This window comes from Amblyomma maculatum, chromosome 10, assembly GCF_055883805.1.
Source record: "Amblyomma maculatum isolate TAMU_Amacu chromosome 10, ASM5588380v1, whole genome shotgun sequence".
NCBI classification, from domain to species: domain Eukaryota; kingdom Metazoa; phylum Arthropoda; class Arachnida; order Ixodida; family Ixodidae; genus Amblyomma; species Amblyomma maculatum.
Window position 1 is genome coordinate 7428916 of NC_139353.1, and position 144179 is coordinate 7573094.

At 43.0% G+C, this 144179-nt stretch overlaps 3 protein-coding genes and 4 long non-coding RNA genes across 11 annotated transcripts; 6 read left to right on the forward strand and 1 right to left on the reverse strand.

Annotated features, from left to right (window-relative positions):
- The first annotated feature begins 6571 nt into the window (after positions 1-6571).
- Positions 6572-14454, forward strand: LOC146175492 (salivary cystatin-L-like). The gene is made up of 4 exons (XM_084580783.1): positions 6572-6831; positions 9062-9130; positions 10817-10879; positions 14315-14454. The coding sequence occupies exons 1-4, from the start codon at positions 6622-6624 to the stop codon at positions 14399-14401; spliced, it is 429 nt and encodes a 142-aa protein (XP_084436909.1). The 5' UTR covers positions 6572-6621; the 3' UTR covers positions 14402-14454.
- A 2877-nt stretch (positions 14455-17331) lies between these two features.
- LOC146175493 (uncharacterized) lies at positions 17332-68661 on the reverse strand. 5 transcript variants are annotated; one of them, XR_014701416.1, is made up of 6 exons: positions 68518-68661; positions 67705-67839; positions 52672-52703; positions 46671-46832; positions 38714-38811; positions 17332-17671 (listed from the first exon to the last, which is right to left on the reverse strand). It is a non-coding gene; the product is annotated as an uncharacterized LOC146175493 (long non-coding RNA). The 5 variants fall into 5 exon arrangements; XR_014701413.1 differs by having other exon boundaries at positions 52672-52730; XR_014701414.1 differs by lacking the exon at positions 17332-17671 and adding an exon at positions 32823-32893 and having other exon boundaries at positions 52672-52730.
- LOC146175494 (cystatin-2-like) lies at positions 21131-37044 on the forward strand. The gene is made up of 4 exons (XM_084581874.1): positions 21131-21417; positions 30344-30409; positions 33453-33506; positions 36903-37044. Exons 1-4 carry the CDS (start codon positions 21211-21213, stop codon positions 36984-36986), a joined length of 411 nt encoding a protein of 136 aa, XP_084438000.1. The 5' UTR covers positions 21131-21210; the 3' UTR covers positions 36987-37044.
- Positions 44660-48174, forward strand: LOC146175495 (uncharacterized). Its single transcript, XR_014701418.1, has 3 exons — positions 44660-44940; positions 46933-47040; positions 48003-48174. It is a non-coding gene; the product is annotated as an uncharacterized LOC146175495 (long non-coding RNA).
- LOC146175496 (uncharacterized) lies at positions 49871-53604 on the forward strand. The gene is made up of 3 exons (XR_014701412.1): positions 49871-50153; positions 51691-51798; positions 52693-53604. It is a non-coding gene; the product is annotated as an uncharacterized LOC146175496 (long non-coding RNA).
- LOC146175497 (cystatin-1-like) lies at positions 61456-63444 on the forward strand. The gene is made up of 3 exons (XM_084580784.1): positions 61456-61797; positions 62526-62633; positions 63198-63444. Exons 1-3 carry the CDS (start codon positions 61594-61596, stop codon positions 63279-63281), a joined length of 396 nt encoding a protein of 131 aa, XP_084436910.1. The 5' UTR covers positions 61456-61593; the 3' UTR covers positions 63282-63444.
- A 6771-nt stretch (positions 68662-75432) lies between the features above and the next one.
- On the forward strand, positions 75433-102057 carry LOC146175498 (uncharacterized). The gene is made up of 4 exons (XR_014701140.1): positions 75433-75502; positions 80351-80455; positions 101728-101800; positions 101891-102057. It is a non-coding gene; the product is annotated as an uncharacterized LOC146175498 (long non-coding RNA).
- The last annotated feature ends 42122 nt before the right edge of the window (positions 102058-144179 follow it).

Here is a 144179-nt window from a genome sequence, read left to right on the forward strand (position 1 = left end):
CCTAGAAAGCCGTTGTCGCCATCGGCTGCAGCATCGTCAGTGTCAACGGGGGCTCGTGACAGCGCGTCAGCGTCTTCGTGTTTGCGGCCTGACCTATGAACAATAGTTATGTCAAATTCCTGAAGCCGTAAACTCCAGCGTGCAAGTCGTTCCGATGGGTCTCGCAGATTTGCCAACCAGCACAAACAATGATGGTCCGTGACGACTTTAAATGGTCGGCCGTAAAGATAGGGGCGAAACTTCATAGTGGCCCACACGACCGCCAGGCATTCCTTTTCCGAGGTGGAGTAGTTCGTTTCGGCGCGAGTGAGTGTGCGGCTAGCATAGGCTATTACTCGCTCAATCCCGTCTTGATGCTGAACAAGGACCGCGCCAAGACCGATACTACTGGCGTCAGTGTGCATCTCTGTGTCAGCCGCTTCATCGAAGTGCTCCAGAACAGGGGATGTTTGAAGGCTCTCGCGAAGCAAAGAGAAGGCCGTCTGCTGCTCAGAGTTCCACACAAAGGAGGTGTCCTTCCTTGTGAGGCGCGTCAGAGGTTCCGCAATTCGAGAGAAGTCCGCAATGAACCGCCGACAATATGCGCACAGGCCGAGAAAGCGCTGAACAGCCCTCTTGTTAGCTGGAACGGGAAACCGTGCGACGGCAGCAGTCTTATCGGGATCCGGGCGCACCCCATCAGCGCTCACAACATGGCCAAGGAACTTGAGTTCTGTATACCCGAAGTGGCATTTCTCGGGCTTCAGCGTGAGATCGGCAGAACGGAGCGCTTCCAGCACAGCTCGAAGGCGTTCGAGGTGTTGGTCAAATATTTCGGAAAAAACAACTACGTCGTCCAAGTACACAAGACAGATCTGCCACTTGAGGCCAGTGAGGACGGTGTCCATTATCCTTTGGAATGAGCTGGGGCAGAGCACAATTCAAATGGGAGTACTTTGAATTCATATAGGCCATCTGGAGTGACAAATGCGGTTTTTGCTTGGTCTCTTTCGTCCACTTCGATTTGCCAATAGCCGCTTTCAAATCAATAGATGAAAAATACTTCGCACGTCGCAATCTGTCCAGTGAGTCATCGACGCGCGGCAACGGGTATACATCTTTCTTTGTCACATTATTCAATTTCCGATAGTCGACGCAAAATCGAAGAGTGCCGTCTTTCTTCTTGACCAGGACTACTGGTGAAGACCACGGACTTTGTGAAGGCTGCACAACACAATCATCCAGCATCTCCTGAACCTGCGTCTAGATCACTTCTCGTTCCTTGGCAGATACACGATAAGGCTGCTGTCATATAAGGCGAGCGTCTTCATAAGTAATGATGCGATGTTGTGTGATGGGCGTTTGACCAACCTTCCAGGAAGAAGCAAAACAGTGCTTGAAGTCCAGCAACAGTAGCTCTAAGGCCCGCAGTTTCTCCTTCGGCAAGTGGCAGTTAATGTCGATGTTGTCAAGAGATGGCTCATATATATATTGTTATCACTGTTATGGCGGAAGCTACAGACGAGCGCTGCGGCGGAAGACGAGGCAGCGCGGGGCAAGAGCAAAGGGTGAAAGCTTTGGAGAGAATAAAAAAAAATGGTCGCGGCTGGTCGGGTTGCTTCAAGGCTCCTAGTTACTGGGTCATCTTGTATTGGACGAGCTCCAGAGACGTTACAACATATATATTAACATCTTACAAATGTGACCATCCTCCATAGTGCGGGAACAGTCAGAATTATTTCATGGCAAGAAAATTTTCAATTTATATTGCCCCGAACCATTCAAATCCTTTATTTATTCTTTTTCGACACTGCGGCTGTCGGCATGTCGCCTTATCACTGTGATTGCAGTGGGCGGATAGTTCCTGTACTCTTTGTTTGTTCACGCTCATTGTCGCGATACGCCGCTTTATCAATTTCTTGTCGCGCAAGATCCGTCAAGATGTGTCTCAGAGATTCCGGTCACTCGAGTGTGTTTCTGCAATGCTCGAGGTTGTGCTAGTCACCGTTTGTGGCTTTATCTAGATGTTTCCTCGCCACTTTTAAACTAAACGTTGACGGGTGCAACGGGCATTCACAATTCGACGACCAGCCAGCAGGCTGTTGGTATCACCGCCTCGGTGTGTTCAGTCATTTTGAGGGCGCAAGTCAGCCAATAAAGAGCTTATTCGAGTGAAGATCAAGCCTCCTCATTTGTTGACGACGACATTGTCACCACTATGTGACACAGAATTAGTTATAATGGTCTTCATTATTGTCTGGAAATACTAAAGGCTCATCTTATTTCAGGTCGCACATTGCCTTGTTACCTGAAAAAACGTAACCATCCTCCCAAATAAAACAATGAGGCTGCATCGTCTTTTTCGCATCGAGAAAAAAATCTCTACAAATGCAATGTTTCATTTTATTTCTGCAATAGTACGACAAGGCTCCTACTTTCTTTTTCAAACTCGGGTTTTCCAAAGAGAATTCGGACAGGCAAAACAACGTGAGCTTTACCTGCCATTAGCTGAGGACATATAGCGGTTATGGTTATTGCTTTCACATGACGCCACTTAGGCAGGAGTACACCGCAATGAAGTGATACTTCTGCAATTTTCTCCCTATCACCTAAACAATAATGCACTGAGCATTGCTTCTGAGCTTTCTTTTTGTCGTGGCGTTCCCACGACTACATCCGAATGTGGCTACTACGAAACAGCTGCAGCACGCTGGCTAAAATAACCATTATTTACATAAATATTTAGGAAAGGGAAGTGAGAACGGGCTGATGACGCACTCCCAAATGAGCGCACACAAATGGATTTCCAAGCTGCAGATACTTAAACTATTTCGCGGCCCTGCCGTAGCGTGCAATTTCAGGAGAATCGCCAAATGCGTGAACATGTCTACTAAACTCTTTCAATTCCGTCTACAGTTATTTAAAATAGAAACTTTGCCTTCGTTATTGCTATAATTTAAAGTGGTTACTCCTGAACTCCATAAAATGTTCATGACTTACCACTTGGATGCCGTTTTAAGTCAGCAAGAAATACAGTGTATGTTTAATTTAGAGCGGCTTTTCAGATACATTATTTGTGTTTGCATATAAACGGAAATATTTCGAGAGAAGCGATTTGTTCTGGGGTCAAAGAAGAAGGATCACTAAATAAATAAAACACAACGAGAGGCACCAGCAAAAGGAGCTAATGCACTCGCTATGATTACTAAATATTTCTGCACAGTCCTTCCCATCCTTAGCGCCGATGCTTAAGCGGCTGTAGAGACTGCTTAAATGTAGAATGGGTGGGACTGGTTCCCGCAATAAGAAAAAGTTTTCAACGTCTTGAAGACCTCCTTAATGTTATAACCATATGTTCTACAGCGAAGTCCAGGTTGTCGTGACACTTATAATTATTTGGCTCGTATTATCATATGAATCGGAAACGGTACTCTACTATCGATCATATCCATACCATCAATCAGGTGATAGAAAAATGCTCGGAATATAACCAGCCCTTATACATAGCATTCATTGATTACGAAAAAGCATTTGACTCAGTTGAGATCTCGGCGGTGATGCAGGCATTGCGAATTCAGGGGGTAGACGAGCCGTACGTGAAAGTGCTGGAAGATATATATAGTGGCTGCACAGCAACCATAGTTCTGCATAAAGAAAGTAACAAAATTCCCATAAAGAAAAGTGTTAGGCAAGGAGACACAATCTCCCCAGTACTATTCACAGCTTGTTTAGAGGAAGTATTCAGAGACTTGGAATGGGAGCAGTTAGGGATAAGGGTAGATGGAGAATACCTCAGTAATCTGCGATTTGCTGATGACATTGCCTTGCTGAGCAACTAGGGGGATGAACTGCAAATAATGATTGATGACCTAGACAGGAAAAGTAGAAAGGTAGGCTTGAAAATCAATATGCAGAAGACTAAGGTATTGTTCAACAGCCTCGGGAAGGAACAGCAGTTTACATTAGGTAGCGAAATACTGGAAGTAGTAGGCGAATATGTCTACTTAGGACAGGTAGTAACCGCAGATCCGGACCACGAAAAGGAAATAACAAGAAGAATACGATTGGGATGGAGCGCATTTGGCAAGCACTCGCAGATTATGACTAGCAGCTTACCGGTATCGCTCAAGAGGAAAGTATACAACAGTTGCATCTTGCCTGTACTCACCTATGGGGCTGAAACGTGGAGGCTAACCAAGAGAGTTCTACTTAAATTGAGGACAACCCAGAGGGCTATGGAACGAAAAATGGTAGGGGTAACATTAAGAGATAGAAAGCGTGCAGAGTGGGTCAGAGAAATAACTCAAGTTACCGACATTCTAGTGGAAATTAAGAAGAAGAAATGGACATGGGCAGGACATGTAGTGCGAAGAGAGGATAACCGATGGTCGCTGAGGGCAACAAACTGGATTCCAAGGGAAGGAAAGCGTAGCAGGGGGCGGCAGAAAGTTAGGTGGGCGGATGAGATTAAGAAGTTCGCAGGGGTCAAGTGGATGCAGCTAGCACAGAACCGGGTTAAGTGGAGAAATATGGGAGAGGCCTTCGCCCTGCAGTGGGTATAATCAGGCTGATGATGATGATGATGATGATCATATGAAAATGGCCTAAACATCGGACGCGCTGTAAATATTTGGACTTCAGGATTTATATTTGCCCACACTGAGTATACTTAAAACAGCAAAAAAGATAGTGTCTCTTAAGATATGTCTGAAGAGGTGACGGCGAACGCCTGCTCTTGCTCCTCGTATCATTCGCCTCTTTATATTGCCTGTTCTCTTCGCCTATTTCTATTTCCTTCTTTTTCTTGGCCTCTCATTACGTCCATGCTACTTATTATTAAACTCATTATCATTCTAATAATTTTTTTCTTTACAATTCATCGTTAGAAATATGGTTGATTACAAGTGATTAGTGGTCAATATAAGTCAATATAACCTCTACCAATCTTTAATATAGCCTCTATTAATCACTTTTCCTTCCTTAATGTGTCTTCATGCTGCGGACATTTCCCATGACGCGTCGTTCGGCCATGTCAGCAGACGCACCATGAGGATAGGAAGGCTTTCGCGTTAATAGTCTGCGTTTCGAAAACGTGTGAGGCAACTGTAGTATATTGTAAGATAGTACAAAGAATATATTTTTGAAAACGAGCTAAGATTTGAATTCGTGGCAGGAGTTTATATTTCACAGCTATAGTACATGTGCATCATCGGTTAATTGATGTTCGCCAACCAAACAAATTTTAAAAATGAAATGAAACATCTATTTTTCGAACAGTCTGTTTTCTTGCCTCAGTATGGAAGCCTGAAGGTATAGGCGACTTACACGTGCGTGCACTATGTTATTGTACGAAAGAAACCTTTCAATGCTTGTTGTTGTTTTGCTTTTTTCAGTAAAGAATTTAAGGATCAGAAATGCCATTTTTTGTTCTTGCATCGAAGGCTCCTGATAACTCCGATAAACATATAGTTAAAATGAAGTCTGCTCGAGTTTTTGGCTTCCTTAAACGCCGCTTTATCCCTGCGCTGACGTGATTCGTGAGGTAGAACCTTTGGCGAAATCGGCTTCATTTTATAGGTACTAAGAGATAATAATCTTCTTTCAACCGCAGTTCTTTCATTCAAGTTCTCTGGAAAGTGTGATAAAGAGCACCATAAAATATATTTCGGAATCACATCAGCAAAATACAAAGTTCATGATGTCGGGTGAAGGTCAGCTGTATTCAGCTGATCGGTACACGAGGAATAGTAATGATATTTTTTTAGAGCAAAGAAAAGTATCTGTACACGATATTCGAGCCAGTGGTCCCTTTTCTCTTCCCCTCCTTAATCCCCTTATTCCTTTTCCCCAGTGTAGGGTAACCAACCGGAGGCCTTTCCGGTTAACATCCCTGCCTTCCATCCTCATTCCTATCTATCAATCTAATGTCAAGAGTGCACGTGCGGCAAACTGCGTTAGGGTCTCTTGAAGCCCAATTTTCATCTGGTCACAGTGCTGTTACTAAAAGAGTGCCCATCACCTACATTATTTTGTACCACATATTTGCATCGTATTTCCAAAAGCTCGTATTTGGCATTTTTTGTGGCACGTCAAAAATACCTTAGATACAGCACGGTGTATTTCTGCCCCGTGGTATAGAAATCAGTGTAGGAAAACAAAAGGCCAAGGAGAATGAACAGCGCATTATGATATTCAGCAGCTGTGACGTCATCAGCCCGACACCCGATACACACAAAGGCATTTCGGGCATGAAAATGGACGGCTAAAATTCAAGCGAACACATTGTATTCCGGCATGCAGGAGCGATGCTGGAGCACTGGAAAAAAAAATGATAAGGCGCGACGCCAAGTGATAGAAAATATATTCAGAGTGCAGAAAAAGACACCTGCAAGGTGTGACGCAAAGAATACGGGGAAAAAAGGGACGTCTTTTCAGCAGAGTAGGAACACGACATTACTTTTTGCTACGGCGAATAGCAATACCGCTGCTTTAGTTCCTCTGAGAAGGAATAAAGATATAGGGGAAACAATGGAGAATTGAAAACCGAGAAGTAGACAATAAGAACGCAGAGACGACAGAAGCCAAAAGTTCATATAAGCTCTAGCATGCCGTGCAGCAAAACAGGTTGAGCAAAAATTTACAATGGGTATCTACCTGAGGATCGCTCTTCTGTTTTTTAGCGCAACGATTGTCCAAGGTCGTGCACCTCCTGTGCTGGGCGGCTGGATGCACCATGAGAATCCATCTAGGTCTCTAAAATTTTTCAACCTTGCCTTTCAAGCCCTTGCTGCTACAGTCCATCCACCCTACTTGCATGGCACTAATATGAAGATTGTAAAGGCTTCTACACAGGTAACCCTTGTACGATGTTTTTGTTTTTACGAGAGTACACTTTCCTGCTATTACAAAATGCCCTGAGAAAAGACACTTACCTTCACAGCGGGTATTGTTGTACTTAAAGCTTATTCCTTAGGAGAAATCGCGGCACTCTTCAGGTACGCCGCCCAAATCTTTAGCTAGCGTACACGGTCGCCGCTTCTTCTGTGCTTCTGCGCCTTAGAGTGGATAAAACATACCAGAAGGTAAAGGTTAAGCAAGGGCTTGGTGAACCTCTGCTTATACTTGGACGTTTCGTAGGTTAGCTCGTCTACACCGCTTAGCATCATCAAAAATGCGGCCGTCACGCACGCTAGTAAAGCTTTGGGCCGCTGTAACTTTAAAGCCGTGACTGCAGATCAGTTTTCGGAGTGTATGAAATAAAAAAGTTAAATTGTCCTTATCGGAGAGCACGAGGAAAGAAACCCACTAAACAAAACACGAATACTTGCGCACCAAAACGTCGCTGAATTCTGCATTACTAACAATTTTGTTCATGATGTACGCTAGACAAAGACAAAGAAGGAAAGTGAATAATGACTCGGGGCCAAAATCTCAAGTTAAAGCATGTATGCCGAACATAACCAAATCCAGTTGAATGTAGGTGTCGTGCCGGACAAAACACAGAACACTGTGTACAGTCTAGACGGCGGTGATATATTTTCCAGGTTCCTAGTGAATAATCCAGACTACGACGCAATATCAATTGCGCACAATTCCCCTCTTCCAAACAGAACATAGCTAAACAATGTATTCTCAGTGTTAATCAAGATGCGCTACTTATTATGTCATGTTAGCTCCATTGACGTACAGCTAGAGTCGATCACACATGTCTAGAGCGCTTGGGAGGTGTGATGCGGAGTAAGTCGATTGAAATATTGACCCAACTGCTTCGTCAAGGGCGATGCGCTTATGCCAGTGCGGTTCGCATATCTTTTCGGCTGCACTAGAGCGCAATGTTCATCTGTTAAAGCCGGTAACTACCCTAGAATGTCAATGTACTTTCTGCGCACAGCCTTTTCCGAGCGCTCTAGACAAGCGTTATCGGCTCTGTACTTAAACCTTCGAACCTGATGAGAATTCTCGATACAGCGACTTGTGTTTATATTAACGCCACGGGACTTTAGCCACGGGGTTCGGAATCACGATTATTGTCGTGAAAGCTTATGGTGTCAATGAGAAGTAAAAGTACGGAATTGGAGCATTCGTTCTAGTGTGAAAACATTGATGAGCATTCAGTTGACTACAGATCGAGTTCAATGAGGATTGAAGGCTTCATGTGACAGAGGTATCAGTTCCGACTGTCACGTTCCGCTAAACGGACTAGTGAAGTGAAGGCACTTGACGTCATGTTGCTCTGACAAATAATGTTCGGCTTGGCAGGGCGACTGAAGAAGAAGGTAGCACAAGTGAAATGAGCCTTACCACTGGAACTAGCCAATGCATATAGCAAGTAAACTCCTTATAGCCAAACTCACAGCTACAAAATGTCTTTCATGTAAATACTATCTGCCCCGCCGCGGTGGTGCAGTGGTAAGACGCCCGACTACTGCGCCGAAGTACCCGGGTTCGATGCCGACCGCGGCGGCTGCTTTTCGATAGAAGCGAAACGAAGAGGCGTCGAAGAGGTGTCCGTGTGCTGTGCGATGTCAGAGCACGTTAAAGATCCTCGAAATTACTCCATTGCCCTCCACTCAGGCTCCTCTTTCTCTCTTTCCACTTTCACTCCCCCCTTCCTCCCTTTCCTTACCTCGTGGTTCAGGTGCCCACTGAAACAAGCGTGACTGTGAACTACTACTATTATTATTATTATACACTCTTATGTGTAAGAATGGAAGACGGGAAACGAGAAATATTATTATGCAAGATAATGAGATTGTAGTTTTGATTTATGTATTGAAATGGGACATTGAGGCGGAAGCTATTAGCGATCATTATTTTATTAACCGAAGGAAGTCTTGCTCAGAGATTTTATGAGCAGCATATATTTAAAAAAAAATGATGAAATTATATTGTCTATCTAGAGCCTTCTGTATACCTTGTAGTATGTGCATGAAAATATAGAACGATTCTCGTAATATCCGTCACTGTAAATAATAGGTTGATGGTTACACGCATGCTGGAGTTGATTGCACTGGCTGGTAGTGATACAGTAATGTCAGGTTGTGTTTCGAAATACTAACATGTGCAACTATACTTCTTTAAGATCGTGAATGGTGTAAACTACAGACTTGTAGTGGAGAAAGCCGAAGTTTCCTGCGGTTTTCTGCAGCCGGTAAGTTTGGCGTTCTTATAATTTATATAAAAACTCACTTTATAAAGATTATGAAAAACGAATATGTTTTGTGAATAATGTATGCAGAGTACAATTACGTCCACTAGGACAAAAATGCTAGAGACAAAACTTTTTATTTATAGCTTGAATTACAAATATTGCTCGGAAACTTCTAAGTTGCACGGCACCACTGTATTTTCCTGTGCCTTATGCTCTTTTCAGTTAACAAATACCCATTCTCCATAAGACTAGCACATAAGCGGAAAAGTCTCTGGTTTTTTACCTTAACAAACTATTTACTAAGTATGTTTCAGTTTCCTGGCTTGTGACGCCCCGTTTTTACTCTGATATGGTTTATACGGGTTCCGACCTTACAGAACGCATGATACGCTTTTGTGAATGCTTTTGCTATAACAATGTCGACATATTAAAGGGGGTGGGAAAAGTGCGTCGTGAACATCAAAAATATACTAAGAACATTCCGTCTTTGCTCCGTGATGAATCCAGGGAGTATATCAGTATATCATTTCATAGCAGCAGGCATAAAAGTTACAAAGGCAGAGTTCCACACCTTAAATACCGTTTATCCCAGCAAGAAATATGGGAAAGGGCACATAAGAGCTAAATGACTTCAGGAATTCAAAAGGATAACTCAGTACATTGATAGCAGTTTGCAAATGCAAAAATAAATTCGACAATGAACACAATGAGATATACGATGTACTCAGAAGTTTGAACTTCAGCTCCTGTAAGTTATAAGCAGGGGTCATTTTGCGTTGCTAAAGACAAAGTGAAAGTCTTAACAAAGCGCAAATATTTTGTGTTTGCAAACTGTGCTCCTAACTGAAAGTCAGTTTATCGATGGGTAGCTTCTGAGATGCACTAGCGACTGCAGGAAGGCTTAGTGCACAGCGAAACGTGTTTTCAGCTTCGATATCTGAAGATTCACTGAAGCTCGAAGCATGCCGGTATTATGCACACAGACAACATGATATTTATATTTAAGTGCTTTGCGTAGGCCTCGCAAGCAATCTGTAAAGATCACTAGGACCTTTGCACCGTTTATTACAATTTCTGCTAACAAAGTGGTTGTAGGCGTCAAAACTTTTATTTTTTTGTAAGAACGGTTTCGACCCTCCCGTCATTAACCATAGCTTGTTTTTTTTTTTTTCGCGAGTAACAAAACAAGCTGAGGTTAATAATGGAAGCGTCGAAAGTAAAATCTTACGTGCATCGTTCATCCTCCAAGAAGCTGCAGTGTCTACTTATGTCAGTTGAATTTGACTTTACTTTAAATTTAACATTTTATTAGGTTAAAACCTTTTGATATAAATATTTATCACCTTCTATCAATAAACGACTCTGATATTTAAGGTATTAACGAAGAAGAAAAAGCGTAGTAACCATGCTTCCTTTAATACCGAATTTTGGTTTTTCGGCCCCGGTGGTTGTTTTCTGCCATTTGTCCCGAATCTAAGACGGATGCTTTTACGGGGTTGAAGTCAAAACGGGAGACAAAAAACCTAATTTTGTTTTCATAGGCATCTGATGTTTATGGTATTATATAAGAAGCAACTACTGCCCGAGACGCAAAGCCAAATACCTGTAAAGGTTAGCACAAATAGCTGCAAGTTAGGTATCGAAAGCATTTCAGCAATTTCAATGAGATTCCCTTAATTCCCACAGGAGTGGCCAGCGACGCGGTACCCGTACAACCCTTACAGGAATCTTTACTGCTGGACTGGAAAAGTGAGTGAAGGAGATTTCTTTTTTTTTTTTTTTGCGTCAGAGGTCTTCTAGTTATAAGGTGAACATACACACAAGTCGCTTCCAATCAGATCTTAACCAGAAGAAATGAACTCGCGTGAGAGGAGAACACAGTGGAAAAGTGAGTTTTGACGCGATTACTCTTAAGCAATGATTCATCATAAATCATCATGAGGAGGCAGAAAAAGATTTGCGGGCTTTTGAAAGCTAATGATGCCCAGTACTTTCAAAGAGGTTGAACAGGTCTATTGGTTGAACAGGTCTATTGGTTGAACAGGCCTATAGGTTGAACAGGTCTATTGGGTAGCCACTGAGATTGCAGACGTTTTCGTGATTGCATTGTTGCATTTTATCAATCTTTCACGCGGCAATACTTGCGTTTGGAAGGCTTTTTATGCTGACAATCATAGGCTAACACGTATATTTGCTGTAACTTACAATATAATCTTCTGTCACGAATAAATTCCGAATTACGCGCTTTAAAGTTTGAAATAATATATATGCTATACTACGGACACAACTGCGTGACGAACCGCGCAACACTTCTATGAATACCAAGTGGGATTCGCAGACAGGTTTTTCTTTTCCTTGCAAAGGAAAAATTTCGCTGCCGTGGCAATACGTTGGGTGGCAATATTCGGTCTCGCTTACGCGTGAGAATCCACACCTCATTGCCTGCTTGGAGACAGATGTTGTAGTAGATGCCTGTAAGGCGGGAATTTCGTTAAGAAGAATGCAGTAAAATAGCCCCTTTCCACAGTCTTCTCTGGTTGCTAAAACAAAACATTTTTTTCTCAGTATTTAAATGCAACAGCTTTATGGTTGTCTTTAGGCAATAAAAACGCTGTTTTAAATTTTCGTCACCAAGCATGATGAAGCAAGGCCAATTCAGATATTGTCCGCTATTTGGCACAGTGCGAAATAATGCTTGATACTTCGCGTTGGAGAGGCAGTACCATATAATTTACGCCAATCACGTGAAATACAGTGCCGTCAACACCTCATAACGTAGTATCCGCGCCCAAGCTCTAGTTTGTCACAACCTAAATAAGCAAAGTAAGCTGCCCGCTGAAGGCTTTCGCTAACATCCTCATCGCCCATTTTCCCAATGTCATCTGATGTGCCACAAAGATCCGTTTTTTGTCTCCTTCACCCTTTCTTTATCTATAACCACCTTTCCGGTAGCACATCTTCTAACATGCGATTTATTTCTGACGGGTGGTTTATTTACATAACCATTAAAAATAACTCGGACGTCCTCACATTAGAACGCGCTTAAAGACAATAGAGAAATGGTGTGCAACTCGGCTAATGCCACCTAACATTAAGACAACTTCAACAATCTTTTTTTTCACCTTCGCCATTCCTATGTAACCCTAACTTTACTTTCGATAACTCGGTAATATTACCTGTGTCATCGTACAAATAGCTTGGAATTCTCAGACATCTTTCGTGGCCCTCTCACATACCAAGAGTTACTAACGAAGCTAACCGCGCCCTGGCTTCCTGTGCGGAAACATGAAACTCACTTCCTATTCAGTAAGATTCTTGCTAATAGATATCCCGTTAGACCTAAGCTGCAATACGCATTGCAGTTTGGGACCGTCGTCATATTCACCTTTCTTGCAACTTTGAATCCACAACCGCGCAGCTGGTTTTATATACAGGGGAAATTGATATTACACCAATGCCGCATCGCTCAAACTTAGTGGCAATCTTTATAACGTTGAAAACAGAGAGAAAGGTATCAGGGTTAGTCTCTATCATAATTTTTAATTTACAATTGATAGCACCACCATATTGTTGTGAAAAAGAAGAATGGCAGTGGAGCGAGAGGAGCCCTCGCGCTAGATCAGCCATTAAATCATCTTTCAGCCTGTCGCCATGTTGTGCCATCTTCTCACTCGTCGTAACGTAACATTTTGGTGAAGGTGCGGTGTACGTCATCCCCATCCTAACCTTGGAGCGTCGACGCCATCCGTACGCCAGGACCATCGGCTGAGAGACTGCGGATGTCGCCGCGCAGCTCCTGCACAGCTCGGCCCCAGCCCTCTCTGCCCAAACCCGATCAGTCGCAAATATCGCCGCCCCTCTCCTCTTCCCCGGCCCCCCAAATGCTACTACCAAATTCCGACTGATAGTAGAATGGTGATTACCTCTGAAGGCTTCATTTTCGGGCTCCAGATGCACCATCCAAACCTCCTAGGTGAAAAAATGTTTCTGCATTACAACTGGAGTTAATATACAGATGTGTTGCTTCCATAGTGAGTCTGTAGTTATTTTTGTAGTAACATATTCTATATAGTGCCCCAGCATATTATAACATTTTGTCTATTGCTGTACAACCTACACAACCACATTGTACCTACATTGCATAACCTGTACTTAAAAACAGCCGCCTTCTGGTCTGTCGGTGGGCTGGGCTTTGTCGGGAGGGCTAGAATTGGCAGTGGCACAGCTATCACTCTGATGTCTTCAATTCTTAGCACGTGAATCATTAAGAAACCTAATAGAAATTTTACAAACACGGATAGCCACTTGGCTGTCGTTTGAGCAGATGTCAAAGGACAGAACACAATTCTGCGGTTAAACTTTCATAAGGGTGAACATGCTGGCACGAAACGGAACAGAAGGCAGCATTTATAATTTCATAATAGTTTAGAACGATTGAGCTTGGAATGGGCCGAAATGGCTACTTGCGCCGCACATTTAAATCTGAAATTAAAATATGTGCTTGTCTTATAGTACCTAAGCAAGATCATTGTTTCATTTATAAATGTAAATTGAAACTCACATTCAGCACGCACTATAATGCGAATTTGTAAAATGAATGTAAATGAATTTGCCCAAAATGCTTTGTACCTCGAGTAAGATGGAAATGTAGGCCCAAAATGTATATAACTTCGCTTCTTTGACAGCGGAACTTCCAATCGAGAATCTCGATTTCATTGAATACAATAGCGCTACCAAATTGACATAATTCACCACGCAGCAAAGTAGGCGACGAAACACAGGAGAGACACACAATGCACACATACACATAAACAAGGACAATGCACTGACAACTGATTAAATCTAACACCAACATCCTCTTCCTTTGTCCTCAGAAGTGGAGAAGGAAGAGGATGTTGGTGTTAAATTTAATCAGTTGTCAGTGCAGCATTGTCCTTGTTTATGAGTATGTGTGTATTGTGTGCCTCTCCTGTGTTTCGTCGCCTACTCTGCTGCGTGGTGCATCATGCCGTTTGACCAACTAGCTCGACTTTCAACGGCCCTATCAAGTTCTTCCCGAATGCAACAGCGGTTCTTTTTTACTTGTCTGTGATAGTTGTCTGTACGGTTTGCATTGGAAGTTTAAATGTAATGTCGCGCGTTACTCACAGGGAACATAATAAGTACGTTTCTTTTCTTATGCAGGTGCTGCAAGTGTGCACAATTGAACTCCACGAGAACATCAGGACGAAAAAAGTAACCACTCAGAGGTTTGATTGCCAGGCTCCGTAGGGTAAAAAATTAAAACCTATTTGACGCACCTGCCTCTGTTTGCCGGTTAATACTCATTAGAAAGACAAAACACAAATGGCTTTATTTTGTGTTTCTCTAGTCCTTTTGTCACACCCACAAAACGTTCAAACGTATTCCTACGAACCTTTGGGTAACTACACCATGAATAAGAAGCAGTGATGTAAATAAAATCCTGAAGACATAAGCGATATAGGAATATTCTCAGCGCCACTGCTTACACATTTTTAATAGTAGCATAAGATGCTGTACCAACGACTCTTTTTTGTTCTTAAAGCTTTAGCGCTTTTTACATATTTAACCCTTTGAGGGCTTGGCAGTGAGGTCGCTGTAATATGTCACCGAACTACTACCCATGCAGTAACGCAGTCACTTTTTTGTCTCACGCAGTTGTGATAACGACAGTCTTCGTACTACAGTAGCACTGCCGTGAGCGGAACCTACAACATTGCCTGCTATTCTGCCGAGTTAGATTGCGCTTTATACTTGCGAAAGCATTACAATCCCCGCCAGACAAAATTTCGTCGGAGGTCGCTGTTGCTGAGTCCGAGATAATAGTAAGAATATCATGCATCACGCGGTTATTTCGCGCGTACAGTACTGCGGTAGCGCAGTTAGGTAACGCGAGGCATGCGTCCCAGCGAGACGTACGCGTTCCGTAAAGTCAAGCTCGCTACTGGTGGGTCACATGGAGCGGTGTCCGGGAAGTGCCATAATAACGACCATTCAAAGCTGAACACGCAGCCGTGACCCGCGTGGGAGAGTGCGGCAAGAGAATGTCGTCGCCAAGACAATGATGATGCCACCGAAGCGGGTGTAGTGCTCCGTCTTTGGCACGTTTCGCCGAGATCAAAAGCAAAGCGCACACATCTAATGCGGCTGCACCGACGGCCCGTGTCCACCTTTGCATGTACGCCGAGGAAGGTGAGACACCCAAACTGATGAATGCATGACCTCGTCGTGTGAAAAGGGCTGCGCTCACAGGAAAGTACTGATATCTCATTGCCAGATGTAAGCATCCTTAGGTGTCCCAATCAGGTTTTTTTTTGTTTCGCTTGTACTGAAGAATCAATTTGAAGTTGGTTTTTCTTTATGTAACCTTCTGGTGACAGATGTACGATGCTGCCAGAAATATTCTGAAATAGGCATTTCTAATCCCTTAAATAAAGAATGTTTCCTGGAGACGGTAACTCTAAAGCCATCTTGAGCTCTTTTGGGAAACATTTAGGGCGTAGTCGTCGTGGTGCTGTGTAACCATAACGTTTAGGTTTTCTAGGTGCAGATACGAATTTGTGCACAGCTTGGCAGAGAAAACATAGTTTATAAAATTGTAGCCGCCCTAATTACTAAGAAACTCAGTTTTTGACAGGTGTATTGAATTTCATTCATTTTGAGGTCATCTTTAGTAAAGCTATTTAAATATGCTGATGATTACGATACACGGTATTATGAACTATGGGCACCGCCTCTCGGCTATTTTAGTTTTGATTCTTTTCACAGTACTTATTTGCTTTGAAGGAAGCACAGCCTTGTCACTTGCTGATGCTCCACCGTGCCTCGTCTAACTCGCCTCGATTGGCACGTAGATGCATTGAGTGATTTTTCAATAGGAAAACATGTTCACAAAACGTGAGCTCCAAGCTTAAAGTATGAGGCAACTGCGTCAATGACTGCCGTCTGTGCCTGCCCTTGGGAATTCACTTTCAGGCACAAGCACTGTGCCTGTGTTGTCTCACAGGTATATAGATCACACATCATCCGCACATAGATAGCATACACTACCATTTTACGTGAAAAAAACACCCGACGTCAATATAAATCCCCGCTTAAACAAGCTGCCTTAACGCCTCAGCCAACTAGACAGCTGCTAATCCGCAGAATAATTTATACCACTTTCATGCTCAGATGACCTGCCAACTTCCACATGCCTGAGGCATACTGTTGATTCTTCACTCATAACGCTGGCTACGCGTCTGCGCCGAATTAATATTAGGTACCGCATACAGCAAACAGAGTGCGTACTACTTCCGCTCCCCCCACAGTACCCTATTTACCCACATTAAACCTAGCGCTTTTACCTTTTCCTCTTCAGACGCCGTCCTCCTTATCATATAGTCGGATCTCCCTTCCTCGTGTGATATGTGCATGAATTGCTCCGTTCTGGCTATAGCATTCATCTTTCACAGCATTTACCCTTCGGCTTCTTTACCTAGCACCACCTAGCAGGTTCAAACCTGGCCGTAACTTCCTCCTCCTTCTACAATAGGAACGCTCTGGGTCCTCACGGGGAAACCTATTTCTTGTCGCACATACGTTATCTCTTACCACATATTCCCATCCGTTAAGCCGCCTGCTGCATCGCCAGATATCAGCTTTTCCTCTTTATAATAAGTGTGCAAAGGGATGTCACACGTCCACACTTGCCTACCTGCTAGCCGTAGCATACTGCGTTTCGATCTGCTATCTACCCGCCACGGCTCGCTAGGTGGTTACGTGGACAACCACGCCAGCAACGCCCAGTCCTGAGAGCTGCATCCGAGCAGAAATGTTATCCATATAGGCAGCCTTCAACGAAGTTTCCGCAGTTAAAAGCAGCGCCGTAGCTGAGATCATAGCGAAACACAAGAAGTCTTTAACCAAGCGTAGTGCTCTTCCATACTATCAGCCTGCGCTGATCGCATTATTCATGATCTGCTTAAGCCTCGCGTTGTGTGCTTCTATTCACTGAACGACTCAGATAAAAGGAAGATGAAAACTTTTATCAACCATATTGTCACCGTGCTAATGGTTCAGAGGGTTTTGCTTAAAAGTTTTTAACGGCCTTAACTACTCCCGATAGAAGTTTTCTGGTGCGGTCATAGAGCTGCATATTGCCTGAACTAGTGGGCAAAGGAAAGAAACTTTAAGCGTCATTATTAAAGGATGTGCAAAGCAATCATTTTATTTATTTTTTTGATGTCTTATGTCTTTCTGTACCTAAAGTACACCAATACTGCAAGTCGAAAGTCTTTGTCGAAAGCGTCTACCAACATTATAACTCAGTTCTTGTTACTTGTCGCCGAAGTACCGTCAGCAATTAGCTATAGCCGGTGTTTCAATAAAGCTCCTCTTCCATTCAAGCCGCATGTGGGTGCGAAGCTGTTGACGCTCAGTTCATCACTTGATAGTTTGGAGAGAAGCGGTGTGAAATCTACTCAGACCCAAGTGTAAAAGGTTAGAACTCCCTTCCAAGCTGACTGCCACTCCATATCTCTGGAAATGAAGCCAAAGTTTATAAAGTGAAAATTTGGCGCATATGATCATATATTAATGCATTTTTAAAGTGGTCTGGAACTGTAAATCCCTTGTCAGACAAGTCGAAATCGAACCCAATAATTTTTATACCAGTGGCAGTTTAGCTGCTGTAAAAAAAGCATCAATGGCTGGAAACAAGCTTAGGAACTATAAACCAAAATTGTTTTAGAGGAATGATCGCATAAACTAAACGAAAAATGAACGTAGGCCTGTATTGCATGTTCATGTTCAGCAGTGGTTCTCCACCAGATTTATGGTGAATGTTGTGGACACCTATTTTCTTCATTTGCGCCAGCAATTGATGCCCGATCAAATTTACATGAAATTTAACTTGGTCTCCCAAAATGCGGAAAGCCTTCAAATATCATGGTGCGTGGGGCAAATGTATAGTTAGTAAATGTTCCGTTTCTTGCAGCCTATTAATTTGAAAGGTTACGAATACTTGCGCGATTAAGACGGGACACAAAAGAAGGCACATATATACGACATGTACGGAGCGCAACTTCCAACTGGTTTTACTTTTGAAAAGGCCGATACATTTATACCGGCGCTGTGTAAACACAAGAAACATGAACTCACTGCCCACGTAGCGTCCCGCCGCCAAGTGTTCCGCCAGATAGCGAACGTGTAAAACTGATATCCTTCGATATACAGTAATCAAATACAAGAAAAGGCCACGACACGGATAAAAGGGAAGATGAAGCATGAAGTGAACGATGAACATATAACATTTCTTAGCAAAAGCAGTGTCAAGGAAATAAAAAATAAAAAACAAAAAGAAAAAAGGAAACAAAAACGAAAAAAATCGGACAATGTGTAAAATTTGCTCATCGTAGCAAAAGCAGTGTCAAAAAGTAGAAATAACTATATGCCGAAAGGCCAGAATAAGGCAAACACGGTGGGAAAAGGCTAATCTAACTAAACAGCACATGATGGCTAGGTCAACAACCCACCAAGACTAAGGTGAGGCAAACAAGAAAAAGAATTTACACGTGTCCATCTAAGAATGTTATCTCTTTGTCCAGCAGTACGACAGAAGCAGTGCAATGCATTTGCAACCAGTGTTAGTAATATGAAAGGCTTCTAATATTTCTCTACTAAGTTTAGTTTTAGCATGTGCCAGGATCGAGGTACTGCTGAACGATGGCTTGCATTTATGAGTCGTGACATGTTCTGGCAGGCAGCGTCTTTCACTGTTTTGCACTGTCCTTTCATGTTCCCGCAGTCTGTTGTTGACACATTTTCCCGTTTGTCCAATGTATACACAACCACAAGTTAGAGGAATGCTGTACACTACGTTGGTGGCGCAACTGACATATCTTTTTCCATGCTTTTTCTCACATGACTCCCGCTTCCTGGACAGGACAGTGCAAATACTAGATAGACTACTGGGAGCTGAGAAAATAACCTTTACATAATGTCTCTGGCCTATCTTTAAGTTGTGTTAAATTTTGTGAAGATACGGAATAACCTTCATGCGTCGTCTGGGAACTGCGGGTCCCGAAGGCTTCTTGTTTCCTGCTTTTAACTTCTGTAGAAGACTCACACTGGCACTCCTGATGATATCGTAGGGGTACCCTGCTTTCTCGAGACGGGCGACCTGATTTTCGAAGCTGTTTTTCATGAGGTGCGGACAACTTTTGAAGAGCGCTGCTCGAAGAAGAGCTGTAACTATGCCACGTTTTATCAATTTAGAGGGGGCACTCTCATACGGAAGGAGACTTTTCTTTGTGCGTGGGTTGTATTTGTAGCACAGAAGGCATTTAGAATCACCAAAGATGATCTGTATGTCCAAGAACTGGATGCAATTGTCTTGAGGGAGTTCCCAGGTAAACTTCAGGACTTTGGATTCAATGGTAAACAAAGTGACGATCTCAGACACCAAATCATCAAGATTGCATCCTGACGGAGCATCTAGCATAACTAGGTAGTCATCAACGTACCTCAGGATTTTGAGTACTGCCGTGCCTGTCACTTCATGCTTCATCTTCCCTTTTATCCGTGTCGTGGCCTTTTCTTGTATTTGATTACTGTATATCGAAGGATATCAGTTTTACACGTTTGCTACCTGACGGAACACTTGGCGGCGGGACGCTACGTGGGCAGTGCGTTCATGTTTCTTGTGTTTGCACAGCGCCGGTATAAATGTATCGGCCTTTTCAAAAGTAAAACCAGTTGGAAGTTGCGCTCCGTACATGTCGTATATATGTGCCTTTTTTGTGTCCCGTCTTCGCGCAAGTATACGTAACCTTTCAAAGATGAACCAACTAGCCCAAACAAGAGTATTACTTGAGCCTATTATAATATTTGCAGCATTTTTTATAGTGTCTTAAGCACTATTATTGCAGCCCGATTAGTGCATAGTTAGCTGTAAAGTGGAGCCCCCAACTAGGCTAGCGAGACACAAAATTTTGGGTGGAGCACTTTACTCGCGTGGGTAGGAATGATTTCGTTGCCTAATCCCACCACGGTTGGACAGAGTCGAGCTCCTGAGCATCGTCCGGACTACAGCCTCAAAAGTCACAGCATAATACAGCGACATATTCTTACACCGAGGCGTCGATAAAGCTGCCCAAAGAGTCATGCATGAGGAGTGCAATCAACACCACCAAAGTTATCTGAGAAAGTGAGCCAAACTTCTTTCCGACAACGAAGGGCGATTCGTCGTTCTAGCCAATGTAACATACTCCGAGAAAGCCAAGGAGGCACTACGAGAGAATTTCGAACAATTCAAGGGAAGAGTCCTAAAATAAGGACAAAGTTGAAGCTTAAGGGAACTATTTGGGAAACGCTACATTTTACAAGGTACTGAAAGTAAACTGGTAACAACCAAAATTCTTTCGTAATTCAGCGGGAAATACAATTAAAGCCGATATTTCACTTTTACAATTTAGAAATATGTGCACGTTTAGAATTGAGACATGCGGCGATGATAACAGTGAATAAACAACACATGCATGCAATCTTTTAGTACGATATTCAGTGTCATGTGTGGCGCACCTTTGTATCAGATTATGTATAACATGATATTCGAAGCACTGGCGCGCCGCTTGTTGATTTGCATATGCGCATGAATCATACCAGTATATGGTGAATCGGAAAAGAGTATCTGGCATACTAACAGCGAAAAGCACATTGGCTACAGCGCAATGCTGGCAGCATTGTTACCCCGAACGAATCCTCGATGACTGCATTTGCGCACATCTGCCGCTGACGCAAATCGCCGCGCTACCTTGGGCTCCGCAGGGGGTAGGTAGAACAAGGAAGAACACTATATGGAAGTCAGCAATCGCTGAAGTGAAACTCTGGACAAGCAAACCCTGCAAAATAAACTGTCAGCGTGCTACTGCACAGCACACAATGCACTATTATTCGATATATGCGCTTCATTGTTCCCGCGTAGGTGAACAAAGCGGGTAACCCTCTTAGGCGGTACCACGTGACCTTACGTGGCAGTGGGTGTAAAGTAGGCAGACGGAAGAGATCATAAGAGGAACATGATGAAGACGCTGTTCGTCTGTCTTTTCGTAATTGTTTTAACGGTGGCGCAAGGTGAATTCTCACATTTTCCTGGAGGGTGGAGAATCCATGATCCTTACGGAAGTCACAAGTACGCCGAACTTGCACATTTTGCCCTTACCGGCAAGAAAAACGCTGGTCGTATTCCAGGGATTGCCATTCGTCTACACCATGTGGCATCACAGGTAAGTTTCATCAAGCAGTAGTAAGTAGTGATTAGTTAAACGTGCGCCACTCCGAAAGCATGTTAGGTAACTAATCCCTATGCATTATCATCCTTGGATGGCTTTCTTTACGTGGTACAATACCGTCCGTTAATATCAAAGGTCGAAACTCGGCTACCTGAACTAGCCACACGTAGAAAAATAGATAGTCTCATGTTTCTTGATATGTTCTGTGAAAATAAATAGGAGTCTGCTCTGTGTAGCTGACCCCCAGGAAGTTCATATGTCAGTACTGATGACCTAATTGTCATTATGGCGTACACACGAGTCGATCTGTTTGAGTAATCGTTCACCCAGAAAATCACTGCCAAATTTAATAATCTGAATCGGCAAGGTTTTTTTGTTTTTTTTTTAATGCCAGCAATGCAAATGCTTTAAAAAAAAAACGGAATTGTGTTTCTTGTAGTAACGTGCCTGCCTTTTTTTGGTATTTTTTTTTTCATTCCCCACCTTGTAACAGCCCGTAAGAGCTTACAGCATTGTAAAAGAAAAAATAACGTAGTCTTCACAGTTTTTTTCCTGTGAATACTGTAGAACCACTACTTGGCGTGTATAGAAGTAAACCATGTTGCTGAACTAGTTGGTGCATATAGTATGAAACAAATTAGCGTAAAACCGCACGTACGCATGGGAGGCAGACAGGACGACGGAATGAATATAAGTGTTGATTTTGGTCGTCTTAAATCTTGAATCTCTTCTGCACGTCGCGGTTATATAAACACTGACTGAGCACTGCTGACGATTGGGCTAGCTTAATTAATATGAAAGACTAATTTGTTTCGGTCACTTGTCGTCCAGCAATACAAACCACTGAATCGCACTCTTGATCGGAATTTTTTATTTCCACACATAGGCTTCGCAGGAGAATTATGCAAAGGATGTACTGCAATACTAGCAACAGGTTATTCAAAAATCCCCCTCTGGCTATACTGTTTACTCACGCCGAGTTGGAACAACTGGGGCACTAATGTATAAAGCGGTATTTGGGAGGTAGAAATCGCTATGCCAGCTTCAGGTAAAATACACAAATGTACGTAGTATTCATTTATACAGCGACTAACATACTAACGTTCTTCACCAACAATTTAACACCGTTAGGTTTACACTGAGCGAGGAAGTTCACTCGTATCACTTAGACAACATTCAAAAAAGAAGCGCTCAAAAAATATAAATATCAAAAACTATAGTTCGGCTTGATATCTAAGTATCCCCTACTAGCACGCACGCTATGGTGTTGCATAAAGAGCTTACAATGTCCTAAGACGATCCGCTTTGAAACATAATTTTTCACAAGTTCGAGTGCTGCTAGCGCTAGTTTTCATGTTCCGCCATTTTCCCAACACGACAGCTGGAAAACTCTTAGCGGCAGAGTGAAATTACACCCGTGGAACAGATGCACATGCAGGCAGAATCCAGCCTAATGATTGCAGAGCTAACACCGCAGAAATCTGAAAATTCTAATGGAGATCACGACGCGAACTTCAATGTTGGCATCTCTTTTTTTTTTTTTCTAAGCCTACTCCTCATCACAGGTTTTAGATCAAAACTGACAAAGTAAATATGAGATCTTGCCCAGCAAAGGCAAGGGCCATACTGCTACAAGAGATGTACAATAGAATTATTAGATACAAATTAATGCATCTTGAGTATATTCAAATGACTGGAGTGTTGTAAGCTTCGATATAAAAAGCAGTTATTGAGCAATGGTTTTGAATAATATAGGTGTTTTAAACTGTTAGGGAAAGGGAACTGTGCAATGATTTGGAAACAATAAATAGATTACATTGTCAAAATATATTCAGAACTAAGTGTGAAATTCATCCATGCAACATCTTCCCAGTATATATGGGTGGATCTGCTTACATATGTTGCAGGAACAGTCATAACAAATAGCATCTGCATAAAACTACACACCTTCCTACACTGCTTCAACACCCAAAAATGAATGTTAATTATGGCAGAACAGAACAGCTTGTAATTTTGTTTTCTCAGTACTTATTAACTTGTGAACTTGTACGAAAAATTATTTGTCCTACATCGTCACCTGTATTGGTCGTCGGGGTAAAATGTTTTTACTGCTAATATGGTTTTTCTTTTTGTGTGGCTGACGCCTAGGCCACGACGAGACGATGACGGTTTATTCATGAACGAACGATGAAACAAAGCAGATTCCTTCAGTTTAACGTACAATAATTTTAAACGTAGTTCCAAACTAGACTACAACGTTTTTCTTTTATATATATTCGCTAAGGGAAAAAGAAAAAAAGGAAACTGATAACGGCACTGACGTGCTAGGACGCAGGTTGAAGAAGGGCTGGATACTTCAAATGCAGACATTGCCTTGTCGAAGCTTTGCCAGCCTAGCGTTTAGCAGACTCGAACATAAGGGCAACTTACTGGCAAATGTTTCGGGTCAGTTGCTGTTCTTTCCACAAAAGAAAAACAGAACAAGTTTCGATTTAGTGAAATGATGAAATTTAGTCTTTGTTTCGAAGAATACTCTCTGAGCAAATCGGTTTAAGATGAGAGCCTTAATTGTTTTATAAGATGCGTTCATAGAACGTCTGCTCAGGAAGTAGCAAGTGGTAGATACCACATAATTTTGCATAAAAACTGAGATGCAACCGCTTTTTGTGCATCATTGAGGATGGTAACATAAAACTTCGCTTCTCATTTAGTGTTTATTTTCTGGTCAAGTTCAATGCTAGTTTGCGAGAGGGACTCTAATCGACAACATATTGTAGCGCCCGAAGAAAAAGCGTGATCGCTTCGACGAAGACGACGCTGCGGCTGTGTCTCGCACGCGTGCTGGTTCCGATGCTGTTTTGCTGCTCTTGTGCCGTTGCCCTGTTGACCCGAGGTTTCTGCTGCCGTCGTCTCCCTGTGCGTCAGGACGTCTACACTTGCACAACAGGGTCGTCTACACTTATGGCGAACACGCGCGAGTGTACGGTGTAAATACAAGGCCATCCGAAAAATAGTAAATAGCTCGCGACCTAGCACAATCTCAAAAAGGTGCTTATTTGCTCCTCATAAAGGACCGTTTGTTTTATTCGCGCGTACAGAGAGGTATTTAAGGTGTTCAGAGGTAACAATTTTACTTGTCAGAGCAGGTTTTCTTTTTGAAGTAAATGCCAGGTCATTAAAGCATTATCCTGAAATCTACTAGAACTGTTAAATACTCCTGTGGGGAGTGTTTCGGCTCCCTAGAAGTAGATCAAATAGGGAATTTCTGTACTAATATATGCTGCTATAATGACATTCAGGATATCAAAGGAGTATGGTCATCTTCTTTAGGGAGCTGATTTGAAATGAAGCAGTTCCCCATGAGTGCAATTTTATAGCTTTCGTTCTGGAATAGAATTTATCAGCGGGCTTACAAACAAAGATTTCAAAGAATATTTCTAACCCTACAAAACATTTGAGCGAAATATCTGACAGCTCTCTTTTGAAGCTTTGAGAACCGAATTCGCCTTGACCTGTCGTCTTCTTGGGCATTCAGTCTCAATCAAATTAAAATAAGAAAAAAAGATGGCGCACTTTAACCGTGCAGGACAACGAAGAGTTATTGCTTCTCGACATTCAGTTATTTCTCGATATCGCTGGTCACATGACACAGGAAGATAGGAAAAAAACACACACATGGAAACAGTTTTACACTTTTACGCTTGCGTTATGTTACGTGCTTCAAATTCAGTTGCAGTCGTGGGCACAAAGAGAATTAGGAACACATTTTTGCTGAAATCTCCATTGTTGAAGCTTAAACGTATTCATCATCCAAAAATGTTTAGTTTTCAGACAATGAAGAGTAGCATTGCGTTGTTACTGACCCACTACTAGTATCGCACTGCTCTTGGCTGATTTCTTCTGCTGAGTGTAGAATGATTACTGTGTTTGCACTGCAGATTTAGGTTCTTTACGAGTTCCGCACGCGTTTCAAATCAGAGCATACCAAGTGACCCGCACCTTGTCCAAAGGAAGTGGAAGATTGCACGGCAAATACTTTCTGTGGAAACCCCTAGTGGAATATCTTGAGGGTTTCGGCCCTCCACGTACACGTCCCAGGGAAGGCAAGAATTTTTGAACACAGCAAGGGTCTCGAAGATTCCCTGTAATCCATTTCAGGTTCACCATAGCCCAAAAGTCCTCCCAACGTCACTTCCAACTCGTCTCCTAGACTACCTTTGCCCGCGCATTCTCGGCTGAGTGCATCGGCCCATTTTAATATTCCTTATATTGCTTACTAGGTAATGGCAGTTTGAACGATAGCGTCACGGATGGAGTTCAGAAACCGAAAACAAATAAACGAAGAGGAATCTGCTGACGTTTGCAGTTTTGCAATGCGAAAAGCATACAACGTTCCAATCCACAACAGCTTTTTTTAACCCAACGCGCTACCCACCTAAGAGATAGTGTATAGTGCCGTTTCCACCGTGTGTCGGCTGCCGAAAATGCCAGCTGAGTGCTGACACCATCAACCCAAAATGAACATTTTTGCAGCAGATTCAAACGTCCTCCTCATCAGGACATTGTCACGCACTGCGTTACGAATACAAAGAGTAAAAACTACATGCTTCAAATACGACGCAGGGCCTTCTTAAAACACGGGAAAAAATTCGACCACGTATTATTGTAGAATACTTTTATTGTCACAGTTCATAACAATTTTAAAGTACATAAGGCCCGATTGGTTCCTGAACTTTCCCTGCGATTGTTTCTATCATTGATTGAGCAGCGTTTTCTATTCGTAAGATGTAAATAACAATCAGGAAGTTCGCTTCCCAGAATACCTGCTGATACTTACGGTGGAATATATTAACGGAACGAGGCACGATTGTGCTTCCATTATATTCCTTCTACTGCGCGGCGTAGTAAATTTCTTTACGTCTGCTCAGGAAGTAGCAAGTGGTAGATACCACATAATTTTGCATAAAAACTGAGATGCAACCGCTTTTTGTGCATCATTGAGGATGGTAACATAAAACTTCGCTTCTCATTTAGTGTTTATTTTCTGGTCAAGTTCAATGCTAGTTTGCGAGAGGGACTCTAATCGACAACATATTGTAGCGCCCGAAGAAAAAGCGTGATCGCTTCGACGAAGACGACGCTGCGGCTGTGTCTCGCACGCGTGCTGGTTCCGATGCTGTTTTGCTGCTCTTGTGCCGTTGCCCTGTTGACCCGAGGTTTCTGCTGCCGTCGTCTCCCTGTGCGTCAGGACGTCTACACTTGCACAACAGGGTCGTCTACACTTATGGCGAACACGCGCGAGTGTACGGTGTAAATACAAGGCCATCCGAAAAATAGTAAATAGCTCGCGACCTAGCACAATCTCAAAAAGGTGCTTATTTGCTCCTCATAAAGGACCGTTTGTTTTATTCGCGCGTACAGAGAGGTATTTAAGGTGTTCAGAGGTAACAATTTTACTTGTCAGAGCAGGTTTTCTTTTTGAAGTAAATGCCAGGTCATTAAAGCATTATCCTGAAATCTACTAGAACTGTTAAATACTCCTGTGGGGAGTGTTTCGGCTCCCTAGAAGTAGATCAAATAGGGAATTTCTGTACTAATATATGCTGCTATAATGACATTCAGGATATCAAAGGAGTATGGTCATCTTCTTTAGGGAGCTGATTTGAAATGAAGCAGTTCCCCATGAGTGCAATTTTATAGCTTTCGTTCTGGAATAGAATTTATCAGCGGGCTTACAAACAAAGATTTCAAAGAATATTTCTAACCCTACAAAACATTTGAGCGAAATATCTGACAGCTCTCTTTTGAAGCTTTGAGAACCGAATTCGCCTTGACCTGTCGTCTTCTTGGGCATTCAGTCTCAATCAAATTAAAATAAGAAAAAAAGATGGCGCACTTTAACCGTGCAGGACAACGAAGAGTTATTGCTTCTCGACATTCAGTTATTTCTCGATATCGCTGGTCACATGACACAGGAAGATAGGAAAAAAACACACACATGGAAACAGTTTTACACTTTTACGCTTGCGTTATGTTACGTGCTTCAAATTCAGTTGCAGTCGTGGGCACAAAGAGAATTAGGAACACATTTTTGCTGAAATCTCCATTGTTGAAGCTTAAACGTATTCATCATCCAAAAATGTTTAGTTTTCAGACAATGAAGAGTAGCATTGCGTTGTTACTGACCCACTACTAGTATCGCACTGCTCTTGGCTGATTTCTTCTGCTGAGTGTAGAATGATTACTGTGTTTGCACTGCAGATTTAGGTTCTTTACGAGTTCCGCACGCGTTTCAAATCAGAGCATACCAAGTGACCCGCACCTTGTCCAAAGGAAGTGGAAGATTGCACGGCAAATACTTTCTGTGGAAACCCCTAGTGGAATATCTTGAGGGTTTCGGCCCTCCACGTACACGTCCCAGGGAAGGCAAGAATTTTTGAACACAGCAAGGGTCTCGAAGATTCCCTGTAATCCATTTCAGGTTCACCATAGCCCAAAAGTCCTCCCAACGTCACTTCCAACTCGTCTCCTAGACTACCTTTGCCCGCGCATTCTCGGCTGAGTGCATCGGCCCATTTTAATATTCCTTATATTGCTTACTAGGTAATGGCAGTTTGAACGATAGCGTCACGGATGGAGTTCAGAAACCGAAAACAAATAAACGAAGAGGAATCTGCTGACGTTTGCAGTTTTGCAATGCGAAAAGCATACAACGTTCCAATCCACAACAGCTTTTTTTAACCCAACGCGCTACCCACCTAAGAGATAGTGTATAGTGCCGTTTCCACCGTGTGTCGGCTGCCGAAAATGCCAGCTGAGTGCTGACACCATCAACCCAAAATGAACATTTTTGCAGCAGATTCAAACGTCCTCCTCATCAGGACATTGTCACGCACTGCGTTACGAATACAAAGAGTAAAAACTACATGCTTCAAATACGACGCAGGGCCTTCTTAAAACACGGGAAAAAATTCGACCACGTATTATTGTAGAATACTTTTATTGTCACAGTTCATAACAATTTTAAAGTACATAAGGCCCGATTGGTTCCTGAACTTTCCCTGCGATTGTTTCTATCATTGATTGAGCAGCGTTTTCTATTCGTAAGATGTAAATAACAATCAGGAAGTTCGCTTCCCAGAATACCTGCTGATACTTACGGTGGAATATATTAACGGAACGAGGCACGATTGTGCTTCCATTATATTCCTTCTACTGCGCGGCGTAGTAAATTTCTTTAGTGATATCTGGGTAGGTTGGCTCCATGGGAAGACAACGGAACCATTTAATCTCGGCACCCCAAATTCCGGAAATTACGGCCTGTCGCAGTACACTTAATAGGAGCTGGCATAATTGCATATGCTTTATTGGCTCGAAACGAAAGAAAATGCCGCTTATGACTGCCCACAACTGTGATGATTCGGTCTGCTACATCTCGGCCGCTGCACATGAAGCAGCAGCGAACAAACGAGGGGCCATACCCATCCAGGAGTCTATGTTTAATTCATGGCCATATCATCCCGTCCAGATGGCAGCTGGGAGCATTTTTCAGCTTCGCATGCTATAAGTTGTTTAAGCACTGCTTCAACGCACAGCTTCATGCAGCAAATTACCGCACAGAGCGATGATGTTCAGCCGCTTATATCACGACAAGCGCACTCAAAGTATCTCAAAATAACGGCTTGAGGGGTTAGTTGGTGCTGCATCTTATTCAGAAATGTGGCGCAACAAACACAAACACAAGAGAAGATACACAAAACACGCGCGTGTTTTGTGTATCTTCTCTTGTGTTTGTGTTTGTTGCGCCACATTTCTGAATAAGAGGCACTCAAAGTAGAGGGCGGAGAGCTGGCGGTGGTCGGGATGGCAATGCGTCGCACACTGCAATGTTAGACCGATGGTTCGGTGGCGCAGGAGAAGCAGCACGAAGCGTTTCGTGAACTTGGTGGTGTCTTCAGCGGCACAGTCTATGCAGCATACTGCTGCAGAAGGCGCTGTTAATCTAGTATCTTTACCACAGTAAGCGCGGCTCACATTATGAAAACAGATGCAAGAAATGAGCCATCAGCGATGAGAATGTGCCCCGCTGTTTGGCACTGTGAAGTCAGCTGCCGCTAGGCTACGTGCAGATGTCCAAATGTTCCAGAAAGAGTGCTTAAAATCCTTTAAATCAGGAAAAGCATTCATTCCTTATATGTGCTATTTGGAGGAGGAGCATAATGGCGTCAGGGATCTGTTTTACTTGATTTTGAGGCAAGCAATATGAAGTGTCACTTTCAGGTCCTTCTTGCGAACGACATGTTTCTTCGATGTGCGGTCGTGTCGGGCTTAACGGCGCATTAAATAGAGCGACCATTTATTTGCTCGTGTCTTCTGCCAAACAGTGGCCGACCCTGTAACTGTATCCTTGTTTGCTGTTAATTTTAAAACACGTGTCCATTGAAAAGGGATCGAGGAGGGCCATTCCTTTTCTCAAAACTAAGCGATTTCCATTTCGGGGTGGGCACACTTTGCAGAAACTCTGGATGTCGTTCAAAGTTAAACGGCTGAGCAAATCATGCGAAACTATACCAGCAATGCGGTATACAGTGATTACTCATGTATTATTAGGTATTAAAACATAGCAATTTTTTTTTAGTTTGTTGAATACTATTTCTCATGAAAAAGACCGTTTATATGAATCGCTTGATATTATTTTGTAAATTGTAATTCAAAATTATCGGGGTACTTTCTACGCTTTTTAAGTGCCGGGGCATGCGGAAGCAGTTTTTGTTACAGTGCATGTGCACGAGATCAAAACAGCATTCGGATAATGTTTCACATAATGACAAAGTCCATTTTCATTGCGAATGCATTTTTGTTTCTGTCATCAAGAGAAAAAATTAACATTAGAATGTTTTCTTTTTTTTTTGTTATTAAGGTTGTGGCTGGAATGAAGTACAGTCTCAGTTTTGATCTCGTGCCTCTAAGCTGTACCGGCTACACGGTAAGTAAATAAAAAATCATCGGGTTTGAATTTGCGAAGTAAGAATCGCTTTAGCAGACAAAAAACTATATCCCAATTCATTTGCATTTGCTAGAAGGTCGCTGTCATGTCGCTTCGTAAATAAACTCTGTAATAGCTCGATTGTTTTCATGTATTATAAAGACAAAATATATTTAATTTATTTATGTTATATTCGAAAGACGTTCAGCCAAGTCTATAGCAATCTCTAGATTTACATGCTAACCTGGATAAGAACGGCCATTTCACATTCCCTATCAACTCTTCTCTCGTTGGCGGCGCGAGTTACAAAAATAGGAGGTGGACCCGAAAATAACCGGAGATCAGCAATAAAAAGCACGTGCTTTCTTATTTTATTAAATGCAAGGCACCACTGGAACACTCACCATCAGCCCTAGTGCACTTGTCCAAATATTTGTTCGATTTTCGCAAGCACCTTGCGCCTTGTAAGAACTATATGCTCCTTCCTGAGGCAGCTAGGGTCCAAACTCAGCGTATACTCGTATTCTCAGATCTTTGGGGAAAGTACACTGAATGGATCTTCCAAGTAGCCCTGAGATTTCTTCAATTTGGTCGATTGTTCTATACCCATATTTTCCCTGGTGAAATCATGGACTTTGGTGATGATATCGTCGCTGAACGAATTGAAGGACGACTGAAACTACCCGATTTTCAATGGTATATTCATCCAAATAAACTGAACAGACACTTGCACAGTTGCGTCTTACAGACAGCATGCTTTTTGCAGGCTGTCTGCATCATCTCGGTACTTTCTACGGCGTTCTTAGTGATTAAAAAGCCATACATCATATAAGGATGTTGTTTGTGAGAGCCTGCAATTTCCTTTTTTTTTCTTCACGAGTGCACTACAGACAGGCAGAGAACTACCAGTTAAGCCACACGCGTCGTTGTCAGATAACGCCAGTTGGGAAACTGACTCAGGAGAGGTCCTCCGGCAGCGCCCTGACGGTGCACCTCATACTACAATACATGATGCGAAGTAGCACGATTGTGGTTATTTTGGGTCCGCCTAATTTCGCATTTAGAGAAGCGGCCGTGCGACCGTTAGGGGTAAGAAAATATCTCAGCGACAATCAAGAAGCGTACGAGGGGAAACGAAACACTTCAAAGCCACGTAGCGAATTCCGCTATCACCAACCATTGAAGTTCTGTATATGTATAATTACCTTCATAATTCAGCCGTTTTCGAGGGATACGGGTCAAGTACAAATAAGGTGAATGTAGCTGTATTATAAATATTACAATTAAAACATAAGGATTAATACTGTGTATTACGCAGGAGTGGGCGTGATATTAGGCAGGTGTGAAGACCATAATGCAACGTGAAGTGTTTCGTTGCAGAGTCGCATTTTAGAATTTCCGAATACGTATTATGGTCCCAGTACGCCTTAAACAATTAAGGACCATATAATTTATATGTATAAGTACATAGCACACCGTTTATTGCGCACGGAGGAGGGAATGATAGCTTATTGATTAGCGCAACAGATTTGCGCATGTGTCTTAATGATAAGAAAAACTGCTGCTTATCGGCATCGATATTCCTTCTAAACCTCTTAGAGCTTCATGTCTATTAATCATTTTATTTTTCCTTAGAACGAAATGAGACAAGGTAATAGAAAACGCAAATATATTTCAATGCTCCTTCAAAATTTTTAATCGCCAAACCTTTATATTGCCGAGTTAATACCAAACACATGTTTGACTACTCACTAAGAAGGATGCGAGGCCTCGTTCGGTGAAATCCATCACATGAAAAAACACAGCGTTCGCACTACGTAGTGCTTTGTGGTCATCACTGACTAGCAAATATTGCGGATGCTCTTTGTAGCATTGTTGTATAGTAGTGTTCGATATTAGTTCGTAAAGAGATAATTTCTTACTGCATAGGTGTTTATCGATTCGATGATCGATTGCTTATCTGAAAGCGCCCAGGTTACTGGTTCATGGTTCTTTCCAACCAGGACTACAGTATTTTGTTTTGACTCAACATGCAACCACGTGTGTGGTTATTTTAGACGTAACGGTATGTTAAGGACTCCGGTAATTGAAATTCCATTACAGCCCTCCCCTACGGCTTCGCTCACAGCCTGATTGCTTTCTGGACAGTAAGAACTGCAATTATAAAAGCTCTGGATAGCTAATTTTATTAATATCTAACTTCAGAAAGCGTTTGTGGATAGCTAAACGTTTAAGTCTACAAAATGCAGCTACGATGTAGATGTAAAGCATTTGCCTTACTTGCAAGAGGGTCGCGTATTGAACTGCATTTACCCACATTTTTCCAACGCAAAAGAAAACGTAGTCTTTAGATTTAAAGAACAAGACCACGGGCGTTATCTGGTCCTTGCAAGGGCCACCAACAATGCACCCATGCTATAGAACAGGATTTCGCTTTAGACTCCTATGGGTCTGTGAATACGTCAGTTGTCTCGTTCGCATCAACTGCAAAGAAAACATGGTGTGGTGGGTCCTGATACATGAAAAATGCAGCTAAAAACCCTACGTGTGAGCAGATCACGAGCAGAATTGGATATGATACCTCGCAACAAAACGGAACCTAAATAAATGAGAGAGAGAAGGCCGAGACCTATAAAGAAAGGAAAAGAGCAGGTGTGAAAGACGTGGTAAGACAGACAGAAAGCTGGGTCAGGAAGGAACGAATATTATGAACTGCCTCGTCAAAATCAATTAGAAGAAATAAACGCAGGTAGGCCATGTAATCTGTATCTGATCGATGGCTCTTTAAAATAAGGGCCTGTAGTCCGTTAATAAGCGTACGAAGCCTTGCAGAGCGTGAAATAGGCGGATGAGTTTAGTAAACTTGGGGTGTAAAAGGGGCTGAATGCGGCACCATTCATTCGAGATTAGCGAAGTGACGCTTGTCTCAGTGGACGTATTTAGAATGATGGTAACGAAGGTAGGTTGTTAGACGCCTTTTAAAAGGATTTCACCTAAGTGTGAGTGTTTTTGTGATAAAATACTATTTTTTGTTTTCTTTCAGTCACGCCCAAATAGCCGCAGGAGATTCCGCTCAATGTTCTGCATTATGTCAGAGGTAAGCGTACCTTTATTAAGCTGCAAACAGTTGTTATTGCATCCATGTGCAGAGTGCTATATCCAAAAATATTAACGATAAGGTAAACGTCATTTATTCGCAAACATGTCAAGATTTATTCCAATTAGTATGTCTTGCAGTGCTTGGCGGCTCAATGAAAAACTGTCAGGGCACACGGTAATGACACGATTCTCATTCGAGAGTTACCAGCGCTAAAAGAGATTTCTACTTATCTTGAGCGTCGGGTAGCCCTCGTTCCCAGACATAACACATCCTTTCATCGAAACTTTCAGTATGTAACATGCAGTATGTAACATGTAACGCATATAAAATACACCCTTCGGAAGAAGGCAATTTTCATTCAATATCGTGAAAACTGATCGGCAGCAAAATAACGAAACAAATAATTCCGTATAGCAAGCGTCTGATGCATTTTCTTTCATGTTGTGGGGCTGGCACCTCTCAACGCATTTATGAATTCTTTAAGACAAAGGACGATTTTTGTTCATGTGCATATTAAAAGAGAGCACATGCAAATTGAGGTTTCGGGCCTCCCAGACACGCTTGTGAAAAGAGCTCTACGCTATACTTCATGCTGGTTGGCTTCTATATATGGCGCACCGCCACAGGTACGTGGCACATGAGACAGCGATTGTGTTTTGCCGATGCGTGCGTGTTTAGAAGAGAAGCGGCTTTGACGTTTTGTCACCTAAAATGCCGAATGTGGTCAGACAGTACTACAAGCAGTTAATAAGAGCCTTGCTAGATCAAGTTGGGTTGCTTTACTAATTCGAAATATTGTATATGATCAATACGAGAATGATATTGCAAGTACAAAATTGCTGCTACGATTTGAACTTTAATAAGGGGATAGAAATTAATCTTGTAATATGCGAGAAAACTAATCCTATTCAGGTTTTAACTTTGCTTCGCATTTTGTGCGAACTCGCTGCGAAAAAATTTTCATTCATTGCTACAATGGTACAAAGCATAAGAGTTAGCCTATCCACAGAGCGCGAACATATACAGCCCCATAAAAGCAATAGAGGAATTCACTAAATGCATTTAGTAATGAATGTAAGGCAGAAAGAAATAATTACAGTTAAAGAAGAAATATGACAAAAGAAAGAATAAACGAATCAAGTTAACTGCGTCATCAATATTTTTTGAAACGGCCGTCACGGTTTCATTTCAGCTTGATGAAACTGTATATAAATTGACGCTGAAAAAAACTTACGAAAGAGCCGCTGAAACAACGCCAGATACCAAAAGCATCGTAATCTGTTAAGCCAACGTCCGTTACATAAAAACGCTCGCTGCCATGCAGTAAATTTTATCATGCCATCGAGAAACTCAAAAAGACTATGAACGTTGTTTCATATATCTCGGTATTTTCCAATCGAGATGGGGACTGCCAGCCAACTTTTTAATCTCTGTTCGAGTCGAGAGGGGCGCTGAATGACAATCGTCAAAAAGGAATTGCGATGGAGTAGAATGCATGCCACACAGAAGAAAAATTAGTTTTTTCTGCTAGCGCCCAAATTAGAATATATCTGGTACATTCGAACGCCTTATTATTTACGGGGTCATGCGGCTTGTGCAAAAAATATTTTAGTTTCCGATGATTATTGAGACAGACCAGACAAGAAACGATATTATATCTAGCTTGAAGAAAAAAAATCGTCTGGCCTTTCAAGGACATTTTTTCTATGATGTTTTGCTCCCCTCGTGGGTGTCAATTCTGTGCAGATTTTTTTACCTATGGCAGAAGGCTAAGTGTCCCTCTATTTTTTCTAATCTTTATTATGTTTTCTTATTCTTCATGTTCCTTTCATAACAACCCATCTTAGGGCCTTTGAGATCATGCTATAAAATGAAACGCTCCGTTTTGCAGATAATGTGACGTTTTTGGCGTTGGCGTTGTGAGCGAAATGTCACTGATATACCCCGGCAGGTGGCAGGTGACATATCCAGGCGCTGATGAGTCAGCAGGTTTTGTGACGTTCCGCGACCATGTGGTCGAGTTGGCAGGCGATTGCATGCTTGGTTACTCCTTTTAGATCGAAGTCGACGCGTCCGGGCTCTTCGGTGCCAGGTTTATACGCTGTGCTACGCCACGTTCGCAAGTAGAAGCAACATGTGAAAGCGGTGCTTTGTATCGATGTCGCGTAATATTTTGCATAATATGATGCTGATTTTACTGCCTGCTTCAGGCGTGATGCGGAGCAAAGGCTTCAAACATTAGCTGAAAATTTAAAGTTGGGCTACGCGGTATTGGAGAAAGGGCACTATCCAGTGTCTTAATGTACAACACTAAGAACGCCAGCATTTTCAAGTTTCAGAATCAAAATAACCGCGAAAAACTTCTATAGTAAACTCAAACTCTCTCTTCTGCCGCATCGCGAGTACTCTAAATAAAAGAAGTGCTTGAGTACGTGTAATATTGCCCTACTGGTCTACAGTGTGGTCAGCGAATAGTTGAAGCATTTGCATAGCGTAACGACGTAACAGTGTGATAATGTATTTTGAATAAGGGTTCGTATTGAGCTGGTCTGTGACGCACGCGAGACTACCTGCAGCAGGGGGAGACGAGCAAGTGGCGTCCAGCCTTCTTTGTTGCCGGGTGCAAATTTGACACTAGATTCCACTCGTGTGCCACGCTCCTCCCGCAGTCTTCCTTTTTTCCCTTTCACTGGACATGCAGCAAAGCTCCACAGGCACAGCAGCCTGAGTTGATAGCTTACCATCTGTTTAATTACATTCGTTGAACGAGAATAACCAGCTCTCATCCACGCTCTATGCGTATTCTACATCTGCGTGCAATCTCATCCTGGTTCTTGGTACCCGCAATAGTCATCCGAACAAATTTCTTACAGTGTTGTCGAGAGCAACCTTTTAATTTCAAGCCTTAAGATTACAAGAAAATTTCAAGCCTTAAGATTACAAGAACATTTTGTATGTTTGGAAAACTTGAAATTGAGAATGTTATATTTACCAGTTATAAGACGTGACGTATGAATCATTTTGCTTCAGTAAACTTGTTTTTCCATTTCTCCGTTTCGACATAATGGCTGAGTTCACACTAAACTTCCAGGTTTGGGCACCGCAAAATCAAAAGGAAAGCATCGAATCAGCGAATAGCAGCCTTTAATTCCTATCTCTCAATGCGGAGTTTAAATAATTTCACGTCCCGCTGCCTTCCTTCTTCAGTTCGTGGGCCCGGAGCAAATAGGCAACCCATGCTATTGCACTATAACGAGCCTTTAGGTTTTATATTGCGCTAAGTAGGCCGCTAAAGTTACTACTGAAAGTAAGATTAGCCGTCATACCCGCAGTGGATTCTGTTACGCGTAGGTTTCCTATAAGTAATAACTGAATTTTCTGTTGGTTTTCCAGGCCATGAATTCTTGCACAGCAACTGTACACGAAGTGCCTTGGACAAACTTTATTAGGGTTGTAGGTATGAAATGCCTGCAATAAAACTACTCGGCTCCCTGGCTAAAAGAGAAGAAAGAGCAATAAAATTGCAGAACACGCAGTGTGTGCCCACTTTTGGTTTTTGCCTCTGGTCTTCCGTGCCCGGAATTGTTTGCCACTGCCAAACAACTCACTTCATTGATGAGCGCGATATTTCCGCCAGCACATTTCTTTGAGCCCTCGTGGTAAGTACCGCCATTGCGAGCAGAATCCAAGTTGCGTTTCTTGCTTTTATTTCATATCACGAAGCCTGATAGACGTTCTATATTTTCATATCGTAATAATAAAAATGAAGCCAAGTGCTCGCTCGTCTTTTTGTTGAGATTTACGTCTTCAGGATCGAAGGAGGAAGCATTGAAGATTAAATATGCAATTCAGAGTACAAATATGCTGGGGTGATTCATTCAAAAAAGTATCATAAATACCCTTCAAATAAAAACCCTAAGATATATAAACAATTGCCCAAAGTCGCTTCGGCCTCACATTTATGCATGTCTGACCTAACTGAAGAATAACCACTTCAATTTTTCAGGCTTTACTCATTCTTCAATAGAGCCTACATTTTATGAGGGATACATGCACGAAATGTGTTTCGTACGACGTTCTTCAGGTAACTGCAAAGCAGCAACACTCTGCGCCAACTGCAAATGCGACATCATTGCTTACCTGAAGTCTTGTCTATTGCAAGTACTGAAGAATGAGTTATTAGGTGAATAGTGAACAATGCTAAATAACGCAGTTCGTTCAATGAAAATATATTTTGCTTCTCACCAGCAAGTAATTTTCTAATTAAAGAATAAACCCGAATTCGGCACTGAAGGGCGTCGCAGTGTTGTTCCACAGAGTGTCCGGACACCGCTGATCGAACAAAAGCGTCTAACAGCACCATACAGTCACCAGGAATACACTGCTGTGAGGACAGCACTACACTCTCTCGACAAGAACTCGCCACCTTCCAGCTGCTGCGGTTGAAGGAGCAGCAGTCAAGATTTTCTCGTTGTTGAGAATCACCTCGTACATCCTGACCGCTTCTGCGCACATTCGACGGCTCAATCGAGGCCACGGACGTAACTACCTTCTTATAGAAGCTTATAGAGCAAACGTGCTCTTTAGAGAGCACAGTCAGTGGTAAAACCACCTGATTCAAAAGTTCAGTAAACAACCTTGGCCCAACCTAGGCAGCCTTTGAACACACAAATATGGCTTTTACAGTGCACTGGGGTTTAAGATTTTTGGTGAATGTACTTATACTACAGAAATCCTAAATAACGTAAATCCCACAGAAACGTAAAACGTCAGCAAAAAATTTAGGTCTATAAAATGAAGATGTCTTGAAAAACATTATAACCTACAGATGGCAATCATGATAGGGAAATTAACTTTCCGAACGCATACCAGTACTTCACTAGAACTTCATCTCTGCTCTGCAATCCCTATAAAATAAATTTTACATGCTTTCCTTTAGCGTCCTGTGGTCAAAAACAAATATAGACTATTTTTTTTAACTCTGCTACCTCTATATGGTGAAATTCTCAAAGAAAATTAAAACTTATTAATACCAGGTCTTGAAGGGATCTTAGTGCTCTGGTCAATTTTGAGGAAAGAAAGAGATTGATATAATTTGATTTCATTTTTATAACGCATGGATGAATATAAATCAAATTATTTCTTCCAGAATTATTGGTAAAGGCGCATTGGGAAACGTTTAGTTATCCAGAAGGGGAGCTTACCATTCAGAGAACTCTTAATTCGGTCATGTTTTCGTATCTACAGAAGCGTCACGACCATAGCACCAACCACAGCATCCTGGAAGGCCTTTACTTTGCAACTGTGCTGCCGAGAGTAGACATAGACATGTGGAAGATATGTTTAACGAGATGATGTGGTGCGATGGAGGGGTGAGTGCCAGTGCACGTCATAACAAATTTTAAAGTTACAAGAAATGTATTTGGCTTATAGGAATATAAAGGAGGCGAAGGTGATGCTTTTGTTAGAGAAAGGGAGTGTCCGTCAGTACTGAGGCCTTCTGTCTAATAAATACAGTACTCCGGTTGGAATTCTGCTGGACCACTATCAGTAAAAAGAAACGTAGCCATGTAACACATTCCGCCGTCCTCATATACAACCCATAAACCTGCGCATGCCTCTGTGTTGGTTTTCTAACCGGTTAGAACAACGTTTGGAAAGCTTGCCTTTATTTTAATGTCTATAAAGCGTTTCGCTTGCTTTCCGGCATAATTCCTCACATATAATCTGCTGCACGGAAAAAAAAAATACTTTCTACAAGCAGCAAGGCAAACTACGAAAACGCCAAAAGATTATTTTGAATTCGCTAGCTAGAATGAATAGGCCTATGTAGCAAGAAAGGGAGCTACAGCGAAGCGCAACCCCAGCTGCAGGCAGACACGCAACAGCTGCACTTCGGAAATGCGCCTCAAAAACGTTCTTGCCTTTATAGCCCGCATTGCTTCCAGAAAAATATGCCCTACGCGCCAGGACACACACTAGAATCTGTAACGAGATTTGACCTCCAGAAATAAGAGGCAGGCGGCAAAGGCGCCACAACAAGCGTCATTAGTATGCAATCAGCAAAATCAGGTTGTAGCGAAAGATAGCTACATGTGTAAAATGCGAATATAATATCCGCTTATGATGATATCGCCTCTAGCGGGAGTCCCCAAGAAGAAAGCACACGTGCAATATTACCACCAACAGTGGCTTCAGTATTGTGGCGCGTGTATTATGAATGCGATTTAACTAGGAAATCACGCGACATCAGAGGTTGCCTGGCGTAAGCTATTATCAAATTTGCAGACATTGACTTACGTGCAAACTTTCATTTGTAATTTTTCATGAAGGCTCCCCAAGGGACTTTTGCAGGAGCTGTTTGGCGATGTTGTCATTGGTGGTCTTATAATATCACCTGGAATTCAATAACATCGTTATTTTTATGGGTGATGAGCGGCAAGTAATTTTGACCACAACATGCTTTTCTTTCTCCTTGGATATCTTGTAGGCTCACGCGATTCCACAAAGAAGCGGTAACTACTGAAATTCTCCATGCAAGCCATGTTCACTTTCTATGCGTGAGGCTGCCCTTTCCGTGCAGTTTCCTTGCTTACTGTAATCGACGTGTTGAAAAGGCTACAGGTTGCCATTTCAAATAGAGATTTTTTCACGGTACACATTAGGGTAAGCGAAAATTGTATGTGCCATGGTGCCACACGCAATTTTTGTGTGACCTCGCAGGAAGCTGTGTTCTTCAACCGGGTTCCGAGATTCGCCTTTGCTAGCAGAATAAAAGGTTCAGAATTAACACTTCATTTGACATGCCGCTTTATTGCACATGCAAGGAGAAGTGAGCTAAGCATAAATCTTCCGGTCGAAAGTATTCAAAAAGCGGCTCAAGCATAAATCCGCGTCTCTCGCTGGCGCTGGTAAAGGAAGAATTGCATGCGTTTTCCTCGCTGGCATAGAAAAGGCATAAAAGAAAGGGAAGCAAGTACAGAAGCACGATCTACGAACAGCACCTGCATTATATCACGAATTCCAGCTCGCCATCCAGGTACGCATGCAGTAAAGCGCATTTGATGCTCTGGAGGACCTGCCAGATTGTCCTAGCTTGATCTGATAGCAATCATATGCAGGTAAAACTGATCACGTAGTGTGCTTTATGACGTGAACGGTATATATCTATATTCCCGTCACTCCCATTCGTCTATAGATGACACTGTTGACCCTTGCTCTTATATGGACCGTTGTTGCATAGGAAGGGGTTATACTGTTACTGCATTTTTGTTTGGCCTTTCTGCTCCTTCCAAGAACCATGATCTTAGTACTTTTTAGTATTACCACTCCGCCGAGTTCAATGAAGATCGACTAATTCACGTTCTCGGTATTCTTGTTTCGGCTGAAAATTTCCAATTTGCAGAACATGCTAGTTCCCAGCTTTTCACCAGCGCTCCAATGTATTTGCCGCTTGTTTCAATTTCTCTTCTTTTTCTCTCAGCGAGCTACTGTGGCCCGGAGAGTAATGTTGCTACGTAAATTGCATGTCTGACTGCATCGATTTGCTCTGGTTTCTTAGGGAGTGCGATCATGACTACATATATAAGAGCAGTAACGATACGACCGACTGTTGTTTGGTACTTTTTTCCAAATCCTACCACTACCGCTCCTTTTAGGTCAAATCCTTATTTAACTCATGAAAATTCCGTCATGCCTCGCTGGTTGTTGCAACTGTTTCATTAGCCTTTGTCGAACCGCTGATCAGGCGGGTGGGACAACTGTATTGACATGAACTAGCGCAGTTCCTGAATGTCATTTCCTATTACTGGGGACAAAAATAATGGATGGTTTTATTGGCTGAAGTATTATTAATGCTCATCGAATGAAAGCTGTGAAATGGATAAAAACATTTCGAAAAATAACTTCGCCCTTCTTTTTATATACGCCTGACAGGAGAGGCTCCTACCCCCGCAAAGTGCCCAACAGTGCCACGCACTCCCCCAGAAACAGTGTGAGAATTTCACTGCCATCTCTAGTCAACGACCACACCCATCTCCCTACTGTTGATGGAGAAGCCGTCATGATGTCTCGTTGATGGGAATGGCTTCAGCCGTACCCCCTTGGCTGTTCTGCGCACATGCAGTGGAGGCTGTAGACCAATCTACCAGCCCAGAAAGGTTGAACGTGCAGAATACCTCTCTAGAGAGCACAGAGAGGGATTAAACAACCTTATATTACTGTTAAGAAAACTACGCTCTACATTAGGAAATAAAAGTACAAATATCTATTTTATAGAAAATTGGCGTTGAAGATGCTTACTGAATAAATTCACTCATTTCAGATATGCTAAAATGAATGTCAATGACAGCCCTAAAGCATAAAGAGAATATTAGGGCGCTCAAAATGCAAATATCTTAAAATCCACGAAAACCTCATCACAACACTCATAGCAAAACTTAATCAAACCGACATTCCTGCTTTACAATCCATCCTAATAAAAACTTTCACACGGTTTCCTTCAACGTCATCAAGTGAAAAACATTTACAGAATGGTTTTACCTTCACAAGCTTATAAGCTGGAAGGTAAAATTAAACGATCTTTTAATATGTTAAAATAATGAGCTGCTTTGGTATCTTAGTGCTTAAGCGCAGTTTGAAGGAAGTAAATGCACTTAATATATCTGATTTGATCTCATTATAACGCAAGGTTATAATCTCCAATATTATTAGTAAAGGCGCACTGGGAACTGTTTAGTTATTCAGAAGCGTAGTTTAATATTAAGAGAACTGATATTTTAATGTTTTTTTTGCAGACTAACAGAAGTGTCGCGATGCTAGCACCATTCACAGTGCCTTCGAGGCCATTTATTGTGTACTAGGGAGCGAAGATATATAAATGTGGGTAATGTTGTTAATAACAAGACAGCGTGTGATAGAAGGATGAGTGCCATCGCACATAATGGCTAATTTGAAAGCAATAAGAAATGTATTTTGATGTAAAGAAGGTGAAGCTTATGCGGAAATAAGGGAGAAATGGGGATTCCTTGGCCACTGCCGCCGTGTTTGCTAATAAATGCAGTACTAAGGCAGTACCTACTGCCGACCTTCATCAGAAAAAAGGACGGTAGCAATGTACGTCATTACGCCAGCCTCGTATACAACCAATCAAACACCGGATATATCTGCATTGGTTAGAATCATGCCCTAATCTCGTGTCTATATTAAGTTTTGTTTGCTTGCTTTCTGGCATACTGCCATGTGTATATAATCGGCTGCAGGAAAAAACAAGCAGCTTTGTATACGCACCAAAGCAAACGACAACGCCGAAATAATTCTTTGGGCGCGCTAGGTAGACTCAATAGGCCTTTGCAAACAGCCAAGAAGGCTGCAGCGAAACGCACACAAAACTGAGCGTAGTGGGCGAGAAACAGCGCCTTCCGAGAAACGGACCTGAAACATTTTTTTTTTATTCCTAGAGCCCACATTCTCTTCAAAAAAAAAAAAAAAAAAAAAAAAAAAAAAAAACTACGTATGAACGTCAGAGCAAACACTGAAAGGTGTTACGAGAAACGACCTCTAGAACAGAGACAGACACTGAGGAGAGGCTAGAACAAGCGTCATTAGTGCTCAGCAAGCAATATCGTATACGGTATTTGTCCCTAAAGATAGCTATCAGAAACCTCAAAAAAATTTGAAAATCACACACTCAAATCGCTGCACCATCTTCACCGGCTGTCTTCAGTAAGAAACCACACGTACAATACTGCCTGCCATCAACAGTGGCTTCAGTATTGTGGCTCATTTATTGTGAATGTGATTTCGGAAGGAAATTGGGCGATACATACCTTGTATGTGGTTATCTATTATCACATAGCTAGGTACCGGCTTCCATGTCAACACTTTTTTTAATGTGATTGGCGAGTGTTCTCAAAATCAGCGCCCTTCGTTCAAAAGTCTTGCTGAGCGAGTTCAAATAACGGCTAAACGCAGTGCTTTATGTTTCCTTGTCACCACTCCCCATAGGCAGTATTGATATTCTAATCTCAGACTATCTCCCTTTCTTTTGGCTCTCGACAGGAAGGAATTCTCGCCCTCATTTCTCTACCCGGGCGCATAGGCAATCTGAGCGCGGGGTAAAATATTAAATAAATTGTACATGCATATTACAAAATTTGTACGACTACCTCAAAAATCATTGCACAGGCTTCAATGCGGTGCGATAACATAACGTTTGTTTTTAGCTATATATACTCTACTGGGCATTCCCTTTATTCTTGGATTGATCTTTTCCGTCGCAACCTATTCCCTGAAACCCACATTTGTTTACATAAAAATACCAGCTATCGGCGGCTAGTGCATAAAATATGTAACTACGCATAAATAACTTTAATTGTAGTGAAAATTACAGACCCCGGAGAAGTTTCCCTGAAGACCAAATATTGCTCCCCAAATTCTCTATTTCATTTTACGCGGTGACTCATAAAAATTCTCCCGGCAGCACATTGGCTTGTTCAATTAGCCAAAGAAAAAAAAAAAAACAGGATACTAAGAAAAATTTTAAATCCCCCTTTCAATTCCAGAACTTCTACAGAATGCGGTTCATTGAAGCAGCCAAAGTTCTGTTAGTGAATTTTGTGGAGTTGTTCTCTGGCATGATAAAATAAAAGCAGTTGCAGCGGAAAAACACCAGTGAGACAGACTTCTTGAAAGCGCTCCAGACCATTTTGTCCTTGCATAGCATAACATCGCACGTTCAACGTGCTCATTCAAGTATGACTCATGCACACGCGTATACGTACTATCTGTGGCAGTCGTCACGCAATTAGGAGCACAAAAAAGAGACAATGCTTATTATGTGTAGCTGTCAGGGCAGATACCCTCTATATAAATATAAGGACTTTGACATCCAATCTTTGTTTTGAACAGATGCTGAGTGCATGGGCTTCGGGATATTACAATTGGCAAGGGTCACAAAACTCTGCAAAGTCAACAAACAGAATGGAGCTTTCAAACTCATGAAACGTTTTACATACCTGCCATATAATTTTTGGCCTGGCGTATTGTACTCGGTTCACGAGTTCAATGGGTACATAGAAAATCAGATTTGCCCATTTATATAAAGGCACCGTGTAGTTTGCTACAACATCTTTAAAAGGTGTGAGGAACTTCTCTAGCGCTGAATTGTAGCTCTAAACCCTTAGCACGTGTAGCGATGAAAGTTCTAGCAGTACTTAGCTTTCTAGTAGTAACTGGGGTAACACTCTGCTACCAGAAGGGCGGCGTCCCACAGGCCGGACTCGTGAGGCCCGGATTAGACGGATGGCAAGACCGAGACGCGTCGCGTGATCCACAGTATCGATTACTGGCTACATACGCTATTCAACATCAGAAAAAGCAATATCTTGCTAACTACTACAGAGTTATTATTGTCCTCAGGGCTCAGATGCAGGTGAGTAATACATACTGGTGATGAATTTCGTTTCGTTTAAAAATTTCGTTTTCGTGTAAAACAAATGTTTTTAAATACTCCTTCTTTCCCCATACCATCACTAAATGGATTGGTTTAACCGCAGACATGGTCAATTGCGAATCCGTGAACCTATTTTTACAAGCTCTTAATGAAGCACAGGGCTCTTATGTTTCCCCGTTTTGGGCCAAGTTGAATGCCTTTGTTCGTAGTCAACTTAGACATCGTTTGTCAACTCCCTGCCTCTGCACTCGGGTTTGTGTGGCATGCTCTGGTTTTGATTCTTATTGTTTCCTGCTTCTGTTGTAATGCTCATCTTGTTTTTACCAGGATGTTTGTACTCCACTCTTACCTAAGACCTGTGACACAGGCCGGCAGTATTTGCTAAATAAATAAATAAAATAAAAATTTATACCTACATCTGTGGGCATTAATTCCGTCCTATAGTGTTCAGGAGTCTTCTCTTGTGTATTTCTTCTTTTTGCCTTTTGAAGCGTTTGGGTTATTGGTTTTGTTTGTCGTCAGGTGTGTTTTCACAACCGCGATATATCTTTCTACTTTTATTGTTTACGTATCTCATTCGTTATTGCTCTTGTTTAGGAGCTAATTAAGTGCGTTCAGAAATTAATAGCAAAAGCTAAATTAGGCTTTGCATACTGAGCCAAAGATTCGTGTACTTTATAGTTATTCTAGGTTTTAAAGCACCTCCTGCTGAATATCCCGCACTGAATCCATGCAGAAAATGCTGCACAAAGCTACGAATAAACGGCTTGATTTCACATCCTTTTTATTTACGCACGGATCTTTACTCACCGTCCGGGAAAATATCTGATATTCTATTATTCAAGAGAGAAGGTGCGCTACAACGTGCAGTAAAGAACCTTCGTGAATAAAAAGAAAAGACTATTATGCTTAAGGGGAAAAAAAATAAAAAAATTGGCTTCCTCTCACTACAAATTCTTGGTATTTTCAGTAAAACGTTAGAATAGATGCACTTTAAGGCGAAGCATGGCTATATAGATATTAGTTATTGAGAACGTCTTAAAGCAGCGCGAAATCACAGGACTAAAAGGAGACGACACAATCCAATCCAACTCGCCCAGTTTTCTATAATTGAGAACGTCCTTCTTTCCATAATGATAGTCAACCCCTCACCGGTTTCGCTAGTTTTTGTTTTTCTTCTTTAACGCCTTGTGATTTCAAAAGTTACCGTGAAGTGCACTAGTTTTGTAATTTGTGTTACTGATTTAGGGCGCTACACAAGCAATATTTTTATTTTATTACATAAGGTAAATATCTTCTTATTCAGACCCATATCTACTATTCTAACTGTTTATGCCTGCGTGTATTTGCAAATCGGGGGACCAAGCAGTGATGAATTGACAACGTAATGTGCTCGACTGCACACTCTGTATTTGCTTCATGCCGAAAAATTTGTTAAGGTATATTTGTAAGTATTAAGGTATTTAGACTGCAAGAGTTATACGGATCTCGTAATAAGAAAATACTTCTGTGATCGCTCGAGAGCACACTTGGATAATTTTGCATACTAGCTCTTGCTTGTGTCTTACAACTGGTACCTACGTTAGAGCGTTTGCTACAATGTTGCTTTTGACCAGAAAAAATTATTTGGAAGTCCTGTATTTTATGCTGCAGAGTTTGTTTCGTTACAAAGAAAAAAGTTACAAAAAGAAAATGAGAGTGCACACTACCTCTAATGACATGTTATGAAGACCAGACGCACACGTGACTTCGTATTAATTCTTGTTAGGTGTTTGTCTGTTGGTCCTTCCGTACAACTGGCTTGTCTTCGAGTAACAAAACATGACTTGTATTATGATAATGTCATTCATGCTCCTTGCGCCACATTGCACCTAATATAACAAATAAGGCGTTTGTGAGCTGCTGTCTTAACAGTCTTGCATCCTCTTTCAAGTACTAATAAGTCATTATTTTGGGTACTGAATAAATCAGGTTGTGAATGGACGGAAGTACAGGCTTAAATTCCTGGTTGCACCAAGAAAATGCAGAATCAGCACCAGCCCAATCAAGAGCGAATTGTGCCGACAAAAGGGAAACAACGTAAGCGACCTGCTGTTCAATCCTCAACACTTTTATAATGGGAAAACAGAAGCATATCTTCATCTACTGCTATTTCACGTTCTTGTCCTGGTTTTCTTTAAGCCATTTCACTGCTCATTGGAAGTGAGCTTTTCACCTAAAATTTATATCGTGAATATGGATTTCAATGATGGAAAGATTTGGTTTGGTTTGTTGGTTTAACGTCTCAAAGCGACTCAGGCTATCAGAGACGCCGTAGTGGAGGACCCCGCAAATTTCGACCACCTGGGGTTTATTAACGTGCACTGTCATCGCACAACACACCTGCCAAAGTAGCTACTGTATATGATTAAGGCTTTGTTTGTATTTACTGCTCCTTACGGTGTCAGTATGCCTCATTTGTTTGCTTTGTATTTGCAGCGAAAAAAAAGCGTATACGCGATCGCTGTCTCAAACTCTTGCTCATTTTTTCCTCTAAGATTTGTTCCCATTTGAAACTGTCAATTAAAAAAAAATAATAATTTTTGCGCACAAGAAATACCGATTAAATAAACTGCTTAGAAGAGTTTTAAAGGAAACGGTGCTCCCAACCATGGCATACTTGCTCCTTATGTTTCAGAAGTAATCGCTCTTCTTGCAAAAGATAAGCCTCGCGCAAAAACAACTTATGCCTCGCTTCATTACGGCAACAATGACAAGTAGCAAGAAAGAAATTTAAATTGTGAATAGAAAGCTTAGCCGGATATAATAAATCTAAATATTATATTCTTAGTGGAGCGAGCATGCACATGGAGCGGGCTATGTCAGTAAGTGTTAACAAATCTCAGGGGGTCAAAATTCTGGAGCCTTCCACTTCAGCGTCGTTGGCAGCCTGAGTTGATTTAGGACAATAAACACTACAAAGCAAACAAATACAAACGTGCAAAATAAAGATATGTATGTGTGCGCTATCAACAAGCACTAATAAATGGTCTCTCTTGCAGGCTTTAAGAATGTGCAACGCAGTCATCCACATTTCGTCTAAGAAAAGTACCAGAACGATCAGATCATTCAGCTGCACGAAAAGGTGCAACACTGTTAACAATCGCTGTTCTCCACCTGCATTTTTCCCAAGGAACATTCAGAGCAACTGAATAAAAGCATCTATATCCTGTACTGTGATACTCCGTGTTTATTTATTGTTGCGAATGTTTACGGCATTATAAGCCTGAAGGCAGTTATTTATTCTTCTGGTTCTCGGTACAATATTCAAGTAATTCTAGTGAATTACCGTTATTTGGTTTCGCTTTAATATGCACTTCAGAATGAGTCTGAACTGATCACAAGCGACTTTCTTGTTTATTAGCAAGCAAGTCTAATATTCAAAACAACAATGTTATCGTAATCCTTTGCTATGTTACCCGAATATATTACAGTGCTTGTTAGCGTCAAAAGCAAAACAAAATATCCAGCCATACAGTTAGGCATCCTTAGGTGCAGTAACGCGAATTTATTTTTTTAAATCTATCGATTAGGTTGCTGCCTGTTTATTTTATTATGAGTTTGACGATGAACAAATTAATGCATTTATCGATTGAAACAATGAATGAATAGCCAATTCACGTGAATCATGAAGAAATAGCCAGATTTGTAAAAAAAAATAACCCAGTTCAATGAAACAATAGCTCGTTCAGTTAATTAAACAATAAATGATTTAAATATTTGAATAAGTAAAAAATAATTGATTCGCCTCATTGGCGAAATGACCTCTCAATTTCAAATTAATTGAACAATGCAGGTAGTTATATAATTCGTTCAATTAAATGACGACCCCAATGCTGTGGTGCAGTGCTTAGGGCACTCGACTGCAGTACCCAAGGATGCGGGATCCAATCTCTCTCTCAGCGGCCGCTCTTCGATGGAGACAACAAGCAAGGCTACCTTAAGCTGTGCGATGTCAGTGAAAGTTAAAGAGCCCCACATGGTAGAGATTTAGATGGTAGAGATTGCCTCCGAAAGTATCTGCAATCCAGCAATCCTAGAGGCACCTCAATATTCCTGCGCAAAGTGAACGCCTGAAGAACATCATCGCAGATCCACCTAGAGCCGTTTACAGAAGATCTCGTAACTAAAGGAACGTAATAATATCGTCAAAAACCAATTCTCCCCGATTCCATAAGATTCCTTTTCGTTCACATAAGTCGCTGTCCAATAAAACCAATTGCTGGGCTAGTTGGTGCATTACTCATAAAAGGAAAGCGCCTGTCCTGTGTGTGTTTGTGAGTGTCTATTTGTTAGCGCTGTGAATCTTTCCTTTTATGAGCTGCTGTCAAATACGCCCACAAGTGAATACGTCTCAGAGCGTTACTAGCAGTGGTTCGAACTTTACGTTATAAATACACGGACTAATTGGTTTAACATTCCGAAAAGTGGGGTACAGTGCAAAAATAAGACGAAGAGAGGAATGAACCACACAGCGTCTGTGACACTGGCGCTGTGTTCTTCGTTCCCCTCTTCACCCTGTTTTTGCGCTGTTCCCCCCTTTTAGATCCAAAAGCACTGCTTCGCTAAATATAACCGGGTTTATGCAATACACTTGGTCTTGGCAATACGCTACTTTTGACACTTTTGGTTTTTTGCTTCTGCCAGTAGAGTTTTGGCAATACGCCTCGCAAAACACGCGGTTTATCTGTACCCGAGCGCATTTTTTTTCTGTCATACGTACTTTCGTATGTATAACCAAACCACAACAATAATAACTCACAGCAAATGAAACGCGATACACAAAAATTGCTGTATTTTTCCGTGCCGTGGTACGTGACGGATATGCCCATTGTATTACATCTGCTCTAGCGTCCGTGCACCTGGCGCATCATGGGACGCCTAAGGATAACCTTCATCGAGGTCTCGCTAAGAGAAATGTTCCGAGGGTAGATATAAGAATGAACGCTTCGAAAGTACTTGCTTTTCTAGTATCAATAATTCTGGGTTTGAATTACGCAAAAGGCATCAAAGTTGGAGGTTGGACGACGCAAAACCCGTGGGGCAATGCTAAATACTTGGACATGGCAAGGTTTGCGCTTAAACAACAGCAGCTTAAAACTGGGTTCAGTAGTCGCCACGCCGCTCTATGGCTCTTCAAAGTTGAGACACAGGTGAGGGCAACAGTTCTTTGCTTTCACAAATCGTTGAAATAGACAGAATTCGTTATCGCTTTGTTGTAACATTTTCTCATATCCCGCTGTGCCTGGAGTCTGGGACCTTTAAAAACTTAAACGACTCTCCCCTCGGATGTGCTTGTACATGACCACGTATTTGAATTCAAAGTACTCGAATGACAAATGACAACGCTAGTGTATATTTAGGTTGTATCTTGGTTTTGAAAGCAGCATTTTTAAAAGCGCTTTTTTTTACGGTTGCTGAGTGAAGAATGTATCTCCTCTTAGCTTTGTGCAAGACACTTTGCTTAAATTACCTATTTGTGTTATGAAGACATGTGTACACAGATGAAATATATTTAGGTGAAAGCGCAAGTATTAATATTTTGTTATCAATTGTTTTCATGGGCATGAATTCCTACGCAAATTGGTTTATAGAGCCTCTCTGTATTGAGACTTCCGAGTTTAGGATGTGAGTACGCTCAAAATTAGACTGTTCATTTTATTAGCTATCCTCTTTCATTGGCAAAGTTTCTGAATAACGTGAATCGAGGTAACTGATCATGTTCGTAACTATTAGGTCTAATTAAACAAAAAGCAATGTTTAAATCGCGCTGACATTGCCTGTCGAAGTCTTCGAGCTCTGTAAAATGGTCTCAAACCTATGGGAAGCCATCCACTATGAGCAGTGGTCGCTTTCAATGTTAATGTTTTGTAAAATCGACAAAGTGGGGCACTGTTTTGTGTCGTGGCCTCATTATATTCTCGTAATCTACTTTTGATGTCGCTTTTAAGGATAATGTAGCTGTTACGTGCCAGTATTTCTCCCCTTTGCCGTTCCATCTTCTCTGAACTCTTTTGACCACGTATTTGTGTAGATATGTATTTTTGCAACCCATATTTCGTGCTTCATGGTCGTTGCTTTATGAGTTATTACTTTTGGTCCCAGCTACAGTACAAACTCTGCTATCCTCTGCTTCAAGGCGGTTCTGCGCTTTACAGCGCGAAGATAAAAAAAAAAAAAGACCTGGGATTAATATTTTAGGAGGGTGCGAAAGCTCCAACTAAACATTCAGGTTACCTCTAATAATATCTTTCGGAAATGCTCTAAAAAGAAAAGAATATCTCTTTATTACGACGAAGCTCTCCACTCAATAATAAGCACTTAGCTTTAACGATGCGTAGTTTGCTTGGAGAACAAGGAAGAATTTGCTTGAGCGCATTAAACAAATTTTCAGTGTTTACCGCTACCACAGAAAAGTACTTTGGTTTGGGCTGGTTGGTTCATGGCTGATGTTGATTCTGAGGACGTCGCCCAAGGGACAATCACAAAGAAGGCGCCATGCCCTTTTGTTTTCGCGTTCTTCTTTCTCTTCATCCCTTTCGCGCCTTCCTCAAAACTGGCAAAGAAAGCTCGATGTACTCAACTGAGAGCGCAAAATTATTGTGTTTGCAACTTATAAAATCAAGCAGCAGTTCACATTTAGTTCTAGAAGGATGCAATGAGTTCTTTTATTCTCGCCTGCGGAATCAGGTTGTATCTGGAATCAACTACAAGATATCGTTCAAAATTGCACGAAGACCCTGCTTGAACGGTCATTTTCCCAGCTCAACTAGGACGTGTAAGCTTGCAAATTTCTATGTAAGTTATTTCCGGCGTACTTTTTACGCTCAAGCGCTTCTTTCAATGCTAGTTTCGATGGTAGTTTCTTTCGATGGTAGGCTGTATTTAGAGCATGCAGGAATTAACAGCAACGTTTGGCGAAGATGAGCGTCCTATAATATTCATATTTCTCGCAGCAGCAGTCTGCACATTCCGACATTATGCGCAAGTGGCGCTCATAAATCTGGTCACATTACCGTGCGTGTCAAATATGCGACCGTCCGCCTTCTTCGCCAAATGACCAGTGTGGCGGCCAAACAATTGACAAGACGACTAAGCTTGCGCGTGCTGCCGGGACTGCAGTGAAACGCCCTTCTCGTACACAATCACGCAGAAGTGCTGCCGGATCTGTGACTCGGAACTTGTCTATGTTTTTACCCCCTTTGTGATCCACATTATTAGAGAATTGTATTCTCTTAGCAGACACCAAATAAACCTATCTCTCTAGCTTATATATTGAAAAGGATTGTCACGAACATATAGCCAGTCAACTTCACCCCATTGATTAAACTATACGTTGTTTTACTTAAGTCCACAACTTGGGAGTCAATATGTGTTTTGTTACTGTTATTTGAAATCCCTGCAAGAAAGGACAGGGCTCTCGAACTTGATTCAGTAAGCAGCCCTACGCCTTGGTATACTTGATACACCTGCTAACTCTTCGTAAGCGTCAAAGCACCAATATACATTTATACGTTCATTTGATAGCTTAGAATGTATCAACTTCAGATGCGCCAATTTAATTATTAGTTACCGTTTCGTAGCATCGAAGTAGTAGAAATATTGGGTAAATGGCGGAATAAAAAAGTATCAAGGGAGAGAAAATGGAAAGTATGTTTTACTTAAGTATACAAAATATATTTTTGATTGCAGGCCATTTCAGACTGTAATGCAACAATCTACAATCAGCCCTGGACGAAAACAATGAAAGTTACATCGTTCCGCTGCAAAAAGAGGAAATAAAAATAAACAGTTGCCGAAACTGTATTTTGCCCACCATGCCTTACTGTAGGTAAATGAAACGCCCCAGCCGATCATTTTAAGGCAAAAGCCTTCAATGCCTCACGCGGTGTCCGGCGTCCGGCTTCTGTCTTTTCCCACTATAGCTGTCAATCATCCTTACTTATCCACGCTGGGCACGTGAGAAACGTATATTAATTCTCCTTGTGTAGCGTCATGCCACTGCGGTTGGCATGAAGGCTGCCATCGCTTGTTACTACTAGATAGTGACAGTGATGATGATAATGACAGAGATGACTGACTATGACGTCACCACATGGTGACGTTACGACAAGCCGTGACGCCATGACCGGATGACGTCACATACGGTAATATCTAATAATCGGAATGACGTCATGCTGATGTCACTTTCGGTCATGACGTCACGACTGGCAACAAGCGACTCTCGCATATAGGAAGCTTACCGCGCCGGGCATCCGATCCAGGTCTACGTGTGGCGTCTTTCATTTGGCTCTTCCCCGAACGCCGTACCCCACAGCATACAGAAGCAGACGCAGTACAGTAGGCATCAACGGCATTTCAGGTTGGTTTACAGGGAAGAGAAGGCGCAGTACCTGTCACAATTTTCCGCGGGCACCTTAACCGAGCCGTAAGGAAAAGTAGGAAAGTGGGAGTGAAAAAAGAGAGAAAAAGGTGCCGTGGTGGAGGGCTTCGGTCCACCATCCAACAGCGGCTTTCGCCTCATCGCTATTTAGTAGTCCAAACTTGCCCCTAGAATTTTATTTTATCTTTTTTTATTACATACGGAAGAAAGTGTCAATGCTAATGGTGTACATTATCTCGAAAAGCGGCTAGCTAGGTTTCTTCAATCAAGCGACGATTTAAATAGCGCTCTTTCCTCAATTAAAGCCGCCACGTGACGAGCTGCCAGCCTGAATCAATTTCCCAGTGCGAAAACAAAGCTTAATCAGAGTCGGCGCTGCAGACAAAATCAATTTGTTTATCTGAAGCATGCGTCGAAACTTTGAAGTGACGCTCCTGTTTTGATAAAGCTTTTTATTACGTGAGATAACCTTTGCGGCTGTTTACGTAAACGCTAGGTTTATGAAAACAACGCATAAACTGCTTCTTGATACCTACAAATTTTGATTTGGCAATTTTTCACCAAGACAATGAATTAAGTTAGTCTAACAAAATTCAGTAATAAATTATCTTTGGTGAACAGAAAGTATTGCAGACGAAGTTAGGCGACTTTCAACCGGCGCCAGCTGGTTTAGCATTGACGTATCGCATTACTTTAAAGCTTTGGTTAATACATTTAGCTGTGCAATCTGGTGCAAATATACATGCCGGCTGCCCGAAGCACACTGACTCAAGAGATGAAAAGTAAAATATTCCAGGCAGGCGCTGAATAACTTAAACCAGAAGCAACATCTGTTTCTATTGTATTAACCATTTTTTTAGAATGACTTACTTAAATTTTAGATACTGACTTGATATAATAATGGTTATTTAAAAACATTTAAGTCCTTGATATTGTGGAAGAAGGCCAGGTCGAGACGGCAAGGTCGAGACGGCAAGGCAAGGGATGCCGTGTCTGGCGTTTTACTCCAATGACAAAGCCCAGGCGCGTGCCGGAGCCGGCGCCGCGGGACGATGATGATGATATGTAGAAATGAAAGGAAGATGATGGCATGTACAAATTAAAGAACGTCCACAGAAGGCTCACACAATCGGCCCGGGGGGTCGGAAGCGGCCAGCCTGGCCGCTCCTAACTAACCGATGCATCGCGGCGCGCAAATGGTTTCAAGCGAGACACATGAACAATTTCAGTTCCACGGTGGCGTCGATCAGCTGGGGGATTAACAGGCGTCACTTTGTAGTTCACTGGGGAAGTTTGGCTTATGACCTCATAGGGACGTATACGTAGCGGTGGTAGAATTTGTCACTAAGACCAGGGGTGCGCAATGGTGTATAAAGGAGTACTTCGTCACCAGGACGAAAAGAGACCACTCGATATGTAGAATCATAGCGAGTCTTGCGGTCTTCCTGGCACGCTGCCGTGTTGAAGCGGGCAAGATGACGGCATCTGGCCACAATATCTACGCATTCCATAATTTTATGGAAGGAAAGCCGTACAATTCTTGTTTTCCTGCTGGAAAGAAACAATATCGTGAGGCTGTAAACCGTCCTCGGAGCGAACGAAATCATCTGAACATGTGCCTCAATGAGTCCATTGCAGTAGGCTGGTGTGATGGCGAAGAATGCACTCGGCACAACTAGGTCGCAGCAATTACTCCGTAACGTGCAGCAAAGGACTACGCTTGCACAGACCTCACAGCGAATATTTCGGCCTGCCATTGCAGAGCGGCTTTGACGTTACAACTGAAGCTACTTTTTTCACGAAAACCCCGGTTTATAGCCGCTTAATCTTTGCGCACGTATGGGCTAATCATGTGGTTATATTTTCTGTTTCGTCCCGACTTTCTTTGAAGCCGGGAAAAAAGATACAATAATGCTTTTCTCATCCTAAATAATATATGGAATGACGATTTATGAAGGTGCTCTATAGATCGGCAAAACCGATTCATGTCACTTTTACGTAGTTAACATGACGCGTGTAATCAGCACGTGCACGTTTTTTTTTTTTCGGCTACGTCATCCAGCCGGGGCACGTGACGGTCTAAGTTGCAGCAAGCGCGGCGAGCTCGCTGCAACCATCGCCAACACGTCAGCCTGCCTGTGAAACAGGCCCGTCGAGCCACAGCTGCACCTGATTTCGTTCGCTGAAATCCCGATTGAGAGCACCACAGTCTTCGCACGCCAATGCGCTAGTCACGTCATTTTATTTGTAATTCTCGGCATTTCTTTTCAGCTCGAAAAAAAAAAAGGTACATTGAAGGCTTTCTTTATCGCAAATATTGCAATTGCGGTTTCTGAAGGTTGTCTCCAACTTTGTACATCACAATTATTGACTCAGTATTTAGTGAATGAGAAAAATGAAAGAAATCAACCAGTAATTTAATGGCTGAACAAAAACATTATTGCCTGTGGAGCGCATGGTGGCTGGAAGCCGTATGTACCTGCTTTCTCTGGCCTGCCTCAAATATTTATTTTGTTCAATCTTGGCTCTAGTTAGCTGGGGACACCCGGAATAACTTTTAGCCAAGGGTTTCAGAAAAACATCTGAGGTAGACCAGGGAAACCACTTTCGTACAACTGCCAGCCGTCCGTCACACTATAGACATTTTTGCTGTTTTGCGATTGACTAATTACTAATTAGGATAATTTGTATAATTTCATAAATATTACAATTCTCCTCCAAATGAGATTTGTAAAGTTGGAGAGCCCTTTCTGAAACTTCCGTTCCATATATTTCTGAAAAAGAAAGCCTCACGTGCATCGTTTTTGTTTTCGAACTGCAAAGACAGGCCGCGAAGTAGCAAAACAATTACGTGACTAGATCAGTCGCGCGCTAGTCACTTGAAACAACTACTGGGGCAAGATCAAATGAAGGAATCAAGCCAGTCTGGACTGATGTGGAAGTATTCCAACACGCGAATTCTAAGCACATGCATCTTTTCTACACAATGGCATTAGAAAATATATGGTAAATTTCGGACACTTGTCGAAACCCTGCGCCAGCAAATGACGTAGTCTGAGCTGACCACCACCTAATGGATCGCGCCACCACCATGAACGCGCTGATTGCTCACGGGCACCACTAAACCAGACGAAAAAAGTTTGCGAAAAGGCATGATCGTGTGCGCGGGTGGCGTCTTTTTTTCGCAAGTACTGACGGTGTACTAAGGCAAAAGCTCTTCTTTGCTTATGGGCTGTGGAAATGCTCACAGGAAGTGCTAGCTGTAAATGTTTGCACGAACATAGAGAAACAGATCAGTCGCTACCCAGAATCAAACCACTATCCCTCCGATCCCCAGCCGAGCGTGCAAGCCACTACACCACACCGGGTTCTTGAGAAAACGATCATCTCTTCGGTGGCAGCTATAGCACTGCAGATAGCCCCACCTTACTGCCACAATTTTATAATACTCCATGCTTCCATTTGAATGTTGCCTGTTCACTCGTCGTCTGGTTTGTTATGAGTTCGTCACCTTCCCCAATAATGCTAACTTCTTTATCTTAGGTCTTTAGATCGATTCTTAATTGCCGTGCCGCAATTTTCTGCTTGCGTCCTAATTTTATTGCAGTCTTTTTTTTTTTTTTTTACAGAAATGTACGCAAACGTTATCACTTCGAAACTCTAAAATCTCCTCTTGCAAAGGTATTTCATTAGCAGCCCCCAATGTTCATTGTGATCTGAAAGTGATGTTTGCTAAGTCCAATCGATCTTTTTGAGAGTGCCATAGATTACTTCATCTAGCACCACTTAGGCCCAGGTGAGAAACTAGTGCTACTTGAACAAAGATTCTGATATAGAGATGACATGAAGAGGCACTATTACCTTTGTGCGCCGTCTAGTTGAAAATTTTGAGGAAAATTGACTGACCGTGCCAGAAAGTTCATAATTTTAGCAGTTCAATGGAATGTATTGTATGCATAGAGCGGTTGTGTTTATTTCTTACAGATCATGATGCCGGCTCGTCAAAATAGAAAAACGTCAATGTTCTGGTTCATCATCATCATCAGCCTGATTATGCCCACAGCAGGGCGCAGGCCTCTCCCATTTTATTCCAGTTAATCCGGTCCCTTGTGCTAGCTGCATCCACTTGAGCCCCGCGAATTTCATAATCTCATGCACCCACCAATTTTCTGGTGCCCCCTGCTACGCTTACCTTCCCTTGGAATACAATTGGCTACTATTAGAGAACATTGGTTATTATCTCTTCTAACTACAAGTCCTGCCCATGCCTATTTCTTGTTCTTAATTTCGACTAGAATATCAGTGAGTTGAGTAATTTTTCTCACCAACTCTGCACGCTTCCTATCTCTTAACGTACACCTACCATTTTTCATTACATGGCCTTCTGCATTCACATGGCATTCCTTGTCTACGAGAAAACATTTGATGCGGTCGAAACCTCAGCGGTCATGCAGGCATCGCGAGTTCAGGGTGTAGATGAGGTGTATGTGAATGTATTGGAAGATATCTACACTGGCTGCACAGCAACCATAGTTCTGCATAAGAAAAGTGATAAAATTGTATGTTTTAGGCACGCAGACACGATCTCCCCAGTGCTATTTACAGCTTGCTTACAGAGCCTTTTCAAATGCATGGAATGGGAGCAGTTAGGCATCAGTGTCGATGGAGAATATCTTAGTAATTTGCGATTCGCCGATGACATTGCCTTGTTAAGTAACTCAGGGGAATAACTGCAACTGATGATAAATGATCTAGACAAGAGAAGTAGAAATGTAGGCACAAAGATTAATATGCAGAAGACTAAGGTAACCCTGAACAGTCTGGGAAATGAATAGCAGATTAAAATATGTAGCGAAGCGTGGTAAGTGGAAGGCGAATATGTCTAGGACAAGTAGTGACTGCAGATAATGGGAGAGATAGAACAAGTATAATGACAATGGGAAAGACAAGTGAAACGAAATATCATATGTATACGCCGTTCCATCGCGTGCCAATACCACCAAATCAGCTACTCTTTCTTTGAAAGATTTTTCTAAACCTTAAGAGCTGCAGCCACCCTTCAGTGAAGGCACATGCTTACCGGTTACGTTTACTTTCGTGGTGTACCCGAGAGTACGCTCTCAATTTTTCCAGTATGGCCATATATGTGCGAAAAACAGAGGGTGAGATAATTTAACCTTCACCTGAGGAGATAAATGTCAGGTTCAGTATCCGCTGCGTTTGACTGCGAAGCAAGAGTTTGCTTAGTATCCGTATGTTATTGTTTTTTTTTTTTTTTTTTGCAGAGGTCTGTGTATGTTTTCTCCCAGATCTACCCATGCACAGCACGCTTAGTTTTACTATAATACGCTCCGAGGTTATCATGTTATGCACTGGCATGTACAGAATTGATATATTCGATTAGAATGCAGAATGGCTTCTTTCTAATAACGTCGATAAGATACCTCCTTGTTTGTGCTCCTTGGCTAACATATTCGCAATAGCCAGAACATGTGAACGCATGTTCATTACTTTAATTAGGTTTTGATATATATGCCAAGCTTCGATATCTGTTGGTGAAAGGGTCATCAGATTGAGCTAGGAACTCTATTGCCAAACGTTGAATATGAACTTTTATTACAGTGAATATTGATAAGCATTACACTTCGCTACCACTGACACCTCAACATCGCCAGCAGTACCGCGATTAGCATGTCAAAAAGCTATAAAAATCTTAATTCTAAGGTCGAGGTATTGATTACAAAATGCAGACCATGCTACCTCTGAAAAAAAAAAACTGCGGTTTAGCTCTGGTCAAACCTGGATGGAAGCGGAGGCTTCTTTTGCCTGCTACAATATTCCCCTGTCACGCCCTATCTCTTTAGGACACTACACTTTTGGGGACATTTAAGCTCGTCCTTTGAGGGTATGACGCGAGAGCATAAGCTAGGAAGCCGAATTGACATGTCTGCGTGTCCTAGGGTTCTGGCGGGCTGATTCTGTATCACCCTCCCATATGAAAGAAGAGACCCGAGTTGGCAGCTCTTGCGTATGGCATAGAGGAAAGGTGAAATAAAGGTCATGAAAGGCTGATTTTAATGTCACCCTCCCACATAAAAGGAGAGGCACAAGTCGGCGCTCTTTCAGGCACCCACCGCCACTGATGCTGAAAGCTCGAGCTGGCTGCCGTAGTGAAGCTTCAGCTTCGAAAAAAGCCTTTCTTGATTGAATATGCTGTGTTGCTAAGCCAAGTTAGACTCAAGTAGATAACCTTCTCTACAGAGCGAAAGGTAGATGAAGTATGGTCATACACGGTTTGCTGTCGTTTAACGCCCCCATCGCTGTTGCCAACCTCAAGGAAATGCAGCGGAAGCTTTGGTTGCAGCGCGCGACTCCTCCACTGTGTTCGAACCTCAAGGGCACCACAGCCTCTCTAGACGACACGAAAGTGTCGAAGGCATTTTCAAGGTGGAGGTCTCCATGGAGGTGCGCCAGATGGGCAGTGGCAGCGATGAGGGGAAGGGGTAGGCAGGGAACTAAAAGGCTGTGCGGCTTTGTGTCAGGCAATGAGTGTACTTGGGGAGATATGTGCCGGTACGAATGAAATTTCATAAGAGTTTGAAGAAGAATCAGCGGCAGCAGCAGCAGCAGTAGGTTTGCAAAATAGTAGAATCGAAGCAGCAGCAGCAGCAAAGCGAGCGCCGCCGGCCCCGTCACCGCACGTGCGAAGATGAAGTCAGCGCTGTCGGCTCCGCGCCCTGCCCGTGCGGAGAAGAGCAATCGAGGCAGTGGCTCCTCGAGCCACACCTGATGTAAAGGCGTGCACATGGCGAAGTTGGCTCGACTAGGCTAGACAACCTTTCGCTTCAAAAACCGTGCTATATCGCGAAGGTTGTAGCAGCTGCAGTAACGCTTATAGGACGACAACCTGGTTGCTCTTTAGACATCTTTGCTTTCCACTCTTTTGCGGTTCATGTGTTTTCCCATAGCACTAATACACACGTGTCTTGCGAGTGCTGCACTGAGATACGTTTAGAAGGAAAAGTGGCATTGACTGCTTTCTTACAGCTTCCCTGTTTAAATGTGTTCCTTCAAGGTCTCCGCTTTCTAACGGTAACACATTCTGCAGGCTTTCATCGACGCGAGAAATCACAAATTCGGTTCTCTGCTGAAAGCATTGACTTGAAACAAAGCTTTACTCAGAAGGGCTGCCTTGGTTTGCTTGACTTCTGACTGCATACGTCGTCCTCAATATAGCTTACCTGTGCAAATAATGGCGCTTCAACAAGGCAAGAATATTTTTTTTTTAAATGATATAACCCTTCATATCGGTTTATTTCAAAGTGAACATGAGAAGTGTAATTTTCCTTAGGGCTAGTTACCGCAAATTTAGTTTCACTGACGGTCTGAGTTTTGACGCCGCGTCAATAGTTCTACAATTTGCAACTATTTCCCTGCAGTTTTGATGCGTGACCTTAAAATGACAAAAAGCGGCTTACCTTAAGTCTTCTCACATTCACCTAGTATAATTTTATGAAATTCAGCAACGTAACCAGCAGCCCTTTAGAGGAGTTTTTTCCTGCGTTGTACAAACATTTCTGGTACGACTTTACTTTTTCATGCTTGAAAACTTTTACATTCACGTTCCAGTCATATCTAAGTATATTGTATTTTTTTGCTGCTGCTCGGACCCTTTCTATAGCTTTGGCCTCTAGAAATCCTTGTGAATGTCTTAAAATCGTGAAAACTGACGGGATAAATTAGGTACTCTCCAAACAGGAATTTCCTCCTGCCGGCCACAAAAGACCTCTTGTAACAAGTGATGTTGCACGTACTCTGGTGTCATCCGGATGTGAGACTTGGTCGCCTTATAAAGTTCTGCATGTTTGCAGCTGTCATCGCCTGGACATTCAACGAAAAACAAGAGGGCTTTAACCCAAATTCCGCCCGTCAAACAATTGCTATAGTTATCAGTGCGCAAACCGTTCATGGTGACATGTGCAACCAGTCGGCAAGCCGTATTTTCCTGCCAATGCGCGCATGATAAGGCGGACGTACAAAATGTTATCAGACCATGTACGTCAATAGCTTTATTGCCTGCCTGCCACCCAGTTCGCCTATGAAAACTTGCACCTATAAAGCCATCGAACGAGGCTCTCTCGAGAGCACAGCTTGTGGAGAAGCATCAATAGATTCTTGGAAAAACCATCTGCACATTATTCGGCCAAATAATGAAGATTTCGGGTATAGTTTGTTTCTTCGCCTTGACCGTCATCGGTTTATGCCAAGGAAAACGCCTGGTTGGAGGCTGGATCGAACAGGACCCATCGAGTGATCCCAAGTACTTGCAACTGGCTCACTTTGCAATCGCGCAGCAGAAAACTGGCCTCACTTACTACCACACCGTCTTGCGGCTCCTGAAAGTAGAAACGCAGGTAAGCTCGCTATATTTCTTTCATAATTTCTAAACGTCAGCACTTTTCCATGTAGGTGCTTTAAGCCTATATCGAGTGTAGGCTATGTCCATCCAAAATTTTTAAAAAAAGCAAACTTGCCTTTCATAACTTGTCTGGAAGATGACTGCATAGCCTTCATAAACTCGGGGATGTCCTTAAAAGCAGCCTTGGTGCCTAAAGGGTAGCCCCCCTTTGTCCTCGTTCGCTTTTCTTCGAAAACAAAATCTGTCGTTCACGAACAGACTTCCCATGTCATTACAAAGTCTAGGCTAAAAATCATACAGAATTTACGTTGTGAAAACGAAACATTTCCCGAAGTTTTCGCACCTGGGAATAAGGAGATAGCTTTCACTTCTATTAAAGAAACTTCATTGTGTGCTTAAATTAATGTACTAATCTGTTCATTTAAATTTACTAGCTGCGCTTTCTCTCACGTTTTACTGAAAATATTATTCCGCTACGACAGACAACGTACGTTTAAAATCTCCCAATAGACGTAATTTGTGGCACGGTTGGGTAGGAAAAAAGGCTTAAGCGGTAGACTGGAGCTAATTCTTGAAATGGAACACGCAGGGGAGATTTTCATCAAAAATTGAAATAAATATCCTTCACTATTCTATAATGAATTGCTGCACAAATTTTATCTTCCAAGAATGAACGAAGAAATTGAGAATACAGCGATCATTTCTTGACCTGAATATCAACAGGTGGTGGCTGGAATTAACTACAAGTTGATATTCGAGACGGCGCCAACAAACTGCAAAGTGAGCGATGGCCCTTACTCGAGTGAGAGGTGTCCGCCTACAAGCGACCAGGTAAGCACTTGGTCTGGAAATTAAATTTCTTTTTTTTCCTAATAAAGAGTACATTTCCTCTCCCGTGAGTGTGGCAGCTATATTCGGATCCTCTTTTGCTACTTATCTCATTTGATAGCAACCGCTGACTGCAAATTTATTCTGCCACAATCAATGTTTATTCTGAGTCTACTACGAATTTGTCTTGGAAAAAAAGGAAATTGTGTTTCGTTTTGCAAACCATACTGCTGTAAAGTACGCTTAAACAAAATTTGTGAAATGATACATTTCGCTCTCGAGACCTGATGTGAAAAAACGTATCAGAATTTAATTGTCTATATCTATTATTGAGAAATGTTCAGATGCATAAATCATAATGCCGATGCAAAAAACACTATATCTTCAATTCAGTATTTATGGGCTTGCGTCATATGCACGGTGCTCTCACTACTAATCGGTAGGGTAAAGTTTCCAGTCTGTTTCTATGTAGCATTGCTGTCTTTAAGCCAGTTATAATAAAAAAAGTGCTGAAACTTTCATGCTTGCGCAAGCACGCTTAGTTATGAAATTCCCATTCTGTTTCAGGCTTCAGCAGCGTGTACAGCCATCATCTACGAGCGCCCCTGGGACAACTTCAAGGCTCTTACGTCGTTTAGGTGCCACAAATGAATGATCGCAGAAATTTCACTGAGATGAATGATCTCCATACGTGACATAATATATCGACGGGAATTGAATCAACATTAGTGCTAGTCCTCTTTCACGGCCAAATAACCTTAGTTAATTCAGCGAACATGTACGGAGCTCAATAAAACCACCCTTTCTGCTTCTTTTTCAGTGTATCCCCTTCAAAACGCAGTCACTCCCTTCATATTCATAACCATGAATGTAAGAATATTTGCTAAGGAAAAACATGGTGTCCAGAAGGGCATAGTAGCAAGGAAGGAGTGAACGATGGTGATGGCGGAACCCCAACGCTGTGGCACAATTTAGAGTTTTAAATAAGTTTGTACGCGTTTTAGACTGTTTGCAGTGGTTTCTTGGGGCGAATGTTGTTAAACCATATGTCGACAGCACACATTCTTGTGTAGATTTAGCAAGAAGAAAAATGATTGGGGTAATAATTCAGTTGCAACGATGGCACGAGTTGTAGATGTTCGACGGCCATGGTGAGGCTTTTCCCGCTTTAATTTGGTACCTGCCCGAATTCGCTGAAGTGGGAAAAAGCGGCCCGCGCCTTTGTTCCTTCTGCGGAGGGAGCGCTCCTTGTCTCGGTGGATGAGCGGCTAGGCAACTCGGCAACTGAGCGGCAAGACCCGGACTTCATACCATCTGTGGTTTCCGTGCTTAGATGAGACGAAACTAAACACTCCAATGCACTGTGCGATGTCAGGGAACACTGAATGAGCTCAGATAGTTGAAATTATTTGCAAGCCTCCACTGCGTCATGTCTACTGGCCTTAGTAACTTTTTGGTGCTCAACATCACAATTGGTAGACCTTATTTTTTCTGCATGCCGTCGCTGCATATGTTTGAGGAAAAAAATCGCAGTTACACAATTATGCGGAAAGAAGCTTGAGTAAAGCAGCTCAAAAATTGTGCGAATAATAACCCTTACCAAGCGTATTCTTAGAGAAGTTGTCTACGTGCGAAATCTGCACCTCAGTTCTCTGCACAACGCGTACGACTCAGAATTGCTGCTGCCACTACACTTCATGCCAGGCTTTTTCTTACCTGTGCAGAATTTTGGGTAAACAGTAAATGCACAAGCTATCGTTCGAAATGTTACAGTTGAATGAGAACGTTGAATACCTCATATCAAATGAGCGCAGTTGACATGCAGATATTAGATTTTCGGTGGGGCAGAACATGAACATATATATTGGAACACAAAAGGCGAGGAGAGAAATGGGAGGCCCCACGAGTGCTCGCGTGCCTTCCGTCTTCTTCAGCAGTATTCGTCTTACGGTGCGCTATTTGTTTTCGTATCACATAAGCATAGCCATTGCAGCGCTATCAAAGCGTCCAAACTACAATGTCTCACGAGGTTTAGGTAAGCATGTTTACGCTTGATATCAAGTATTTATTTATTCCCAGTCCACAGAGGGGCTAAAATGCAAAGAGCTTCCAAAATAGCTAAACAATGAAGCACAAAATCTGAAAAAATTATTTATCAACTCCTGCAGAATACGCGTCTTTTGAAAAGAAGATATGTTTCCAAGCAAAAAAGAACATCATGCACTGCATTTTTCTCTATTGTAAAATAACTCAAATTCTGAATGCTTTTTTCCCATATTGTTTCTGTCGAGGCGTCATTTCACGAGGCGTCATTTCGTAAAAGTGAAGCCGTTTGTCAGGCAGATGACCTCTATTATCCCTTTTTCTGTACAGCTGTACATATATAGCCGCCTCTGTTTAGCATGCTGGGTATAGATTTCTGTACACCCACCTGTAGAAATAAAACTATGTAAGAACAATAATACAAATCGCATCATTTTCCTAAGCTATTCGGTACTATATATCAGTTTTTATTTGTGTTGTTTCCCCCCCTCCCTACAATAATGCCTCAGTGAGGATTCTGTAAGTACTCTGTATAAATAAATAAATAAAACAGATGAAAATACAACAACGAGCATTCCTGCTACGAATTCTCGCCTTTTGAGCAGTTGGTTACAAACGCTAGCGCTCAAGCTAAGCAACATTTTACATGGTGTCGTAATGAAGACAAGAGCCATCCACGGCCTTCAGCTGCCGCAAACTGAACTCTAGGTCCTTATCAGTACTACGTCGGATGCTAGAGAGAATACAGAGAAATATTCTTCCTAATCTCCTGAGGTCTAGTAGGATGTACCCACCATCTCGTAGCACTTGAGCCGTTCAACCCTCCTTCACACTTCCACATTTCAAGAGGTGCAGTAGCAGTCATGTCCAGAAAAGACCCAGGGTACGCAAGTGAGTGATAGGCCCTAGAGCTGAACTGCGATACCTTTGCAAGTCAATAAGCTCGTGTTTAGCCTTTGGTAGGTCGGCCAAGGCCAGTGTAGCCCTGCAGGGCGGACGCCATTGGCCTGGCTTATCGGTTATTTTCACTTATGACTTAAATAAATAGCTTCCCATCGCTCCTTTTGCGACGCTGTCGCACAAATGGTGTAGCTAAAGCAATTTCCGCTTCATCAAAGAATCCGCATACTTCGGAACACGGGCTTTGCAAAACCACACATCAAACCACTGCAGCAGTAAGATTCGCTCGCCGTCGCTTTGAGATTACAACTGGGGACGACATGACATCAGAGGCATCAGAAAGTATTATCCTTTTTTGTTGAAAAATTTATGTATGTGCTTACTTGAATTCGTCAGATTTAGACTATGCGGATAGGAAGGAGGGTGAAACTACAGTGTAGGTAGCGACGGAAAAAAAGAAATTCTAGAGTGCACTTTAGACCCCTAAAGTGCGATGGGCGAAAGTTATTATAGCGTGGCGGATCATAGCCCTCCACTACGGCACCTTCATCTCCCTCTCTTCTTTCACTCCCACCTTCCTCCCTTCCTTTACGGCGTGGCACATGTGTCCGCGAAGAATTGTGAGATACTGTGAATTTCCTATCCTGTAAATCAATTTGAAATGCAGCTGATGCCTACTGTACTAACACCTCCTAGACATCTGGGTCTGCTTCTGTTTGCTGTGTGGTGCAGTGTTCAAGGAAGCGCCAAAGGAAAGGCGCCACACGGACGCCTGGATCGGACGCTCAGTGGGGTTAGTTTCGTTTATGCATAAATCGCCTGGTGGCGTCATGACCAGTCATGACGGTACACGGCACGCCGCTTGTCGAACATAACCATCATTTCATGAACGCATCAAAGTTAACCGGCGTTCTATAATTCGTTTAGGAAATTAGAGGCGCAGTATCTGTCACTCGAGGTACCCCGCTATCCTCACGGTACACAAGGAGAATTATGGTGAATGTTTCATAATTCGGGGCGTGGCGCAGTTGGTAAAGCGCTCGGCTGGAGACCCAAGAGATGGAGGCGCGATTCCCGGTGGAGACAAGGTTTTCCTTAATTATTTTTAATTATCTCCCTCAAACGTGTGACACCCTCTGCCGGCTGCTCCTGCTGACAACGACGAGGCATTACAGGCTTTCGCCTTAATATATATTTCTACCCACTAGCCTCCACTCACCGCACACCCGCTTTTAGTTGCTTCCTCCACCGGAAGATGTCAAGGATAGGAGGCAGTTGCATATTTCGATTTACGATGTAAATGGAGCTAGCCGGCTGCAAAGTTCTCACCAGCAAAGCCGGTAAACGCTCCCAATAGCGATAAACTGTGCTTACTCACCTATGAAATATTACTCTTCCTTTTCAACTCATTCGAGTGGAAGACACTGATTAATACAGCGATTCTGACTAGCGGTGTATGCCCCAGGCCTAAATAATATTAGCAATGAGCGAAAAGATGATATTATGGATGACACAGAGGGTGGCATAAATTGGAGCGTGGCCGAGGTCTTTCCAGAATTCGGGGACGAAGCGGCAGTGTAATGCCGACCAAACTTTAAAATAATTGTTCATTTAAATTTAGCGTTCTCAGTTTTCAAGGTCCTGTTTGTAAAACAAATTGAGGACGTCATCCATAAATCAGCCAGCTGTACTTAAGATTCACCGGATAAAATTTTCTCATTCCAGTTCATTTTTCCCCATAAAACTGGCCCTGAAAAAAACTGACGTTAAATGCTAACGTTCATATGGGCTCAGATCTCATTCCAAGGTCATTGACAGAAATTTCATCGGATGTGCCAATACTACCTAAAACTGCTGTTCATCGTTCCTGTTTTTTGAAACCTCTTCACTAAAAAAAATGAGCATTTTAAAATATTTATGTTTATTCTGTGAGAAAGTGACATTGATAAAATATTTGGTCTGCATAAATATTTTTGTTCGAAGATTCAACAACCAATGGTGGAGATCCATTGAGGTGCGGAGAGGGTAGTAAGAATTTTGATGGAGTTTGGTTTTGTTGAGAAATGGACGCATTACATAGGAGGGATACGTGGACTGTGATGAATCTCTGGTGTAGGCTGGATGTACGTACCAATTAGTGACCACTCGCATAGCTTCAAATCCATCAGTGATATGTATCGAAAATTTGGTCTCATGTATATATAATCTTTCACTTTCTTTTCGTACTTCAGTATTTTTCTTCTCTTGCCCCTGTTTTTTAAAGTTCCTGTGTGACAAAGCAGAGCAACAATGAATAACTAGAGTAGCCAAAGTACACTTATTAAACCCTGAGTGGGCCGGGAGTTTTTAAACGATGAGACCAAAATCAAGTTCAGAATACGGTACTTACCAGCGAAAAACAATAGTGAGCAAAGAAGCTTAGCTTGTCATTATCTGAAGCAAATCTATATAGTTTTTCTTTTTTTTTAGCATGGAATTTTCCCCGATAGCACTCGATATTCTCTCCTATCGGTCACATAAGATACTGCCATATAGAGAAACGGCCACAGTTAGGGCAAGAGAACAACAGTGTTATCCTTTACTGATAACCTTGGATTGTTATGTGTTATGCTAAGGTCCTTTTCCGCAGCTGGTATCACTAATGCAAGATAATTGGTCAAAATCAAATTATTAATGTATTCATTTTTAATTGTTGTTGCTGTTCGGGTAGGAACATTACAGAGGTAAGTGGGTGGAGTACAAAACTAAAATAACTACAGTCGAAACAGAGCATGAAAGCAATATGTAAGTAATAGTTGAGGTCAAAATAGCACTCCAAAATATGTATTATTGTGCCAGTATTAAATCATGTGAAAAAAGATAACTATTTATCATTACCCTATATGCAAGCCCTTATTTTTCGGCAAGGTTTTAAATACACGGAACTGCAAAACGAATAACTTACCCACAAAATCTAAATCAATGTATATGCCATATTACTGAGCATCTATATGGTCTACAATGCGCACGGCAGACTGGAATACTGAAACATTAGTCAGAGTTGCAATTGGAGGAGGAAGGCGATTCCAACATTTCGACGTGCGCGGTATGAATGAGTGAGAGAAAATTATAGTACATCATAAAATTATGCCACCTTTGTCAATGTGGTCTACGTGTGATAATACATATTAAGACTGAAGGAGAAATTTATCATGCCGATCATCATCTTAACATCTCTTAATAAACAGGCATATACGCGTCAGTTTTCAACGAGATGCGAGAGTTAAGAGTTCAGAAGTTGAGATTAAATTTCAGTGCGAAAACGCTGTCAGCTGTTCTGAATAATATCTAACTGCTCAATGAGACCGATAGTGCCTGGCTCCCTAACAGACGGTGCATATTCAATTTGCGAACCAACTATTCTTCTGTAAAATAAAAGCTTGATGTTAACAGGAGCTGAGTTAAAATTCCATTTTATGTTGCCTAGCAGACGCTTAGCTTTGGTGGCAATAATTTCGAAGTACTTTCCTACTAAGGTTAGAAGCAATATGAATGCCTAGGTACTAGTTGTGATCGTTCACGGCGACCCATAATCGACCAGCGGCACAACAACACTAATCCTGCCGTCAGCATAATTGTGCTGCGTAACAAAACAATATGCCATCGCAATATGCGGTCAGATGGCACGGGCCTTTTGCTCGTCGTCTCGGCTCGCCTGCGTTCTACAGTTCTGGCCCAACTTCATGTCGCTTCTAAAGCAGGGTACCTTGGAGTGTCACGCACGTTTGATAGCATGCGCTAGCGGTTTTACTGGGCTGGAATTTATCGCTTCGTTCGCTGTTTCGTTGCAGCTTGTTACCTGAGCAGCGTCGAAAAAAGCAGCAGCTTTTTTCACCTTCTTGGGCCTATCCTGGTACCATATTCTGGGAAAAGATGGACTGCTTTCGCCACTGGTTACTCTACCCAGTACGCTGTTACGAGAGCTATACCGACTACCTGTGCCTCCGACGTCGCTGATATTCTTCCCGTCGTCACCGTGCTTCATGGTGCTCCCCATCGTCTGCTTACGCATTGATGTCGCCGGTTCCTTACTAAGTGGCTCACGGCCGGCTCCGATTATTCTCTACCCACCAAAATTTCACTACAGCTATTCCCATTCCGAAAAAAATGGCCTTACTGAGTGCCTTAACCTCACGCTTACGTAGAGGTGGTCTATCTACATACGTTGACTATGACCCCAATCGCGACTAGGACGTCAATTCGTCGCCTCAATGTAACACCGGTTACTCATTCTTTTACCTCCTTTTTGGCCGCGACCCTGAGCTGCCTTTCATCAGTTTGCTGCCTGCAGGCGATTATGCCAGCAGTTATGCTTCCGATGCCATAGGTCGTGCGAGTTCCGTTCACAACATATTGGTCGGGATCGCCTAAGCGCTTCTCAGACGGCCCAAAAGTGCTATTGCGACCATCACCATTGAGATGTTCGCTGCCCGCTTCACTCTAACGTCCTCCTATGGCTCCCGGCCCAACGTGTGAGCATGTGTGAGATGCTCATGCCTCTTTAGGCGGACTCCTGACACGTCTTTCAGCAGTTGACTGGAGCGAACTACACTGTCAGGCCAGTCAGCTGCACAGGAAGAGTTTCCCAAGCAATAAATTTATCCCTAGGTTGCTTTCGCCTTACTCGGCTATTGAAGTGTAACTTTTGGTGCGTCTGCTTGTCTCTAATTCAGGTACATGTTGTACTGGCGCGCTTCATTTTATGACGTTCAATTATTATACAAAGAGAAAGCTTGTACAAATGCTTACCTGCACGAATTTGCGTAAGCCATGCCCTTGTGGCCCTCTCTAGATTTTGTGGCTCAATGCAAAACAAAATTAACCGCATTTAGCGGCATGCGAATGGAACTTCCCTGCTCCAGCACTACTGCATAGTTACATATATTATGTTGAGGCTACCCAAAAGTAATATAAAATAATATGCCTCTGCCCGTCATTGTGTTCAATAATATCATGTATATTTCTTTTAAAGAGAGCATTGCAAGGTTACTAATTATGAATAAATAAATTTTTCACGGCCGCACTCCGGTTGGCAAAAATTATGAAAACAGCTTATGATCTCTGACCAACACCACTTTTCTCTTGCCGATATAAACTCATTAGTAGTAACTAGTTGAGAACATAATACCCTCATCTGAACTGAAAGTATCTTGAGGCGAACATGTGCAATTAACAGATGCAGCGAACAATATTATAACTTTTCAATATTGTTGTAGTGTTCACTGAAGCAGCTGCGTAAGCTTGCAAATAAACCCTGTTATATTGTGCACGCACGATTAAAGGGCGCGCAAGAAAGGCTGGCCAGCACTCCTCTAAATGGCCGTTCAAAGCTTTCAAGTCTTTTGTTCTTATTGACCAAAGCACGACATGGGCACGTACGTGGCGTACTCCGCCATAATAGAAATCAGGTCATCTCTAACTTTCAGTATATTTATCCCCTTTTCACAAATGATGCAGGCGACAGGGCATTGCTTTCTCAATATTTGTTTTATTTTCACGCCATTTCAAACCGTGCAAAACAGACCATCCTAAACAACTGACCCACAAGCTGTGGAAGCGCTTCCGAAGCCAAATATTGGACTAATACCCGGTGAGTTCCTGCGAATCCTTGTCAAAGCGTCAAATGACGAACTTTGTGCATGCGTTACGATGTAATCATACAACTATAGCTACAGCGTATTAAGCATGTTTAAAGATCTGTGTTAATGATTCTGACGACAGGCTTTAATAAATGCCTTGAATAAATTGTTGTGCTTTTTGTTATGAAAACAGCAATGGCTCTATGCTAGCGGCGGATCTTTTTCGGAGCAGAATTACATATCTCACCCTGGGAGCAACATCCGTTTTAAAGTATCTATATACTTTTTAAAATGGTAACGCTCAATTGTCCACAATGCCTACAAGGGAACTGCACAGTTTACATAGGCATAATATAGGATATCATAAAATGAGCTGAACCTTGAATAGAAAAATTCGGCTTTTACAAGGCGTTTGTTGAAGTTAACATATACTCTTAGCTTTCTTCAAACGGCGTAATCGAGTTACCAGTTGTTTCTCTTTTTTTATTCCTAAGAGATAAAAATGTAAAAGTATCTGAAGAGAAATATCCTGTATACTCCGCAAAGTGCAAAGATTTGTTAAATTGAATAAATTGAAATAATATAAAATTGAGGTAAATTATTAGAAATTTAAAGAAACAACCAATACTACAGGTGGGATCAGAAACTATGACCTCCGAATTTCACAAGCCGTGTTCTATATTGTGAGCAGCTGGGACAGCTGTTCCGTCTTCTACTTTGTTAGGTATTTCTGTTGTGTGTCGCATATCATTAAGAGTGTTCCCAATGTCCCGTTTGTCCACATGGATGGATGGATGGATGGAATATAGGAGCGTCCCCTTTGAAACGGGGTGGTAGCAGTAGCTATCATGCTCATTTTTCTCCATTTATCTTAATTATTTATTTAGAATGGTTAACTAAACCATCATTCTATTTATTAAATTTTGCTCCGGCGGACGTATCCACAAAGGAGGTATCCTGAGAAAGAGATTTCAGAGCTTCCACCCTCCCGGTTCGGCCACGTTCCCCGTGACGCTCCCTTTTAACACAGGATGCTGCACGCCCATCACTAAGAAGGAGAGTGACATAATGAAATTATCGTGTGGTTTGGTTATACGCAACATCAATATACCTCAGAAAGCAGAATATTGCAGTGATCTTTTGAAATCCTTATTTTGATTTTTTTATTATCAGTCGCCGGCCTGCTGTCTAGTCGCTGTGACTGAAGCGCACGGAATGATCCTGCTCTATTTGTTTGCTCATGCTTGAAGTCGCCAAACGTAGCATTATCATTATCTTTGTAGCGCGAGAGCGCCGAGGTCAGTCTTGAATAATTGTACGTAAGCACAACTGATTTATTTTTTCAAAGTGTTCTACTATCCTTAGCTTGTTAATCTCGGTGTTTCAGCGCTGACTTTAAATGGAGCCCTACCGAATACAATGGCCATTCTCAGCTCGACGACCGAACGAGCACGCTTGCTGCTATCGCCACCGCCGGATCGACATAAAAACATTGCTAGCGAGCAGAGTCGAATGCGTTCCACTCACTAAGCTGAAAATATAGCGACCTTCGTTAGCGTCGTTTCGAGGTAGCCTTGTTCTCGATTGATAATTAGGCAGATCTTTACTGCCCTCAATGGTAACTGAGTAGCGTGGATGCCATCTCGTTTAACGCTTCTTTGCAACTGCGTGAGTAAAACAACCGTATCAAGACGCTTTCTGGTAGTAGATAATATCCCGCCTAATAATGCCTTCTTGTAAAAGATAAAGAAATCAGGGAAGTCGGAATAAATTGTGACGCTAAATGCGACGTCGGGGTCATACAACAGATTTTTTCACTTTGATGTACAGTTTTATAATATGCCGAGGAGAGCGGAAGGGCGCTGGCATCTGACACGAAAGAGAGAAATTAATTTTAACAAAGGTGCATTGTTACGGAAGCGGTTTCTGTAAGTTTAAGTGTATGCGATTCCTACTGATCCACACTTGCAATAAAACGAGAAATTAGAGGCGAAAGCGCACTGCTGTTAAGAAAGGAGAAGTGGAACAGCCGTCGATCTTTTGAAAAAGCAAACTTATGCAGATGTAAGTGCTCTGAATCCACAAGTTGATGCCCGTTCTGTGTGACAACAAGGTGGAGCGCAGAAGTATAACTACTGTAAAGAGCACAGTGTTTGACATTTCTACAGTCGGATTCACCTCATTTAAAGAACAAAGCAATAATGAATGTAACTTCTTTTTGCATGTCATACTGCAATCGTTCACGAAATAGCCCGTGGCTCTATTCCGATCTTGCTATTGTTTGCACCAGCCACTTAAGAACTTTATTATAGGATGAATGTCAATTGTGAAAACGCCCTCTTTGTTTAGTGATGAACGTCTAATGTTTCTTATAACAGAAAACAAGAGGCAGAAATGATGTTGCTGAGAATGGCCACGGTTGCCTTAGCCCTGGTGCAATATATGGGACAGGAAGCCACCAAGCATCCTGTCGATCTGTCGGGCTTGAGGCTGAAGGATTTCCATCCAGTGCACCCCAACAGCCACCCACAGTATCGCTCTATGGCATTTGTTGCTGCCTGGCGACGTACACGGAGATCTCTCTATTTAGATGTGGTGGACAGGATCTACAATGTAATGACAGCGGTACGTGTTTTCATCAGACGAAATGTGACGCTATATTTATGCATTTCAAACGCAATCCGCTTCGTGGCAGTTAGCTGCAGCACTTGACAAACATTTCGCAAAACGATATATAAAATAATTGCATTGTGAGGGCGGAAACTCCAATATCAATATCATATTAACAATGCTCGAAAGCTCGCTGAAAGTTTCATTTCAATATTTTAGCTTAAATTTTAATATCTAAATTGTCCGCAATTTATGCTGGGACGCAGCAGATTTCAAATATGAGGAAGAATTTCCGGTTCCTGGGCAAAATAGAAGAGCCACAATACTTGCTCATTACTTAAAAAGACAGGTATATATATGACAAATATTGCTGAGGTTGTTTGGTTCATGCAGTACACAACAGAAACTTGCTCATGGCCTTTCGATCGCAGTGTGCTTAGAGTTCGTTCTTAATAGAAAAAAAAAAATTCGTGGTTTGAAATATCTTCTATCCGCTTGTCAAGGATCACTATTTTAACAAACGGTAGAATGCATTACCAAAGTTTTTTCTACAAAACCATTTCATTCGGTCGCAAACGTATCCTCGGGCCAGCCCAAAATAAATTTCCTGGAGGCAATCGGCACCACCTGTGAGAATAAAATTTCTAAGAGCTGAGTAATTTTTTTAAAGCATTTAAAAAGGAAGAAATAAATCTGTGCAGGGTGAAGAAACTGCTAATATTTTGATGAAAATTTTTTCACAAGCAAAAGGTTTTGGATCGTTGTTTCTACACTATACATTGCACTCTAAATTTATCTGGACCGCTTTTGACAAATTCTCCCGCCTCAACTGGAGGCTGCTGGCGGTGAAACCGAGCAGAAAGCTTGCGCGATGTACACTCATTTTGTGCAGTAAGTCTTACAATGATTCTTACCATATTTGGCCCCACATGATGAGCAACTAGACCCTTCTGTAACGAGATTGAAGAAAAGAAAGATGCGAACGGCAATTTTCTGGAGCAAAGCAGTGGTAACGTCATTTAGTATCATTACGAAAATAGGCCACGTTGCCTTGGTGGTATAGAACCACGGCGCTTTCCTTCAGCGACGACAGATGGTGCATCAAACTGCCTTTTGTCGTAAAGTCGTCGTCGATGGCATCATTTGCTTCTGAGTCTCATCGCAGACGAATCTTGTTTTCGTCATGCGCAGGGAAACTAGGTAAGCACCATGATGAAACGTATTACGCGACAAAAGGGTCCAAAAACGCGAAAACTTCGTGCGTTGGTACAGCACAAGTAAGGCTGTAGTCGTAGGGGGACAATTTTTCGAAACGGTTACGATAAAGTTGCAGAACACATTACTCTTCACATCATTTCTTAGAAAACACGTTACTTTCAAGGACACCTCGGAGCAAATATGCGTACCCCAATCTTTTTCAAACGACCACGCAAGTTTGCTTTTTCTTTAATGCTTTTATTTATTTTTTTTTTGTAGTAAAGGCCGCGTGGGCGGCCGTTATAAGCAAGGGACTATGTATAAAAATAAGGCATGAAAAGTTTGCCTAAGTAGGAGCAGCAAACCCAGCAAACAGTAGGCTTAGTCGTTAAATTTTTTCAAATACCTAATCTGCTTCTGCGTTTTTTTACGCAGGATATTGTAAGGTACCGACGACCAACCCCTAAACCAGGATACACAGGACCAGTGTATCTCAGCCACTGGGTATGCTTCTTGTCATTGCTATTACTGTGTGACTTTCTCCAGATCAAGGCAAATAATCCTCCCTAGCAGTACTGTTGATGCATTGGTAATGATGGTAATGGTAATATATTATTGATAATATATATTGATAATAAAATAGGCATGGTTTTATTGTTTTGCATGATGATCTCTCCAAGATTCAAGGCTTCAGAATATTATGCCTCATTTCTGAAGTTTGTGTCTCACGACGTAGGCGCCCTACTGCGGCCTGACTGCTAATTACGGAATTTATAATGCACCTCAGTCAATATAATGCATTTCAACTGAAACCACTAAAATTACTAAAAGGCATTCTATTTCAAAACAGTGCTCAACAAAAACAAACAATTTGGATGCTCCTTTTATGATGCGTGTAAAATCTTTGCAGGACCACCACAACAGATTACATAACAGTTTGTGCTAAAGAAATGGCGAATATCAGCAGACCATCTAATCGCAGGGACAACGTGCTGATCAGTGGACGGCACAATCACTGATGCACTCGTGTGTTCTCCAAAAGCGCCCAAAAGCTCCCTAAACTTTAATTGATCTCTAATATTTTAAAAGAAGTGATTGCCGAAATGTTTTGCTTAAAGAATCTCCACGCCTGCTAAAATGGTAAACTCTAGAAGTAAAACAGTTAGGAGTGCTTTAGTCGCACTGATACCACATTTCAATCTAACGCCAGTGTCACATTCAGAATAGAAACAAAATTTTAAGTCTGTAAGGTAGTTGCTAATGTATACACAATCTGATAACACTGATATATTAACAGCGGAACCGAATAGTGGGGGTTTAAAGTGTCTATCCAATTAGTAAAAAATCTAATTTTCAACTGAAAGTAACGCAGGCACAATCATTTTAATCCATGTTTCAGGAGTTAACATGTGGCGGAGCTTGTGCCCAATGCAATTTTCTCAGCAGTTCAGCATCTAAAATTTTGAGAGCAGAAATTATTTTGGAAGAAGAATTTCAGTAATATGGCACTCATTCAACGATACAATATGTGCTCATCAGCTTTTATTTCAGGCCATTAAGTCATTTGGCGTAAAGTATATCCCAGAAAGAAGCGTATTTTAGAACGACACTGCGGCATTTAAATGCAATCATGGCAGATTTCGGATTTATACTGCGGAACGTTCACAATAATCTGGACGATTATTTCGTACAAAGTGGTTTGTACGTGAGCGCGACGTGCGATAAACAGCAATACGTTGTCAGCCACGTGGGCCATTCATTGAGGGCCTTAATTAAAACATAAAAATGCTCGAAAAACGGCCCTAAATTATTTTATTCGTTTTAAAGATTGCTCAGAGTAGAAGGCATCCGCAGTATGGTTCAAATTCAAGCATAAAGAACAAAAAAGTTAAAATAACTGCTATTTAAAACCCCGAATAACGAATATAATAGAGTGCAAAGATGGTCGCTCTCAATCAACTGAAATGTCCTCCGAACCAATTGAAATGCTGTGCGTAATAATGTTTTTCAATGCTAACTTGGTAGTCTGAAACGCATCAATGATTTTTTTGAAGCCCAGCATTACCCAATTCAGTATTTCTGATAACAAGCCACACTTTATGCAATTACATGTAGGTGTCATGAAATCATTGATGAGTATTACTTCCTAACTGGCCGTTGCACACTGAATGATGTGGCTTATCAAAGTCTCACAACAGGTCAGGGGAAAATTACAAAACATATACACACCAAAAGTAGTATATCCTTTCACAATTCGTCTTCCTGGCCTCTTTCGCTTTAATGGAAAACAGTGAAAAGCTTTGGAATTTTTAAGAAAATATTTCAATCATGCTAGAACCAATATTTAGTCATTCCCACAAAATGTTTGGTGTATTCCGCGCACATTCATTCTGCAACTTTTCTCGGCTAGTCATGCTGGAAACCGGCATTATTAGCAATATGGGACGAAAGGGTTTTTCAAGATTCTCTGCATTCCTGCTGGCTTAGTGCCATGCGTGGATTGCTTAAACTGATTTACTTTTAAAAATAGCAGTTGCAGTATTGCATTTTGTGGGTGCAGTTAATGCGCAAATGTCTTCACTGAAAAATTATTTACAGAACAGTTCCATACCTTATAAAATTGAGGGTGAAGAATTACAGAACGGAAATGTATTTATATGTGCTAAATAAAAAGAAACGTTTCTAAGTGTACAAAAGATTCCAGGTGACATTAATTACAGACAGTCGACAAGGCTTACAAAAAATGAGACGGAGAAAAATCCCTTCCACTTACGGCCACACCCACTTTGCGAAAACGCGCCAAGTATAGGGTTTCATTTTGAACGTGGTGCTCCTTATACGAGCTTCCGTACGCACGACGTACCGTCTTTGCCAAAAGTAACCAGGCTACGGGTTTCGCTTCTAGGTCAGGTAGTGGAGAATTCGTACCACTTCTGAAGCTGTAAATCTGTGCAGAGTAAAGGAGAGCTCCTTCCCTCCCTTATTAACAAATTGTGATTCTCTGGGAAGCCATGTTGGCTTTAGAATACAAGCGAGAAGCAAAACATGCAGCCTGGTTACTTTTGGCAAAGACGGTACATTTGACTTTATTCTTATCGAGTGCTCACTGCAAGCGAACATCCTGCATGGAGAGCAGAAGCGCATTTATAGCTTCCACCGCGAGCGTGGCATTGAAGAATAATCGCACACTTGCTTTGAAGAAGCAAGCGCTGCACCGTGAGAGGTGAGGAGCTCAAAAGGGTGATGACGACCCCTTGTGCAAATAATTCCTTCCTAAAGGTTGTTGAGCAGATCTTCGGTAAGCATGACTTTGATGATGACGTGGGCCCAGGTTGCTGCCGCGTTGGAGATTCCCTTTCGAAATGTGTGCGGTTACCCATTTTTCCCAACTGAAGTGAAAAAAAGTCTCCTTGTTGCCCATTATTGAAGGAAAATATAGTGCTGTCTCTTCTATAAAAAAAATTTAGCGCCTACAATAAATGTTCTTTGGCTGGCTGTAGAAAATGCAACAATTTTGTCAGGAAAAAAGCACCTAGCGTTGCTGTTCAATTTCCCTGCTATTGCTGTTCGCACCACAAAAACCTATGCCATACGTCTCAAAATGCGCGCTCCATCGTAGCCATCGTAGCCACAAACACAAAATGTGCTAGGCTCGTCTGAAGGCGCTACCTAGCTCTGAAACATATAAGGAAGGCGAAATGTTGTATGCTTAAAACGTGTGTAATGGAGTGTATTATTTAATGACTGAGCACTGCACTGCAAAGGTTTGAAGAAACAAATACAAAACAGGCAAGATGGGGCAGCCAATTTCACGCTTTGAATAACCGACGTGAATTTTCCTTTTTCAGAGAAGGGCTTGAGCAAAATAGCTTCTCTAAAGTCCAGCCGTGGTTAATGAGCTCTAATAAATACTTTGAGGGTCTGCTGGTGAGAAAGCCGCACTTTCTAGGCGTAAAGACCGAGTATTTGGCTGAGAGGTGCAATCTTATTGCAGCGCTCCAAACCAAGGCTAAATACTGCAGACTACTAAATATCTGAAATCAAAATACCCCTTCAGCAATACAGGCTAATTACGCTTATGTAAGAACAATAGCTTACAGTTTTTGTGGTTGCCAGCGCCAATCCGCAAATCGAGACACGGGCTCTCGCTAGTTCGGTTAATCAGGAATAGTTCCCAATAGGCAAATAAATAAACTGCAATCGAGACACCTGCCATCAGGTCGGGCAGCGAATGTGAATTTTTATCTTATACGGCGGCGAGATATTCATCTTATTCGAGCACACCGAAATAGAAGGCAGCTTTGTAAGGCTACCATCGGGTTGAACGATTGCGCGTGGGTGACAAAGCTCTTTTAGACGTTAGGAATACCGTAAAATATGTCAATAATGTATTGAAAAGATTTTCATTGCATGGTTGCTAAGATCCAAGGAAATTTTGTTGCGGAAAAGGCGCGTGACTCATCATTGCCTAGGATGCTCGTCGTAGCCGGCAGAAGTTCATGAATTCATGCGCTCTACACATCTATGTAACAAAGATTCAACAGCGGGTTACGGATTAAGCTCAAATCTCGTAAGATTGCAACTGGTACCTAACTCAGGTTATTGAGTAAGCGAGTAGTGCAAACTTTACGCCACATGTTTGAAATAGAAAAGAAACTTCAATCAGTGTGGTTTATAAGCGCCCTAAGATTTTGAAGAACCTGCGCAGTGCATTTTAAAGCCTAATTTTCACAAACCTTTTCGTTGTGTACGCCAAACAATACTCAAGCAATAGGTCTCAAATCTGTTCAGCGCGATGACGGAATTTCGCAGTGCTTGTTCGTTTGTTACCGAATAGTTAGAGTTACGTTTCGTTATGAGGTTCGCACGGTAAAGTAGAGCAAACAATAGGGGGAATATAAGAAGTGCTATTTTCCGACAAAATGTAGATGTAAAAGATGTATATCAGACAGGAATTTTAAACATCGGTCCAGAATGCACATAGCAGTAGCATCATTTCGTTTAATTTGTTTGGTTTGTGGGGTTTAAGGTCCGAAACCAACTCAGGCTTTCAGAGACGTCGTAGTGGAGGGCTCCAGAGATTTCGACAACCTGAGGTTTCTTAGCGTGCACTGGCATCGCACAGCACGCGAGAGCCTTACTTTTCGCCTGCATCGAAAATCCATGGCCGGGGCTGGGATTTGATCCCGGGACCTTGGGCACAATAGTCGAGCGCCCTAACCACTACACCACCACAGCGAAGCCGTAGCATCGACTGAAACGGAACGTAAACGTCAGAAGATATACTCCCACAATTTTCGGGAGCGCTTGTTCTCGTGAATGCATACTTTGAACAAAATTCATTCTTTGCAGGTGATTGCTGGAAGGGTGTACTTCATTCACTACCTGTCAGCGGAAACTACTTGTACGCCTGACGTTTACAACCGACCTAGAGTGTGTGTGCCCGAAGAGAATTCGGTATGACGCCTTGTTTTATTCAAGGAACTTCAAGGGTCGCTGTAACCTTATTAATGTTTCTATTGTTTGTTGCGTTGTTAAAAACTGTATTATCTGCCTCCAATCCTGTTACGGCCTTCACCGGCCAACAGTATTGGAAAATAAATAAATAAATAAATAAATAAATAAATAAATATATACGTTAATAGGGGGTTGCACGGGCACTACAATAGACGCGGTTGGTGCTGGCGAACACCTTGAGGGATACGTGACACGCAAAATAATCGTCTAAGTGGAAGACTGAACAGCTACTGCCATAGGTCAGTCTGTAGACCACCGGGCTTAAAATTCCTAGTTCGTGGCCTCCAATCCCACTGCTGTCATGTGCATCCACTTTCTGATCCTGATCAAATATCTAGGCAGTTGCCTTATAAATTTACATTTGTCAACCGAAGAGATTCCCTATATACTTTCGGTTGTGTCAATGGCTGTTGTCGCCATTCATTTGACGATTATCAAGGATATTGTCAAGCGAGCTGATATGGAGGCGACTGTACGGTGGGGGGAGATTATTAAGTTATATCATATATAATGTACAAAAACAATTATCTGTCATTTAGCGGCTTAATAAACAAGCTTAAAATATAAATCATTGCCACAACACAATTACGAAGTGTGCATACTACGACGAATGATGAAAAAAAAAAACATTTGTAATATATACTACTGGCATAAGAATGAAGATTTATCATAGCTTAAAAATGGGCAAGACCTTGGCAGCTGAAATCGTAATTTTGAAATGTGTGCAAAACGTAATGCTTCTCATTGTTTCTCAAACAAGGTTTTCAAATGTTCTTATACTATAAGAACATTTGAAAACCTTGTTTGATAATGCTTCGGCCTGAGGCCGAAGCATTATCGCGAAAAAAGTGCCGGTTTCGGACACCGCGTGACATGACAGGCGAAAAGAGCAAGTTGACAGTTGCTCTGGCAGTTCGTAAGAGTTCTGGCGACATAACCTGAGCGCTACCGCATGGTCGGTAAAATTTGGCAGCTTCTCCTGTTTATGTGCCATCCCTCTAATAACTCGAATGTAATATGTTTGAATATAAAGAAGTTTTGGGCATCATGTGTAACGGTCTGGAAGATCAGCTGAAGCAAGCAGGGCAACGACACAACTGCGACGGAGCAATTAGAAATTTTTGACTCGAAAATGTCCAAACGACTGAGAATGATCGTTTTGCAATTTGCTCAGGCTATTTTTTGAGCCAAGCACGATCTTACTATCAAGACACCCGGTTCCTCCCTTGGTCCCCAGTACTCGGTTAAAGGTAGCCTCTTTTGCCAGCCCTTGATACCTACTCTCTTGTGACCTAGGTTCACGACATCATTGACTAGCATTGGCAGCAATTTCCGCATATTTCCGGCAACGGAATAAAATTTTTGTCTGCGCTGGACGAAGAAGGCGTACAGAGTTTCTTCATATACATAACAACTGTTGTCGTATATAACAGTTGTGTAGAAAGACAAAAAGGACAAAGACCACATCAATACCCCCAATGAAACTAAAAAAAAAAAAAGGAAGTGAATGGACAGCAACCCACAGTACTTTTCTCTCACAAAGTCAATTTCAATAGCAAATGCCGAGAAAAGCGAATGCCGACGTGGTAATATGAACCATAAATTTTTGTTTTTAGAGTGAGAAATTTCCTTGGGCTCTGTGGGACTTTGTGGCCACCACTGAATGAGAACCTAATGCGCATTTTTTGTTTGCAACATTTCAGAAAAGAGTGAATTGTAGTATGATGGTTATTGACTACGAAGCATTTCTAGTATTCAAGTGGGAGTGGTGCATACCAGTGCGATAAGTGCGAAACAGGGAGCAAATTGGACAAGTGAGGTAATAAACGAATTTTACAATTTGGTTCCCGCTAAGTGCTGAATATAAAAACATTCACTTATTTACCGCACCCAGACGAAAATAAGAAGCATTGAATTACAGTAATGACCGTAATCACTAGATAAACTGAATTAGAATATGTGTACGGGTAAAATGAAAATCTTGGTGTGGGGTAGTTGGTTGTTCATCTTAAGTGAAAGTATATGGAGCGCAAAGAAGAGGACAGAAGAGGAAGACACAAACAGAACTGGCACGTACTATAAGACACAACGTTTATTAAAAATGGCAGAGCTTTAAATACAGACAGGTCATCACATGGCCTATTAGAGAAGGGCGGCTGTTCCTGGCCCTACGGGGCTGGGACTGGTAGGGGCGCACAGTGTACCGTCACGACAGGTCATGACGTCACCAGGCGATTCATTCTTTACAAAGCTGACCCCGCCAGGCGTCTGATTCAGGTGTCCATGCGGCGCCTTTCATTTGCCGCTTCCTCGAACGCCGCACCACATAGCAAACAAAAGCAGACCCAGATGTCTGGGAGGCGTAAGTAGGCCTCTGCAGCGCTTGAAATTAATTTACAGGATGAAAAAGGCGCAGTATCTGTCACAACTCTCCTTGGACACATGTACCGCGCAGTAAAGGAAGGGAGGAAGGTGGGACTGAAAGAAGAGATGGAAATGGAGGTGCCATAGCGGAGAGTCGCTATCCACTGCGCTATAATGGCTTTCACCTCATCCCAATTTAGCGGTCCAAAGTGCCCTCTAGAATTTAGTTTGCCACCTTCGTTCGTACGTATCACAACCCAAAACCAGCGGTCTACACACAAGTATGTCGAGCATGCCCACAACCCCCCCCCCCCCCCCCCCCTTGCCGACAGCCATCCGGAATTCTCCGGCTGATGAACACTGAGGCAGGAAAATATATTTCTCATGAGCACGAATTTCCATTTGAGTTCAGGGGAGAGTCGATGCATAACGTTTTTTAAAATCCTAAAATACCGTCTAAAAGAATCATCATGTATCTACAAAGCATCCTCACACACGCTTCGACACGTAACATATTCGATACAAGGTAGTCTGCCAAAAAACCTCACTGAACAGCGTGAACAGAGGAAGAATCATGTTCAGAGTGAAGAAAATAGTAGATTCTCGATTACGCAAGCGGGCGGTTCACCGGTCTTCTTTCACTGTTTTAAAGCGCTGGCAGCATTTATGCAAACCGCGATCTCCTAGATGCCGTCGTTTCGGCCACTGGGAACACGCGGCCAATCAACAGAGGTGGCCCTTCAACTTATTTGGAAATGAGCCGGTTTTGGATCGAACAATGTTGTGGATTTTGCACCACATTTAGATTTAAATATTATTTCACATACGCGAATCTGCAACTTCAGTTATCACGGGACTTCAGCCTCTTAGTACGCTCTTTCAATAACAGGGTCGTCTACTGGCATGCGAGTAAGTCATACCTTTTTCAGACATGCCACTGCTCCATACTGCTTGTGGCATTCTGAGCAATAATTTCTAAGTACTGTTTCAAATTAATTACAACATATCTCTCCATTAAATATTTAACACAATTCGCTTTCTCCCGCCAAGTGTTCCAACCAGTGATATCTCATCACACGGATAGAAAGGGCCAGCAAGAGGCCGTTACAAGCTCCTGTTATGTTTATGCCAATGTCATTTTACTCCTCAAATGCTGTCAAGACCGAAACTCTAAAACCTCATCTAGGGACCAATCCGTAAATATAAGTATTATACGCTAAGTGTATAAACTGAAAACTACGATCAGAAAAAGCATTATTTTTCACTGCTCCTATACGCCCCAAGCTTAACGTTGAAACGTCGCTTAAAATACTGATAGAGAGGTTAAGGGGTAAGGCTTGTTCAAAATTACAGACGACACTAAAGCTATGTCTGTGAGACTATAACCAGATAACCTTAATGGCTATCATCTACGGGTCCTTTCAGATCCTCTTTCACTTACACCCACTTTGCAACTAGTTTAATCACTAACCCATAATTATTTACCTCTAATACCTCGCGCATCGTTATTATACATGCGTAAGCTACCTTATCATATGAATAACCTCGTGAATCTCTTGAGCCGTGACTCTCTCTAGACATCTCTAGAGCCCCGCTTAATCAAGCCGTAGTTCGTGTCTGCATGGTCCAGGGTTAGCTTGTTGCTCCTCACCTAAGAGTGACGAAAGGTTGGAACACTTCCCATCCTTCGACCTCAAAGAAGCCGGGGTGGCAGTGCCTGGCATGTGGCATCTACTCTCGTGACTTCACACAACTCGTCGCCGAATCAGTACCCAGCCATTTCGCCCAGTCACTACCACCTTTGCAATGCCACAGTCCTGACTTCGCTCACAACCGCGGAGGCTTTGACGACGCTGACAACGATCAAGCCGGGTTTTCTAGAGAACGGAGGCTTTAACAGTGTCGTGGTAACGTAGGAATGTTAGCAAAGGACGAATACGGGCTGGTTGGTGCATGTTGAAGAATCGAGTATAACAGTTACCATTATTATCGCCAGATATGAAGATGAAACCTCGAGGCTCATTTCTGAGGCTTGAAAAATACGAAGGTTAGGAGACATCTGCATCAGCAGCCCATCGATGACTTTATTCCCTAAGGAAGAAGAGTATCTAAACTTGTAACGTTGCCTCATTGCAAGTTGTAATGTGGTCGTGCGCATTCATTTTTGTGCTTTCTTGTGTTTTTCTCATATTGTTTTCTTTATGCGCTGTCTCACCTGCAGCAATAAAACATTTGGTTGCTAGCCAGCGCATGTTTCTGTCCTTCACGTGTCCCTATTTGCCTAGAGCTATTTCACTCGATTCCTCAGAAATATGACATTGTAACGTATCTCCAAACAAATGATCGGATAGCTCTAACATAGCTACATTTTGCAAAGAGGAGGGATTACTGTTGCTATATTTGTCTAAATTAAAATGCTAGAGCGTTTTGAGATGAATTCGATATCCTTTGTAACGAACTACTCACATGCTTACAATTAAAAGAAAATTGAACTGAAAATGCGTTTTTGTCGTTCTCATTTTGATTGTATTGCCAGCGCTCATGACTGATCATCTCGGCCATTCAATGGAGATGAGAGCAATGAAATGCCTAATGACAGTTGATATCGGCAAAAAAGGACTAGCAGCGACGACAGGCTTGCAAACGCGTCGAGAGAGAGCAAGTCTTATGCAAACCGGTCTCGCAGTTTTAAGGCCGACTGGCACTGGTCGATAGCTGAGGCATGCCATAGCGTCCAAGCGGCAATAATTATTCAAGTAATCGGAGAGTCTTGCCATCGTAATTTCTCCTCCTGGTCACGTCGTGCATCAGGCCTGGGTTGAAGGGGGGGGGGGGTAGATTTGCTGGTCAGGTAGAGCCAGGCCGGACTGGGGCTGAGCCGCACGTGCGGTTATCCACAGGCTAACTGCCCGAGACCGAAATGTCGCCTTGTAGCCCATGACGACAAAACTATAATGATGTAGTCATGATGATGATTACAGTCATAGTGGAAGTCCCAGCGATGGTCTATTTTTACTGACTCAAAGGCAGCGCTCCAGAGCCTACAAAATGCTCTTCGTCGTGGCTCCCACGAGCAATTGGTAGCGTAAATCTGCGAGCTACATCATTCCGCCATCAATAAAGGCCACGACTTATTAGTGGCTACATGGACATTGTGACATCAAAGGATATCATATGCGGGTGAGGCACCACGGACAGTCTACCAGAAGGGAGTTTGTGCACCCACCGTTTTACGAGAGCAGACAGACTTCGAGCACATGCGCGAGATAACATGACTGACTCATGACATTTCGGCCACTATACGAACCGAAGTCTGCTATTCCTGAACCCTGACCTAAAGCGGCAACGTTTACCCATGACGGCTAGAAACTTTGCTATGTCGCCTCTGGCGTGCTGTTGCCTTCACAAACCATTAATCTTTTATTATCGCCATGGCTGATTACTTTGCTTGCGACATCTGTGGAAGTGAGAAAACCAGTTCCAATAATATATGGGTATGCAGAATACAGTGCTGAAAGACGGCCTCTAATCCATGCACTAGAAATCTAAACCCACGCCAGCCGACAGAGGAAACGATCTTCAGGTAATAAAAGTAGCGACCGTCAGCGGTGAAGTCCTTCTTGAAACTACACCGTTTCCTAAGAGCATCGGGTATACGCGACAGGTACAGCGCGTGTTTCGCCTAGTGGCTTCTTTCGGACTTTTACTCCAATTTGTCTTTCTGTTTTTATCAGTTCATCTCTTTCACCCATTACAGGGTAACAAACCGGCTTCTTTTGCCGGTTACCCTCCCTGCGTCTTCTCTTTTTTCTCCTTTTCCTGTTGTTCATAACTGTGTTTCGGTATTAAAAAATTACTACAAATAGGGATATGAATGTCGACAGTACGGCAATAAATAATGCATGAGAAGGCATGTAACACGAAAACAGCTACAAAGGGTAGTTTCAGGTACAATGAGTAGGCCAAAGATGCCTGGAATTTCTAAGAATCTTCATAGTTCCGTGCTTATACTTACCGGATGCACCTATTGTAATTATCGCATGGCTTCTAAGAATATATTCAACGTGGAACTTCTCGCATGTTTTTATTCTTGCACTTGCCTAATCCGAATATTGCCACCTGTAAAGGTGATGGACGAATGAGTCACGATTATGCGTATCAGGCACTGGCGCGGGCTTTGTCACTACAACTGCCAGCTGCCATTCTCATATCTGGCACGGTGAACATGAAGTTGCACGTAGTCTGCGTGCGTTTAGGCCGTCGTGTGGATCAACCGTACCCAACATAACGAGGTCCAAATTTTTAATGCGAAATCATTTCGTTTCTTATGAGTGGCATGGCATGGTGGGATTGACCACAGTTTTCTTATCCCTTATGAACGTTATCTATAGACGGCCTATAGAACTTTTGTAGACACTATAGCCAACCTTTAGACCCTGACTTTTATTTATAAACTGTCTATAGCTCATCTATAGACAAAAGTCTAAAGCACCCGGCATAACTTCTTGTCTATGAACAATCCATAGACTATCTACAGACGAAGTCTGTCTGGGATATTTCCTATTGACTATAGACAGTATATAGCCAAAAGGAAATTAAGGTGATTATATACTTCTGGCTGTAGACTGTCTATAGACAATATATAGATTAATGTCTAAAGCGCATTAATTTTCTTTTGTCTGTAGACTGTCTACAGACAAATGTATATAATGGCCTTAATTTCCTTCTTGCTGTAGACAACCTATAGACTCATGAAACAGTGAAGTGGCGGTGACAGCTATGGTAAATACGCGAGGCATTTATTCTTTATTTATCAGCGTGGCAAAGACTGCTGCCGAACATATAATCTATTTCGTATAATTGTTTCAATAGAGATCACTTAGAAGAAAGCAGACAAAAGAGAGTCATGGGCCCACTTCTGGGATCTGAACCCATTGCCACGCCATGTTACGTCCGTATTTTAAAGCCTCAATTAAAGCGGAGACCTCTTAACTATCTCTTCTATAGTTTATTTGCATCGGGTGTTTTTTAATTTGCGAACATATGAGATACCAGCCTTGCTCGCGAAAAGAGGCTTTTTTATGCGCCTGGTTTGCGACAGGTTGAATTTGAATTGTTCTCAGTCACATAGCCCTACCTTGATGGCAACATTGTTTGCAGTCGGGGAGGACGAAGCTCATCAGGCAGCATTCAAATGAGGTATACTATATAGAGCTGCGGTTGCACCGCGCATTGTATGAATGGAATAATCGGAGAGAACATAGAGATGATGTTCAAATTTTTTTGGTGTTTGTTCGATCGTCATTGAGCACGTTTTGTGACAAACAATTAATCCGCTTAGCGCTAGCGCAAACGAGTGTGAAGGTGAATTTCAGGTTCTGAAACGATCAAAATGGGTATAAGCTCTGAATCACCTCCGAAATAAATATGTAGGGCATTAGGCACTTGAAATTCTAATGCCTTCTCTTGAGAAGCTCGCCATGCATAGTCTTCCAGACAATTGAGTTGCCGTAACAATCTTTTTGAGACCACGTGGCACAGAGGTTCCGAAAGCGACTTCTATATAGAGCTCGAGGATAAACAGCTGCTTGCGCAGCTGCTTGTGTTCTCCTTACGCGCTCTGGGGCAAGCCAGCCAGGTGACGGCTTTGTTCTAAGGATCGGCAAATAATTGTAGTAGGTTTGTTGTCAAGCTTAGGCAGATTGCCGAATTCGGCTACTCAGGATATAGTGTCTAAATTTTGCCCGCGCTAAAAAGGGTGAGATAAACGGAAGGTAATATAGCTCAGGCATTGAAGTACATAGATTGCTTCCCGTAACAATAAGAATCCACCAAAAGTGCATGTGACTAAGTTGGCTCAATAGCGACACGCCGAAGTTGCTCTTGGGCCACTATAGCGCGTATACATACGCCCGGAAACAAGTGGAATCCGGAAGTTCAAGATGTTGCTACTACTAAACACAAAGTTTATTTCATATCCGAGTGAGGAACTTTCTGGTTTCAACATCACCCGATTTAGCTCGTAGAAAATGCAATCAAAGTGGTAGTGATGACTTATGATCGGGTGTTGATGCCGCTGGTATAAACAAGAAAACGGGTCTCGCAAAAAAATAAACGCTTTATCGGGCCTGACGTGCCTGCAAAGCAAACAATTCTCCGCGATAATATTAGCATGCGAGCTCGGCGACCCTCGACGAGCAGAATGCTGCATCTCCCGAGTGCTCTCAATTCGAACCTGATGCAGAAATATTGCCGATACATATGATTGCAACTCTCGCAAGAAACAAAACAGTAAAATCACCAGTCGGTGGCGTTAATATCATAAAATTAACATTGAGGAGGTATAAAGCCTCACCTCATCCTAAAGAAAGGAAGCGAGAATAAGCACGCATACATCGAAAAGTGATAAGCGCTCGGAATTCAAACACAAGTCATATAATATTGCGGCTTTAGACAAAAATGCGCCACTTCATAGCAAGAACAGCGCTGCTTAGATGGTGTGACTTCATCTGGAATGGCTTCGTACTCGTTTTGTTCAATTTGACGAATGACTATGCAGTGGAAAAGGAGAGAAAGAAAAGCGTTACACTCACTACACGCAGGAAAGGGGCGCTCACATCCTTACACGACTACCGGAATCCTTGCACAACCATGCGGCGTCGTGGCGTCGTTGTAGGTTGTCGCAGCCGCGTCGGCCCGCTGTGGGTCACGAGAACGTAACCGTGTAAGTCGGTGCTCTTCTTCGTGGGGCAGGTAGCACCGTCGTCGAGGTTGTTCTCCTCGGTGACGTCTGGCAACATGTTGCCTATCATTTGACCCCTGCCATGACTTACACTAAATGGCATCATCTGGGCGTCTTGCACGGCTAGTTTTGCAGGCGAAGACGAAATAAGAAAATACGACGCCCAGCTATTGGTCTCCATGTTTACTGGAAAGTGCATTACTCAATGGTTTTTGTGAATGCCTTAATAAATAGCTCGAAAAGCACCCTGTGTCTTCCGCCTTGTTTAATGTTCGTGGAATGTTGGCACTCGAAACGTACAGGAAACTATGTAGAGATATTGTTTTTAATTCTGGTTTTGTTTGCGTAGTTTAACGTTTAAAATCTTCTCTCGCAGTGAGGGAGACCGCATAGGCGAAGGCTCCAGGATATTTTGTACTCCTCTAGTCTTTAACGCTAACTGATGTCACACAGCATGCAGGCGCGACCGGCTTGGCACCAGAGTATCCCGCCTGAGTTTTTAGAGCCCGCTAACCACTCTGAATCGGCGAGAGGGTAGACATTAAAACTATTTCATCTAGCACATATAACATATATGGTTGACTGAAGGAAATTTAAATTGAACATTTGATTCAACGATATGTATGAAAGTGAATCGCAATGCTGGAAGAATAATCCAGTGAGGACACTGAGGAATTAATGTGATTATGTGAAGCTGCCATATGCGGGCCGGGTGCGAAATCGTGAATATGTCTCTTAACGTCGTTATCAGGTGTTGTAAACCAGATCAAGCATATTTGACAATTGTGCTAGAAAAAATGCCCTTATCACGAGGAATGTTTGCATAAACCTTTCCTTTCATAAAGGTGAAAGGCTGCTACTTGTAGAAATAACATATTAAACCCGGGAGCTCTTCCTGGTTTGCACTATAGCTACAATCGTCAGGCAAAAACGCAATTAATAAGAAAACGCCGCATCTGGTCTTGAACATATCTAAATTTTTTGCGAAGATTTATTTATTCATTTATTTATTTATTTATTATAATTTCGAGGTAGATAATACATTATGTAATGTACATTATAGAATGTAGTTTCATTTTCCCCTGAGCCTAATTTCGTTCCTTGAAATATCACAAAGAATTTTGTTTACTTGAACTACATTAAGGGGGACCAATAGTGTACAGCTTGCTTGCACTGTGTCTTTATTGTGGAAAGAAATCTGTCTGCACAAGAAGTCTACCCAGGCCATTCCGATGTTTCTGTAGAGATCGAAAGTTCCCGAATCGAGCGAGTCCTGCACTTCAAGAAGTCACCTTTCGTCTATAAAGTAGAAAGGCGTAATGCTGTGAATGTTAGGGCGGAGGCCCCCGTAAACTGATTTCAAACGATTTCTTGTATTCTTTCTGCTTAACGTTCAGTTTTAGAGGGACGGAGAATATATGGGCGCGTCTCAGTTCCTCTTTTTAAGCAAACTATGACATTCCTTCCTTTGCCATCAATTTTTGATACATGTTGTGAAGCAGCGTCATACCAGAAAACTTAAGTCTAGAAAGTCCGGCCACACCAACAAAGCGCATGTTACTCTATCGAGCATTGCCTGAACCGTATTTCTCTTAACTGAAATCATGAGAGCAAAAAAAAAAAACAATTTCACAATTCCTTCATTCATTCGATTTTTTATTTCTGTCGCAGAATGCGCCCGACATGCGCTCTTATCTTCAATTATTTATAGTGCTTTTTCGCAGTAATGGTACGTAAATTGGATATAGTTGTGCCTTTCGTATATCTTTATGTTACACCAAGTAGCATTTCCCTGCGAGGAGAGAAGATAAAGTAATCAATTTCCAATTAAATTACTGAGCTCGTGCGTAAAACAATGCAGGGTCATACCTTTGGGTAAATGAACCGGAGGGATATAGGTTCCTGCACGAGTGTTATTAGACACGTTCACTTAGCTTCCTGCGTTTCAATACAATTACCTACTTCTAGTTTCCAGGACAAGATGAATTTAGTTTTAGGGAAGCTAACAAAATGACAGGTCTATCCAGTTCCCAACATGGAAGAAAACAGACTTTCACCTGATGTATTTAACAATGTCGGGACATACCCTATGAAAGCTGTAGTTCGCGCTGCGAGCCGGACCGTGTTATTAGTTATTGATGATTCTAGAAGACAAAAAATTAAGCGAGAAGTAACTCAACGCACTCAGGGTCAACAGGCGCATTGCGGAAGCAATTCTGATGACGGTTGTTCTTGCAGTAAATTAGAAGCTAATGGCGATATACTTGATAACCACTGGCGGGGCGCTACATTTCTTGAGGTTGCTCGAGGCTAGCGCCGCAGGCACCTCGGTAAAATTCTAAAATGTGTGTAGCATTGCTTGTAGAAAAATAAGCATTCTAGTATGAAAAACTTATGAAGCCTCCACAGGAACTAAAATAGAAGCTAAGATATCTAGGCTTTAATTCAAGATAGATGAATTATGTGCGAGTTTTTGTAGACATTATTGCCTCCAAGAAAACGTTGTGTAAGGTTGGGCATTCTGCATGTTTTGTATGCCTTCGTCTTTCCAATCTCTCGGGCGTGACCACGAAGAAATCATTACCGTACGCGGTTCAGTTTGCACAGGGAGGCATCCACGAAGCAACGTGAGCTGCAGCCGATTGTTCGGAAGTTATTATGTTTATTCTGTGAGCCGAACATTGCAAGCCAGTGCACATCCCCTACCGGATTTTTCTGAATGCTGCAAATGCCTGTTTTGCAGCTTTTGTTCACAGTTACCAGAAACTTGCTTTGTGGTTTTTACAGAACTGACTGCGCACATAAATAAAATATTTCTACCGAATTTTCTAAAACGCTTGTTTGGTAAACGCTGCACATTCCCTCATTGGAACAGCACCAAATGAGGGCATGACAAATAGAGAATAGTATTTGCTCACTGTCAATCAACAATTTCGTAAGCATCACTTCCACACCTTGCATTCCGAGATCATCTTTCGACACGTTCTGTGGGGGTGGCGTTGCGCCGGAATTGAACCATCTGGTATTTTGTGAGGCAAGGGGCCTTGATAAAGATGTTTCCTAATAAAACCACTGTCATGCGTGATACAGCGAAATGCAGCAAATACCTTTTGATTCACGCAAACGCATGAGAAGTGAATACGCTCAGGCTAACTAACACTAGTCAAACCGCATTCGCATAACGATTCGCAATTTCTGTCCAGTAATCATCAGGCGAATGTTGATGTGCCCTCTGAATTTAAAACGACCAATACGGTTCGAAACATAACACGGGCAGCCGAAGCGTAAATGTGCAGATTTCAAACAAGAATAGAGTTTAGGAGTCGTTAGCACGCAAGGCATGGGGCCTTATGAAGTTCAGAAAATGTAAAAGATGAATCTTGAAAGCTTTGCCTATTGATGTATTAGATACGATACAGCCTCGTTGTCCCACATTGAACCGGCCCTATTTAGTGCGCACTGTAGCTTTGATATTCAATCATGCTGAGCAAGAGATTGTTGACTGCTCGAGCAGAGTCGAATTTTCTAGCCATGACTTAGATCGTTAGGCAAATAACCAAATTAGCAATCTAACAGCAGCTGGAAATACTACTAAACACACGAAGACGAGTCCGGTTGTCCATGACGCGGCGCCTACAAAAGGAAACTGCGATCGCAACACGTCATGTGACTCTAAATTCGCTTTTACAAAGTAAAGTGTATGATGAAGTCACCTTAGCTGAGGTGGTTCTAGGAAACTAACTGGTTGTAGTCCCTTATTAGAAGGCTGGATGTTTTAATAAACACTTTTCTCGGGGAGCGTCGTACGCTTACTCGGAGAAAGAAAAAATTGTTCTCTACGGACTTTGTAGGAGAAGGCAAGTCGAATTTTTCGTTTTTTCATTTTTTATTTTTGCCTCGCACGACGGCATAACGGGGAGTCGGGAAGAGAAATTGGTTTACGCAGTGAACGAATGACTGAAAAAAACTAGAGTGCATTACTTTGATTAACCTGCGCCGATGATTTCTCGTGCAAGCCGCTACCCGGTACGGATGCGGAATCATATGGAGCTGCGAAAGTTTAAAAAGAAGACAAAAGTGTCTGAAATTAAGGAAAACGTAGGAGTAAGCACTTTTTTAATTAGTGATCTGGATTCATGGAAAATATTGCGCAGATGTTTTTGCTCGAGATATAATTTATCAGAAGGTAGATAGAGTGGTCACATGATGGGTGCGGGATTCAAAACCACAACTCCTGCATGTCACATATATTGCGGAACTAAGTTTATAAATGCCGGCCGCTCTCGTTCATTTTTAAAAGAATTATTATTTGGAAATTGAAAAATTGAGCCAATATTTTCCGGAGTCAGTGCCAACAATTATTTAAAGACTAAGCATGCGATAATTTTCAATTCCCATTACACAGCCAGTCGGTAGCGTGAGAAGGCAAAATAGTGTGATTCGCTTTACTTCAGAACGCGCGCTATACAAAGTGAACTACCGTGGTTGCTGTGTGACATTTAATTTCGGAGGGCCTCTACGCTGTGTCTAGCCCATCCTTGAGAGTACATCACCGACTAGAGCTTCTACTAGACACTTCCCTAATCTAAAAATAATACCGTAGATCGCGGCTGAATGGTGAAGGCATCAATGTTCGAGAAACAATGATTATCTATCGATAGAATGTAAAGTGGAAGTGCCCACTCTAATCAGCTTTTTCTGGCAGTAAATAATACCATGCTATTTCCATGCCAGTCAAAACTAGATAAAGAAATTCTTCTCCCATTTCGTTATTTCCGTTCCTGTTCCCTTTATAAGATTCTATAATCCGATTATAAGATGCTCTTTCAGCATTTATGTATTTCAAAAAAAAATAGCACCACCGGGTAGCCAACATTTATTAAAAGGATAAAATAGTCGCCTGGAGCTGTGATGGGCTTAGTTGAGAAATATTACAAAATGGGCTTTCGACCGATCTCCCCCCCCCCCCCCCCCCCCCGCCTTCGATTCCCATCTCATGTTCAGCAAAGCGATTTGGAGAAAGCTGGCCTCAGGCTAACTCTGCCTTGCAGCACAAAAATCCTGCAGTATTGCCATATTTTTCAGACAATGCATTGTTTGCATTTCTCTCCCCTCTCTGTTGGAACGCACAAGAATGTAACGATAACTATAATTCCTTACGTATGGCAAGCAATACAAGTCGGAATCGCTGTCTTTTGGGGTGCAGGTAGTCTTCACAGTGGTATAGGTAAACTCGTAAATTTGTCCGCCATCCTGAAATAATAAAAATATAAAGATTATGCACCTATAATTTACATCTTTAATCGGTTAAAGGAAAGCAGCTATGTTCACTATGCTTTTTCTGGCTCATGCGAGCGAAGCTGGGAGAGCCTGAAAGTTCATCTTGAATGGGCAAGGAAATCAAACAGCATAGGTGGTGTGAACTGTCAATATTTTACAACAGAAGCTTGGGCATGTTGGTAATCCATTGTGTAGAACAGCGCGAAAAAAACGACACGGACGAAGGAAGACAACAAGACGAGCGCTGACTTTCAACGGACAAGTTTATTGCATGCCTGCATCCATGTATATGAACACGTTCACGCAATAAAAGAAACAAGAACAACTAAACAAACACCGGAAAGTGTAAGAATGCAATCGAACCATGTGTCATCCAGAATTTCACAACGCATCATTTTCTCGTGTTCATAAATCTTACTTCACGTTCCGATAAAGCTATAGACGGGCTGCTGATACAAGTTTCCTTTATCCTGTTGATTTCTTTTGCTTCTAAAATCTCCCGAACTGTCTGGTCATTATGCCGATTGATTATTTTTGCTTCCTCTAGAAATGGCTAACAAGCGTCGCTTTTACAGTCCTTGCAGTGTACAACAGCGCTCGTCTTGTTGTCTTCCTTCGTCCCTGTCGTTTTTTTTTTTTTTGCGCTGTTCTACACAATATTTTGCCTAGAACTGGTCCTTTCTGGGAGACGTGTACAAAAATAGAATACGTAATGAAACATTGATTTCACAAAAATATACATAACGAATACCCATGTTTTCTCAACGACGATGGTCAATCGCACTGCACGTGAATTGTAGGGGGCAGGAAGAAATAATAATGAAGTTAGGTTCACATCTATGTACGGAACAATTCCGCCACACTTTTTAATACAAAAATATTTCTTGGCTCATGAATGGCGGAACAGGATTTGTGGACAAAGCGTGTACGCCCCGGATGTCAATATAGATATAAACATTGCCGCTCCTTGGTTTAAAACCCACGCTAGATGGAACAGATCAGCTTCTCATGGTCCAGGCACGAGAGCAGTATACTATCGCCGCCGCCAGGCGCGCCTAGAGTACAAATGCAACACACTCTCACGCTGTACAGGAAATATCATCGTCATCTTGAAGTTCCATTTTCGTCGGAGCAAGCGAACACAACACAGCGACAATAGCCGCAGCCACACAGCACATAGTAACCAGCGAGAATTTAAACGCAAGTAAGAGGGGGATGGAAGTTGAGGAAACAAAAGAAACACAAATCCTGGAGTTATGAGCAAATGATGCGGCCTCTGAGTCTTCCCCTCTAAGCAGATCATCGTCTACATGTCCTCGATTGCTGCACAGCTGCTTTGACAAACGGCCATACCGACCGAGACGCAGTCAGTCGAGCGCACTGAAGTGTTAGCCGAACGGATCAGTTTTCAAGCGCTACTGTAAATTACAACAGTGTAAAATTAACTGGAGACAACACTGTAGCTGTAGGACAAATTCAGTTGTCGGTGACAGTGTGCCCATAAAACGAATCCACATGATCACAAAACCATCTCGCGAAATTGATTTCCTTATTGTAACTTCGTGGTTACCGACAAGGAAGAATTGTTTTCCCGAATGAAATGTTCAGAACAAACGACCGTAATTACAGGCCATTTTTTTTCCAATTGCTGATTTGTATCTGTGAACACATCTGGAATGCGTCGTCGTGTTAACAGTAAAACGCCAAAATAAGTTGTGCTGGTTTTTCAGCGAAAATAGATGCAGAAAAGAAGGCATGTCTTTCGAATTCATGGTCATTTTCACCATTATCACAATGCATCAACACCAGTCCTGAGAAGAGATGTCGTGTGTAATGCGCGAGAAACATAGAACAGGAGTGGTTTAATATGCTAGGCCTAAATCGGCTGCTTCTCTGGCAGCTAAGTGGCGAACAATTATCTCGAGGAGAAAATTTAGGGGTCATTTTTGTTTTGTCGGCTGTAATTTAAAGCAACAAAATTTTACAATGTCGTCTGGTGTGTTCTATTTTATAAGGATTAACATATGCTTTCTAATTTGTTTTTCAAAGTATTTATCCTACTGTACTACGGATAATATCAGGTGAGCAACGTAACTAAATGATTATATTTATGTAATAGATGTGTGCCATCGAAATCATGTGTTAGCATGAGAAAGAGCGCCTTCAAAACTTTATTATCATTAAATCTTCAGATGTTATCTAGAATTGTGTCTGCGTACTTATCCGATTTCGAACATTCTATAGGCGCCACGGCTTGCTAAATTAACCCCTAGGAATTTGGCCTAATTACACAAATGTTCGAAGAAATGAATTGACCCTACCGCAGCGTCCCAGAAGGCGCTGTTATCCGTGTCATTTGGAGGTGACTTGTTATACAGGAAATAAGGCAGCCCTTTCTGGAATAAAGAAATAAAAAGAGGAAGACAGTTAAAATGTTTGGTTCACCAGTACGCATGCAAATGATGGCAAACTATAAGTTTAGCGGCTTATAGTCCCATCAATAGGCGCAAGCTGACTAGCACATTTGCCAAATGTGAAGTCGAATAGAGGCTGGTAGCCTAAACTGCAGGCTTCGTTCCCAATTCCTGCTCTTTCCCTCACCAATGACGTACAGCACTTCACCAAGCCGTTAGCACCTGTCTAGCGACATGTCTGCATGCCTCAACGGCCAGCGTTACGGACTGGGCCGATGGAAGCGCCTCGTGCGTCCGACCCCTCTCCCCTCCTTTTCACTAGGGCACAAAAGGAGGTGACCTTTTCCCGCTGTCCAATAGCAGAAGGGGTAAACGAGGCGTAATGGCTTGAAGGCCGAGCAGATGTCACGTGGTAGTCTTTTCATCGCAGGGCGACAGGAGGGGGGGGGGGAGGCGAATAGTGTTGATGGAGATTGCTTGTTTCTACTTTAAGCAACAAAACATTAAGCAATGCAACAAAACCTTCTTGAAATCGATAGGACACTAAAATATTTCTATGAAGCAAGTCGGAGGCAATGAATTGGAGAACGCGCTCAAGACATAGACCTTGTGTACGATGTCGTATCCCAAGGGTCTTCGCCAATATGGCGTAGTCACGATATAAAACCGATCTGAGCATATCAGTGTTAGGGACGCATAATTTATTGGAAACTCTATTCCAAAATATAACATCCCTCACCGGACTGCTAATGAGTACCATCCAGAGACGAATGCTTTCAAAAAAATGCTTAACCGTACATTGGGCGACATTCTCTTGTACGTCGCGTCTCATCATTCCTGCCGGGACAGGCTCCTAACGTTCGTTACGTAAGCTGACAACACCGTCACGCAGACCCCCCAGGGGTTTCTCACCGTTTGTTCCTCTCTACGGGCGAGAACCTTCCTCTCTGCTGGACATGATGTTCTCTTATTGGCATGACAAGTCCGAAGGCGCCACTTTCTGTGAAGCTTCCAAGCGCGCTGAGGAATGCCGTCGGCTCGCTCTGTCTTTGACGTATGGAGCTCAGGGATATCAAAAATCCCGGTTCAACGGTACACGCACTCCTAACACCTTCCAACCCGGCTGTCGTCTGGCTTCGCATGCCATCTACCACGCCCGGTCTCGCCTCCAAACGTCTGCCAAATATCATGGACCCTGTCGCAATCTTGAGCGCATTTCCCTAGTCAACTACACCATGGAACCTGGGAAGCCAGCGTCTGATTTCCGCCAATATAACCGAGAAACTGCCCATATGTGCTGCCTCAAGCCGTGCTATGACCCCTGCGTGCTGTCATCGCCATGAGCCGCCAAGATGGGAGGTCTTCACGGCGGGAGTAATTGTAAAGAGAACGATGGGCACCGCCCGCACCCGCACCGCGAGCTCACGCCACGAGATCGATTTGTTGATAATGAAAGCTAGAAATGTCGGTTTACGAGGTCTCTCTTGCGCCCTCTTCGCCACAGAATAACTTGTCCCGAACAAGTGCTTACAAACTATTCAAATATCTAAATGCACACAAGAGCAGGATGGGTTTAGGCCTTTTCTCAACATGCGAACTGGAGGGAGGTAGCACAGCGAATCCACGCATGCTTCACTGAAGCCTAGAGACGTGGACCTGACTAACACGGAATTGGTTTGTTACTTTGTATCCGAGTAGGAAGAAGAATATCACTGAATACCTAATCAATTCGGTACCCATTAATATATAAGCTACAACAAAATATCACAATGAGGAATATCCAGAGTGTTTGCGGGATGCTCTATTAGCGCCATGTACAGTAGAGAGCTCTATAATAGGAGGTTGTGCGCCTTGGGGCGTCTAACTGCGCATGCGCAAAACGTAGGGCGCGCCTCGAGCCTCGGGTTAACGTTAGGCGGGAACTAAATTTTTCCGAAGTAGCATTCGTCTCAAGCCGCCTCGGTTGCCTTGGGTCGCTCGGGTTACGGCAACATGGTAGCGTTCTGCAGAGGGGTCGACTAGTCTTAACAATGACTCGTTGTCATATTGTTTATATATCATTGGTCACGGCAAACGAAAGGCCTAGGAAGCTTGTGCCATTTATAGATATCACACCAATTTTAGCGGTAAAACGCACCATCTTTTCTGGTTGCTTCCGGATTTACCAAGCTGGTCGGCTTAGCGAGTTCGCTTCAGTTGGTTGTCATGGAGACAAGACGTTAGGAATCGCAGAAGGTACAAATAATTTTTCCTGGCTGAACCTGGATTACCAAAGTTTTCCCGATTTTATTTCGTCTGAAACAAACCATTTATATCACTTGTACGTTTAAATTTGTTTTGCATAAATTAAGAGCTTTTGGCGGTAGCGTCGTTAACGTATATATAGATGTGTTCAAATAACGTTTCCTTGTTTACCGCAGTGGCGCCGCGGTCGCGGAATTGAAGCCCAGCTCCACTGCACAGGGAAAAGACCCTGTTATAAAAATCCTGCTTTAGCTCGCACGTTGCGCAGGTGCACGCAATTTTATTTGGGTCGCCTAGCCTTCGGGATCCCATTCAAAAATCCCTGATGCATAATTCTCGATCGCATATTGTAGTCCTTGTGTAATACCCACACCTGTTCAATGGGAAGATGTAACCCTTAACCTTACGCTGTAACCACTTTGTTAACCAAGTTTCCTGTATATACTTCACTACAAAACGGACAAGACTTCTGTTTAGCGCATGCTCATCACAAAACACGGCCCGCTAAAGGCATTCCTCAGGACATAAAGGGGTGAAGCTTCGAAGAGATGTGATTATCGCACAAGTTGAGGGTGAAAAAATTATATTTCAATGTAGGACATTCCCAGCCGACCAAAGTTGGAGGCTTACATGTCCACAGGTGGATGAGAACGTAGAGGGCCTACAAAATGGCCTTTCAGACCCTCACCGTGTAAACAATTTCGTCTTCTTTCGCTAAAGAAGTAGTGCCTACACAGTCTCACACTTTAGTGAAAATCTTAAAGTGGATGGACAGCAGGAAATTTGACCTAACTGAAGGTCCTTGCCTGTTTTGTCTGTACATGAAACCTATGGGTTGCATTTCAGTTACAGTCATGAATAAAATCAAGATTGATTACTAGTCTTTGCACTAACAAATGGAAGTAATAGTGAGATAAAATTTCCCCGATTTCCTATTGTTGCAAAGTGGGCAAATTAGACGTGCTTCAAATAAGCGTACGTTAAGTGGAAAGGCCCAAACAAGTAGATAAAAAATTGCTACTCAGACGCATGGCTACTGTCATAAACAAAAACTCCATATAAGAATTGCAGAGTGCCGAAATGACTAAGTTTCTTTTGGTTATCATACCTCACGTAAGTCCACGTGTTGTTTCTGAAAAAAAAAATAAAATCAAGAGGAAGTGAGTTAACGGCTGAAGCTAGTCAAATACGACTTTATTTTCTTGTATCGTGCAGCGTATGAAACTTAAGGTTTCTTTCCGCAGTGTGCAAACTGAGAAATGTGAAATTCTAGGCTCTGAAAACTCTGCTGTTATTGAGAAGCAGTCACGGTTCTAACACGCGTCCTTCAGCGTTACTACGTCTTAATTCCCCACAACAAGCGTGAATGTTTTTTTCCTAAAGCGATATCTTTACATATGGGCAGGTGCTCAGAGAAAATTTCCTTTTGCTTAAATGACATAAATTTCGCGATTGATTTTCTAACAGCACTATTCGTCTGTCGACAAAACTAGCTTCTGTCGTAGCATTGTCTTTATACCATGTTTTAGTGAGGACCCCGAAATCGCAGGATAGTTTGGCTTTCCCCTATCCGCCTTCTCCCTTCTTCCTTAAAAGTATACAACGATTCTATGAACTACATGTCAGGACAGAATCTAGCAATTAACCCTCAGTCGCATACTTCTGCGGGGCACCTTAATAGTTTTCATTGTAGTTTTACAGAGGGTGACTGATTGTCGGCGCAGAGTATCCAAACGACATTCATGGCTGTCTGGCTCATCCAGGGAAGAAGATGATTCCCATGGGAGTGATGGAAATATTAAGTTGCTTATATATTTCGCATGCATTGCGATCTTCCTGTCATAAAATAGCATTATTTTCACAAAATGATGATGTAACGGTACTGCTGGACATAGGATTTCAGTAAACGGCATTGAAACGGTTTCTAGTTGTTCGACTGTATTTGCACATATAAGGAGCATGTACACTACGCAGTAAAAAGTATCTTTGTCAAACTTTAATAATCCTGACGAAAATAACTGTACGTGCAAAAGAAGACCTTGAGAAAAAATGATAGGTTATAGGATATAGTCACAACATGAGCTTCCATGATGTTGCCAATGGACAAAGTCGCAACCTCTTTGCGGTCGCAAACTATTTCTGATAATAACACCGTTACCATATTACAGAAGACTGAACCCGTGAATAACTTCCCTGAAAGCAAATCAGAACACAAGACGCTGTGCCTCTCCACTCCGGCAGGTATGCACACGCAAACTGTTTCTGCGAGCTAGAGATTACAATGTTTGGGAATTCAGACGACCTACTTACTGTCTTCCATACTCCTGTCAGGTCATCGACCACTTCCAGTTGCTCGTCGTCTCGGCTTCTACGCCAAGCACCGAGAGCTGCGATGTGCTCGAACACAGGCTGGCTCTGCGGAAAAGCTTTGTACAAACGGAGCTTTTCAGCACTGGCAACGCAGCAGCTTGGGAAAGGCGCCTGCCAGACAGACAAGAGGCACCAAGTGATGGTGCGCACCGCCCACCCAATTGCAGGGGTGCAGAAGTGTCGAGGCATCTTTTTCTTGAACCACCTGGGGTAATAAAAATTTCGAGAGCACTGTGGAATCCACACTGCAGAAATGCGAAAGCCGGAGCGTTGCTGCTGCGCAGCACGTTCGCTCTCATTATCATTAGAGACTTTTAGTTTACCGCTACCGCGGGAGCGTCAGTACGCATACGCAGATCACCCGAAGTTCGACAGATGGCACCTCGTTCCAGTCAAAGTCCGGCAGACTCCGCATGCAGGGACCAATCAGCGCATGCTGCGTTGACGGGGCACAGTAGCGGTAGACGGCCGCGGTAAGCGGCAGCGGTAAGCTAAAGGTCTCTATTACCAGCTAAAAGCACCGTTATTAGGATTTATACTGCCATCATTGTCATTATCACTAATTGCAAGCATTGTCATCACTACTATCATCCTCACAGCAGACACGGAGAATTACGATGTGCGTTTCACGATCCCGGGCAGGGCGCCGTTGGTAAAAGCGCTCGGCTCGGATCTGAAGGATGGAGGTCTGGCTCACATAGACACAGTATTATTGTTTTTCTGATGACATCATCGGTATGACTGACAAGTGACACATCAGTGCATAATTCCGATGCACAGAACTTGCGCCTAACTCTCGCGCACAAGATTTCGTTCCATGAGCTTAGGAAAGCTTTCGCCTTAAAAGTGCATTGGGTTGTGAAGCAGATTACATTGCAACGCATTTTTTCTACGCCCTGGCTACTGAAAGCGAAGATTGTAGTAGGGTTCTGGTAGCAGCTTTATGTTTCGTAGCCAACAAACGCACGCGATCACGCGACGTTCCTGGGTATATATATGTACCGCTTCTGTCAAAAGTTGCCAGGCTGGACGGTTTCCCTTTCGGCTTTGTAAAAATGTCTCCATGGCATCTATCAAAACTCAAACCACTTCATTAGTAAGACCCGCATTCGTACTTCGCTTTTAAGACCATATCTGCATTTAAGGCTATCTTAAAGGCTCCATTACAGGGCTGACAGGGAGAGTCCTCAGCCTGGTCACGGTAACTAATGCGCCGCTCTTACGCACCCTTTATTCTTTTTGGGCGGATGCTCGGTCGCAACCTAACGGGGCTGAATACCTTCAAGAGCCCTCTCAAAGCTGATTGTGTAAAAACTGAATGGTTCAGCATCCTGCGCGATTACGCAGCAGCAACAAAGCATCTACAATAAATTCACAAGGCGTAGACTGTATCTCCGTAAGGGGATTAGCTAGTTGTGTCGTTCTTCAATATTTTCAGGGTTACGAAAACAGGACATTTTAAGCATACACTTTTGTAAACGATGATGCCGTTAACAAAGGTACAATTTACCGCACATCTCAGTGTCAGAGACATCAGTATGGAACAAATACAATGTGAAAAAAATGAAACACATACATGAGTATCACAGCTGAAAAGTTATTCGTCGAAACAGATGACATTCTCGAGTCATAGATAAAGCCTATTTTTTAAACAAAAAGCACGATATTTCCAACATATTTAAAAAAAACACCATCTATACTTTCTCACGTTACCACTTCGCGAAGTGGAGCTAGAAGGAGCAGACCGCGAAGTGAAATCCGAAGAAGGAGGAGGAGGAGAAAAGGAGGGTGGAAGGCAGGGATGTTAACCAGAAAGAATGAATTCTGGTTGGCTACCCTACACAGGGGAAGGGGAATGAGGGATTAAAGCCGGACGGTGGAAGATGAGAGAAGGTGAGAAAGTCACAGACTGTCAATCAGGCTAGTCTCTCTTAAAAAGCAAAGAAGTCTTGCCTTGTAGGCTTTGAGCGCAGATGACTTTTGTGGCCATGGTCCCAAGATCTTCCCTTCCGTTAAGGGGTAAGCTTTGGCTAATTTGGTTTAATGTCCCACAATGACCCAAGCTATGAGAGACGCCGTAGTGGTTGACTCCGGAAATTTCGACCTCTGGGGTTCTTAAACGTACACTGACATCGCACAGAATACGGGCACCTTGCTTTCCGCTTGCAGCGAAAAGCGGCCGCCGAGGCCGGGATTCAATCCCGCATTCTTGGGCCCAAAATTGGAACGCCCTAACCGCTCCACCACAGCGGCAGGCTGTATCCGAAGAAACTAGAGAACTATTTATTGCCAACAAATGGCACCACACAGCGCAAGAAAGTTGTCATTATCTAGTTGACCCAGCATTATCTCCTCCTTCATCGGAAGTACATTTCAGCAGAGCCGTTCAGTGGGCTTTTCATTGTTTTCGGGCTCTTGATATTCCAACCACATTTCTTTAAAAGCATGTTGCCCGGTACATTTGACCCTTGTTAAAAGCATCAGTATTGAATTAAGTGTATCCACCCGCAGTCCTATTCTCTACGCCCTTGATTTAATTGCCTAAGCAGCCACAGGTTTAAGAAGAAACAGATATACCAGGAGACGGAAGTAAATCATTGGTGATAATATCTTGGATATTTACATCTGCATATAAAGAGCAGTTCAAGAGGATCAAAATATAAACGACATTAAAATTCTTCACGTCAGTAGATCCAAGTACAATCAGAAAATGTAACTGCAGTGATTAATTTACTTAATTATGATGAAGAAAAACGCTGCGGGTTACAAGAAAGCTAAGAACTTAGGGCAACCAATTTTCGTATCATACGTGTAAACAGGCCGTTATTAAGCGGAGCGCACAACTATAATCGGCACTTTACATTAAAAAATTGACTTTTGATATTTTGAAAATTTCGGCGTATAAACCTAAATATTCTTATTTCGTCTCAAATCCACAACTGCAGCGAAGCAACAAAAATCTCGAACAGAGCACTCGCGGCGGCTATAAAAGGTGAAGGTCCGCAAAACTGTCCAGGGCTCGGTGCCTACAAATCGTTATGTATTCCGCAATAAGTATTTAGGAAGCCGGTAGCGCCTACTCTTTTCCTCATGGATGCCAGCAGCGGAGCTTCAAGGCCCAAGGATGCAATAATAAAAATTGCACTTTTAATTAAAAACCTCTTCTCTTTATCTGGCCCTTTTCATAGTCTTTAACCCTGTTTTTCTCCCCTTATAGGCCTAATAGTTTAGGCAACAATCCTAAATTTGTTCTTGCTTTGGCTAATATTACCCAGCAAGCCTTTATGCTTCAAGAATTTTCTTAGTTGGCCTTTGCTGCATTGCTATCAGCTGTCATCCTGCCATCAGTGGTCTGCTTTATTTTTTTATTTATTTATTTATTTATTCCTCAAAGGTCTCTGATGAGACATTACATGAGGGAGTGGGCGTTACAGGGCATATAAGTATAACAAAAATCTTAATGAGATGTTTTCGATGATGCGCTTGAAAATTTTGGGGTCGATGATCAATATGAGATGTTTTCAATAAGCCGTTTGAATGTTTTGGGGTCGATGACTGTAGCGACTTCGGTGGGCAGGCCATTCCAGTCCTGTGCGGTGCGCAAGAAAAAAGACTGCTGAAAAGTAGTAGTGTGAGCTTGAGGGGGATACACTGCATTAATGGGGCTGGATTTTACTTTCATAGTGATTGGTGTGCTATGAAAGTGCAACAAGTGGAGTTGTGTTTTTTTTGTGTGTTTTTTTTAACACAGTCGAATTTTCAAAACATGCTTTTCCGAACGCCATAAAAACTTTGCAGTAAATGAAGAAAATTCTATTGCATGCTACTATTCCTTGCCATGGTTGCAGGAAGGAAAGAGAATTTTCTTCAACACAACAGACAACCGATAACCTTGCACAAAAACCAAAAAAGAAACTGGCTGTCGTATTTGCTCTAGTAAGTTTTATGGCAACTTACGTGTTTTCGATCCGCGCTAATTCCTAGGTGCTATATTACAGCATACAGAAAACAAACTTGATTCTCATTCGGCACTGATATGGCCTTTTACTTGATATATGAAATACAGGTTGCGGAGGAAACTTATTGCGTGAGCGCCGTCAAGAATTATCTGTTAAGAAATATCTCGGTTGTGGTGGAGAATAGTCGCCGTAGCAGGTGAGCTATGCATATATCCCATCAGCATACTGTCTTTCTTATTCTTAACATTGAAAGTGTTCTAATGTTTACGTCATCTAATGCATACACCCCTCAAAAGATTGCACATGTTTTCGGAAAAAAAAAATGTATTCATTACCTTAGACAATATGCTCTCGTTAAGTAGTTTGAGTATATTTTACAGTCGTGCCGAAAACTCAAAGTGCGCTTTAACAACAGTTCCTTTCACTCTATAGGCCTGCCGATATAAGCGCATCGAGTGCCTTTGAGTCTGCCCTTCACGGCGCTATAAATTCTAGCGGACTCTAATGAAGCCAGGGTGTAACGATTTTTGGGACCGTTTTTCTGCTCTTTTATTTAAGGGTTGCCGGCGTGTTCTTTCGATGGGAAATGTTCCTACCCAGAGGAGATATCTATATCTTGAGCATTTTCAACATTTTGCTTGTAAATTGGTTACAATATTATTAGTTATATTACACGCAAGATCACTGACTCCTTACCTTTGATTACAAGGTGATGACAGAATATCGGTACACTAGCTTTTGGGACCTGACAGGCTTCGAAATATAATCATGACGCACTCGCACTTTAGACTGAGCAGTGTCACGAGCTCACGTAAATGTTATATTTCGCTAAAGTCAGAATGTGTAACTTTTTGCGTCAGGCTAAAACCAATCACAATATGTTTCAAAATATACTAGCTCTTGTTGCTCGTAAGATATTTTATTACGGTATTCCTTGCAAACAGTGCCTTCTGAAAGTGGGAATTACGTTTGAATTTTACGTCCACTATTCAAATTTTTAAGCAAATCACTCATTTTCATTTTCTCTTACTCAGCTCTCTCTGGCATCTTAACTTTAGTCTTCCACTTTTTCCTGTTTGAACCGCAACGCAGCTTCAGCGTCTTCAGCATACTAACGTTGGCATACCACTGTCTTAGAGCATGCTCTCCTTCTTGAAAAAAGTTCAGTTCTGTATTTATAAACATCTAGCGTTTAAAAATCAATCACGTCTAACGAACGGTAAGGCAGGACTAAAAGTTGTCGGTATACTTGAAAACAACCATTTGTTGACAGCAGGCTCCCGATAATATTGAGTGCCGCTTTCTCTGTCATGAGCGAAAGATCTTCTCCCTTAGATATAAAATCATATATCAGGACCTCAGCGCAACTCAATATACTTTAAAGGCAGAGCATGCATCTTTCCTATGATCCATACAGGAAAAATTATGATCGCTTCGGTTCGTACAGAAGCCCGGTAGCGCCATTGACTAAGCACTTACAAATATTTATTATCTCTTATTTCTGATACGTAACAATGCCTTATCGCCAAAGCCTGCTCCACATCATTTGGACCGAGGCTACACGTTTAAGTCAAATTTTATCAAAACTATAGACCCAAAGGGTTTTTTTAAGCACTGTAACATGGTTCCATTCATCTCTCCAGCGTTTGCAATCTTCCAAGTGGCGTGAAATTTTATCCGCGCTCTCTTGAGCTCCGATATTCTCCGAAAAAATCCATTGATTTTCCCGTTTCAACTCGCGATTCCTAGCCCACAATTAGAAGTGTTCGATGCTGCTGAACTGAATGTGAATTGTAAGGTGTGGTTGTTGTGGCTGTAGGAAGAAGGAAAAGAAAATGCACGGGCCTGCTACTGTCTCTGTAGCTGAGCCACCTCCACTGCCTCGCGCAGACAGAAGAGAAAATAGAGAAGAAGGACGAAGAGAAAGACGCGCGCCGCAATAGCCGTCGTCCACCACCGAAGCGGTGGCGGGTGCAATGACGGCCTACAACAGATAAAAATTCGGTGGCAGGCTAGCCCCCGCCGCACGCGGCGGTGACCTACCTGCCCCAGCCTCAATAGGGGAGACCTTATTTGTGGCCGACCAAGCATTGCATTTAACACAACTAGCGTTCCACTGAACGCATCAAAGTTCATCGGCCTTCAGCGCAGAACCCACCTTCAATTCCTAGTAGTAGAAGCAAAAACCTTCATTGAGAAAAAGTAGTTTTGGGAAGTCAGGCCTCTGGACCCCCGCACGGCCCCACTACACTCAAAGGTTGATGTTTCTGTGGTTCATGACGTCGGCAGCCCGATCCGTGGCATTCTTCTGTCAGACCGCGTCTTCAGATTGGAATGGGATATGCGCGAGGGTGGCGGTGGGGTGGTTGCAAAGGGTGCAGGAGGGGCTGGTGAAGGTTTGATAGTATTGGGACCTAATACAAAGGGTCGGAGGGTTCGCGTCTGTAGGCGGTGACATCGGGCGGGGTTTGATGGTAACTATCTAGACTGGAGTTAGGTAGGGGGTAGATTGGTCTCTTATCCCGGTAGGCCTGAGTGAGTTCATGCATGCGCGTGCGCGAAAAACTGCGACGCTGGAACCGCCTGTACCTAGCGTATCATACCTCGGTCTTAGCTCTTAACGGCCTCGGTGCTACGGTTTCCCGAGTGCACAAGCACCGAGAGGATCTCCATGTCGCTGGGCGTTTCAGCAGCAGGCGAGGTTAGCATGTGAAGAGCAGGGACATGAGCTCACCCGTGTGCGAAATTAATGCAGTTTCGGAATCCGTGAGTACATATCGCGCTTCTTTGTGATCAATCGCAACGGCAATGGCTGGCTCCTCGGCCACTTCTGAGTAGGGGACCGGGGGGAGAGTTATACGAGACTAAACGTTATTTTTTACCACTGCTGCCGCCGGATTCTCGCCCTAGCATGTGGAGTGTACCCATACTGCGTCTGTCTTAGAGCCGTAATATTTATGGAGCGCGTCTTTGCCCGTGCTAGGCGGCGGGGCTCGTGGCGTTGCGGATGGGATTTTCGGGGAAGGGCTTTTACAAGAAAGTTGAAGTGGATAGGGCGGGGGATAGAGAAAATTGTGAGGTCATTATCAGGGATATGAATATGAATTTTGAGGATATGGCGTACGATTGTGATCTGTGTCAATCGGAGATACTGGGTCTGGTTTTGGCTTGGTGTATGGGGTTAACGCCACAAAGTGACGCAGGCTATGAGAGACGCTGTAGCGAGGTCTCCGGAAATTTCGAACACCTGAGGTGCTCTAATGTGCACTGATATCGCACAGCACACGGGCGCCTTGCTTTTCGTCTCCATTGTAAAGCGGCCACCGTCTCGAGCGTCTGGAAAGTAACGCGAGAGGATTCTGCTGGTAATCCTTTCCGCAACGCAGTTCCATTGACTGCACAAATGTATCCGCAAGCCCATTATGCTTGTATGGTACAAAGCACCTACCGTAAGACGACCACCGAAGCCTCTAAAGAAGCTCTATAGGATAGTTCCAAAACAAATTATGCTCCACTGTCCGTCACAATGTTCTCAGGTGCCCCAAAACGAGAGAACTAGTCCTGAAAACACTTGATTATTACGCGCAGAAGCTTTCTAGATGGCACACACTTTCGGCCATTTTGATTGCGCGTCTATAGCATCGAGAAACATGCTATTTTGGACGGACCCAGCGAAGTCTAAGTCAACTCTTTACCCCGGAGAAGTTGCTCATAACCTGGCGTGAAACGGAGCAGGCGCTGGTTCACTCCAGTGCTACCCAGATAAGAGCAGGCTATATCCGCAGCCTGTTTCGGAATTACCATGACTCTTTTTAAAACATGTCAATGGTGTGTCAAGATCTATTCGCGTGAATTACCATCATTGCCGCTTAGCACACTCGATATGCTTGTGAAAGCCTTCACTTGTGCCGCCGTTAGAACGCAAAGCCATCTCGATCTAAATCGACAGACTGTTTCGCGACGATGTTATTTACCCGCCCACAATCCCTTGTGGCACAAAAGTCTTTCTTGTCGGAAAATATACCCACCCAAGCGCTTTCGTGTCGATACCCGCTGATTTAGCAACATAGAGAAGAAAGTCGCCTACCTCTTTCTCAGGATCTGCCCAAAGTACTTCTCGTCGATTGATCTGAAGAGCTGATATTGACAATTTGAAATCTACAAGAAAGACTGAAGGCCACCTTCATCATGCCAAATTGATTATGCGTGTTTAATAGGTTGTCATTTCGACTTGCCTAGAGTCGCTAGCCTGCCTTGTATATGACAGTGTTCTAGCCCCTGCGATAATCTTTGTGGAAACTTAGAAGAGCGGAAAGGCAGCGAAACTTGAAACTCTGCTTCTAGAACTTGGCTTCGCGCTCGAGAAGTGATACTTCGCATACCTAGAGCTACGGGTCCTATGGCACATCAGCATCTAGGATGCTTTAGGCTCTGCACCACTGAACTCAGAGCCCACTGCCCAGTTTCAAGCTCGGCAGCAAGCCTGCGTCATGGAAATGGTTTGTCAAAATATTTTCCCACATCGCTGATCCTTTAACAACTGACAAAGGCAGACATCGGATTCAAATTAGAAATGCCGCAAACAGCAGGCTTCAAGGAACATCAGTATCGTTTCAGTTTCATCCGATCCTTCAATAATGTGAAGAAAACACTGAGATTTTTATTTTGTGCGGATAAAATTTGAGTGATTAGAGATGTCTTCTCGTTCAGAAATGCGACTCGCTCGAAAAGGTATCGCGTACTATATCCGCTCCTTGTGAAAGGCCAAACTCACTTATTGTTCAGCCGACAACGAGTGCATTTCCAGCGTTTGGACAAAATAAAAGTTCTATTTCTATTTATAGGGAGAGCAAATAAAGTATCTGAGCGGTCACCTGCTTTGATGTCTGGGCATCTGAGAGTCAGAAATTTCAGCACTCAAAGTCTGGACACAAGCACACCGATGAGGACTGCCTACCGCGAGCACCTACCACGAGCACCTATCGAAACGCCAGCGGAAGAAAACGAATATGACGCCCTATGCCATGCAGCACAACCGATTTCGATCAATATCAGCGCGCAGACTAAGCATTGCAGGACCTTATCTGCTGCCTGTAGAACAAGCCTTTTAGCATATCATAGAAAGGGACTTTACACTGAAAATCCGGCGTTATGAGCAAAACATCTCGAGAATGACGCTTCCATGTGGTAGCTGGCAGCTGACGTGATTGGTCTCTGATTCTTCAATCGTTTGCGCGAATAATGAGACCACATATCAGAAAGTTGGAAGCAGCTGCCACTCTGGTTTCTTACTTGAGATGGGAAGGTGAAATAAAAATCAATGTTCTAATGGTCTTGAAACGTCGAAAAATGCCGATAATATAACCTGCGCATTTTATGCAGTCAATTCCATAGCAACATAGAAATCCGTCATCAAGGGCACGATTGCTGAAACCGGTTACTTGACATATGCTAAGCCGAAAGAGAATCGGCTCCTTAGGACAAAATCTCGGCTTGGGTGGTAGTGTTCAATGGAGGGGAAGCCCAAACCACCCATGTGCTCAGCAATGTTAGTGAACATTAAAAGATCCCAGGCGGTAAGAATTTCCGGAGCCCTCTACTATGGCATACATGATATTCTGAGTCACTTTGGGACGTTCAAGCTTTTACACCAAGTGCAAAAATCTGCATTTGTGAACAAGGACTGATATGATTATCAGGGCCAATTAAAAACCCTTTTTGTGCCTGGCTGGCTTCCATACCAACTGTGACGCCAGCAGTCATTGGATCCCCTAAGCATGGATTGGGACGACGGCATGGACCGCAGGTACCTCGGTGGCAGAGCCTTTCCGGCTTATCGGTTTTGGCGTACCATTTGCTTATATGCGTTTGGTTTATCTTTCTTCCTATAAAAATTACGAAGCAGTAATTTTTAGTGCCCGTGGTATCATATTATTTCGTTTCCTAGTGAGCATCCACCTGCTGGTAAGGTTGGAGGCCGATTCACAATAGTGAATCCAACCGACAAGATGTATACCTACAATTTCATGCGGTTATCTGTTGGTGCCCGCAGATGAATGAGGTACATATTGGGTCTTTCCTTGCCTTAAAACATGACCCAACTAAAAATGTTTAACTCTTTGCTATACTCTGTGCTAATCCCTCAATGCTAACTCACCAGGCAGAACTGTACCAAACCACCCAAAAATTGATTTCTCACTTTCTTTTTTGTTTATAGCATAGATGAACCCCGCGCTATTTTTTTATTTTGTCATAAGACGTTTATTGCTCTCAGAACACTAACAATTGGCGAACAAAATTATAGCCTATCTTGTCTATTGAATTCGGTACCACAGCTATGAGGTTTGTAAGACCCGCTTGTCAGAGATCTAACGACTTGTACACCTTACATACCGCAGAGTTTTGGTCGATCTTGACCACGGCGCAACATCGGGCGAAGGAAAGGAACCATCCGCTGTAATTGTGCATAAGGAAGCACCATAATTTATACAATGTACATTTGCTAGAAAAATTCATAGCTCCAGTGTATATTTGTAGATTCCTCATACATTTTTTCTGTTCTCACGTGGTTCAGCGCGTTTAGCCCTGCTGGACAGATTTTGCTATATTTTCCTTGAGCGAAAATAGAGAGCATGGAAAAGAATAATTTTCAAGCTGAAAGTAATTTATGTCGTATGTTTTGGGATTAAAAAATATCGAAATCCGCAATCAAAAGCACAACACAAATTACATGGTAAGGCAGCAGTGTCGGTCTCAGACGGCGAGGATAACATTATTTTTATATTACTTAGGTTTGGTATTTATTAACACAATGCAATTTAACCTCTCTATGCATCAAAACTTTGCTACATATATTACGGCGTACCATTCAAATCTGCATTTGTTACAGCCGCTGACATACTACCTTATCAGTGTGACTGTAGTGCACAGATCGAGTCTGTACTCTTTGTTCGTACTCTTTGTCGCAGCTTTATCATTTTCTCTGTCGCAAAAGATGCGCCGGGAGGTACCTCGAAGATTCCAGCCCCTCGCGTGTGTTTCTACAATGTTCAACGTTATGCTCGCTACCGTAAGCGGCTTTATCTAAATGAGTATATTGCATAATTTCTGAGCGCAAAAAATAGACAGGACGAAATAAGGAGACAGAGAAGGGACGAACGCTCTGTCTCGTTATTTCGTCCTGTCTTCAATGTTTGCACTGAGAAAGTATGCATTATACTTACCAAGACCAACTAGCCCGTCTTTCTGTGTTAATAAGTCTGTTTATCTAGTTTCCTCGCCGCCTTTAAATTAAGCGTTGACGGGTACGACGGACATTCTCAGATCAACGACTAGAGAGCACGTTTGTTATCGCCGCCGCCAAGTTAGTTCGTTAGCGGGCGCAAGTTAGCTGGACAAAGACCCGATTACAATGCTATTGCGCCTTTCTTCTCTTTTGGTGCCTACACAGCCGCCCAGAGACATCACAACGGCGTGCCCCAGCCACGACTTCGGCTCACGACGAAGCCGAGATCGAATATCGAAGCCAACATGCAATACGAGGATCTAGCCACTGTAACGAGGACAAGAACAAGTGACCTCGAATCTGCTGTTCACGGTTGCACGGTTACCGCTTTAGTGGACACCGGAGGTGACTATTCTGTCATCAGTCTCAGCTCAATAAAGTGACAACCACTTGGGATGGCCCGCTAATCCAAACTGCTGGTGGTAACCTTATTACCATCCGTCCGATGCACCACAAGAGTGACTGCGAATAGGCGTACTTATCCTAGGAGCTTCGTGGTCTTACAGAACTGCTCGCGAGATGTCATTCTCCATCTCCACAATACTCCTTCGGCGCCGCAAATACTGGAGCAGAAGCGGTGCGCGCTACTGCGAATGTGCGAGGAGATAGCATCGCGCGTATAAATGTGGGGCGGTGAACACAGCCTAGCACCGGGCGTGCGAGGCTGGCTGATCCTGGCCCTACGGGGTTGGGACTGGTAGAGTCAGGTTACGGCTAAGCGGCGTAAGAGGTTGTAAAATCTCAACTCGTCGGACGCCGAGGTTGTCGCCAGGCAGTTGGCCGTTGTATGAAAAACAAACAGAATAAGACAAAGCTTGCGGCGGACACACCGGAATAAAAAAGGAACGCCTATCCAAGAGACGTCGTCAGGAAGCAGAGCGGCATGCCCTGGCCTCGCAGTAAGTCGAAGATGACACGAGCCAGGACAAGGTGTAGAAACACAAACAGAAGAACGCCTTGCAAGCGGCGACGCCAAGATGCAGAGCGCGATAATAATATTGCTGCGAAGAAGAACGTCGGCAGTGGCGTGAGAGGAGCCCTCGTGCTAGGCCAGCCATTACGCTGGCCTAGCACGAGGGCTTCACCATCCTTCACCATGTCACCATGTTGTGCAGTTGCCTTGCTTGTCACTACGTAGCAATATTGATGATAATATTATAATAATAATAAATTGGTTCACAGAAGTGGCAAGGCACAGTATCTGTCAAACGCTCTGTAGACGCCTGACCCGTGCTGTAATGGAAGGGAGGAAGGTGACAGAGAAAGTGGAAAGAGAGAAAGAGGAGCCATAATGGAGGGCTGCGGAGTAATTTAAATCACCTGGGGACCTTTAACGTGCACTGACATCGCATAGCAGACGGACGCCTCTCCGTTTCGCCTCCATTAAAACGCAGCCGCCGGCAAAACGTAAAAAGCGGCGCATTCAGCAGCAAAGCGAGAATGAGAGTGGGAAGTAGAACAGAGCAGCGGAGACGCCCGAGCAGAGAGAGGGATGGCTTGCCAAAGAGTGATGCCAGACTGCCGAGCGTAGTAGACGGATCATAGTGGCCGAAATGGGGCCTATGAAAGAGTTCAGTCAACGGGAAGCAACATAAGAGATTCTGACTCTCATTGCTAAACATAGATATGATCACAACAAGTTCAGCAAGAGAAATATACCTCTCGCTACGTATGTCCTGTCGCAGCTGAGCGTGAAATGCAATGTCTCAAGACCAGGCAAAAATAAAAAAATAAAAGCTAAGCCCCTGCCAATTTTTTACCTAATTACCTGAACCGCGCGAAAAAAGGAAGTGAAAGTGGAAAGAAATATGTGGCGTAGTGGAGGGCTTCGGAGTAAGTTTCAACCACCTGGGTATCTTTCACGTGCAATGGCATAGCACAGCACGCGGACGCCTCTGCGTCTCGCCTCCATCGAAATGCAGTAGTTGGAGGTCGGGGTCGAACCCGGGTAATCCGGCACCATGGTCAGGCCTCTTAACCACTGCACCACCGTGACGGGCTGGTATATTTAACGTGCACTGATATCGCACAGCACATGGATGCCTCTGCGTATCGCCTCCATCGAAACGGGATGGCATCTGTGTGCTGCGAAATATCAGTGCGGGTTAAAGGTCTCTAGGAGGTCAAAATTACTGCGCAGATCTTCCCTACGGTTCCTCCCTCTCTTTCCAACTTAAAAAGTCTCCTGATTAGAAGACGGCATGTTGCATAAAATGGCGCTGGCTTTATCTTAGCGTTATCCTCGTAAAGAAACAGGAGCAAGCTCCGACTCGAAACGTTGTCCGTTAGCCGCAAGTGCACACGTGTGTTTCTTCCTTGTAGCCGACAGTCCAACCTCTGTAATCCTCTTGTTCTTGATGCCTGAATCCCTGAGCACATACATAAAAGGTGGCGAAGGTCCACCTCGGCGACTGACCTTGGACCTTAGGCATGTGCGCGTTATTGCATATTCTTAAGAGTCCCATAGGCACGTCAATGATGGGGTAAGGGACGCCCCAGTACTAATCACTGTGATCTTTAGGTTATAAGGGATGGAGTAAGTTCACTGGGGATTCAAGGTACGTGCACGTTTCCTTACAATACATGCTAAGATCGCGAGAGCGGAGCGGGGATCACATGGGCGGCTTGTGGGCGAGACACTCGTGTTAGGGGCTTCGTGCATAAGGGTGTCTCCTTCTTTATAATCAAAGTTCTTAGTGTGTTCGTGTATGTAATCTATCTGAATTCGTTCTCTTATTTTCTTTAGAGCATGTATCTCCATAGAAATGCTTAGCGTTATAATTCTCTTGAGCTGTTTTATAGCCGCTAGAGAGTCGGTGTAAGCGTGAGCTTCTCTTGCATATAGCATAGCATTTAAAGCCTCAATCGCATCTCTGAAAGCATAAAGCTCCATTACAAGTGAGCATGGGTGGTCCGTTGCGTACTCCCGATGTGCGAAGAACTCCGCATGTGTTGGGCCGGTAGTGGTCGTTCTTCCTCCACTTTGAACGACCGATGCTGCGTCTTTACCAGCTATACATATTCCTGCACTTATATCAATCACTGGACGTGTTGTTGGCTGTACTTTACGATGAAATTAAATAGTCTTATTAGTAGTTATTGTCGTGAAGGCCGAGCAGGGGGCCTATAATTTTAGCTCTCTGTGCTGTCACTTAATTGTACACGGCTGCAACAGGCGCAATATATCTTGTTTCAAATTTCTCGTTTCTTCTCTATCTTGCATAATTTCCTTTAGAGATGTTCAACTGTACATATTCCCGAAGTATAGGGGATATATATATATATATATATATATATATATATATATATATATATATATATATATATATATATATATATATATATATATATATAATTTTACGAGGTTTATTTACACAGATGTTAGGATGCGCTCGAGATTAACACACCCGAGCGGACAGACCCAGCTTCCTCTTCCTCTTCCGCCAAACCTGATCTTACTCCCTTACTCCAATACTGGACCGCGGGAAGTGCGTGACACTCTATATATAGGCCATATGGACGGAAAAGAAAAATGGTTTGTTTGATTTACGCGGTTTAATGTAATGTCCGAAAGCGTCTTGGGCTACAAGAGACGCCGGAGTGGGGCGCTACAAAAATTTCTAGCATTCTGGGGTTCTTTAACGTGCACCGACGCGCTCCTTGCATTTCACCTGTTTTGAAAAGCGGCAGCTGCGATCGGGATTCGTCCCTGTATCCTTTGGACAGAGTAGTCGAGCATCCTAACCACCGCGCCACCGCGGCGGAGGAAAATGCAAGAGATTTGAAAAGACTGTTTTCTAAAGCATATGGCCTCCTATTCCTTCATGATTTCTTTGCGAATCCAGCATTTATGTGAGCGTTACCCGCAAGCACCTGTAAACCTCTTGGTGTCTGATTTGGTTTGCTTTGCACTTTTTAAAGGTTTCGCTGGATGTCGGAAGGCACACGCGCTTCAATGTTGTACGGGGGAGCAGACTTGAGATGCCGCCTAGTACCCCCCCCCCCCCCCCCTTCTTATTTTGTTTTTCCCTCTCTGGGGAATCATGTTTTTCAGTTTATTATGTATATGTACCATAAAGTGTTTTGTATTGTGTTTTGGTTTGTGAGTATATGTGCGTTTTTGTAGCTATTTATGTACCGAATAAATTCTCTTTACACATGTGTTTTTTTGGACATCTTTTTGGGATATGCAGCTCAATCTGGAGCTCAGCTAAACACGAAGAAAAGTAAAGCACTCCACTTCGGTCAGTTGAGGGGACCTTTAGCCGTCGCCGTACCGTTTGTGCACGCAGTGCGTGTACTTGGCGTGCGGTTTGAACCAAGCGGGGTATCTCCCCGTACCTGGGACGTGGTTCTCTCGCGAGCAATGCACGCCCTTTCTATCGTAGCGCGTTTCAACCTCACGCTCAATGCTAAAGTCAGTGTCGTCAAGACACGAGCGTGCGCTTTTACCCTTTATTGTCGCATATCCCGACAATCCCGCGCCGTGTGACGAACAGACTCTTGTACCTTATAGGGAATTTTGTTTGGGATGGCAGGACAGCGCTAGTTGCCCGGTAGGCCTTGGCCTGCCGCGCATCCCGACAGTGGCTGGAGTACTCGCGTTAAGGCTGGTGGAGAAGCTTTTGTCTCACGAGTCTTACCCTGGTCGCTCGCTCATACTGTTCTGGATGAGCACGGCGCTTCGTTTGCTTGCTCCCGAACAGTACCTCGGTCCACAGGCGGACAGACCTCTGCCTTTTTACCGCGAGGTTGCCGAGACAAAGTCCGCTCTCGATGCGACCTGTGAGATGGTAATGTAGGCGACCTACCAGCCATACGCATCAGCGAACTAGTTGCCGTTCGCAGGCTTTCAGCTGATGAGCAACGAGAGGCCGCGGTCCTCAAATGGCGAACGTGGGCAGCTTGTCGGCTGCCAAATGAAGTGCGAGATTTTGACTGGCTTAGGCGCTGGGGTGTCCTCCCCACGAGACAGCGCCTTGCGAGATGGGGTATTGTACCCAATTACCAGTGTGCCAACTGATGTGCTTCCGAGAGCCTCTCCCATGTTTTTTTTTTCTAATGTGTAGTTGCTAAAACAATGTGGCGGCTCGCATATGGCATGTTTAACGTCCGCATGAACCCCGGCTTCAGGCGCCGGTGCAACCCTTTTGAACACCTTGTGTTCACTGTGGTTCTGTTTGTGTTGTGGCGTCGTAGCTGCCTTGCTGAGGCGCGCCGCACTCCCGCCCGCGCAATGTACCCAGCCATGAAAAGGGTGTGCCTCGTCGTCTGGAGGTATCTGTCTGGACAGTTAGAAACGAACGGCGAGACGCGGTTTCTGCGGCGCTGGCACACGCGCTTCTATGTTGTACGGAGGAGTAGACTTGAGATGCCTGTCGTCCTTTATTAGACCCCCCCCCCCCCCCCACTTCTATTGTTTTCCCCTCCCTGGGGAATCATGTTTTTCGGTTTATTATGTATATAGTGTTTTGTATAGTGCTTTGGTCTCTGAGTAATATGTGTTTTTGTCTATGTATGTATGTACCCAACAAATTTTCATTATATAGAGTTATTATACCAGGCATATGTTCTGCATGAGCGTGCTCCCGCGTAGCCCTCACCCAGTTCTCTCCAGTTTAACATGGAGGGACGTTGACCGTTTCGTGGGGCCCGATGCGGCAAAAGATCTCCGTTGGCGCATCCCGTGAGTTGTCCTTCCCACAAAAGACTGCCTGAGAAGATATGGGGTTGTTCAGGATAACAGATGTATCCACTGCGACCACCGAAAGACGAGCAAGCATGTGGTGGAATAATGCGTAGTGGCGCGCAAGTTATACCGCTTGGTTTCGCGGGCGTTCTCTGAGCCCCTTGTCAAGAACAGTCACACCACGGGCGACTTTTGAGCGGCTCCTGAAGTTCACGATCGCGCTAGTTCTTTGGGAGGCCCGCAACGTGGCCAACAGGGGCAGACACCGCTTCGATTCATGCAACTCCTCAGGACCGAACTGTGCACAGACTTGATTTGCCTTCTTCCTTCTCTTGCTCCCCTTTTTGAAGGCACGCGTGTACACCGCCTATATAAGGAACTTCCAATATGAATAAAACAGTTGATAGCTTTCACTCTTTTCATCTCCTTTGTTCTTTTCCTGTATTTAGTGTTTTCATGTGTGCGCAACTAGTCATTAACAAAAAGCCATGCACCAACTAGCCCAACAAGAAGTTCTTCTAAACTGGCTGCAAAGGCTTCAACACCATAGTCCCACTAGGCACGATGTAATGACCATCGCCCTCAGAAAACATTTGGTTTGGTTGCCAGGTTTAACGTTTCGAAGCGACTCAATTTATGAGATACGCCGAAGTGGAGGGCTTCGGATATTTTAACCAATTGGGGTTCTTTAACGTGCACTAGCAACGCACAGCACACGGGCGCCTTGCTTTTCGCCTCCATCGAAAAGCGGCCGCCGCGCCCAGGATTAGATCCCGCACCATTGGGTTTAGTATTCGAGCAACCTAACCACTGAACGAGTGGCCGAGCACCCCCAGAAAACGTGTTGTATTACGTATTCACAATAAACGTGCGTGTAAGCGTTGAGGAAAAGTTCAAAAAGTAGATATTTTATAAACATATGCGTCACGGAAAGCAGAGTCTGTAGTATAAGTTTCCTCTGCACTCATTTGTCTTACAATGGGGCTGGTGAGCAGATAGATCAGAGTTTTGATATTTGCGAAATGCCTATTTGGTCACCAGCTATTTTTATATGCAAGCACAGTGAATAAAAGCAATTCAACTAGGGCCGTTTGCCTTGATTATTTATTCAATAATATGTACAAGTTGTGAATTTTAAATGTCTCATCCAAACAAAGTTTCTATGGTGAGCAGCGTGCCCTTCTTTTCTATGAACTCAATCTTATGAGCACAAGTTGGAAACACCTCAGAGTTCTTGATAAGGTTTACTATTAACTGAATACAAAACTGATCAATGGCGTTATGCATGATGATCTGTGTTTGGCTAAACTCGGGATCTCACCGACATCTGGTGACTCATTCAGGTGATGGACAAATTCCATCAAGACATGAAATTTAGCCCTTGTAACGCCTTGAAATTTCACTGGTTTATCTAGAGTCACTCTGGCCTTAACAAGTTGTCATTACTCGGACGTCGTTTAATGGGCTTCGTGGGCAGTCGACACAGTACGACTCACGTGATGCACCTTCGGCGCTTTCTTTCTTTCGTTTGTCATTCTACTGACTTCATTACTTGAGCAAGTAATTCCTAGGAGAAAATATTTTAATCCAGTTTTTTATGTGTTTAACGGTACTTTCCAAACATTCTTAGCATGCAAGATGTGCACTAAGGGCGGTTTAGCACACTTGCCAATTGTTGTCTTTCTTTGCCCGTAAGGGAACGCTACGGCCGCTTTATCAGCTCGGCAGCTCTTATTTCACTTGAAATTGAGACTGGGGACGGAACATCACTTCTCCACATTGCTTGCAAATTGCGCTCATGATTTGAATGATGTGATGGCCGTGAAAGTTAAATGTGCTGCGTCATGTGGGAATATCTCTTCCCCAGCTTTTATGGTTATCTGCTTCTGCATGTACAGAGGCAAGATAACCTAGTTAAATAACATTCATTTTTTCCTACCTCAACTGTGTTCCTAGCTTCTACGGGGTAATCTGTTTACTTCATAGACTCTGAAGATATTTCGAATTAAATAAAACTTTAGCTCAGTTTAGGTGCCGTCGACAGATCCGACAAAGCCCGTGGTGCTGTTAGAAAATTTTACTTGATATAAACATACCCCGCCAGTCGCCTGTAAACTGAGGGAGCTACTGCTTCTGCACAACATTCTCAATAAGCTCATCGGAGACGTCGCTTGGGCTCCGGATCACAGTGGGGTGATGGATGCATCTTCATTTGTAAACGCTTTCCGACAATCTATCTGCCACGCTGAATCGAGAAGGCAAGGGTCTTGCTCTTCGACTGATAGGCCGCCAGGTATAGTCTTCGCAGACGTTAGTCGTCGTCTAGCTGCTCACAAATGCAGCGTGACAGCATTTTCGACGCACGAAAATGTTGCAGGAGCTATATATTGGTGACGGGGTGTTTGCCTCAGCTCGAATTGATTTTCCGTGCTTCAGCTGTTTACTCAAAGCTGTCCCAAGTAGAACCTGTGAGCTTTAAAAATTAACAAGTTTCGCCCAGATTCGCCTGTCACTATCAACCATAACTAAATGCGCTACGTGTTAGTGTTATGCGAGTGTTAAGAAAACGTTTTGTTAGACATTGAGATGACAATGAATGGCAGAAAGAAGGAAAGAAAGAAAGAAAAGACACAACAACCCAACATATTACACCATAACGAGAAAATACACCACAAATTACTATTTACATATAGAAAGAAATTGGCTGCTCGTGATGATGATATATACATGCTAACAATCGAGACACGCCTAACGTGTTTGTTGGCGTCAGCAAATTCATGAATCCATACGTGAATAATCTAGATCGTGAAAATTTTGCAGGTAAGGGTATTGTTGGAAATGCTTCAGCACCGTTGTGTCGAAGGCATATGAAGCGTTTGCTGACGCTGCTTTGTCGTCTCGTACTACGATGGCATAAAAGTCTAATAAGTTCTACTGCGTTTTACTCGGGTAGCACACAGCGAAAGCGGACAGTTCGTTACTCCTCGAGCTTCTGAGGGGTGATGCGGACAGGATTACAAAGACGAAGCTGGGCATGGAGCACACAAAGTACTCCAATAGAAATATATTACACCTGTCAGTTTGCATGATAGTCATATCAAAGGCGATAGATCTGAGATGGCGAATCATTGCAGTTGCAGCGTGGTTAACGTATCTTATCTGACACACAGATGGGTGGAACTAGCTTTTTGTTGCCAAGGAAATTGCAGTGATCGTTCGGTGTCACCACTTAGGCGATGAAATCAGCTCTATTGTAAAAAAAAATTTGCCAAGTATGTAATGAATGTAAACGTATTCTTAAACGACTAATAATGAGCGCGTGATTTATTCTGGAAGAGGTTTTGAAGCGATAGCTTCTATACGCGAGGTAAAGCCAAGGCCACTGAATGATTTCGACGACCTTCAAACAGGTTTGAGTTCAAGCTGGAACCTAAGCCACAACCACTTTGAGTAGCCATGTTCCTACCAGACCTCAAGATAAAGGTGCAATGACAAATGTTAACTGATGTGGGAAGTACCTTAACGCGTTAGCAGCTGCTTTGCTAGGCACATGATCACTGAGGTCAATTTCTAGTATATATAGGGAGCGCCGTACGCATCTGCTGGAGCCCCGCCATAGACTCGGAGGAGAACAGCCGTGCTCAGTAAAATCATCGGTTGCCTGTATCGGACAATCCGGAGGGCAATGGGTTGCGAGCTGAGAGTTTTCGGAGAGAGGAGAATGGGCTAAAGCTAAAAGAGCGGCGGAAGTAACTATGCTTCAGCTATCGCTTCACACTAGGTTTAAACAACACAAACCACAGAATTTTCTTTTTGATCCAGTGAGTGTCGAGTGAACATTCATTCGTTGTTTTGTGCTGTTGGTTCTAGAATATATTTTCCTCTCTAAGCAGAATGTGATAATTGGTTTGTTCGTCGCATTGACAAAACAGAAAATGAAACCAAAAATTTGACTATATGCAGACGGCCAAAGTCCTCTCGAGTGAAGGCAGCAAATAGGAATGCACAGCATTGCCACCGGCAGCATCTGACCGTGCAAGTTTCCTCATGTTTTCAGAACGTTCCATTTAGCCCCGTACAAGCTGGGGCTCACTGGAGCCACTAGCGGCAAAAGTGATATTTTTCGGCATTAGCCTCATGCTTGGCTTTTCTTCAAAGCTTGCATATAATGAAAACTAAAACAGATTTACTTACCTCAGTAATGTATTCGCAATATTTTACGTTATCCTTTAGTGTATATGAAAGAAAGGAAAACGTTTGCGCAATAATACACTTCATGTGCACCGTTTGCCTTCGACTGTGAATAGATAGATGCTGACCGGAAGGTGTTGACACGCCCCCGATCCGCCAGAACCGAGCGTTCGAAGCGGTTTGCAGTTTGGAGGTATTTAGTTATTAAGTCATGAAATTGTTATTTTTTACTCTAAACCGGCAACAATAAGCGATGCGGGCGCTTGTGGTGCTCAGTCTGTTATATGTTTTAAACACGGGAGCAGCCTGCGCAAGGTCCACTCGGATGGCTTAATCTTGGCATTTTATTAGCTGCTGCTCTCGAACTTTGCACGCTATCTGTATTCACTGACTGCCGTTGTGCGAACTTGGGTTACAATCAGGCGAACGCTGAACTCGGAGCATCCCGCATACGCGGCTGGATCACAAATAGCAATTTGAAATTATAAGCAAGTGTTTTTATTGGCAAGTGAAACAAGTAGTCATGCACTGAGTGCCGTGTATATGGCTTCTCTGGTAATCCTGGGTTATGCACTTGCCAAACACTGGAGAAGTGATCGGCAGCAAGCAGCTTATATTTACCGCCAGTATAACGGAAATTTTTTTTTTTTTAGTTTTTACATTGGAGTCATTTTAATGCGGCTCTGAAATAATCTCAATAATCCACTAAAACTCTCACGAAAACGGCTTGTTTTATACTTTGCAGGAGGAGAATAAACGAGTCGGAATTTCGGATCTTTGGGAGCGGGAGAGGAGAAGAGGAGGAGCTAAGGATACATCCAGACAATAACAGAACAGTAGTCTTATTTTTTCTTTATTATGTGAAATCTACGGCGCGAATGTTTCAACGGTGTTTGCAACCAGTTTCCGCATCTGTAATTGAGGAATTCTAGGCGTCCTTCATCTGGTTGTTCGTAAATTAAGAGCTTGCATGGCCTCCTTTTTCCCTGAGAAGAAGAAACAAAGCAATATTTATTGATTGGTAAGAGGATTTAGTCGTACATGTCAGGCTTTGTAAGAAGAAACCTTTACACCTTAAAATGAAATTGCGCCCTTCAATCGTGTGCATGGACATCAAATATTGATTTCAGCAAACTTGGTGCAATGCTTAATATCTTTTATTTCTTCGGTATCTTTTTATTCTTCAGAATGTGTTTCATCTAAGTTTATCCAGTTGCACGTGGGAGCACGGAGGCATCTTTTTTTTTTCTTTCATCGCTGCGAGGCTCAATAAGTATCGCAACATTTTGAAAACAGTGATGTAGACGGGGCTATATCAAAAGTTCAGTATATTAAAATACCACCTACATCTGAATATTACAACCCGTCGTATTAGCTGATGGGTGCAGTGTAACGGGAATTAATGCCAGTAAGGTAGCTTACGCTGGCTACTTTAGTCAATGTGAAATGAAAAGCGGCTTTGAGCAGCGGCAACGGTCCGCGTTGCCGTTGCTTATCATCGCACCGGATGGTCTAAAATAATATGAAGCTCCCCCCGCGCGTTCGCACTTTTTGATACTACGTTGGCATCTATTAATAATATTATTTGGTTCACAGGAACAGAAACGCGCAGTATCTGTCACACATGTTCCATGGACACCCAACAAGCGCCGTAAGGGAAGAGAGAACGTGGGAGTATGAATCGAAAGATAAATTCTGACAGCAATGCCAAAATAATTTGCTGCTAATCGATAATCAGGACAGGATAATTCATCCAAATACATTTCAAGCATATTAGGCTGCTTTCAGAGGTGTAAAGCTTGCCCGTCCTATCATCACATACACAAATCGACGTAAGGAATGCATCGCAAGAAGCGACAGGTTTCCAAATGAAAGGCAGCTCTTTCCCCGATATGCTTACTCATTCAGATCCGCCAGAGCAGCCTACGTCTGTGCTACAAAATCAAAGCGGGAGTTGTATGTTAAGGAATTCTCTATAGGCGACTAGGCTACTTCAAGAAGAAAAACAGGATGAAGAAGTAAGTACTGTTGCCTGAGGACTGTCATGAGCAACACGATTGAAACGAAGGGACGCATGTGTATACATGCGTTTTATTCATGGCATGCAGGTTGGATGTTTTTATCGTTAGTTATGTTTTTTACTTTAGCCACATATTTTTTTGTTTTGAGAAGGCTAAAATGCTTTTTCAAGTTAGCGTGAAATGATGAGCTGAAATTTCGGATTATACTCGCTTCGTAGTAAAATAGTCGAATAAATTGACAATCTTACCTGACGCCTGTCAAGCTTGCATTTACCTACGTTCTCCCCATTGTGTACACGGCACTTGGTCTGAGCGGCGATATACGAAATCTTGTACATTATTCCATTGAGCACCTGCATGATCAATAGAATGATGTGCAACTTAAAAATCTCGCATTTTCAATTCAATCGTACGCGCAGTCCGTATGATATACGTTTGCCTCTTAGTAGCACAAGCAATTGTTTGCGCAAACAAATTGCAACTTACTTTAGCAGTTCTGAAACCACAGTTTTCCTGCCACACAAAGCTATTTAGATAGAAGCACACAGCACAATTATCGTTTCGGCGACCAGCTTTAACAGAGAAAGGTCGCTCAAAAATATAGCCTATAAACATGTCCGGGTGTGTAACATTGAAGAGTTTTTATCTTTATCACATGCTGGTATAAAAAGACTAAAAAGCGAATTAGGCAACTTGTTCAGGCCTACCATTGTACGAGCGCTGACGACGTGGTCAACAATGCAGCTCCTCTCCCTCCCGTCCCTAGCATTCTTTTCGGCGTAGGTTGCCAGCTCTTTGAACTTTGGATTGCGCAAGTCGCCTTTGTGCCACCGCCGCAGAAATGAATCTTGTGCAGGGGTCAGTGTTGGTGAGCTGCAGCTCAGCGTAACACCAAGTACGAGAATTAGAATAACCACAGGTTTCGCCTTTCTTGAAACCAAAGTGCTGATGGTCTCTTTAAGCTGCAAAAAAAGGCCCAGTCCAATGACCACAATAGCAGCAATGCTAGAATCGCAGTTGCCAACTAAAACCGAATCTTCTCTTACTGAAGTGCAATACGAGCAAAACGTATTAAATACAGCTTGTGTACTTTTTACGGCATAGTGAGTGATAGACCTTGAGAAATGGTGACGTGCATGCTGGGTATCATGCGGTGTCACTACCAACAAAGAAGCATTAGTATTGTCTTGGTTATATATATATATATATATATATATATATATATATACAAACTCCATAAAAAATCAAACATATCTATCTGACTTCTTATATATCTAACCTATGTCAGGATTTTTATGCGCCTCCTCAACAGATGAAAGGCTTGCAGCACTTCCCAGTGACCGTGTCGTACATAATCCCTTCCAAACGTTCTTTTTTTAAAGCGCTTTCGTCGTAACGAGGAAGTGACCATTTGAGGTAAATAACAGTTTTTATATCTCTGCAGACTCGTAAGCAACTCTAGAAGGGTCAGTTTAGTACGCAAAAAAGACAAATCTGAGGCGTGATCAATGCTTGCAGTTGCTACAGGGTCCATACTAGATCACGCTATTTGTCACTTCTAGCGAACAAGCTAAATAAAATGACCATCGGCAATAGAAGGAGCTATTTGAAGCGCTGATAACAGACAAGCTCTTTTACGGCGCGCTAGCAAGCCTCCTGTTTTGCATTTTCTTTAAAGCTGTATTATCACCACAGGTCACATAGAAGAAAACTTCGGCTCCAAGTTTTATACTCCCAAATGATGATTCAATGGTCTATGAAAATATTCTCTGCTATTTCTGAAAACTTGACGTTTAAGCAACGCAAATTTGAATAAGCGTTTCTCGTATAAGAAAGATTCACAAAATCTTCTCCATCGCGCATTTGCAACTCACCTGAGATTCTGCGCCGCGCTAATTAAATGTTTTCTTACGTTTACCACAGAATATTTAGGGCTTCTGATTTACTACACTGTCACTGTAGTCAAAGCTGTTTATCGTCATCTATCTCTTTCCCATGTACTTTAAGAAAGTAGCGCTAAGCAGCCAGTGTATTTTAACGTAAACACTCACGTTTAGCATCCTACACTTCGATGTTTCTATTTGCTGGCCTACTCTTCTGCGACGAAAACTCTAGTCCCTTCATTGAGAAATCACACAGAAGCCGCTGCGCTCGGAATGCACCTTGTGGGTACCTCAGTCAAAGAGACGTCGAGCGTTTTTGATGAGCCATAGGCTTCCGTGTCACTGCGCACGAAGACCCTGTTTCTTTAACCTGAAAGCGTTGCGCACAGGAAGCCCTATTTTATGAGCTGTCTGAACACCTCGTTTGACAACCTCTTAAAAATGTCTAGCACCGATAGCATATTTCAGATATACAGTCAGCATGAACGCGAAAAATATTGTTGCCTAAACAGCTACTTTCGCACAGTACATAACAAAAATAAAAATGCTTCCTAAAAAAGCAGGAAACTCTGGATGATCTGTGTTCGTAAATATTAATAAAAGAATGTTTCGCAGGTAAGAGAGCACTAAAGGAGCAAAGCTTTGAATTTCTTCTCCGCGTGTCTGTGTGAAATTAAGCCGTTTACACTCCTGCCGAAAATTTTGCGAGGAAATCGTCAGGTGGGGAGCAGTTACTAAATCAAATTTCCTTTTAAACCTTCACCTTACCACCGAAACAACTTTCAAAATGTGATTTTGTAATTGCTGTCAGCGACATCGTGAACGTAAAATCATTAGCTATATCTCAAAATGAAGGATGCTTGCAAACATTTTGCTTGCTTAGCATTGAAATCATCCTTTCGAGAGATTTTTCTTCGTGAAGAGTATGAGTAAATTGGCCACAAGGTCTAAACTTTGTAAAAGCAAAAGGCGGATCTACACTAAAATCACGTCCAGAGACAAGACGCTTGAAAACAGGTGAGCGAAGCACCGTCTGACATGTTGGCCCCTATGCAACTTTGCGACCTTCTATACGATGTCAACAGGCTGACATATGTGTAGGGAGATAAATAATATATCTACTGTAGCGACCAAAACTCGTGGATTCTAGATTGTATCATATACCTCGCTCTATATTTTGCATCTCTGAACAAGATAGTCGGAATGTATGCGACACTCTAAATTGTTTTAAAGTCTTAAAGGGGCGATGACAGGGACGTTCGACGTATTGCCGTTTTACACTGCTGTGGTCCTACTCGCAACCTTCTAGTGTCTATCACGCGGCACATATTAGAAAATAAAACGCGATAGAAATCAGAATTAGGAAACCCCTCCCACCGAGAGCGACCGCCGTATTGAAATGCTCGTGTGACGTCACAAAAGGATATGGGGTGGAGCATCATCTGCAATGCAGGCTACAATATCAGAGAACACGTCTCTTTTTCTTTTGTGGACGATTGCACAGTGGTTGTCCCTCATGCAGAAGTGCTTCATGAAGATGTTGTTATTGCACAAAAGCGATATAGAGTAAGGGGTGTTTTCTTCACACCAGCATAAGGCACTGTCAAAGTCAGTGAGCTGCGTGCTTAGATCAATGGCTTAGCTTATCGCTGCACTGATGTGTTGTATTACACCGTCCACGACACGAGCACGACTGACGGTCACGTATCGCCGTAGTGCGAGGTTTTCGGCCCCGCGACGCCGATGAGAGTGATCAGCGGAGGGTCGCCCGCTCTGTTTTGGTCAGAACGGATGCCTAGCGATAACTTGACACCCGATGAATTAACTGCCTAACAGGTGTGCTTGTCTCTAACTTAACCTTATTAGGAAAAAGTATTAGAAGTGAGGACGCCGATATTTGTGTTCTTGGCCGTCGTAAATCCGTTGGTTTGTTTTGTACAGCTTAGTGGTAACAAACCAACGGATTTACGATGACCAAGAACACAGGAATGGGCGTCGTCACTTCGCCACCAAAATATAGAACAAGAAGCTCGTTTGCCACGGCCACAAGGTTTCATTGTAATTTAGGTCGATGCAAGCATCCAGGCCTGCGAAGTGACTACTGCAGTTTACTGCCATTGCAAGTCCGCCCTGTGCAAGAGGCGCTTCGCTCCGAGACCGCCATTCCCACGGTTCCCACGGCCAGTATTGTGATACACACTGATGGCCTCCGGGTGACAAAGCTGTTCAGACGCGTCAGTAGCAGCACACAAATCTGCCAAGTCATACACAGTCTTGCGGCGCGCATATCGCAGCAGAAGCCATGCGGATTCTGCTAGCCGCATTTCCACCTCAACCTTTGTCCCCTCTAAACCTCCTGAAATTGAATAATGCTACCCTCCTTTTAGCAGAAATGGAGCACTTCCCATGCCGTAAACGTGCTCTCATATCTCGTCTATGGTAAGCCTCTCCCGCGGTATAACATGTGCAGAGGAGATGGTGCTTCGAAGGATTCATTTTGGGGTGGCCCTAACACATACAGTGACTCGAAAGTGGCCTGAATTTTGAGATTTGTATCCCACCTTGGTTACCCCATTTGCAAGTCCCGAGATACAGAAGGCGATATCCACCACCTGCAGTGGGAATGTTCAGCTTTGAAATCGACGCGGATCAGGCATCTGGTGGCAGCTGGCCGTTCCCCCCCCCCCCCCCCCATCATCCGTCATCATATGCCACTCGGACTCAGGGACCACATCAGGGTCCCCCTCATGTAAGGATGGAAGAACGGGCTAGTTGGTAAATCATCTTGGAAAGCAAAATAGCGCACTTCAAAACACAGACACAGGAAGGGAACGACAACACAGCTCTGTGTTGTCGTTCCCTTCTGTGTTTTGAAGTGCGCTATTTTGCTTTCCCCCTTATGTGACAGCAGAGATCCTGCTTGTACATGATGGACAGCTTCAGTAACCAGCTGCAGAGGCTTTTATTTGCGGGCTATCCTGAACACCTAGCGATGGCCGTGACGGAGTCCTTCAAGGAAAGTATGAAGGGACACAAACGTTTCCATAAAGGCACCATAACGGGAGGTAGGATCCAGACCTGTTGTTGCCCTTGTACGCCTAAAGCGGCTCATAATTTGAAGAAGGTCGCTAGCAAACACGGAGTAAGGATGGTCTTCTCCACCTCAAGAAAAATTGGCTGGCATGTGCGGATGAGTCATGGGCGAGGTCAATAGAAAACAAGGCTGCACTAAAAAGCACGTCAAGCCCTGCGTCAAATGCGCCATAGGAGTTTTTTTATCAAATCCCCTTATCCTGTGGTAAGGTATACATCGGCCGATGGGTGAACGATAGGGCTGCAGAGAATAAGCGTTCTCTGAAAAACAGTCTGAATTTACATCTGCCTGTCCCTTGCCAATCGTGCGATCTCAAGGCAAATTGTGAACTGAAGTTCACAGAAATTCAGATTTTAGGCAGGAGCAGGAACACTCTTACCCGTGAGTTGCTAGAAGCCTATTATATAAAAAGGCTAGGTTGGGAATGTATCAGCGACTCATCTATATCACTATTTAGTAGTGAAAGTCTTTTGAATTTTGGAAATATAGGGAAGGGCTAAACTGCTATGCATATGTTGCCGATCATGTGGGAGCATTTGTTTGTTTTAGAAGAAGTTTGTATGCGGTGTTGCTCCGAAAAAGAAGTTCGAGTCAGAGCCTATCCTGCGTGCCTATTTGTGAGTGTCTGTTTGTTAGCGCTGGTAATCTTTCATTTTATGAAGAAGAAAAAGTGCTCAAGAAAGGGCAGGATGAGCAAGAACACTATGAAAAAAAAACAGCCACAAATTCACACTCCGACGTACAAGAACTGTCACTCCAATGATAACGGGAGGAAGACACTTAACACAATTAATGCAGTCGCAGGACAGTTCTGCCTGTCAGGCATTAAAGATTGAACGGATCTACAGCACGCCGTCTTTTATGTTTCTTAAAAGGTAAGTATATACACACCAGGCTCTACACGATAAACGAAATCTTCTCTTGAAAAAATAAAAGATAGGATGAAGCAGAAACTCGCATATATATGCTATATGCTTTACTTGTCTTCGAGACACTTAGACAGCAGGATAGAGCTATTAAGCCTGCTGTTGAAGAGATACCAAAAGTAGGTTAGGCACGTTGAGTGCTTCTAACTCTTTTGGTTCTGTTGGCAGGTGCTGGTTGGAGTGCAGCAGAAGCATTACGTGCCATATCAGCGTTGGTTTGCTAGTTTAAGCAGCTGCGGCTATCATGCGCCAAACACAACACACATCAACTTTGATTTAAAAAAAAAAAAACTCTAAAGTAAAGAATTTACTTTCATCATGTATAAAATTCACTTGTTGAGGTTTAAAGCTGGAAGTTGTTATCGTGGCTTAGTCACCATGTCACATTATTAGTGCCAAGTTCCATAACTACACATGACCGCTACAATAAATAACTTACATTTTATTTCAGTGCCTCAAGATAATCTAGCATCACACTACTTACTAGTCATGATTAAACTTGCTATAACGTCATATAACTGAGTATTATGCTATTTTTGAGCAGATAACGATGGTGTATGGCTGATGAGACGACATGCACCTGCGCCCGACGTCACTTGGCAAGTTGAGACCACGACTTCAGGCGACGCATTCTGCGGATATTGCACCAACAGGTGTTCTTTCTCCTCAGTCATATAAGGCTTTCACAAAACAAACACAGGCGCAGAGGCTTCCTCTCTTATCTCAACTGCTTATGGCTATTAACGTTGCGTGAGGCCTCGAATGATGCTGTCACTAACGAGAGTGCGCTCCTCGCAGTGTTGCTTCTAGCTTTTTACATTATTTCTTCATCCTCTAGGTGAATGACTGCCAATCGGAAGCGTAAGTTTTCCATATGAGATACAGCCTCTGTCAAAAGTTTAAAGCTCAGAGGATTTTTCTTTTAAGCTGCATATTATGACTTTAACAATCGTGGAAGACCTAGCTATTGGAGAGGGCAGGACGAAAAATATTCTTGCCTTTAGAAACTTTGAAAACCTGGGAACGCATTACGAGTAACATAGTATGGCTCAGAAGTAGACCTCCTGGGCTCTAAACTTTTGCCAGAGGGTGTACCTAAGCCAGGATTTTGACAGCTGAAAGCCGAGGAAACAACTTGAGCAATGAAAAAAGCCAACACACCCGAATGGCACAGCAACCCTAAGGGAAATGCGGGGACACCCGACGCTCTCGCGACGCTCGGGATCGTAACGAACACAACTTCATTCTCGCCGCGAATATAGAAGCTGATCGGTCTCGTAGCTAGATCTAGGTTCGATCTGACCCTGTCAACTTTTCTAACAGCTATCCCGGAAGAAAGTTAAAGCTATAGAAGCCACATTGGAGCGAAGCATGAGTATAGGAAGCATGATAAAGCAGCCGCCGCCTCAGAACCACCTGCTCGCGCCGATTATTTCAGGAAGCCGTTCATTAGATTAGCAGTTGTTTCAACCGATGACAAAACCTATCCATCTTATTAAGGTGCAAGTGCTCTTTGTTGATCGGTAAAACGTATACACGCTTGGCACTTTTTCGGTAGCATCTAGACGTCAGCGCAGCTTGCTCTTGGTATCTCGTTATAGCCTTTGTCAAAGAACGTGACGCATCGAACTTTTTATGCTCGTTTTCAAGCACATTTCGTGCAATCTGTTTCTTCTTCAGTTCTTTTTACCTTGTCACTGAATTTTATTGCGAACTTGCTGGCACATAGTTTCCGGAAAGGCAGACGCCGCCATTGTAAACGTGCAGTCAGCTGCGCTTTTGAAATAACTGTGCATGTTCCTCCTTTTTGCCCCCATTGAGAAATCACCACTAGTAAGATGATGCAATAAAAGAGCTCGTATGACGACATTACGGTCGAACTCATGGTGCGAGTAGTAAAATACATTCCGTTAACCATATTAAACTTATATGTGAAGAAATATAGGGATTCACCACACGTTTTCTGCAGGCATATTGATCATGGATCACGTGGTAGAAAATGAGGAATATTTTTAAAGTAGCTTACTGCAAAAGGAGGCAAGAACAGATCAGATGCTGGTGAGGCTTTGCGACCAGCTTGTTGAAGGTTAGAGATTCGAGTCAAGGTAGAATAGCACTGACCTATGCTTTTAAAGACGAAAAGGACAAAGTGAAATGGTAAATTCTTTCAAAATTGCTAGAAAGACTGGTCGACATGCCGTATTTCATTAGAAATGTGTCCTCAGGGTTGTTTTTGAAGCGTTGAGATAAACGTTATTCTCATAACAGCAAAAGCTAGTTTTCTTTGCAAGGCGAGGACGCTTGCACTCGGTAATAATGCAGGCTGTGATCCAGTGGAAGACAAAATTTCCTGGTAGACGCGACGACACTCAGAATAGAGAAAGAAGCGGTCATCGAGCCTAAGCTATTGTAAGGCACCGCTGTATTAATACCGCCCGTAACATCCTTTTTGGAGGTTCTGGGAAAAATAAGTATGATATGACGTTAACCAAATGTGTATTTTGATCAAAATTGAAATTATAACGCTGATCAAGGATGTAGACACTGCGTAAACAAATGATACTGGAAACCTATATCAGTAAACATATTGCGAATTATATGCTAGAACTATGGTCATGGTATAAAGCTGAAGCGCACTATTTAGAAACTGTGCTAAACAACACAGCAAACTATGATATCATTCGTTTCTTTCTCATTCCATAATTTCGTTTTAACTGAGGATGACGATATTATTGTAAAAGCGATGAACTATAGCTTCGAAGATATCCTGCGTGCGTGGTAGAAGTAGGCGCTAGAATAGTTAGGGAGGACACCGGCAAACTGTCTTAGCAGAGGAAACATCTGATTAAGAAAAGCCAAAATATGAAAACCTCCCGCCCAACAGGCAGGATGGAACTTTTATACCTATCAAAGTTAATCAATAGATCTAAAGGGACCGACACAAGGAAGTAAAACATTGAGAAAATTGAGCAAGAACGGCAGCAGCCTTATAGAGGTGAAGATGAAATTAGGCATAGGCAAAAATCAGATTTATGCGCTAAGAGATAAGACGGGTAATGTCATCACGAATATGGACAACATAGTCAATGTGGCCGAAGAGTTCTACTCTGACCGAAGTAGTAGCCGAAGTAATTAGGACAATGAGATTCGCAGTAGTCAGGAGCAGTAAGACGTTCCGCCAGTGGCGAAAAACGAGGTTAAGAAAGCTTTAGAAACTATGGAAAAGGGGAAAGCAGCTAGGGATGATTACATAACTACAGGTTTGTTGAACGATGCGGAAGATATCGTGCTAGAAAAACTGGCCACCCTGTACACGCAATGTCTGGTGTCATGGACGGTACCGGAATCATGAAAGAACGCTAACATTGTCTTTATGCATAAGAAATGGGACACTAAGGACTTGAAAAATTAAAGACCACTTACCTCACTATCTGCTACAAACAAAGTGTTTACTAAGGTAATCACTCTAGGAACCTATAAAACCTTAGATTTCAGACAAGGAAATTATCAAGCAGGTTTTCAGAAAAGTATCAAGCAGGTTTTCGGAAAGGGTACTCTACCGATCATATCCATACCATAAATTAGGTGCTAGAAAAATGCTCGGAGCATAACAAGCGCTTATACATAGCATTCATTGATTACGATAGGAAGTACGGCTGCCATGCAAGCATTGTAAAATCAATGTCGACGAGCCGTATGTTAAAGTACTGTAAGATACCTAAGTGGCTGTACAGCAGCCATAGTTCTGCATGAAGAAAGTAAGAAAATTCCCGTAAACAAAGGAGTTTTGGAAAGGCTACATGATCTCCCCAGTACTATTCACATCTTGCCTAGAGGAAGTATTTACAGACTTGGAATGCGAGCAGTTAAGGATAAGAGTTAACGGACACTACCTCAGTATTCTGCGATTTGCTGATGACATTGCCCTGCTAAATAACTCAGGGTTTCAACTGCAAATAATGACTGATGACCTAGACAAAAAAAGCAGAACGGCAGTCCTGGAAATCAGTATGCAGAAGACTAAAGTAAAGCTTAACTGCCTAGGCGAAGAACAGCAGTTTACAATACGTAGCGAAGCATTGGAAGTTGTAGGCGAATATATCTACTTAGGACCGGTAGTAACCGTAGATCTGGACGGTTAAGGGAAATAACTAGTAGAATAAGATTAGGAAGGAGCACAATTGTCAAGTATTCGCAGATTATGACTAGCAGCTTACCAGTATCATTCAAGAGAAAAGTATATAACATATCTTACCTGCACTCACCAAGGAGCTGAAACATGGAGGGTACTACCTAAGTTGAAGACAACACATAGAGCTTTGGAGCGAAAAATCGTAGGTGTAACGTTAAGAGATAGGAAGCGTGCAGAGTGGGTCAGAGAAATAACGCGAGTTAATGATATTAAAGTGAAAATAAAGATGAAGAAATGGGCATGAGGCAGGCATGTGGTGCGAAAATAGGATAATTAATGGTCGCTAACGGTAAGAGAACTTCTTGTTGGGCTAGTTCGTGTCTATTCATTCTAAATTAAAGACGACAAAATAGCACGCACACCCTCAAGAAAGAAGGAAATCATGTGTTCACAAGAAGCGTCCGAGTTTTGAAAACCAACAATTTGCTAGGGTGGCTTCAGCCGTTTCCCCTGATTCGGTCGTGGCACAGGTGGCCAAGAGCCTCCTACAGAAGATGAAGAAGAAGGCAGTGGGAGCAAGGGAAGAGGTCCTTCGAGAAGAGGTGAGACAGGTGGCCGTCCCGTATGTGCACAAGTTGGCCCACAACCTGAAGAAAATTGCGAGTAGGCATAAGGTGTCACTCGTCTTTTCGGCTCCCCTGAAGCCCGGAAGCCTTTGCCCTCGAATAGCGAGAAGGAAAAAAAAGGAAAGGAAAGAGGTTGTGGTACGAGGCATGGACGACAATTCACAAAATGTGCCGAAAGAGTTGTGTATGAAGTTTCCCTCTCTTGCAGTTTCTCCTACAACGGACAAATCGGGCGATGTTAATGAGCGAATCCGGGAACATGAACGAAACATACAGCAAAATAAAGAGCACCCTAATTTATGGAAGCAATCAGATCCTGTACTTCAGGCACTGGTTCACCATGGTTTTCTGATGTACGGATTCTTGCAAGGAGGTTAATATACGATGGCCAGAGAACTAATTGAAGCGTTTTATTTAAAAAGAAAGGCAATTTGTGCGTCAACGCCACGTCAATCAATCTTTATAATGCTGAGAAAACGTTTTTTGAACACAAGTTATCTTATACTACATGATGCTGAATTTGTTCCTTGCGCATGCGCCGGCAATGATATATATGTACATTTTTCTGCACAATAAAACAGTTGTGAGTAGCGCTCTGTCTCGTTCTTCTTTTCTTGTATGTGTGCATGTTGTTTTGGCATCTTTAATTGAGAATGAAGTTGCTAAGGGTAACAAATTGCATTCCAAGAGAAGAAAAGCGTAACAGGGGGCGGCACTCAGGTGGGCGGATGAGGTTAGGAAGTTCGCAGGGGTCACGTGAATGCAGCTAGCACAGGACCGCGTTAATTGGAGGAAGGAAGAGGCATTCGCCCTGCAATGAGTATAGTCAGGCTGATGATTATGATGTTGATGATGACGACGATGACAAATATCCTTCAAAGTAACGAGTGCCCTATCAAATATGTAATACCTGAAAATCAATAACGGGCTACAAGAGGTTGAATATTACGTTACGTAGTGATATGAAGCAAATATTTTCGCCGGTTGCATGGTGAAGATGTCGAATGCAAACACAGACTGTCAGACTGCATGCCTCCAAACAGCATGTGTTTGTTTCTGCTCAAAGTTTGTATTTTACTCCTGTTATCTTTATTTTCTAGGATGTCCTTGGCAGCACTGCTTTCACACAAGTGTTGAGATGCCAAGGTGCGCGCGATAAATAAAACTAAGGTTTATAGTGCACCGCTTTCTTTACCATCTCTGCTTTCTCTATTACTTTTTATCTATCATTTTCAATGTTATCAACCTTCATATTAGTCCTATTTCTAAATCAAAACTTCTTCTGCCAATAGCTTAGTACAAACGCGAATGGGTTCTTACTTTACAAAATATTCGCTGCCTGCTCAGTAAAAGCCAATACGTTCGGTCCACGAGGAGGAGTAGGAGAAGCCTTTGCTCAGCCCTCTGCGCTTATTTCTGCAAAAGGTCCAGGAAGTACCGTACGCACCCATCTTTGTTAAGAAATTCAATCCTGTATGCTACGTCACGAATTCTAGCGTCGCAGCCAAGCTTTTGATATACGACCGCAGCTGTTTCACATCTGTAGAGGACAAAAACTGCGTGAACGCCACATGATACAAAAGAGACGCTCTCGAATAAAGTTCGAGATGCATGTTTCGTTCTCTGCGCGCTCTTTTGCGCGTACAAAGACTGCAGGTAGGTCGGCACGCTTTCGTTTCTGCGTAGGAGTGGTTACTAGAACGCTGATAGAAGGTCTAGAATAAAAGTTGTGCTCGGTATGAACAATGCTGCTTATGAAACGTGCTTCATGGAATATGTGCCCAACCTATAGAAGAGCAGGTATTTGTAAGACAACTTGAAATCTAAATAAGTCTGCAAATGTCCAACACTGTCGGTACAAAATGTCGTATATCTAATCGGCCTTTTTGCAATTGATGTGTCCTTTATAAATAATTAGTGTTTTGGGCACCAAACCTGCCAGCTGCCAGAATGATTGCCTTCCTGCTGTCAGTGCTTACGTCTCGTCTGGAGTGTACAGAAGCACATTTCAAGAGGCGTGCTTGTCAAAAGTAATATTCCTCTAAATTTAAAATGCAGTGCTTCAAGGTATATTTCCATTTTGACCGCTTGATGGCCGTGCCAGATTAACAGAGAATCCGAAATTCATCTAAATGTTTTCTAAGGTGTAACATTAGTTTAGGGCTGACGCACGAGTCGGGCCATTGTTGCCAATATAGAAGCTTTTCCGATAAATTTTACTTTTTTTTTTTTGCTTTTCGTGCACTAAAACTGTTTTCTTGCAGGAGGCGGGATTTTTAGTGGCTTTCAGGTTCTGATTGCTTCGTTATTGGCGGTTTTTGGTGGTCCTACAATTTTACAACAGCGTAAGTTCTTTAAAATTGTGCTTTTTTTTACAAACCAGCATCGTTTTGAACTCATGACGCCACTGAGATATTGAGGTGGAGAACATATCAACACTGCCAAAAAGCAGGTCTCTTATAGACTCTGTCGCATTGGGACGGGAAACCTCATAATTTAAAATAAACGTCCAATATGACTTTATTTGATTTATGCAGGATTTGTATCGCATTCATGGAGCCTGCTGTTGCCAGACATGCGGTTAGATGTGCTGGGACCTGTCAAGAATCAGCTGAAGTCGGGGAAAGAGTGTCTACAGGATGCCACGTTTCGAGATTGGATATTAGAAGTCCCAAACGCAAACGAAGCCTCTACGGAAACCATGAGCATCACGAGAAAAAAATCATTGCCAGTGAGCTACAATGGAGAAATCCCATTATCGTTAACTGGAACAGCCATGGGCGAAGAGCAGCGCGTTCATATAATGCAAAGATGTGCAGGTATGCTTCCGACAAAAATTCCTTGTTCGAGCTGGTCGAATTTGGTTCTTTCCTGCTGATGCAGCTCTGGTACAAAGGTAGAAGTTTAACGCATGTTTTCGCCTAAACATTATGCACCTTCAGGGGGAACCCTAACGTGAACAGGGATGACGAATCCTGCCTTAATTATTCGAGCCGGACTCCGAAGGCAGGGTAAATGTAGCTAAAGCTACGAACTGCTCCCAAATGTAGACCGAGCGATCGGAACGATACTGACGGCAGCAGCGCTTCAGTTTCGCCTGGAACTGGTGGTACGAAAGCAGACCGCCCGCAGAGTGTTCGGAATACCAAGGCCTTTATGTGAGTGAAAGTTGTTACAGACAACACTCTTTAGTGAGGAAAGACAGAAATCCAATTGCAGCATTAATTTAAAAAGGCGACATGAATGCGGTATATTAATTAGGATGAATCTCTTTCTAGTCCGAATTCTCTAGCCAAAAAAGAAAATACGCGTTTTTTTTTAAGTTGTGAAGAAGGCGCACACTCTCCAGACGATGACGAAGAGGACGAGTGTTCTTAAAAAGAAGCTGCATTGCTATCGATCGCAGAGAGAGCCTCTCGGCCTGGTTAACCACGCGCGGACTGCATCGCACCGCTCCTTGCGCCGACCTAGATGTTCCCGCATAAACCTTCTACTACATATTTGGTTGAGGTGCGACTTGAGATCATCGTCCCACTCTGAAACTTTGCCCCTGCACGCTACAACTAGCTCCCATGGCTGATGGCGAACAACCGTAGGCCGTCCCGATGTCCCCGTCGGTCGTCTGCTCCGGCTCCCTTAGCCAGCGAGAGCCTGCTGTCTTCAGTGGGACAGACGACACCAGCTGTGCAACTAGCTTACCAACTACGAGAGAGTCACTACCTACAACAAGTGGGACGATGCCATCTCTCTCTTCTGCCCACCAGTTCCGAGCTGTCCCGAAATCTGGTGCCCTTTCGACAGGTCCTCGCCGACCGCGTGTTGGAAGCCCTCTCTCGGCCCTTGACCTTTCGGACGCCCTGTCGTCACCCTAGCGACATACTCCGCCATCGCTCGCTGCCTCACTGACCTAAGCTGCTGTTGCTGCCAGACCGAGCCCACCTAGCTACCCCTCTGCCTACGCTACACCTCCAGGGTTTGCGCCGCAATTCCATGAGGCACTACAGCCTCTTGTCCCATCTCTTCTGCAAACCAGCATCCCCCAGGAAATACGTGATAATTGCCCCTGTGCTATTTTTGCGGCTTTGCTGGCCATATTGCCGGTATTGCCGAAGCCGCGCACCCGACTATCCTATGCCGACCCGAATGTCACTTCCTGGCGGCCCCGAAGTCAGTACGCAGCCACAGCCAACCCATCTTCAAGCTCTATGTCGCATGATTGTTCTGCCTTTTCTCCCCACGACGTAAGCTTCCCGCGTCGCCGCTCTCTATCTCCTATGCGATAGTGTCCAAATCTTGATAAAGAGGAAGACTGAGTGCCGAAGTTCCTATGACAACAACTGCGCAACGAGCGAACAGTCTGTCTTATTTGCCTCTTAAAAGTCTGCTTGAAGATTGTTTTAGAAAATTGCAGTGTTTGCACTTACCGACACCGGCTTGCAGGTTCTGACATGGCCTCAGAGCTTTCTCGTTCGCTGAGATAAGTGACGACATCTTTCTGAGGATTCTAGCTCCGCACTGCAAGCCCCAGCCTGTAAAGCCGTTAGCAGCATTTTGTACACAGGCAGTTTTGTATGTAATACAGTTCGTGGTTTTGTCTTCCGCACCTCATGACGTCATCTTGGGTTGGGATTTCCTATCACAGCGTAACGCGTGATCGCCTGTGCCCGTACTGAACGCAGTTTGTTTTTGCGACTCACGACGACGTCGTACATTACTTGTCCCAGAGTCATCGTTTCCAAAGATACTGATCTTCGTAAGTGTTCATTTGTTCTTGTGCTCATCGCTTATGACATTTCAGTGATGCCAATGTACTTTTCACACGATCGTGACTTCCTCTGCCTTACACTGATGTCCATACCAGATGGAGTCACGGCGCCGTCGATTTCCAACGCAATATCGTTTCCCTTCTCCATGCGGCGTCGTGAATACCTTGGCATCATCTAGCTCACGGAATCCACTTTCCGTGGTGATGAAAAAACCGCATCACGCCCTCATATCGCTAGTTCTTGCGCTAGCTCTAATGGTGCCAGTGTACCTCTGCCAGAACGAACTTCTCACAGTGATTCATAAGTTCCGTTCCTCATTCTTCCCTCACCATCACCCGCTTTGTGCCGCGCATCAACTGTCGAACACTACATCTGCCCCGGTTTCCACTGCACCTCTGCGTCAGCGCCAATAACGCGTGTCTGCCACCGAGAGCTACGTTATTGAGGACCAAATTCATAATACGCTTCCTAACGACGTGATTGAGCCCTGTAACAGCCCGTGGGCCTCCTTACTTGTCCTGGTGAGGAATAAAGACGGTTTTATTTGCTTCTGCGAAAATTGCCGTTACCCTCGCCTAAATAAACCAACGAGGAAAGACGTCTATCCTCTTCCGCGTATATGTGATGCATTGAGCTGCTTACAAGAGACTGAGCTCTTTTCTTTGCGCGATTTACGCTCACGTTCTGGTAGGTGCCCTTGACAGCCTACAAAACGCTCTAAAAAAAATTTGTCACCCTGATGGCATTTGAAATTTACCGTCATTCAGTTCGGTCTCTGAATGCCCTTGCTAGCTTCGAGCGTACGATGGATATGATCAGCGTGGCCTCAAGTGAAAGGCATGTGTCTGTTACCTTGACGCTATATTGTTCATTTCGCCCGACTTTGCGACTCACCTCTCTCTCCTGAACCAGGTCTTGACATGTGTAAGGAAAGCCGCTCTGCAGCTCAACTTGAAGTGTTCTTTCAGTGGTCGCAAGCTGATCATTCCAGGAATGAGTGTCCAAAGAGGGTATTCGGCCGCGAACCGCCAAACATATAATGCTACGAGCAATTCCCTGAACCTACTGCCTGAAACAACTGCGGAACTTCTTGAGCCTCTGCTCACACCTTCACCATCTTGTAAGAAACTGCTTGCACTGTCGCCCTACTTGCGCAGTTTGTCAACAATGCAAATTTTTCACTGTGGTTCCCGAAACGCGACAACGCATATATGTCATCTTGCGTCGCCTCATCACAACACCGCTCATCGACTAATTCGACCCTTAAGCACCCACCGGAGTGCGCGCAGACGCATGTTGTGTCGGCCTCAGCGCTGTTCCTGCAGAGCATTAACTTGGCTTCGGCGAACACCTATAGCTTACGCCAGCCGCACTCACGAAAGCCGAGTAGAACTACTCCATTAAGGAAAAGTAGAGCATGGCCATTGTCTAAGCCCTTTCGCTAAATTACGTCCTTACCTACCACAGAGAAACCAAATCCCTTTGCTGTCTCTTTTCTTTGCTCAAGGACACAATCGGCCGCTTGAGCCGGTAGGCTCTTTATCTCAAAAGATGAGTATCCGTGTTAGTTACCAATCTGGGCGCAAGCAACAACACGCCGATGCGTTTTTCTCGCTCACCGTTGAACTCCCGGTCGCCCTCTGTTGACATCAGTGACATAACCGCCGAACAACGAAACAGTTCATAGAAATTCTCCCTGCATGACTGTCTTTTAAGCGATTATCCCTTCAAGCGCCCTTCGTCGCCAAACTCCCCTTTATGAGACTCGCGATAACCTCCTTCCCCGGCGCAACTACAACTCTAGTGGACGTAAATATCCTCATGTTATGACGCGGTATCTACGAACTCAAATATTTACCGTTTCGCGCTGCTATCTGCATTGCGGTCACTGTCCATCTTCGCTACTACTGGGGCGGGATGTACAACTCTATGCTTTAGTACGTCCGCTGGTGGCTTGCCTGACAGCCCCGCAAGCCCGTTTTTCCCAGCTCGGCTGGCGATTTTTAAGCCCTCCGGTGTCCGCTTCGACTCTTCGACCGCATTGTCATTGACTTATAACGCTCTCCTCCGTGTCACAGCTGATGGCAACCGCTGGGTCATTGTCGCCGTTGAACCCATGACGTGATATGCTTAAACATTTTTTTTCCAACCTAGTTTAGCAACCATATTTCCTTATTAATAAGTTATATGTCATACAGTCTAAGTCGAGATCATAGATTCATATCCTGCACATTCATTGAACTCTGGCCAATCCCGCACTGTGGGTATGTGCAATATGCACAGAGGAGACAAGAAGAAGAATCCGTTTGTTATCGTTCTGAGAGCCTGTCGACCCATCTAACAGCGTGAAGCATCGCACCGCTACCCCCTCTGTTCTCGATGTCGCCGAAGAAACCTCTTCCTAACACTTATCTAAAGCATTGGTCTAATGTTTACAGTGCAAATAAAATGAAATAAGTAAAATGTTAGCTCTGATACAAACATTGAATTCAGCATCTCATTCAGCTCTGCCTTGACATACGATGAAAGCATGCCAAATGATAATGCGCTCATTTACCGATTAAAGTTTGGAGGTATAAATGCAACGGCAAAGGTCATATGAGTCCTCGGTTGCAAAGTTTAAAACGTTATGAAATGAAACACGCCTTTGTTCATAGGTTGTCATCAAAAGACAAATTCGATTTCTGCCGGCTGTTTTTCGAATAAGCTAGCAGAACGAGAATATTTCTGGTCTGATTAAAACACCGCTCATCGACTCATCGCTCATCGACTTATTCGGACACGCTCATCGGACGGACACGCTCAGCGGCGGACACGAGGAGTTTGATGATGGTGCACTAGAACGTGGAGGCTCCATACACGTTGGTGAAGACGGAGCAGATATCTAGTTCCAGTAAACATCTCTCCTCACGTAGTCGGAATCTTGAGACTTTTTGTAATTCATAGGCTCTCAGGTAGTGCGCAAATTTTTTATGTATATGATGCGGAATTATTAGCTTTGAGCATGGAAAGTGTCGTTCCCTAAAAGCGTCTAGAAAGTGATCTGTTGCATTATAGAGCCAATAAAATGTTCCTAAGAAGTGCTTGGGATTGTTAGTTGGAACATGTTTCGAGAAATACATGCGCTGCGTGGATTTCAAAAATAGGATAACAAGATGGCATTAGAGTTAAAGGTTTTTTTTTTTCGTCCTTTCACTATGTCTTTGGAGACTCAAGCAGCGAACGTATTTCAAAAAAAAAAAAAAGTTTTAACTTCCGTCTCTTTGTTTCATTGTAAGCGAAGTATTTATATTATACCGGTACGAAAAAGAAGTAATCTCTATTAAGATAGTTTGCAGTAGGACGCCAAAAGAACCATAGAACAAGAAACCACTGTTGTCATGAGTAACTCGACGCAGTTTCGATGTTAGGGTGTTTTAATCAGACCAGAAATATTCTCGTTCTGCTAGCTTATTCGAAAAACAGCCGGCAGAAATCGAATTTGTCTTTTGATGACAACCTATGAACAAAGGCGTGTTTCATTTCATAACGTTTTAAACTTTGCAACCGAGGACTCATATGACCTTTGCCGTTGCATTTATACCTCCAAACTTTAATCGGTAAATGAGCGCATTATCATTTGGCATGCTTTCATCGTTTCCACTATACAATTAGTTAGAACGTTTAGCGCCGTGTGAA

Coding starts and splice junctions, on each gene's coding strand:
- LOC146175492 (XM_084580783.1), top strand. CDS start 6,622: ATGGGTATCTACCTGAGGATCGCTCTTCTGTTTTTTAGCGCAACGATT. Junction 6,832..9,061: donor TTGTAAAGGCTTCTACACAG/GTAACCCTTGTA, acceptor TACTTCTTTAAG/ATCGTGAATGGTGTAAACTA. Junction 9,131..10,816: donor CCTGCGGTTTTCTGCAGCCG/GTAAGTTTGGCG, acceptor TAATTCCCACAG/GAGTGGCCAGCGACGCGGTA.
- LOC146175494 (XM_084581874.1), top strand. CDS start 21,211: ATGATGAAGACGCTGTTCGTCTGTCTTTTCGTAATTGTTTTAACGGTG. Junction 21,418..30,343: donor TACACCATGTGGCATCACAG/GTAAGTTTCATC, acceptor TTTGTTATTAAG/GTTGTGGCTGGAATGAAGTA. Junction 30,410..33,452: donor TAAGCTGTACCGGCTACACG/GTAAGTAAATAA, acceptor GTTTTCTTTCAG/TCACGCCCAAATAGCCGCAG.
- LOC146175497 (XM_084580784.1), top strand. CDS start 61,594: ATGAAGATTTCGGGTATAGTTTGTTTCTTCGCCTTGACCGTCATCGGT. Junction 61,798..62,525: donor TCCTGAAAGTAGAAACGCAG/GTAAGCTCGCTA, acceptor GAATATCAACAG/GTGGTGGCTGGAATTAACTA. Junction 62,634..63,197: donor GTCCGCCTACAAGCGACCAG/GTAAGCACTTGG, acceptor ATTCTGTTTCAG/GCTTCAGCAGCGTGTACAGC.